The sequence below is a fragment of the Corvus cornix genome, chromosome 1A, assembly GCF_000738735.6.
Source record: "Corvus cornix cornix isolate S_Up_H32 chromosome 1A, ASM73873v5, whole genome shotgun sequence".
NCBI lineage: Eukaryota > Metazoa > Chordata > Aves > Passeriformes > Corvidae > Corvus > Corvus cornix.
The window spans coordinates 57,185,750-57,310,277 of record NC_047057.1 but is presented as its reverse complement, the minus strand read 5'-3'; the positions used below and the strand labels follow the sequence as shown (position 1 = coordinate 57,310,277).

Genomic DNA, 124,528 nt, shown 5'->3' with positions numbered 1-124,528 from the left:
AATTTCACATTTTAATTACGGTATTTTTTAGAAATACTCTTTAAAAAGCTTTTTCATGTTTTGAAAAAGTACATTTATGGTGGTGTTCAAAATAATAATTCAAATAGCATTTCTAATTTTCATTTTTTTCCTCGTGGATTCAAACTCATGCCTTTAAAGTTACTTGAACTTTGACATAGGAGGAACACAACTTGCTCCTCCTATTTCAACATGAAGTTAGAAAAATCTTGGTACAAAAACTGAAACAAAGTTTAAGGAAGTCCTAAAGTCTGGAGCTATCAGAAAGTGGGAAATGCAGCTTTCAAATTAAATGTGAACCTCTAAATTTGAAGTCCAACTTATTTCTTCAATTTCATCAGAATTTGAAAAGTTAAATTTAAAAAAAAAAAGAGAAGGATGAAATGTTCATTACTTTTTTTCTCCATTTTTGGGTGATTGTAAAGTAGATCTGGTTCTGTCAGAGCAGAGACTTGGCTCACCGGGCTCAGTTGTGCTGCGTTCCAGGGCTCCCAGCCCCAAACTGGGCTGGTGGGAACAGGAGAGGCCACAGCCCCATGGCCACCGGGCAGTCCCCAGGGCCACCAAGGCCCAGTCCCACGCCCTGTGTCATTCCTTTGCCCTCTTTGGGCAGCAGCCACCCATCGTAGTGAGGCATGCAACAGATATAATCCCAGCGCAGGGTTTGCTCACTTGAGTTACAGTATTTCCTTTCCACCTCACAGCTTGAGATTTGTTTCACAAATTTTTCACCATGTACATTAATGTCTTATTTCTCAACTTCTTCCAGTGCTTCTTCAAATACTGATCTGTACTCAACAGGTATTTTCTTTCTTTTGACTATATATGTAGCCCTCACATAGTTACAGATACTGTTAGAAGGGCTTTTACCCTGCAGGCGGTATTTTAGTCTTGAAATCAGTCATATGTTGAATTTTCCCCTTCAGGAGGAAAGGAATTCCATGCAATGGTGGGACAAGACATCTTAAATACAAAAATAGCTCCAATCCCAGGCTAGTGGTCATAAAGCTGTAAAGAATATGACATCAATTTTCTCATGACAATTTAAACCAAATGCAACAAGCATTCAACAAACAACAACATACCTTCCTAGCTAGCACAGACACCAAATACGAATGGTGTCATTTTCTCACCACAAACAGCTTATTTAAAAAAAAAAGGAAAAAAATCTATATAATGCTTCCTTGTAAAGAACAAACAGTTCATTTAAATAGGATTCATAACTTTCGTGCCAAGTTTGAGAACCTGGAAAATTAATCTCTGTGTGGGTGGAAGAAGAGCGCTTTTTTCCTTGACTAAACACAACTTTCCTCATTTTAAAAAAGGTCCCTCCAAACCACAGTGGAATTTCTGCCTGTGGTGTCCCAGGTGGCAGGGGGAACACATCAAATGTGTTTCCTTTCCAGGAGTTACTGAGGCAGCAGAGCACCTGTGCACAGAGAGCTTCTGTTTCTCCTGCAGAGCCTCTTCCTTCCGCTGCAGGGCTCCACCTCTCCTCCCACCATTGTATATCCCAGTGGCACCAGCTGGGATGGGACATGGAGTACCAGGACATAGCAGGCACTGATCAGCTTGGTTTGGCTCCGGGGTGTGCAATTCCATGTTAGCCTTCTCCAGGTGTCAGCACGTCCCAGCTCTGTGTCTCTTACAGGACATGGTCTACAGAGCTTTCCCACCTCAATTCAGGAAAATTATTCTGTAATTGTGGGTATGGGAGTGGAAGAGGAACTGTTGGGAAAGGGCCTGAGGGCCTGGAGATGTCCTTCTGCACTCATATAGGTTGCTCTGTCTCCTCAGAGCAAGGAGACAGGATGCCAGCTGAATCCCAAGATCCCAGGGAACAACGTCCAGGTATGGAAATCTGCTAATCCAGGTAAGAGGCTACCCCACATAGTGTCGGGGTCCCTTCTCCCCTGCCATGGGGTCCTGGGAGAGGGGCCCTGGGGGGACACACGGGGTTTCCCTGCCCCTGCTCAGCCTTGTTCCCCACTGGTTGGTTTGTGTTCCCCTGCGCGGGCAAGGACCCTCGGGTCCCGTGATTGAGCAGTTCCTCGGCAGATCCCGGCCATGCGGCTGGAGAAATAAACATCTCTGAAACATCTAGCAAGAATCAGCCTATATCTATTTCTTTTCCACGACCGCCTTGTTTGATACGCATGTTACAGTATCCCCACTGTAGCAAATGGTAGAGAATGCGTGCAAGACACTGATCCCTAAGGACAGAAAATTCATGAGTAAAAACCACTCTAGATCTCTCCCTTCTCACCTTGGTTTGGATATTCTCTCTGGACTATGGAAGAATTGTGGGAAATGTGGCTCTCTGAACCACAGAAAGAAATGTATCTAGAAGTTAAAGGAATCCTTGAACAACAAAACAAGAAGAGATCTAGAACATTTTTTTAACTGGCTTTTCAAAAATTTCTTCTATATTTCTCGAGACTTACTTTTTGATATTGATCCTCCTGGAACTAGTCATGGGTGTTTTTGGTACGAGATCTGGGATAAGATAAGGGATCAAACAAAACATGGACTAGTGACAGAAGATCTCCGTGGATTAATTGTAATCACTGAAGCTCTTGAGGAGCATTTGTATGGTCCCATTACCCCTAGAGGATGGCCATAGTCCCGCGGCCGAGGCCGCACGGCCTCTATCCCAGGAGTGCTTGACTGCAGCCGTGCCGGCGGAGGTGCCTGCGCTGGATGCGCCCGGCCCCCTTGGGAGCGCGCGCCTTATTGCAGACCCCATCCCTGTCTCGGGGTCCCCGGCCGCTCGACCATGAGTGAGGGAGCGATGCCGCAGGCGCCGTGGTTGCCATGGGCCACGAGCAGCCAGGAACCGGGGGTCAGCGTGGCAGCCCGCTCTGAGCACACGGCTCGGAGAGCCCTGCGGAGGGAGAAGCGGCGGTTTCCACAGCGACACGAGAAGCCATGCAGCGCCGAGCCAAAACAGGGCCACTCTCAAAGCAGCGTGGAGTTTGCGGAGTGGAACCGCTCACAGGGCACGGAGCCACCGGGGATGGCAACGCGGGGCCGTGCAGAGCCCAGACACGCACCGGAACAGCGCCGCTCGGAGAGCGCGGAGCAGCCGCAACGCGGGGGCCCGGCCGAGACATCGGAGTCGGCGAGGCGGCGGCCACGCAGGACCAGCAGCCACGACGAACACGCAAGCACGTGATAGGAGGCGTTATAGCAACGAAAATCACAGAAACTGTGAAATGGTACAATGTCAGAAACAACTATGGATTTATAACACGAGATGATACAGGGGAAGATTTATTCATCCATAGAACTACCATTAAAAGGAATAACCCTAAAAATTACCTGCAAAGTGTAGGAGATGGGGAAGTTGTACAATTTGATATAGTGCAAGGAAAGAAGGGTTTACAAGCAGCAAATGTTACTGGGTCTGGAGGTATTCCAGTCAAAGGCAGCCGTTATGCACAAAATTATAAACAATATCCATCCCAGCAACTTCCTTACCCACAGCCTACTTCCCCCTTTTACCCTATACCCAATATGAACCCCTTCCTAATTTTGCCCCATCCCCAGTTTATTCCTAATCCGTTTTTCACCCCATGGCTTCCCTATACAATTCCATTTCCCTACAATTCCTCTCCGATGCCGAGGGGGGGATGAAAAGGAGGAGGGAAGAAATTAAACCCTCTCCTGCCTCAGTTTCCCCACAAAGCATGTCTGGAGAGTTCTGTCTCCCTTCTGTCAGCCTTAAGATGTTCCAGAGAATCTGTTTGGACATTTAAAGGCTCAGGAGGGTGGCTTGTTTGGTTTTAAAACTGTTCTTGTTATGTTTATCCAGTTGTTTTCATTCACCTTTTATTAAAATAAAACGGGTGAAATGTTGGGTCCCTCCCCCTGCCATGGGGTCCTGGGAGAGGGGCCCTGAGGGCACAGACACGGGGTTTCCCTGCCCCTGCTCAGCCTCGTTCCCATTGGTTGGTTTGTGTTCCCTGCGCGGGCAGAAGGACCCTCGGGTCCCCTGATTGAGGAGTTCCCCAGCAGAGCCCCGGCCATGCGGCTGGAGAAATAAACATCTCTGAAACATCTAGCAAGAATCAGCCTATATCTATTTCTTTTCCACGACCGCCTTGTTTGATACGCGTGTTACAGTATCCCCACTGTAGCAACATAGGATCTTGCTTTAACCGTGCAGAGAAGATTCAGGCTGACACGGCCACAAGCTATATAAAACTCATTTTTCCTTTCCCTGCCACAGTGGTGACAACTAGTTCTAAAAGTATGAGCTCTTTATGAGCCTGACTAATAGCCCTTTGGGCGTCTTTCTAATTACTTCAATAGCCTTGGGTGGAGTCTTGGATGTTTTAGTTACCTTTTGTGCCAATGGGGTCAGCTGCTTCTCCTCTGCTGGTGTGTGTCCACGTGGGAGAGAGAGAAACATTGGGAAGGTTTTGGCACGTATGTCTTCTCTGCTCTCCTGGAATTCAGTAATGCCTCAGCAGACTAATTAACAAGCCACAGGGAACCACAGAGAGATGGCATTTATTATAATTAGAAGTAAACTAAGAAGAGCATTTGGGCAAAGAGGGAGGCAGAGTAAACCACCACAGGTAAACTGCAAAGCCACGAACTTGGCATGCAGCGCTTGGCTCCCAGCCCACCTGTGCTCCTGCCATTCCCCCAGAGCTGGATACCAGGAGGAAGCAAGACACTGGGTCACAACAAGAGGAGACTGTGGGGCATGGAGGCAGAGAGGGGTAAGGACAACAGGCAGCTGCTGAAAAGTGTAAATCCTCCCTAATTTGCAGCTGCTAGTGGGTCGCTGGGTTACACTGGGAAAAGCAGCCTGTGCTTCACCGTCTGCATGTCCTGTCTCCTTTCTGCCTGTCAAACACCAAAGAGAAAGCTCTGCCCCATTCAGCTATCCATGAGGACCTAACAGCTCTATTGCAAATATTTTTCTGTGATTAAAATGAGGCTCCTGAACTATGTTTGGGCCCCTTGCCTGAAAGAGTGTTTCAGGACCAAGCCCTAGTTTATTAGGGAAAAATTTGAATAATGTCAGAACTATTATCTCCCTAGGACACACACTTGAGCCCAGTTATCTTCTCAGTTTCTTTCTGCTCTCCAGCTAAAGACATCAGGACATGCACATCCCCAGAGGGAGGGAGTGGAGGAAATAGAAGAGGTTATTGTCACAGAGGCAGTAACCTGTAAAATCTGCAAAGCTGCCTTCATCTTTTCCCTTTGCTGTCCAGTATTTCAACAACTCAGCTCAGCTGTTGGTTTTCCATTAGTGTCAAAATAAAAATAAAAAAGAAAGATAGTGGCTGAAAGAAAGAGGAAAAAGAGAAGGGATCAGCCATCTTCTTTTTAGATTTTGTAAAGGATTATGTTAAATTTCTTTTTTTTTTCTCTGCTTCCCCAGTTTGTTAACATTTATATTTAATCTCCCTTTGATACTTCCCAGAATCTGTTTCTGCTTAATCTATCTCCTTCCCTTATTCTCCTATTTTGACTAAAATGTGGCATAGCCATTAGATCCAGCTCTTTAAAGTACAGGGTAAATTTTGCTTTCCCCCATTTCTGCTGTCAACAGCCAGCATCATGTGAGGACAGAGGGACCTTTTAGAAGAGCAGTGCACATCATTTTGAAACCCTCCATTCATCTGGATACATAGTTTAATGATCAAGAAATTTTACAGATCACAGAAGAAGGTTATCTAATACGGACCTTAATAGTGACATAGATCTACATTTAGAGATCACTGGGACGTAGAAGTGGTCACAAGAGGACTGTTATCTGAGCAATTTTTCCTACTCTTTTTTCAAGTCTTCCTTGGTTCCTTAACAGCCTGCTAGCCCACACTATGCACAACACTGTTGTTGTCACTCTACTTGGCCCTACCCTCTTTCAGATAAAATTTGCCACACGTGTTTTCTGTACCCAACCAGCCTGGCACCCCCTGTTAACACAAGGCATGAGATCTGACCTGGAGGGGCAGCTCCAGGCCAGTGAGGCCAAGCAGTTCCCAGTTGCACCAGCTTGACCAGCAAATTGGCCAAGAGGGCCTCAGAATTGTAATGAGGCCACAGCAGTGAATGAAGCTGTGCTGGCCACGGAGCCTGTCCTCATCCTCCAACATGAAGCACAGGCTTCTCCTGGTGTCCAGGAGGAATAGGGCTCATCATGATGCAGTAAGCACCTTGGTGAATGAGCTTTTGTGGAAACAGCACTTGGAAATGCCCAGTATCCTGAGGCTATAAAGCTCCAGAGCCATGTTGTGACTAAATCCTCAGAACACAGTGCTAAAATGGATTTTCTGTCTTTTTTTCTCATCTCCAGCCATGCTCTGCAGTTTGAGTCAAACCTTTGCTTCTATGCTACAATTGCACACACATTAGATAGCAGGTTTCCTCTTCCACATTTCTTCTCTGTTGTTTTTCTGCTTTTACTTCCTGCCCTGCAGCATTGCCCCAGTGGGATTATTCCTTATCTCCCATTACACCTCTGCATGCTCTCCTGACCACCGTGAGAGCTTTTCAATGTTGGCTGCTTCAGACAATCCCACCATGCCAGTGGTGCTGCGCAGCTGTCCTCCTGTGGAGTGGGGACATTGTACAAACAGTGGGATTTGTCTGGTGTGGTTCTGCCCAGCTCCCATCACACCCTTCTCTGACTCTGTTGATGCTTTTGTCTTTCCAACACCTGAACAGTGATACTGATGCACCCCCCCTTGATGCTGAGCTCTTTGAGACCCACATTATTAGAGATATGAATTCTGCTTGAGGAAACCTAGTATCCGAAGCTTGGTTAAAAGATAGTATGTCTCAGTCATGTGAACACAGATGTATGAAGGGAGACAGACAGATAGACTTCTTGTTTTGCACTAGGCATTTTCATGTTTCTCCAAATGTCTGTAGATAAAAACCTAGCACAGCTTTCCGTGGAGCCTGGACATCATTTGGCTCCAAGTGAAAACTAACTTCTTCATTTCTTCAACTGTTTGCTTGATTCTTTTGAGCTTTGTAAGCTCAATTAAAAGTACTAAATCCAAGCCATTACTGATTTGAATTTTAGTGCCCAAACCTCACTTAATGGGGTATATGAAGCCTAGTTCTGCTTATCATATCTCCTGTTACAGAGGCATAATTAATGCTGAGTGGAAACCAGGTTTACTGCCCTGCAAAAGATCTTCCCTTGTCAAAAATGTTGAGACAAATCCAACACCTTTCAGAGAAAGAGAGGTTCAACTTCACTCCTTTTGTTAAAGTGGTTTCACTTTGTGTAAGTAAATACTCATTAAGAAGAAGAGTGAGGAAGGTGCTCATTAGGTTTATAAAATGCTCATGGGATGAGGAGGGGACAGGTTGGGATCCCTGTCTCTGTTAATACTTAATTTTCCTTGAAGGAAATTAAATGCTTACAATGGAGAAGCCTGAATGATTCTCTCCACATGTAGGCAAGTGACAGGTAAGGTTCCTGTCTCAAATCTGGGAGTTACAAGGACTTGAATCCAAGTTTTCCATGTTTTGTAGCAATTCAACAAAAGATTTCATTCATTCACTGAGGATTGAATGCTCTCCTAAGTTGGACCAATGGTTCCCTCTGGGGTTTAGAAATATTTCCTGCCCCAACTCAGAAAATTTCAGTTTCATTTAATTGACATTTTCCAAGAAGAAATATATAACCATTCAATTCCCTGCCACCTCTAGGTTTAACTGAATCTCATTGATTTTACTGTTTAGAAAAGGAGATAGTACTTTCTCTCTTGCTTCTGCAGCATGGCTACTGTATTCTGTAAGCACTCCTCTTGTTTTAGGGAAGGAAGGAAGGAAGGAAGGAAGGAAAGGAAGGAAAGGAAAGGAAGGAAAGACAAAATATTTAAGAAACAGGGTCAGTTTGGCCTCCATGACAGTTTTTGCTACTGTGTACAACAGAAAGAATCAGGAGCAAAAGTAATGGTTTAAGTCCCACTGAACTGAAGTAACTTAGCAATAGGGAATTGTTCACCTCACGGATAGGATAGAGGCCTCAGTGCTCAGTGGATCATCAGTTCACTGGAGGCTTGGTGCAAGTCAAACTAATTAGAGTGTTCTCTGGGTGTCTTGGTACTTGATACAGCCCAGGATGCAAGGAGCAACTGATACAACCTCTCACGAGTGACAGCCATCAGACAGGGGAGGTTTCTGTGGTGCAACAGGTTCTGTACTGCTGGGCTTCACAGGCATGAAAGAACACTTTTCCCCTCGCTGAGGGAGCTGCCATCAGCAGTGTACTCTCTCCCTCTGTGTGACTACACACTGACATGTGTACACGCCTGTATGTATAGTTCTTCAAGGGAAAAAAAGGAGGTGAGAATTCCCTGGTTTTTCCATTACATTTGTCCTCAAGCTTTTGGGCCAAGCTGAAGAAGAAAGCAAGAGCACATCAGAGAGGAACCAGCCCACACCCTTCTCAGCAGCAAGGAAGGTATTTGGTTGTGTTGTCAGCCCTGCATCATGATGTACACAATCAAGAAATCTTGGCTGAAAATAAGAATGCTCTGCTATAAATTTGGGTGGTTTGTGGGTGCTAGCACAGCACGGGCAGCCTATTCTGGAAGGGAAGAGAGAAACAGAGCAGGCAGCAGCAGCAAAAGCTCTGTTTTCCCCCTCCTGAGGCAACATGTCTGACACAATTGGCAGCTCATTTCTCCTGCCCTCGGATGTGAGCTGCCTCTGAATGCCTCCCTTGTGCTAGGGCTGGTACTGAGCTAAATGTGGGCCTGGTGCCAATGATTACAATTCCCATTAGCTGGAATATACATTAATTTCAGAAGTTTCAGACCTCTCCAGCAAGGGAATTGCCTGCTGTATGCATCCATTATTTTTCTGGAAGAGAAAGAACTCTGTTTCATGTCTGTTATTCACTCACACAATCTGTTTGTTTTAGTTTATTCTGGGATTTTTAGGAAGTTGGCACTGTTAAAAATAGTTTTATAAAGGCCCTGAGGCAGTTTTGTCACCACAGTGTAGCATTTTATGCTGTCATGCAACGTGGCACTGGGCTGCAGCTGCTGGGGATGAGGATATGCCCCAGCCACAGACAGCTTCTGGAGCCTGGTGGGATGGCTGGAGGTTTGCATCTACCTCTGCCCCACCACCTATGTGCACACAGGGTGAGAGGGTGCCCTGTGAGCCTGAGCAGGGAGCCAGGGGTCACAACTGGGAAGAGTTCCTGAAAGCTGATTTAAAGCAGTCGTGAGAGCTCTTTTAAAACCAGGGCATTACCTGTGCTTTCCACTCACCTTTGCTTATTTATCCTTGATCAAATCTCCCATCCTGGACAGATTTTAGCTATAAACCTGAGTTGTTAAATCAATGAGCTCTCCCCTCTCCTGAAGCCTAAGATACAGACTAGGGCTTTTGGATGCTATTCACTTTACAGGTGTTTATCAAGAAAAATCCTGGTTCACAAGTCTGAAAAATGTGCTTTGAACAAAAATCCAACACTTAATGTGTTCAGGTTACTGACTGTTACTTTAGTCTGCACAGCCTAGGAGATTTAAGTGGTTCTGACCTCCTTTTCCTCTCCAACCTGTGTGTTATTTTCTGTGCTGTCAGTAGAACTGTGTCTCAACTCTTATCACTATGATATAGTTGCTGTTTCACTAAAGGGAGCCAAAGAAAGTCCTGCACCAAGTGCATAGCTAATACCTGCTGTCAGTCCTGTGTGTCCTCACACTTCCCTAGACCTGAAATAGGGGTCTTGATTTTTAATCTGAAGAATCTGGTCACTTTTTTTATCTCCTAAGCTTTCTAAACGAATCTCTGTGCTAAATATCACTGTTGGTTGTGTCATCTGGGAATCCTTCAGGATGTGACCTGTTTGAATAAAATAAAGTGAAAATTCCTTTCTCCTTTCTTTCATCTTGGTGGCTCATTGCAATCGTAGGCATGGTATGGGGGATTGATCAGGCACCTAAAGCACCCCAGGGCCTCAGCAGAGGTGAGGGCTTTGTGTGCTTAGTGTGGCACAGACAGGCTCTGGCTGAAGGATTTTAGAGTCTAAAGAGATAAACAGATGAGGAACAAGGGCAGCATTGTCCTTCCTTTTCTGCTCACAGGTAAACAAGGCAGAAAAAAGTCAATGTTTTACTCAAAGTTTGCCTTTTACCTGAAGCAAGTGTTTGCCTGCATCACACAAAGAAACATATGGAAGTGTCCCCGAATTACTCTTGAAGGCCTTTGCCACAAAGTTGTTCTCATATTTGAAAACTTTGCTGCTTTAGGAAACAATGAATTGGTTCCCTGGAGGTGTGACAGCCGCATATACTGTTAGCAAGGAAAAGTAACTCTTGCCTCTCTAAAGATCTGCACATTCTCAGTGGATCTGAGGTGTCAGACACACATCAGACCTCCCATTTTTGAGGAGGTTTTGACTTCCTGCATCCTACCTACCTGCAAACTGGTTTAAGGGGCTTATTTAGGAGACTAGAAACTACTGATTTTCGTTTTGAAGGAAAAATGCAGTTGGTTTGTGATTCCTCAGTGTAAAAAAGCTCGGTGGGGCAGGGAATGCTCTCTTTCCAGAGGGCAGTGTTTGGTATCTGAAGGTTCTGTCTTTGCTTTGCAGGCCACCTGTTGCATTTCTCATTGCTTTGTTCACGTGGCTGCACAAGAAGAAGGGAAGAGCTGGACCACCCCTCTGCTTCTGCCTGAAGGGAATAGTTTGAGCTGTCCTCTCTCCTCACTTCTGTATTAAGTACCCCACCCTTCCCTCAAGAGTCCTGCCAGTGCTCCACTGGAGTAAACAAATGGGAATATCAGCATGTTAAAAGGCAGAAGCAGTAGCTGGAATTTTTCAGATCAGGAATCAAACTCCCACATTGCGTTTCCCTTTTACTCTGTTCTTATCTCAGGTCTTTTGCACAAGAGCCCAGCTCTGTTCAGCTCCTGTGTCTGTTTGCTGATGTCATAACCTCACCTGCATCTGGCACCCATTCCTAACCCTGCCCCTCTTCCATCATCCTCTTTGCATGATCCAATCTCATCCCACTCCATTCTGAGCCTTCATGCAATGCCACTGCATTACACCCCGCCTCTATCACCACATAATCCATCTTTTTTTGTGTCTCTAATCTCTTAATTTTATAATTATTAGCCAGAGTCTTTGCCTCTCTCTTTACCCCAGAACAATTTCATCTGCAATTTCAATAAACTGATGAATCTTATACTCTGAACTGAAATGTAAAATCTCTAGAAAGCTCTGGTCTGGATGTTCCTGATAACGAGTGGAAATGCATTTATGTTCAGCATTTGGTGTTTCACTCTGCTCCTGAGATAGCACCAGTTATTCCTGGGTTTGTATTGTCAAGCTCTGGGATTTTTTTGCTTTAGATTCAACATTTCATAACATTTACTGAGGAGACTTTTTTCCTGCAGTTCTGAGGATTTAATCATGAAACTCCCCCTGTGAATATTCACTGCTGTCATTACTGGCTTTGCAGGCTGAAAAGCAGGAAATGCTCTGCATAGCTGACCTTCCCTTATGATATTAGCAGTGATTTGTGACAGATACTTCTTGTCTGCTGCATTTCAGACCCCGTTTTACAGTAGCACTGCTAACAGCATTTTCTGTTGCTTTACTGTAAGTCACGGCCCTGGTGTTTACACTGGCTTTGTGCCACTGGAGCTTACACTGGTGGCCAACAGGTTGCAACAAAGAATGACCAATGGGATCTTTGGAAAGTTAAATTATCCAAAAGGGTTATGCTGCATTACCCAGCAAGGTCTACGTGCTTATAGGCTGGTATAAATCCTCAGAGGGTCTCTCAGGGAGGTGTAGCTGTAGTGATTTACATCAGCAACTGCCCAAGCAGCCTCAAGGAATGTTAACAGTCTGCATTTTATAAGGTGCAGCAAGAGAAATTAGCCTGCCATCAGTGACTTTCTGTGCTAACTCCTGCTCGCTACTGACCCCTCCTTCTGTCTCCATGCTCCTTCCACTGAGGATTGTTGTGGGCAGCAGCACCCTGACTGATGACTGAGGGACTGAACAAAAAAGGCCCTGGCATATGCATCGTTAGGTGGCATCATTAATTCCCACGAAGTCTAACACACATTTGACCAAAGCTGCCTTACTGACACATCGTTTTTATGAAGTCTTGGTTTAGGGAAGACCCTGGCTCACTGTTGCTGGGCTAGAACTGTGAGCATCACTCTGAGCTGTATTCACTCAGGCTATCTGTACAGTGCCTGGGGAGAAAGCCTGATTTCTGAGAATGTTTCACATAATCCAGGCTGAAACACAGAGACTATCTAAGCTAGTCAAAAGGAAATACCGAGAAGAAAGGGACGTATTAAGTTTTGTGTCTCTTTGGAGCTTAAAGCTAGTGGGAGTTATTTGTCTCTGCTCAGGTTTTCATTGCAAACATGAGTCCTCTCCCTATTTTTTGTATCTGAAACAGGAGAGAGATCTCTTCTTAGATACTTAACACTGTCAACTAGGGACAGAGAACCTGGATTCAAATACCTCCTCCACTTGAAGCAACTTGAACTTTCATCTTTTATATGAGCCTGGTGAGTAATGCAATATCGATGGAATGTGCCCTGCTTCCAAATAAAAAAGACAGCTAGGCAGTAAGACCTGCATCTTATGTGTGAGTGCTGTGATCGTGGCAAAAAGCACCATCCTTCTTTTCCTTCTCTCCCACAGTAAATATTTAATTACCACCCACAGATAGCAAGAGATTCTGCAACAGAGTTGAAAAGCTTCATCCCAGAAAATCCTGTTAATTCAGGTCTTAGAATATTTCTTATGGAGTATATCACATCTCCTTGGGCAGAGAATGGGCTGAGCCAGGACACCCTATAAAGCAGCCAGCTTCTCAAACACACAAGTCACAGAGTAAAATATGTTCCCCATCTGCTTCCTGAGTATGTGGAAAAAACTGAAATGTGCAGCATGGGACTTGAGAAGGAGCCTTTGCCGTCATATGTTTCTGTAAGTATTAAGACAAGTCTCAATATTTTGTTTGAAATATGAACTAGGATGTGAGAAGCTCTGTTTTTTAAGGTAGATCCAATGATACAAGCATTTAAGAAGCCTCACAGGGGCAGCTCAGGCACACAAGGAATTCAGATGTCTGCAAACCTGCATGTGCAGAATTTAAATTTCAGTTATTTAAATGTAAATCTGTAAAGTATCAGCTCAGCATCTAAGTGCTCCTGTGAATGCAAGCTCAGGCAGCTAGATGATGGCAGCAAGGGAGCTCTGAGGCACAAGGACAGCTAAAAGATGTCTTAAAATCCCTTCCAGCTTCCAACTCACGGCACCGTGTGGCCATGTAAGGTTCATCCTGGCTGTGGCTGCTCTGAGGCTTGGTGAACTTCTGACATACAAATTGTTGCTGTAAGAAAATGCAAGCTCAGCTGAGGGGCCAGCAGTAGTCATTATGGACTATGGGGTTCAAATGCCAGTAGACTAGTTTCAAAAGACCTTTTCTTCTACTAGGAGCTTGTGCAGAGCTGGTTTTTTCCCCTTTCTTTGTTCTCCTTGTTAAGAGGGTGTTTCCTTGCCTCTTGCAAAGGCCAGTTTCATTTTTTGGTGCTGTGTGAGCTCCTACAGAGTCAGATCAGTCCCTTATATTTTGGGCAGAGGAGTGGATCTGCTCTCAGTGTCTGCCCCCAGCTCTACCATCAGTTCATTCAGTGAGTGAGTCACTTCATGCTGATGTCTCCATTTCTCCATCCCTGTGGTGGGCAGGACATGAGTGTCTGTGTCACGCACATTGTTCCACTGTGCTGGCAGGCTGGCAGACTGGCAGGCAGATCCTGCAATGCCTATGGCACAGGGCAGGGCTCTGGCTACAGAGCAGAGTTTCTTGCTCAGAGGAACTTTCCATATACACTCTGTTTTCCTATTGAAACAGGGTAAATCTAAAAAAAAACCAAAAAACAACAACTGTCTGTTTGGCAGAAGATTTGCAAGGGACACTCACAGTGACTGAGGTATCAGGGCAGACTGCAATCCTGCCTTGGGTTTGAGAGAAGCTTATCAGAGCCAGAGCTGAACTGACATCACGAGCTGGTATTCCCCAGTGAAACAGAAATTATTTTCCTTGGAAGAACCACAGGCTCCTGATCACCCATTGCCTTGTTTCCCCTTCCATTCACATTTTAGATTATGTTATTTCACACAATAAGCTACTAAAAAGAACACAAGGGACACCCTGCTTGACACACTGGTCACTCCAGAGTATCTCCTGGGAAACTCAGGATTTCCATGTATCCAGGCTGAAGCTGTCCTTCCACCATGACTGCATCTGTGATGGGAAGAAAGACAGCTTTGGAGCACCACTGCAAGCCCTGCTCTCACCCATCCTGCGCTGCAAAAGATCAGCTGGCAACTTCCCTGTCGGGTCCTCATGCACTTCTTTCCACCCTGCCCTATTTCCAGGTTCCTCAAAATGACTTGTGGGAATAGCAGTGACAGACAGTCACTGACAGCATCAGGACGGAGGACTCAAATGGAAAAGTTTCTAGTTAGTATCTAGTCATTGGCGTTGCATAAATGTCCATTTTCACCTCAAACAGCCTGCCAGAGGCAGCGGTCACACCTCTCCTGTGCCTGAAAACTCTCACAGGTACTGGCAGCACTGGAGGACTTGCAGCTCCAACACCTAAATTTGTGAGACTTGGTAAAACATAAATATTCACCTTAACATAGCTGTGACACTTAAGTCTAGCACTACACTGATTTAAGACCTGAATATTAACCAGCCAGCAGCCCTCAGCCTCCTGGCCTCAGCAGCACGGCACCCTTTCCTTCTCGATGCACCTTCAGGATGAATCCTGCATTCTAAAGCTCCCCTGCTATATACTTCCAAAGCAGGGTAGGCATGGTTAATATTTATAAATAGCGAGGATTTCTACCCTGCTTCAGCACTCATTATGGTTGCAGTGATTCAAACCTCCAGCATAGACAGGAACTGCCTTGAGCTGAAATTGAGCAACTATCTAATAAAATATAGTCATGAGATGAATAGGAGTTATACAGTTGAAGTGCCTTGAGCATGCTTGAAAGATTTATTTCCTGAATTCCTCTGGAGGGCTTTTTAATAGGGAGGATTTGACTCTGTGTATATATATATATATCCATATAAGAGAGAAAAAGATTTTACAGTTTTAAGGGGGGAAAGTGACAGCTACACTTCTTGAGGAGATGCTACAGAGAAAGCATTCTTTATTTTCCATGGACCTGTTATATTTACAGCTGCTGCATTTCCTGTAAGAAAACAGATGTGAGTGCATCATTCACAGTGTTAAAGGCAAATTTGCCATACAGTTGTGGTACATGCAGAGAGCCACTCAAAGCTGTAGTGCCTGAAGACTGTGCTGTGGAGTGGGATGTTGAACCACAGATGGGTAGAGATTGTATTTGGGCTCAGATGAGGAAGAGGCTGCTGGAGAGGATTCCATAGCCAGACTCAGAGTAAGAATAAATAACAATTAAGAAATAGAATATATTATGTAACTTCAGAGCAACATCTCCAGGGTCTGAAAAAGGAGAGCTTAGTAATAATTTCATACTCTCCTATCCTTTTGATGTGTATGCCTGTCTTACCACACATCTCTTCTGTCTCAGATGCAACTCCTCTGTTGTTCCCAGGATACGTGCTCCAGAGGCAGGAAGTAGAGGGGAAATTAGGCAAGGAAATTCCTAGGACTCTTCTCCTCAGCCTTTCTAGGCTGCATATGAAAGCAGTGACAATTGAAAAACAGGAAGTGTCCCATTGTTGCCAGCCAGAAGACAGAGCCATTTAGCAGAGCTCTCTCCAGAATGTGGTTCTGATTCTGGCTTAGGTGGGGATAGAGCCTCTCTGGCCTCCTTAATCCTCTCTTATCAGCTATTATTACCTTAAATATAAAAAATTACATGATACAGCACCTCAGAAATTTCCATCCAGGCTCTCCAAATAACACTGTAAAGACGTTGCTTTGTCACCCCACAGGATTTTAAGTTCTCTCATAATTTCCTTCCATTTTTCAAGCCTGCAATGTGCATCCCAGGTAATGCTTCTCCCTTGTTTACATGACTTTAAAACATCTAGTTCACAGACCCTGCTGATGTTAAGATCATCATTCTTGATCCACATGATCTCAGAGTTGGCCAAGCTGATGACTCAATCTACCTGCTTCGAGAACAGTTCATCCTAAGTCACCTGAGCAAAGTAGGAATAATCCTCTCTTTTTCTCCCTCCCCCTCTCTACAGAACATAGAACTCAGTTCCCTCCAGCTCTGTAATTTCTGGGCAGACACACAAGTGAGCCCACACCTAATTCAGCCCTGCATTCAGACCCACCCCTTATATGTTATGGTAGCAAGAGTATATAGAGAAAGAGTTGGTGAGCCACCCTCCCCTTGAATTGCAGCTTTTGTCATCTCTCCTTGGCATGTAAAGTACTGCCTTGCATTCATGTGCTGCTCATGAGGGAGTAACCTGAGGCAGTCTGAGCGTAGGAAAATCTGTACATGTAGGAAAAGAAGTGGAGCTGCCTTCAGCAAGACAACCTTAGCTGACCCTCCTCCTTCCTTTACAGCTGGTGCTTCAGCTGGGATGGAGAAGAATGAGGGGACTGAGGCTCAGGCCAGATGTTGGCATCAGGCACACAGGAGTTGAACAGGTTTTCTCCATGCCTTTCTGCCAGTGCACATTAATCCTGAGCCACAGTGCCCTCTGTCATTCCAGCTCTTGATCCTTTCCCTTAATCCTTCTATTTATACCTTCTGAGCTGGAGTCTCCTTTCCTATGTGCCAGTTTTACACCAGTATAAATTCATGGACGTCTCTGGGTTTGTTACTGGCTCACTCTCACCCATAAAAGAAGAGAATTAGACTTATCACTTCTAGATACCAAATGGAGTGTCCCCTATCCCCTGGTTCTGCAAATACTCCTTTTATTCCTATTTTTCTTCAGTCTGTTCCAACACATAGCAGCCTGCTGTTATTCTGGTGCTGTACTCCCAAAATGTACCCCATGATGCTGCTGCTGAAGCTGTGTCAGGGACAGTGCATACCTGCAACTTCCTCCATGCCAAGTCAGTCTGGGATAAACTCTTCCAGGGTTGTGTTCCTTGGCACCACCATCAGCCAGGAGATGTCTATCAGGAGCCTTTTATTTTTTTCACTGTCACCCTTCCACAGTCAGCCTGGCTAATGTAGACTGTCCTTAGAATTGTTTAGTGTTCCTCATAGTTCCATTGAGGAGAGCCAGTTAAGGATTTGGACCTTCCTGTTCTCCATACTGGCCAAATGGAGGAAAAGGCCAGGACTTGTCTTGCCTAGAGCTGAAATCTAAAGGCAGCATGATATGTTCTTAATAAAGCAGTGATTATATGAATCACAGTAGCAAAATGTTCTTGCAGAGCACAGGCCCCACTCCCTGACTTAAGCATCCAAGGGCAGCTGTCCATCATTCCAGAGGAGGGATTCGCCTTGGACAGGGGTTAGTGTATAGCCCCCTGTGTTACAGAGGAGTAGCTACAGTTCCAGAGTCTCTTTTAATGAAGATACTTGTGGCTGTTTATTGGACAAAAATAAATTCCAACTGGCCCATATAACAAACGAAACTCAACTACAAAAATGTAATGATATTTATTCAGCCAGCTGCCAGCAAACTCACATGCACTATGAGTCATTCCAGATGTGGATAAAAACAAAGTCTGTCTGTGAAAGTAAGTTTCCTGATCCCGAGGAGACTTGGTTTGGGAGAAGAGCTGAGCGCTGACTTCAGCTCTACTCAGAAGAATAGACTGGTTCTTCTGCAAAGGGGGAGGGGGAGACCAAAAGCCATTATTTATTCCTGAAAAGAAAGGAGCTGGGAAATAAAAAATCTACTATACAGCTAGACATACATATTTTAAAGAGAAGGATGCTTTGGAAGACTTTGGTGCTGCTGCTGTTCTATTACAGTGCTCATGCCACTGTGACCCACAGATGGAGCAGAGGTAAGATTTAAACCTGAAAAACTATTAAGGGAAAAAATTTGAGTTGTAGATTTGGTCTGAAATTATGTTGCATTATACATGTATATATATATATATGTATGTATGTGTGTATATATACATACACAATTATACAATTTTTCCCTGCCTCTGGAATTTTTTTCTCCGTTAAACAGGTCAGCTAAAAATATATAGATAAATAGAAAAATGCACTTGAATAAGTGCAAAAAGGTAAAATTAAATTTGTATTCTATTATAATAAAAATATATAAAATATCCCAAGAACGAGAATTACATTCTTGCACTTTTTCCTTTCTCTCTTCTTTCTGATTTTTCTCCTGAATTTACAAAAAATATGGTATGAAACCTTAAAGTGAAAGCCTGTGCAGTCACAGCTGGCATAATTTGCTCTAGCAGGATGACACCTGGTAATAGTAAAGAAAAGAATGCCTAGATCGTGCAAGGTGCCTGGGAATGCCGCTACCCTGCCCTGGCAGAGAACAGATAACACAGAGAAAGTGACCTCATGTGTTATCAGGCTTTAGCTGCCAATGTGACAATACACAGCCGTGACATATGTGTATTCAGGTGTGTGACAGCAGCATATGGAATATTTGGGGACTATTGGATTGCACAGGAGATGCTTGCTTCAAAGCTAGTAATGATGACCTTTCCCTTTTTTAGTTTTATTCTCTCCTCTGGTATTTGGCATGGGTTCAGTGGCTGCTGGAAGTGGAGGAAGGAAACACCTCCCAGAAGACTTATTTGGTTCTGATATTGAGATTCACAGACGTTTAAAGGAACTGCTAAAAGCTTAAAGGTCTGCTAAAAAACCAGAGCATTCAAATGCCTCCCTCCTTACTCCAGTCTCCCATGTCTTCCTCATCACAGCTGGTACCATTCTAGTCTGCCAGTTGGGTTTGGGCTTTGGTTTGTAGGAGAGGGAATGGTTGAGGGAATTAATGGAGAGCTACACAATCCTGCTCAGGCTGTATGAATGCTTATTTTTTCCTTACAGTGCTTAATTGTTCTTCACAGAAATCCCTGTTAGTGGGAGCTCACTGGCAGGGCATTCACCTGGGACTCACCAAGGCAGGTTCTTTCCACAAGTTTTTCTTCAGACTCTTGGCTGATATTGTACCTGCATGTGCCTTACTTTTCTCTTCTGGTATGAGACAGGAAACAACACCAATTTTCATCATAAGATCCTGTAATTCTGTAGGTAAGAATTTGTCATTCCAGGGATGACACAAAAATGTGAAAAAATCAGAACTAGATCTGATTTAAAAAAAATATATATATAGATATGATATATTAAAAAAAAAACCCACAAGCCCACCCTTTGGAATAATGATGTCACCTTGCCTAAGAAATGGAAAAAAAAATTAGAAAAGAAAAGGGAGTTCATTTTCATGGAATAATCACTATGCAATTTAAGGATGTTTTTCACTTTTGCTAACACACTTATTTTAATTAAACAACACCTCGACCCTAAAATGAATTAATGCAACTGTTAAAATCCAATTTTAATCAACATGAATATTTAAAGAAAAACATCAGAACTCTATTTTGCCTTTTGGGGAGGCAGGTTTTTTCAAGCTGGAAGCTCTAGCACTTGTTTTTGGAGACTTCAGAGGGAAGAGAAGATTCATTCCCTGTTGTGATAAGTTCAGTTGTCACAAACAGTGTGTGCAGACATTTTCTGAGGGGGAAACCAGATTTCTTTTCCACATCTGCTGGGACTATTCTGCTCTAAAGATGTTTTAGAGGCATGACTCCTTCAGCAATGACTACTTCAGTGAATCTCCACTCCCCTGAACTATGTGTCAGCCCAGCCAAATCTGCAGTATCTAGAGAGGGCCCAAACACTGTCTTAATTTTTAAATTTCTTAGAAACCTAAGATAAAATTGGAGAACTGAGAAATGACACATTCTTCTGCACACTCAGAGCTCTTCCCTCCCTCCACAAGTGACAACTGAGTCTTGTTTAGGTTAAACCTCAGTCATTTAAGTCTTATCCAAGTCCTGATCTGAGTTTTGCAGTGAAAAAGAAAGACAGATCAACATCTGGTCTGGTGGAAATGAAAGACAGACCTGTGTATCATCATGCTGACTTGTCATCCAGATTGTTTACAAAACAGTAGAGCAAAGACCTTGCTTTGATTGCCAGCAGTTGTTGTTTGTGATGGAAATGAGCAGTCGATATTGTATACAACAAGGTCTGGCTTTTACCATTTTTCCACTGAGAAGCACTGTGCAGCCTGGGAACCCCAACCCTTGTAACCAATCATTCAAGCTTTGGCTCAAGAAAACCTCAGGCATGAGAAAAGATGAACACACTTGTGCTGACTGGTGAGTGGGATCTCCAGACTGCCACCTCCCTTTTCCCTTTGCTTAGAAGCATCAATGAGTGGGGAAAAAAGAAATGCATTTCTGTCAGGAAAACAGCGTGCTTTATTTTTTCCTTTTTCTTTTTAAACTGCCTCAGCCCTTTGCATTAAAAATCTTACACAGACTCCTCAGCCTGCTTTGATTGAGTTGTGAACACTGGTCCAAAAATCACAGGCAAAGCTTGGTCTTTAGGATGGGTGTGTTTAGAATAATAAAGAAAAGATCCTGAGTGATGATGAAATAATTTTCTTGTCATCACCTCAAGTTTCCTGGAGCCTCTTGTAGGCTTAGCTGCATGGAATTACCCTCTCAGATTTTGTGAAGCTCCTGTCTAGGGAAAAAGCATAATGAAAAAAGGTAATTAAAAGTCTCTACTGACTAAGTATTATTCCCTGTGCAATGGCAGAGGTGAGGTCGTATAAATTCTTCTAGTTCCAAAGAAGAATTCCAGTTCCTAAGAAATGTTTCTTCTGAAGAAACCAAGGAAAAAATCCTGGGGTTTGACAACAAAAATAAGCAAAACACCTCCTCCATGCAGCTATGGCAACCAGAGACAGTGTCAGTGCTTGCCAGTTGCTTCCATCAAACTTCTTTGAGAAGTACCAATCCACTGGAGAGCAGAAGCGAGCCTTATGAGTATTACAAGAATTGTCTGTTCCCTGGGGAGAAACCCTAAGGCAATCCTTATTAGCACATCTCAGCTGGCTGGAGTTTATTTGCTGTAAAGGCTGCCTGATTCTAATAAATGGGACACACAAACAGTAGCATTCTTGCTGTGTGGTTACTCAGGGAGGAAAGATGCAGATTTCTTATGGCTGTGGCTTTTGGACAGTGCAGAAGCAGCTGCAAGGGTAAGTTCACCCCTCAGTGGAGGCTGGGAAAGGAGATGTTGAAAGACATAAAATAAAAAGGTAAAATGCTTTTCACCCATCAGGGAGAAAAGGATATATCAGCACCACAGAGGTTTCATGCTTTTGGGGACTTTTTGTGCTGTTCCTTCCAGACCTCAAAAGCAGCATTACAGTCCCATCCAGATCTATCCGGTCCGCGTGCCTTATTTTCTACCCAGTCTCTAATGGCTGGTGAAAGTCAAATGGTTGTTTGAGAGCACCAGGGGAAGAGTTTGCTCTCCTTAAAGGTTTTCTGCAGAAGGAATTGCTTGAACAAACAAAAGGTCCATCCTCCTTGATTTTCCCACAATATTGCAAACTCTTTTTTTTTTTTTTTTTAATTTGCTCTAGGGTTGTGGTAGCTCAGTTTGTGAGTTTGATGGAGCAGCTGCTACCTGAGCAACTTTTGCCTGCTACTTCTGCTTGTGGGCTTAGCAGGAGTGGGCTGGCAGCTGTCCTGTGCCAGGAGAGGGAAGACTGTGTAGAAGAGAGCAAGAGACTGGTTGTTGCTGGAAAGCCAGCCAGCACTTTTGTAAGGAAGCAGTGTTTAATACATTCTAATCTCTGCACTCATTTGGTTGGAGGTGATCTCTGCTGTGTGTGCAAAGATTGAGTGCCCCAGCAATTAGAGCATGCCCTTCATCCCCACTCCTTTTCATCTTATTTCCCTGTCTTCCCTGCTGCATCTCATATTGCATCCTTACAGCCAGGCACTTCCTCCTTGAGCAGCTTCTGAGGTTCCACCACCGACAGTAACCCTTGTTGGACATTTTTGGCTTGGAGAGCATGAGCCAAGGGAATGTGGCCTGAACACAGGCTGTAATTGCAACACAAATGGTCAAACACATACACATTTATGTACCCAGTTCTCCTTCAGTAAACCAGGTTATGGTCTGGGTTATTTGATACGTGACAAGGTTTCCAGAGATCTGGTCCAAGTGTAAAAAGAAGTTACATCATCTGGACCAGCTACCAGAAATTTTTAAATGGTAACATCTATCCAACTTCCTTTAAATTCTATAAAGACATTGTTATCCAATTCTTAAAATGTGCAGTGTAAATGAAAGATGTGAAATGAAAGCTATGAAACAGCACCAGCTCTGTCTAAGCCTGCCTGCGTAAAGAACATTACTTCTTGTGAGAAAAATGCAATATTTCCCTTTTCTCTGGCTCTCATGTGATCACTTGGAAAACTGCCTCAATTGCCCCAACTTCCCTGCTTGTTGGGCCCATTCCAATGACCTCACTGGAGCTGCAAAAGGTGTGATCAATCTGCTGCAAAAGTTTTTCCCACCTGCCTGAGTCTGTTCCATGAGTCTGCCCAGTTCCTGGGAATGCAGGTTTGTGGGCTGGAGTCCCCTGACACAAATTATTTCTGCACCAAATATTGCAACTCTATCTGTAAGGAGATGAAGGCACTTCCAGAAGAAGGTCGGGAAAGGGATTCCTTATTAGTACAGATGCAAAGGTAACTGGAATACCACAGTCTCTGAATGGATTTTAACCATGGTAGGATAAATATCCAATAGGGTAGGGCTGTGATTGTAATCAAAATCCATTCTAGCATGTCCTGATTCTCCAAATGCTCCTTTAGGCCCAGACTTAATTAATTTAACCTGCATGGAGTATGATCCCTGAATCAGAATTCACAGTGGCTGCCTGAACCTGAAAGACATGCAAAGGATTCTTATTAAAAAAAAAAAAAAAATCAAGGCTTCTAATCTTTTCTAGGGCAATGATGCTAAACTGTGGTGAGATCAGAGGGAAGATAGATTATGGAAGTTTCCACATTTTATTTTAAATCACAGATGGATTTTGTACTCTGTGAAAGCAGTCATGCTGTTAGGAAGGAAGGATCTAAGTGATTCTGAGACTTCATTCACCACAGGAAGCAGCCAAAAAATGGCTAAATCTTACTGCTCACACAGCTATAGAGTTAAAAAGACAGAGAAACTAGACAATTTTGAGGAAACCTGAGTAAACAACAAGAGGAAGACGCATGAAGTAAAGCTGTTTTCTCTTTGATATGTGCTGACTAAATGAGAACTGTTTGCTTGAAAATGGCACCTGTAGAATCTTTCTGGTGATGCCAGTTCCATCCCAGTACTGAGGACTGGCAAGTCAGTAAGGTATTTGCTGTCACTTTGGTCATCTTTTTCATAATTCCTGCAGGCTGTAGTGTCACATCTATTTGCCTCCGTTCCAGGTATGGAACTGTCCTGGGATCTGGATCAGTTTGCACAAAGGTCCTCCTGTCCCAGCCAGAGTTCATCTGGGAAGCACCTCCTGCCCTTTAAGTGTCTCTTTCCACTTTCACCTGGAAATAGCTCCCTTTACCCCCCTCTAACCACCATCTCACTGCTCCTAGTGCCTGTTGATCAGCCAGTGTTCTCTTCCATAGGTGAAGCAGCTCTGTGATGAATGAAATAAACTCATGTAAAACACTGTGAGTCCCCCCCTGGTTACCTTATACTCAACTGTTGGGCCCAGAGACCTCAATGGTACCTGGCATTATGCAAACACACAGCATAAAAAATAATCTGTCCTTCTCCAGAGAACTTTCAGTGTAATTAAGGAGAGGAAATATTAGCATCCTTTTTCATCATGAGGTACAGAGTCATTAAATCCCTTACCCCAAATCTCTTCAGGATGACTGTGTGAGTGTAGTCCTGTGCATTGTTAATAGCTGTGATTTATTTATTTATTTATTTTTAATTCTGTTTCTGAAGCATAAAGTGCTTTTCTCGTTTTCTCGGGGTAGATCACACCAAATTCAGCAGGAGTGTAATGGCTTCTCACGCAGAAAGAAATCCCGTCAGAGGCACTGAATAGTACAATCTAATTAAAAGGGAAGTCAGCAGGCCTTAATGAACATCATCAGGCTGCAGAGGCTCTGATTATTCGGACAGTGACATGCAAGATGTAAATTGCTGAGGTGAAGAGCTGAGTGGGGCAGCAATTCACTTCGCACGCAGTGCTTGTGCCTGGGTTCAAGGCAAGGCAGGACCCACAGGGTCCTGGTGCTGGACCCTGGCGGTGCTGGACCCACAGGGCAGGACCCTGGGTGCTGGAGGACAAATTGGAGATTGCCTGTAGGCACAGCCAGGGCTCTGTGAATCTCCCTGCACCCCGGTGGTCCTGCCGAGGGGAGCTGAGTCCGTCCAAGATGCAGAGAAGCCAGCTGGGTACATGGACCTGGCTGCAGCAAAACAGGGAGCTGTGCCAGTCTCTTGGCTTGAAGGGGGCAAAGCAGCCTGCCCCTGCTTTAACTTTAAAAGCACTTAAATGTGCAAACCAGCACAACAAAAGTCAGCAATAGTTTTTCTGCTCTCAGGAGTGAGACCACAATTCGTTATCTTGAATCTGGTTTCCTATAGTAACTTGATTTTTAAAATCTTCCAGCCTGAATGAGTTATTTGTTGTTTTACAGCAAAATGGCACTGGCATGGGTGAAGGTGATGCAGGTCAGCTGTACAGAGAGCTGGTGCTGGGAAGCAGAGGGGGAAATGTATCAAAGCATCATTAAAAGGAAAAAAAAGGCAACTTGAAAATAAGCTGCAAATGACACTTGTTTTTTAACACAAACAAAAAACCCCAAGGGACTGTCATCTGTGAGATATTCTCTCTCACTGGAAGGAAAGAAAGTCAAGAAAGGGATCCTGTATGTCTCTATTGTCCCTGTGTCTCTCATTACACCCAAATCCTGTTTAATTTGGCTGTTGCTATGGCACTTTATGATATATCCCCTACAGCATACTTGCTCATTCAGAGACATTAAACCAGCCCAGCTCTGCACCACAAGCTGTTGTGTTTCCATGCTTACTCAGTGACCAAGCCTCAGCCAGTAACCCATTTTACCCTCCCTGAGATGCTCCAGGGTGCAGCAATAACCTGTCTCCACTTCTGCTACCACAGTGCTTGTGAGAGCACAAGCTCAGTGCTGGACTGGAAGCTGAGAATGTGAGGAGGAGAGAAGCAAAGTTAAATAAGCTCCACTACTCCCAATTTCCACAAACATTCCTTTCCTCTGGTGAAAGCATATGTGAGGCCTTTCCTGGCCCACTTTGCTGGTTAGGTTTGGCAAGCCCCCAGTTCCCCTGAGAGCAGCCTGCATACCACTCATCCTCTGGAAATTCCTCCCTAGCCACAGGGAAACAGGTCACCAGCCAGGAGCCTGACTCCAAACCACTGAGTCTCTCTCTCTGCTCAGGAGGAGCCAGGTGGGTAGCTGGAAAAAGATGCTGAGAAAGGGAAAAATAAGATGTTCAGTGCTCAGAGGTTATTTGGGAGGAAATGGGACAGTGGAAGGAAAATGCTGTGCTCCAGTCTCATGTTGGAGGCCCAAATTCACAAGGTCTTCTGTGACACCTGCCTGGCCCCCTCACCCCCTGGCACAGCACAGGGGAAGCAGAACACTTTAGATAGGTTTTGCCTAATTGTGAAGAGAGTAAACTGCACTGGGCTGGATGTGGATATCTGCTGCAAGCCAGAATATCAGGATTTAATCATCTCCATCCATTTGGCAGGTGGTGATATGCCACAAAAGGACTTGATGCTTCTAAACTCTTCTCTGTCTTGGGAAGAGTAGAGACTTTCCAATCTGGCAGGGGTAATTTGAGCCACAAAGAGGGAGACAGAGACAAAGGCAAAGGACAGATATACTGAGAAACAATAGGGGAAAAAGCTGGAGGTAAAAATGAAAGTGGTCTGAAGGAGAGGAAAAACGAAGATAAAGGAAAGGTGCAGAGAGAGAGAAAATGTATAAATATGGATGGGAAATAGTAATGTGCCCATCCAGTCAAGATTAGAGTAGCACTGTCTCCCTTGTCAGCGTGGTATGCATCCCCATTTGAACCCACACTTCAGCAGATGTCCATCTGTCACAGCTGGTCTTCATCTTACCCATCTGCCTCTCAGGCTCTTGGAATGGTTGCTCTTCTTTGGAGCTCGCACTGCCTTTTTCTCATGTAAGCAGGACTCAAGTTTACTCCTAGTCCCCAACAGCCTCTCATCCTACCAGGATGTTGAGAGCTTCTAATCTGGGCAATTGACCTCTAGTCACAGTATAAAAATGAAAGTTACTGCTACTGAATCATCAGTGTGTCAGGATATCTTCACTCTTTTAACCCCTCCCTTTGATCTTCTAAACTGCATAGGTATGCAGAAAGACTCTTGCCACTGCCCAAGAAACAGCCCATTTTATTCCACAGAAGTTGCAAGAAACTTGCAGTTTTACAGGACTATGGAGCTACAGCATTTCCCATTAACATCAGTCATAAGAAACAGAGCCACAACTGCCCAAGTACCTGTATCTCCCTATCAGTCCCTGGAGGAATGGATCAGGTTTTGAAAGCCCTCAGTTTCCTCCTTGGTTTTCATAATGCTCACAGCCATTACATTACTTTTTTGTTTATGCTTGGCTCTAAAGAAACACAAAGTGTTTATTGAATTTATTTATTAAGCACAGATTTTATATCTCAAGGAACTGTTCATGTCTTAAGCCCCCTTTTAAAATAAAAGAAATTTAAAACATGCTTCATTTTTTATTTACTGTAATTATTCATGGCTTGGCATTGAACAAACTCCATTTCCAGTTAAACACTACTCATGGACCTCCTAATATAGTACAGCATGTGTTGAATGAAACCATCCATTTTTCATAGTTGCAGCAACTTCTGTTTTCCTGGATTACCCTGCCAATTTGGCAGAAGGTTTTGGAAGGTAATAGCCTAATGATAAAAATGTATGCACTACTTGTTCTGTTGCTTTCTACTGCCAGTTTTTTTAATAAACAGAACTAAGTACTTGACTTGTACTTAGCAAACATAAAGCTCAGTTGGGTCCTTACAAAGAAATTAGGATAAAAAAGCATCCAAACATTTCTCCACACTCGGCTGTCCCTAGCAGGAATCGGATACAATGAGCAAAAATCAGATCTATCAGCCCCAGATAGGCCCAAGTGGCAGGGGGCACTGTGTGGCTGCCCTCTTGGGCTCTCCAGAAGAAGGAGGATGGTGATGTGGCCCTGTTGACACACAGCACGTTTGGGAAAAGCCAGGGTGAAATGAATGGGCAGCACAGTGTCCGATCTCTCCCTAAAACTATCCTACTGTGCTGAGGGAAGACTGCAGGCACTTGGCTGGGGCCTGGGCAATGCTGCATATTAAGGATGGAGGGAATCCTGCAGGAAGGCAGAGAGGGGGATGGAGATGTTTAGCAATGGGGCTGAGGAAGATGGGGCAGTCACACAGACTGGTGAGTAGTGTTCCTGTGGTGCTGTATTTTGCATGTTCACAGCAGGGGAGTGCTGTGGGCTTCAGCTGATGAAGTCTGGTTTTGAAGAATCTGCCTGGTAAATACCTGAGTGTTAGGGATACCATAACAAATTGTATTTCCCTAGAAAGACACTCCTTTTCTAGCCAGAAGCTGCTGGACACTTGCTGGGAATTTCTGGATACCCTTCAAACCCTGAATGACTAACTGCATGTGCCATAGCCCATCAATCCGTCATGTACCCCGTCATGTCAGCCCCACTCCCTGTGAGTGCTGCTCACAGCCAGTGTGGTCCAGCCAGAGTGAATGCCAGAGCTGAACAACATATGCACTTAGATCCTCCAAAGGAACAGAGAGGGCCTCTGAAGTAAAATATCACCATCAAGGCAAAGAGCTCCGTTTCTACTTGCACAAATTTTGCAGTGTAACCAACTCGTCACGAGTCTTAAATACTTTATACCCTCCCTTTCTATTTTCTTGATCAAAGATGGAAAAGTGTGTCATGCCCAGCTGGTTTTCACACCCATCTATGATGTTCCCCCAGGAGCTTTTCCCTCCTGGTCGAATTCATGCAAGAATTCCTACCAAGATGCGTTCCTGCATTCCTACCAAGATGCAAGCTGTCAGAGAAGCAGGTGTATCCTCCCTGATGCCTCTGCACATGAATGCTGCTGGACCCAAGGCTGGACCTCAACACCCACTGGATGTCTGCCCACTGAGGTGGGAAAGAGTGCCAGTGCTTCTCATTGCAATTCCAGCTGAGAGCAACTGCTGGAACATACTGTGGATTACTGAGCTGTTCTCAAAGCCCAATGCACTTCCCTATGGGTGCTTCTGCTGACAAATTAATGCATGTATTATTTAGGCAAAGTTATAAATCACCTTCTGAGCGTTCCTTTCACAACAAATTGGTGTGCTCGTGGCAGCCTGTCTCTGGAACCCCATGCAATGGTTAACAGCTACTAATCCAAGGAGCTCAGCCATGACAAGCTAGTTTTCATTCTGCTTCATCCATCCTTAATCCTCAGCACTCAGAGGTCAAAGCAGAACTTAAAGATTATTTGGGCTATCATTTGGAATTATAAATAGGGAGACAAGTAGCCCCTGCCTTATTTTATGGCCATACTAAATGTCGATCTACCCCTACAAATGACTAGTGTGTTCCAGTACCTCAGACAATGACTACCCCAGCTTGACAAAAGGAGATCATATGAAGATGATATAAGATGGGTATCAATCACATACTCATAACCAGGTGATGTCTATAAGCTTACCTGGGAGAACGCCACCAGATCTGCCATGCAGATATATCACATGCTGGAGTCCAGCTTTGGCAAGGAGTGATTCTGTAGGCCAAAGCAACAGACAGAAAGCTGACAAGAAGATTTTTATCTAGCAGGCTGTAACTCACATGCCAGCAAAACCTTTCTAAGTAAGCTCATTTCAATATGAAAGCTTCAGAGTCTCTGAACTAGTAAGAGGAAAGCCCAAACAACAGGATGAGATTTATGATGAGCATCACAGCATATTACCTGAAGTGCTTCTCCACAGTACTAATGCCTTCCCTCACAGTCCTCACACAGAGTTAAACCAAAGAACCAACTCCCAGCTGGTTTCTGTCAGCAGCATGCTAGAGGATTTCACTGGAAATCAGGCCTTCCGCCCTTTCTCTAAATTTGTTCATCTTAAATTTAGAACATTAGGTCATTTTTTCCTTAAATATTTACTTACATTATTTTCCCACAAGCCAAAATCTATTTTACAAGTTCAGCTCAAATGGCTGCAGAAGAGGGTGCATGTTAAGGAACAAGAGCACTGAGTCAAATACATGTGACAAATTGGCAGGGTCCTCTTGGGCTGGGAGCCACTGGGAGATGGCACATGTAGGGGTAGGAAGTGCAGCAGTGAAAGAGGTTGAGTTCTGAATTTCCATCAACTTCAGGCACAGCTGTCGGCATTTTGTGCCTTTCAGGTCTCTCTCCTCAGAAAACAGGATATTTGGGTTATTCTGTTGGCTGTAAGATTTCTGTAACCCTGAGTCTACCTTTCTTGTCTTCTCTGTGATCCCAAGTATGTCTTTCACAGCACAGGGTTCTCTGTGACCTGGCTGCCAGCAGAGCAGCATCACAGGGCTGGTGGTGCCAGTTCAGGTCATCTGAGGATCTCACCCACAGTGCCCAGCAGCCTTTAACAATTTGCAGCATTCCAGGTTTTGCCAAGACTTTCTGTATTTAATGGTGAATCCAGTTGTACGTCAGCCTCAGCTTTATTTCAGCAGATTGTGAAACCTGAAAGATCTAGAAACAGCCAGGTTTTAGGAGAGTATGAAATAACAGTGAAGACTGGAAAAATGTCAGCTTTGTAAAATGGAAATCCCATATGTGTGTTTGTGAAAGGGAGATGCAGCTATAAGCACAATCCATTTTACATTCATCCTTTCTATTTCTTTGCTATGTTTATGGCAATATCACAAAGACTGTCTTGGCCCAACGTTGCATCTGCACACATTGAAATCCACTGATTAGATTTAGTGGAGAATTATATTTAAGCTCCATTAATATTGTAATTTTATTTCCACACGGATGCAGACATTAACATAACAGGGCCCAGACATGCATGCAGGTGTCTACTTGACAGAACAGATGTCTTCCCGTGCCGATCCTCACTCACCTCTCCAGGAGAAACACGTTTCCCTTGACTCTCACCCAGGGATACAGCCCAACTCTCCATCCTTCATGGTTTGCTCAGGTGGCAAAGCAGCTGTACCAGGCCAGTTCAGAGACAAACCCAAATCCATCTTCAGGTCTGAGTCCCTTTCTCAGACTCCTTATCTTTATCAACACTACTATAAATCACACAATGATTTGAAAAGGCACTGCCTCCAAAAATAACACATTTCTTACAAAAAGGACCCAGTATCCCCATTCTTTTTGTTTACTGGGCAAGGCTGATTTATACTCTTTCTCATCCAGCACATATTCATGTCATTAAGAAAACCACAGCAGGTGCACTGACATTTGGAGCTCAATGAACAGCTGGAAAGGCAGCTGGAGTTTCCCTGCTTTTGAAGCTTTTGAAGAACAAGTGAAATCCCAGAGCAGAGGAAGCAGAAAACTGGTATTTTTGTATTCACTTCCTAACAATTTATTTCAATTTGGATGAGGATCTGAAGGAAAAGGGAAGACATTTCTGATTGTTTCTAGTTGGAGGGAGAAGAAATGATCAATCTAATGTTTATTCCTCCTCAGTTTTGAGCTGTGATATTCATACTTAGTGAGTATGAGGAATACCTTGTTGTTTCATGTGAGTGAGTAGTTCATACACGAATAAAATAATAATAGTTGTTAATCAGATCAGAGACTGCTCCTAGACCCACTGTCAGACACTTGAATTTATTTGCCAGTTGAAACCATTCATAGATGGCTTAAGTGAATAATTCCAGGGTCCCCAGCATTTCTGAGCTGTCATGTGATAATGAAATAAAATTCCATACTACTCTCTGCTAGGTCTGTAGTTCAAACTGGACCTTTAATTCCTTCCTCTTCATCCAGTCTGAGAATAAATTTTACATATTCTTTCTGCCAGTTGAATTTCCTCTGTCAAAAGCTCAGTGGGGTGTAAGCATAGAAGGGGAAGAACTATTTGGCAGCTAATGATCCTGCAGCCAACCCTCACCTCTAGCAAGAGCAGTGACTACCCTTGTTGAGGTGGTCATCAACAAAGCAGTGATCTTATTCATGTGGTGGTAAGATCAAGGGTATGAAGGCATGAGGAAGGGCTTCTGCTTTTCCTCCCAGGCCTGATGTCCATCCTTAAGTCATCTGAGGACTTGAATCATCACCAGATACACTAAGAACAGTCAGAGAACAACTGCACTGGGAGTTTCTCACACGTAGAAATGCTGCTGGCATAGCAGATGTGTTGTGAAGTGAGGCAGCTAAAATCTACCACTGTTTTTTTTTTTTTTTTTGTTTGCTTTCCCCCTTCATTCACGACCAGGCAGATTCCTGGCTTAGCTCCCTGTTTGGCCACACAAAGTGGTGTTGGTGTCAGCACAAAGGGAAGGAGGGAGTGCCGGGCAGGAGAGCCGGGCTGCCCCTTGCAGCTACAGCTCCATTAGGTCAGACTCAGCACAGCCCTCGCCAAGCAGCCACCTTGTCTGCCAAGACACAAAGGAAACCCAGCCGTTCTTCACTACTGAATGAATACCTTTTCTCTGTGCCCAGTGACTCAGCTGTGAGGAAATACATGCCTGGGACATGGTGCAAGGCTTGAGCCCACCGCTTTGGGTTCTGTGATGTTAGTATGAAAAGGCAGAGAACTGGTGACAGTGATGTGGTGTTGAAGGGCTTTCCTTTCAGAGCAGCAGTAGCACCATGCAGGAAGCCCTGGGAGCTGCTATAGTTCTGCCTTTTCCTATGAAGCAGAGCTCTGATTTCCCTTGCTCTCTCTCCATTGCTCAGCAGCAGAGGCAGCTGCTTCACTCTGCTCCTCGGGTGCTTCCCCACTGCTCAGCACCAAAACACAAACACATAGCTGTTTTGATTCCTCCCTTCCCTCACTCACTCCCTTCTCTGCTGCCTCCTGGGAGAAATGGAAGTAGATTGGAATTTTGTTCTATCCCCTCACTTGTTGATTTGTAAGAATCAATTTCAAATATGTTTAATTAAGACTGCTTGATGTCTTTTCCTTGGATAAGGGCCATGTGAGCAACGCAGATAGGGAAGGAGAGGTGGCTCTGCAATGAAGACAGGAATATAAAGTACTGGTCCATTTCCCAAGTCTGCCTGAAATTAACTGTGCTACCACAATTATTTATTGGCTATGTGTTAAACCTGTGGAGCAGGGTTGATATTTCTTTTCTTTGTTGCTGCCCTTCTCTTATACAGTTTTTGCCATAGCCTACTCCCAGTCTGTGGTAATATGACAGCAAACTGAAAGATAAGATAGTATATTCTACTTCTTCTTTCCTTCAGTTTCTCTGTGTGTATTTTTTCTCTTCACACCTTCTGCAGCGACTTTACTCCAGCATAATAAAGGCGTCTTCTGGCTGACTGCAATGTTTTTTTATGAGCATAAATAATTCCAGGTGGGGACCCCCTCCTTATCACACCAAGGGAAGAATAAATAACACAGTATACATTTTCAGGCTGGGAATAGGTGAAAATGCTGCATAATGGAAATTCCATATGAGAGAATAAATTCCCAGACCATTTTAGCTGGTTGGTGCTAGTGATGTCTTTGAAACCATTTCACTTAAGTCATAAATGTAAATATCTTCCACCTCTCACAAACACAGGCTCAGCTGAACCATTTTCTTCTCTAGCAATATACATTCCTGCAAGCATAATGGCTTTTTGGTCTTTCTAATACACCTTTACATTTCTTACTTGTGCCTAGTAGCTAGACAGGCTATTACCACTCTAGTTTTTTGTATGGAAACTCTGTTGCACATTAATCTAACCTCACACATCTCAGGTCATTTATGAAGTGCACAAGTTTATGTGGGAATGGGTTCTGTTTTATGCAGCTGAGACACCCTTTCAGAATGTGTTTGTTCCTTAAAAAGGAGATAAATTAGTAAAAACTAACTTACTTTGAAAAAAGCTGGTTATGTGTTGCACTACAGAACTGAATATCTGCTATTAATTTTAAGTGTTTTAAACTGATTTTTTTCTAAGAACAGTATTGCCTGTTGCAAACTCTTGTGGGGTGATCTACTTCTTACATCCTTATTGACAAAACTTTTTGAGACAAAGCTTTTCTTTTCCTTTAACCATTTTTTTAAAGTAACTAAAGATAATGATAATGTCCACTCCCGCTTTTAGTCAACAGTCAGGAATTAAGTTTAGCCTTAGGAGCTAAAAAAGCAAGGATATGAACTGAGAGTAAAAAGAGGCAAATTCTCTCAGTAGCTGCTTTTCAACATGTGCTAATTCATGTTGTTTTGTAATTAAAATGTTTTCTCAATCTTGCTGCTGTGTTCTCCTAAGGGACATTGTGATTTAATCTCCCAGTAATGCACTGCACTTGTTGTCATGGAAGCTACTTGTGTGAATAACTGCAAATCCAGGCACAAGTTTCGGATGCTAGGCTATAGCACTGCAGCATTTTTCTCGTCTTTCTAGGATTTTGTGTGTTTCCCTTATTTTATTCCTCTTATTCTTCCTCTGGCTCCCCACTCTTTCAATTTCTCCTGCGCTAGGACAAAGTGTTCAATCATTTCTAATATTGCAGTTTTGATATAAAAGAGCCAAAAGTCAGGAAATGTAGCCAAAGCTCATGTTCTGCCCTGTGTACAGCTGCAGGCCCAGGACAGTACAAACACCTTGCAGATGGTGAAGATGCATCCTTCTGGGGATGAGCCAAGGGCAGGACAAGGAGTAAAATGCATAAAACACATTACTCCTTTAATAATACTGCCCTTTTTGTGGTTTACATTACCACTTTCACTGCCCAACACACCTCTCATAGGTCAATATCCCCCCACCCTGGAGTAAATGATGCTTTTGGCACCACTGCAGAATGGTAAAGACACGTTTTTCAAAGGGTATTTCCAAGTTAGCCTGAGGCAGCAAATAGGGAATAGTGAATTGTTACTCCAGCAATGAGGTAACTCAGCTTGAACTCACCAAAGCATCATTTGACAGAAATAAAACTCTTCATGTATAAAAGATACTTCTGGTCTGCGTGCAAGCCCTCAGAAGTAAGGTTATCAAAGAGAACCATGAAACAAAAGCTTTTTTCAAGTGTTTGCAACCTTTGACACTCATGTCCTCTTCTCTTCTGCACAGCATGGTCATGGAGAGCTCAAACCACTGCTTCCCATAAAGAGTTACAGACACAGAATGGGTTGGAAGGGACCACAGTGGATCACCTGGTCCCACCTCCCTGTTCAAGCAGGGTCATCCCAGAGGGAGACTCCGCAACCCCTCTGGACAATCTGTTCCAGTGTGCAGTCACCCACACAATAAAGAATCCTCTTGTGAGCATTTCAGGCATTTGCCCTAAAATCCAAAACAACAGCTTCTAGAAACTGCAACAAAATAGATTCAGGCAGCCTGGACCACTCATCATTTTTGCATATTGTTAATTCTAATGGCTACTGTTTCTGCCTATACAATCACTTTGTGGACAGTGCTGAGTTTGCTTTCTTTGGCAAAAACTTTCATCCACCTTGAAGAATCAAATCCTTCTTGTTCCTCTGCTCCTCCATAAAAGGGGTCCTACTGAAGCAATGAGATAACTCTTTTTCATGCCTCTGACGGCAATCAAAATAATTCCTTTGAGTCATAACCCCAATTAAACTGTTCATGTCCTAGAGCCCTGGGGAGCTGTACTTGCTTTGGAGCAATGGTCCGTACAGGGGCCAAATTGTGCTTCATACCTTTTCATAGGGGAAGAAAAGGGCATTGATGATGCACAGATAACTGAGAACTCCTGCAGCTATGCTCTGTACTTATTGAGCAAACACATCACAGGAAGCAACTGGGAAATCACGAGCAGATGCATGAACTGGAAAGCAAAACTAAATATCTGTACCCTCACCAATGAAACTGCAGGGAAAACCTGGGAGAGGATCACAAATATTTACCACATGGCTAATGAAGTGCAGAAGATTCTGGCAGAGTTCTTAAGAGAGATGAAAACATCTATAAAATGAGGCTATTTTCAGCCTCAAATGTGATGTTATGTTTAAACCATAAAGATGCATGAGCTAAATGGTTAGAAGCAGGTCAATGGGTTGGCAAATATGGCTTTCTTTTTGTTTAAGAACGTGGGTAGCCTTGAAGGAGAGTGGAATTGAGTCAACAGAGCCATAGGAGATGGGATGGGCTCCTGCTGCAAGCAGTGCAGAGAAGAGGGGTTTTTGCACCAAGTTTGACAGGCATTTTAGCAGGAGATGTGTGGGCTGCCTGAAATCTTCAGGCAGAGGCAGTGGTGCACTCCAGGGCACAGGATGAGGCCGTGCAGGGCCAGGCAGTGAGGCTCACAGGGGGTGGCTGTGCTCAGACATGCTGCTCTCTCTGATCCACCACCAGCCCTGAGCCCTGACTGGGCAGCAAGGCAGAACTCCCAAGGCCCCACTGGAGAAGGAGATTTGAAGATTTGGGTATTTGGAAGAGGATGAGCGTGGCAGTACAAAGATATATAATAGAAAATGTTTTCAGTAAGGGTAATGAAAACCTTGTGTTTCCTAACTTGTCTCCCCGAATAATAAGCTTTTTGTTACGTGACTGATCAGCCCTTACGACAGAAACACCCTTATCTACACTGGAGATGTCTTAACACACTTGTAAGAGAAATAAAAACAATGAATTGATAGGAGACTCTCCACCAACTTCAGAGATCCCTGGGCTGGGCTTTCTCTCTCAATACTAATTGGGGATCTCTGCTGCTTAGATGTTCATGGCTACTGCCATTGAAATGAATTGGCTGCAACATCAGCATAAAGTGATGCACATCACCTTGCATCTTCAATTGCTTGACAGCTTTACAGAGAAGTCCCTTGGGAAAGAAATTAGTGAAGAGTTCTAAACTCTTCTACTGTTCTTTATGTCCCCAGACAACTCATGTCAGAGATGGAAGTAAATGCAGGAAGAAGTAAAAGTCAGCAAAAAAGTTTCAAGTGGAATTTGCAATCACTAAATGCAGAAACTGACTGAGAATCTTTCTGTATCTCAGCTATTGTGCTTAACTGACACGTGTGTTAAGTCAGTACAATGAAAATCAGAGTGCTTGCTCTAAATGCTCATACAGACTTGGAGGAACTCATGAATTCATGGAGAGGACTGTGGAAGAAGTGATGATGGAAGGATTTGACTACTGAGCAGGAAGAAAGAGAAAGGGAAGGACTGAATAAAATGCAGATCAGGAAAATCAGATAACCATGACAAATACAAATGAGCTCTGAAAGACTTTCTGAGTAGAATCCCTAAGAGCTGTAACAGACTTCAATATGTTTTGGGAATGAGATAATGAGACGAGGGAGTCAGTGCTGCGGGGGCTGGCATGCCTCTGATATGCATAAAAAGCCCCTTCTCAGGACAGAGCAGCCCAAACCCTTGTCCCTTTGAATCTGCTAACCTAAGCCATGTTATCCTGGGAAGAGCAGGATAGTCAAACCCTGCTTCTTTCTGAGGTATGACCTGTGACTCAGCAAGTGGGCCAGTACTGAATCAATACCATGGCATTCATTTTTGTGTGAGTCCTTAGCTGAGGCTTTTCTGGGTGAGTGGTGTTGGGCTGAAGCTGGTGACTCCCAGCTCAGCTCCACGGTGGGAATCTGTGCTCGGATTGAAAGTTGAAAGCGATCAGTGTGATGACAAGAAGAATGACATCACTGAAGCAAGATGCCACAGACACTTTTCCCATGGCTCAAGGGGATATTTGAGATGTAAACCATCTGCATATGTAGAGGTACTCCGTGCTCTGAGGCTGTTTTCACCAAAAGGGCATCTAAAAGAGATAAAAATGAATAGTCATCATTCTGGACTGGATTTCTGCCAGCTGCTTAGTAATTAGAGTTTTAATTGCCCCGTAATAAAAGTTTTAATTACTCAGCAATTAGTGCTTGAAGTTTCAAGTGCTTCACATGCACTCAATTGCATTCTGGAATTGTCAAGAGCAAAAAATGGAGTAGCTCCAGTGTGCCTCAGCAAAGCTCTGAGCAAGAGAGGGAAACATCAGGGATGGAGCAGCAGCAGCAGACAGGCACAGCTCCAATGCCAGTGGTCAGCCAGGCAAACACTCTCCCACAGCAGACCCTGCAGGCAGCTTGGGATCTCTCCCAAACTCCCTCCTCCTCTGCTGGGCCAGGCAAGCTGCTCAGATGCTAAAGGCATGGTGCTGGGCTGGGGGAAGGCTGCTGCAGAGACCAAACCCTTTTCAACATCTCTGTTCTTTGCCTCAGTGCATTCCCTCCTTTAGGCTTTTAGTCACACACCCAGAAAGCACTATCCCGTCATTTTAAACATCTTGATCTAAACTCACATGGGTGGGATAAGAGGCAGCCAGCTCTGGAGGTATCTTATCAAAATGCCATACTCATGCTATCTACTGTATCTATCTCCAGTAGGTTTACTGCAATTCAACAAAATATTTTACCTATTCCTTAGCTAATTTAAGGCCAAAATACCCTTTGTTGTGTCAAGTATGAATTGCTTCATACCTAGCATTATCCTGATTCATTTCCATATGCTGGATAATAAAGGTCCTGAGGGTCTGGTTTCTCTCTTCTTGATTTACTAGAATTTAAATATCATTAACAAGCCGAACTATAACAAAGCCAACAGTTGCCAATGGTGCAGCAAACAGGGCTGCATTTAGGGTACAGAGCCTGGAAGAAACTGCATATTTATGATCTGCTTGGGTAACCAAAGAGGCAAATTGTCTGACGAACCATGTAGTCAGAGAGTAGGGAAAACTTTTCCATAAAATAATTACAGTTGCTCCAGCTTTTTTTTTTAATGCCCAGAAGAGAGAGCTTTAAATGATGTTCAGGTTTTTTACAGGCAGCATGCAAAGTCCATCACAAGAACTTTGGCAAAACTAGACAAAATGGATTTAGTAAAAATGCTTCATGGGAAAAAAATTCTGGTAGAGGAAGGGTGGGATGAAACTTTTCAGAAATTCAAAGTTAGCTTCATGTTCTATTAGATATTACTCATAATTCTAAAAAATCTTAATTTTGACAGGGGAATCATAATGTCTTTCAAAATGTGGGGCATTTGTTTCCTTTTTTTCTTAGACTGGTTTCCAAGTTTATCTATTGGTAAACAGAGCTAAAGTTGAGAAATGAAGTTTACTGGAAACATACCAATAGTCACATAAGCACAGATTAAAAAAAACAGCTCTTCCTATTCCTAAATATTTGAAATAAAATCCAACAAATTCAAATTATGATTACCCAAACATCAAAATCTAAATAATATACAAATAATAATATACAACTAAAACACAAAACAGAATTTTTCCTTTCTGCTCTGAAAGTAATTTAGACCTTTGAAAAGTACATGGATGGTTAGTAACTTGGTTAATAACTCAAAGCATTTAGGTCTTCTCTAAAGCAGCATCAGATGTTTTCTATACTCCGGACTGTCCAGGTCACTGATTCCACAAATGCTCTACTCCACTGGGGTGCTAAGTTCAGGGACTGTACATATGTTTTCTGTCTCATTTCCCTGACACAAAGTCTGTAGTGCACTTCACAGTGGTGAGCCAATACCTGATCATAGCAGGCTCTGTTTTTTCCAGTTATTACACTGCAAAGTATTAAAGGCACAGTAAGCTGGGATTCACCTCACTGGATGTAGCTGTCTTGTCTAAGCTGGTAACAGGCTCAGTGAAGAGACACAGACATCTGGGTGAGTCACTCTTTCCAAGTGTAAATGCCTGGGACAGATGAGCTGATTACTCTCTGGTGGATCTGTCTCTAATAAATAAGGGGAGATCAACATTTAGACAACTGAAACCAGGAGAAATGCAGAGTCTCAGAAGCATGACAGTAGAAGAATGGACTGAAAAAAGTAGGTTTTATTGAATGTCAGTATTGATTTCCCCTTTTTGATCCAGGAAAAGCACATGTATTTCAGACAATGTTGATGCTGCAATTATCCAATTCCTTTCACCTCTGAGGCTGCAACTCAGAGCCTCAGGCTTGGATAGCAAAGCACTCTGTGTTAGGCACCCTATGGATCTGGGACAAACAGTTAACTCTGGTAGATCAGGGTCAAAGCAGTCCCTGCCACACATTTTATTTACAGCAAAATGTCGTACTGTACAGTAAGTCTTTGCAACTCAGGTTTTTACTTGACTCTACTATTGAAAAGTGCTTCTTCTTGTCAGTGTTCGGAACCTTATAGAACCTCTCTTTTCCCATGATTGTTTTCCAGCTATGCTTTTCCCAGCTGCTCAGCGATTCAAGAGGTCTTCAGCTGCTTTCCTCAACCCAGTGTTACAGAACTCGCTGGAAGATGTGGTCCTGCTTTATGAGGTTCAGTATATGCACTTTAAGCCTTAACCAAGACTGGGGGTACTGTCCATACTGGGGTGGGTTATTCATTATCTGGCTTCATGTCACTTTTAGTCATGCCAGCAGTAAACCCATGCCTGTGTGATAGTCCACCAGAATGGGAACATCTATATGTAGATATATACATGTATGACAAACTCAGATCTTTGAGCAAAGTGAAAACCAGAGTGAAAGGCTTTCCACTGAAAGCAACTTTCTCACAGAACAGTTGCATATAAACAACACAATGCATGTAGATTCTTTGGTCTGTGTCTCAGTCCACAATTATTAAAGCCACAAGTATTGCAAAGTAATCCCAAGGGCATGACTGTTTCTCTTCAGAGCAATCCATGTCCCTTCTTTCACAGCACAGCAATCTGTAAATCACATTCTGGTCATACGGTTAGTAAGGGAAAGTGGCCTGACTGAACAAGGTGTAGGGGTCAAATCTATCTAGCCCACATTTTTAGAAACTAGGATTGGATGTCCAAACAGGGGACATGTGCTTGGAAGTCACTGCTGTGCTCATTCAGACCTTGGCTATCCCTGGCAGCGTAAACAGCCTTTCCCAGCTGTGCTTCTGTCTCCACCTCTCTAATCCCCATGTGGCACCAGCAGCAGCCCATGCCAGTTTTGGACAACAGAAGACTGCCTGCTTTTTCCTTTTACTCTTTCCTTTCCCCTTAGCCTGTCTCTAGTTTTCCCAGGCAGGTAACACAGGAGTCCAATGCTCACACAGAAACTTTCTGGTCTTCCCCACTTCCAGACAGTGCAATTGTCTCCATTTGACAAAAATTAAAGACCCAAGGCCATGTTGTTAATTCACATTTACTCTGTCTAGAGTCGCTTGGAGAAAATAAATAGCTTTCTGTATTCTGATTTTGTACCAGTTTCTTTTAGCTGAGCTTGACATTGACAAAGGTCAGAGGATCTCCATCAAAGATGAGGAGCTGGCTTCCCTGAGGAAGGCTGCTGAGTTTGACACCGTCTGCAATGAGATTATCCCCAAGAGCATCACAGAGATCCGCAGGCTGAGCAGCAGGCTGGCTTCCTACCCAAGGGTCCTCAAGAAAGAAGACTTTGAAAGGACAGTGCTGACCATGGTCTACACGGCCTACAGAGCTGCTCAGTCTCAGGGCCACCAGAAAGACACTTGGGCTGAATCCTTTGTCAATCTTTACAAAGCCCTGAAGAACGACCTGATGTTCCCACACAACAAACAGCCATCATAGTGGGAGAGGAGCAGCAGCTCAGCCGCCTGCGCTGGTTGATAATGGACACAAGGTAGCACGTCCACCACTTTATTCTGTAAAGAGTTTAATAGCCTGCTTCATGAAAGATTCTTTGTTTTCTGGCTCCCTCTTGTGGAATCCGCTTTCTAGTTCCATGTTAAGGGTGAAAAACGTCGTCAGCCCTGAGAATTCGATTTTTGGGCTGGCTTGGAGGCAGGTTCTGTGACAGGCAAAGAAAGGAGTCTGGTGTACACCCAGGCAGACCCTTGTTTCAGGCAAACCCTTGATTCATCCTGTGGGTTTCCTATAAACAATTCATAAATATACTGTGCTTATGCTCACATGCTGATGTGTAAGTGCTGGAGAGTGCTGCTTTCCTAGCTGGGGAAACAAGTTCATGTTTTGGCTGGCCAATAAGTGAATATTACACAGAGATGAAGGCCCTTTGTAAAAGGAAGAGGTTTCCTAACTGTCAACCTTCAGAAATTATGCCACATATTATTCATTCCAAATGTTCTCCTAAATAAGTACTCTCTGATTCACTTCATTTGGCTGAGCCAGTGTTCAATTGCAATAACATTTGCAGAAGACAAAGGGCATTGTGAAGACCAGCAGCAAACAATGCCTGTGAACGTATTCCCTGCTTCCTGGAGCTGTCCTCCCAAACAGTCTGCAATGATTCTTTCATTATTTGCACATGACTTTGCTTCTGCTGCTTGTTTTTTTTTTGAAAGAAACATGTATTTGTCCTCAGTGGAATCCAAGGCAAGACAAAGGCCCTATTTAATTTAATAATGACACATTTTTCCTGGTTCTACCACTTGAACGTAGGTCATCTAAACCCATGTTTCAGAATCCTCCTGAGGTGAGGGAGGAAGGTGCATTAAAACATACCTGGTGCTGAATTTAGCACTGTGACTCTATTTTTTTATAGTAAATTGTAAATTCATTTGAGTATATGTGCGTGTGTGTGTGTGTCTATGTTCATGAATGTGTGTGCACATAAGTGCTGAGTACATAGAAGAATCCCAAATTGTTCAGTCAGTGAACAATTGCATCTGACCACTTAGCAGAAAATGCTATTTACCAATTCAGTGGTGCGAATTATGAATTTGAGAGCAGCAAAGGAAAAACTGTAGAAGTAGTGCAACCGATTATAACAAACTCCCTGAAAAATCATGAACAGAAATCAGACAGAATATTTTGTCAGACAGATGACTAGCTATCAAAAATCCAGATTATTCTAAGTTAAATCCCCTAGTTTTTATGCACAAGAGATACAAATTCTGGTTTTCTATTAATATTAAAGGTGCTTCTACTTCCAAACCATGGGAAAATAGCTGAACATTTATTTTATCCTTTCATACCATCATTCTCTACCTCTTTATTGCATAATGTCTTAAGGATGCAGGCCCAAATAAAAAGTCCCTGAGAATAAAACAGACCTAAGGATTCCAGCCCCAGTTCTGCATCATGTTTAACTGCTTTTGCATCACTTGAGCAAAAGGAATTAATTCTTCTGTGTCCCTTAAAAGGGACACTTCAAGGACTGAAGCTGAAAAAATCCACCCAGAAGCACAGCAAAGAGCACAGTGCAAGCAGTCAGAGCACACTGGATTTGGCAAACACCTGTGGGAATGAGAAACCACAGCAGCCTTTGGGACAGTCTGGCCACAGCATTAGCAGCTGGACAAAGGTTTTATAAAAGACACAGTCAGTCTTGTTTCTCCCAGAGTTCCTGGATTTGTGTGTATGAGCGTGCACATTCATTTAGACGCACGTATGTGCAGGCACATTTTATACCTGAAGAGTTTTGTTGGCCATCTTCAAAGCCTGTCTGGCAGGTGGTGAAGGAACCTGCAAACTTCAGCCACGAGGCTGTGGGCCACAAATATCTCTGTCTCCTCTGCTTGCACACACAGAGCTCAGCACCCCCAGAGCAGCCTTGCGCTCCTGCCCACGCGCCCTTTGAGCCCTCAGCTTTAACACTGATATCTGCTTGCGATTCCTTCCCCCAGCATGCTTTACAAACACATGGAGGGGAAATGCCACAGAGTGCAATACTGCCTTTGCAGCTCTGCTTCTTGGCTCCCTGAAACACCACTTACTGAAAGAGCCTGGAACCAGAGCAATTCATAAATCCCTCACAGTCAGCTACTCCAAGTCAGCAAAAATAGCAAGAAAAAGAACTAGAGCAAATATTAATTGCTAGCAGTCACCATCCAGAGAAATGCCTCCCAGCCATGCTCCTCACCCCACAACAGGACTGCCCAGAAGAGTTTACTAATCATAAAATATTCCATAGAAAAGAATTACAGATAATTTTTAATATCTTATAACTCCCTATGGCATGCATACCTTACTGTACTTTACAAATTGGTAACTGAAACATTTATCTCCTCAACAGAAAATAAAGGTTTTATGAGGTTTTTCCCTCCTCCCTTTACTGTGTGTAATGTAAGAAAAAGATTTATTCCTTGGGAAAGTGCTTGGACTGCCCAGGTTAATTTAACAGACACTCTCAATGTAATAATAAAAACATTCTACACAAAAGTACTTGCCTTTGCATTGTATTGATTTCAGCAGCAGATTTACTATTTTGCAACTTCAGCATGAGTAATTGCTTATCTTAGACTGTGAAACTCTTCATGAGAGCAACGGTACGGGAGGGAAGAGGGAGCTGTCCCTTATTACGTGAAGGAGTTAATAAATAGGAATGAGATTGCCTCCCCTTTCCAGAGTTCAGGTGGGAAGGAGCACTCTGCCTTCAGGGAATTTCTTCGGGCTTAGGGCATTTCCATCCCTCAGTATTGCTTAAGATGCAGGTGTAGGTTGCCTTCTCCCTATCTCAGTTTATGGCTTATTGCTTCAGACTGAGTCTTCTTTATAGGGAGTTCTTATCTCATGGGTTAGAAAACCACTGCCCCTAAATGGCACCTTTAATCCACCCTTTGACCTTATAGATGATAAAAAATATGAAATAAGGTTATATTATTTTCCATTTAAAATAAAACTTTTTTTTTGAGTGTTTTAGACTTTTTAAAATTATTTTTTAGTTTCTCTGAAAAAAACTAAAAAAACAGATCCCGAGATGTATCAGCCAAGCCAAAATCTTTATATTAGCTACAGCTTTTCTTCCAGAACTAGTCGTTAAATTTACCTGAAAGGTCTCAAGGTTCTGTTTCATGATGGAAGTTTCAGCCTGACATACAATTACTAATTTCAGGAAGAATTCACCCCACACATCAAAATCCTCTGCAATTCTGCCTTTACCAGTTTTCCAGGACTCGGGGTCACAGAGGCATCACAGTCCCAAACTGGGGAGCTCAGTTTGTCACTGACTAGAAGAGGGTGGGGAGAGAACAGGCAAGCAAGTTTTGGGGGCACAGAAAATCCTAGATGTGTGCTTCCCATGAGACACAGGGCAAATGGATGTCTGACTACAGATTGTGCATGTAACGAGCCAGTGGGTTCAGTCCTAAATCTGCAGTGCTTTCTACCCCACAAAAGGCATTAATAACAGAAGAGTCTTGTCTCCACTAGAAGACAAGACTTTAGACTAGAAAGTCTAAAAATTCTCAGTTTGATTTTGGGCCCTCTGGATACTCAGGGCACACGAGCCAGCACAGAGATCAGCCCAGGCCTTTTGAATTAGTGACATTCAAGGGTCGCCATGGAAGAGGCACGAAGACAAAAGATACTGTTCAGAAAACAATGATTATTTATTTATCATCAGTACAGAGACCTTAAAACAATAACAAACTGTTCAGCCACTTAAAAAAAGCTCTTTTTATATATTTGTGGGAATGTCAGAAAGCTGTTGATTTTCTCAAATGTTCTGACTGTGTTTGGGGCAATGGGTGGAGCAACTTCTACCTTCAGCAGTCCTCATTGGTGAATTAGAGTTGCCTGTAGCTTTTTAACAAGTTTTTGTCTTGAGATCAAGTATAATCCATGCTGGAATTACTGCCCTGTGAATTCCAAGCTCAAGGCAAAAGTAGGGTAAAGGTAGATACAAAACAGAAGCAAAGAAATAAAATCCGAAGGAGCTGCAAATGGAGGGGGGGTTCAGTCTTTTCTTTAAAGAAGAAGTACCTGAAAATTTACTTCTATGCACTGAACAATAAGTTGTTTGGTTTAGTAATTTTCCAGCAGAAAAGGAACTGTATATGAGACTTTCAGACTATCAAGCAGAAGGAAAAGCAGCAGCCCAAAACATATCTCACCTGATTTATGAAAACAGGAACCACATCGCTAGATGATGGAAGAAAAAACTTTATAAAACATGGGAATAAGGATACAACACATCTACAACTGTGAGTCTGAATAAAAAAGAAAATTTGTCAAAAGATCACTATGCTCCAACTTGCAAATCTCTGCATGTTATGGTGTGATAATAATTTGGATGTGGTGGTGAGCCCTACATAAACTGAATGTCTTTGTAGTCGATAAACCTTTTCAAAACAACAGATTGGAGAACAAATAAACTAAGAAAGATATTTTAGGTGACTGTGGGGATAGGAGATGAGATGCTGAGAGATCTTTTGGGGAAATGCAGGCACAGGCGAAGGAAAACGTGGCATGAAAATTGGAACATCTGAGGAACCAGAGAAGAATCTGAAGGAGGAGAAAGCCACCAGGAAGTGAAAGAGTATGGCAGTGATGAAGGAGATTCTCCGATCCAGAAATCTCTTGCTCGTTGTTCTCATTCCACTTCTGCTTCTTCCTCTGCCGCTCATATACCCCAGCAGTGTAAGTACATTTTCATTTTCTTTTTAGCAAAGCCTCTGAGTGCAGCAGGTAGTCCTGCTGATTAAGCTTGCAGTGTGCAAAAAGAAAGACAAAGACCTCAAGAAACACAGATCTTAGAAAAATCAAAGACTCAAATTTGAAGGACTGTGAGGGTCACTGAGAAGTCATCATGGTAAGAGCCAGGGGTACCTTGAGTCATGTCACAAGCAGAGCTGAAGAGCCAGGTGAAGCTAGTAAAGCACTGTTTTAAAGCAGAAATATTGGATCTCTTCTTTTTCTAAAATAATATCTGTGTGGAAGGGGGAACAGAACAAACACATCCATGAAATTTTCTTTAAGGAGAGGTCTTTAAAAGGAATACTTATAGAGTCTTTAGTTTTTTAGTAATAAGTATGCATGGAGGGACTTTCAATTTAGTGTGGATTTATAAGGCAGCAATTCAGGTGAGGCAGGAACTAGGACTTGGTAGCAATGCATGGCACTGACTGCTCCAGAGCAGGTGGAGGTGCCTCTGCTGAGACATTGCAGCTGACACTGGCTCATAAATGCTGGCCCAGAGACATACACAGCAATGCAAAGGAGGGAATATCCTGTGCTTAATACACAGACCAGGCAAAGGGAGTGCAGCTGTGTTCCTGACTCTGCTTTGGAGCTACTGAATACCTTGGCCACATGGTAAAGTCCTTTCTTTGCACATCTCTGCAGCTGTAACCCATAAAATAGCAATGTTTTCCTACCTTATAGAGGTGGTGATATTTAACTTATCAATATTTGCAATGTATTAAAAATCTGCAGCTTGTCCTTCCCCATAGCCCTAGACATAAATCTGTCCAAAAGGTGCAGTAATTTCCATTCCGTCCTCTGCCCTGCTAAAGATTAATTCTTCCTTATAGTATCAGGGGATTTATGAATACTACTCCTTTATCAAATAGAAATGCAAAGGATTAGGAACTGTATAGCTGTTTTCATAAACAAAACAGTAATATTTTGTTTAGAAAGATAACCAGGATTCATAGAAAGGAAATGTTCCTGCACCACTGAACTGTATGTTTCACGTTTTCCTGCTCTGAACGTCAGTGTATCTTGGCTGGTCTCTTGCAATACTTTTTCATCTCTTTTACCTCAAGAGAGGGAATGAATGACAGACAATTGTGCTCTTCAGGGAACAGAAAGGCTCACCCTTTCACAGAGGCTTGTTTTACAGAAAGGTTTAATCTCCCCCCATGTCCCTGGAAGGGTGACATGAAAAGAGATGCTCCTTGACATGCTCAGCCAAGGGAATTGTAAAGCACCATATGGATGCTGAAGCAGGAATTCACTGACAGGATTGCTCCAAGAATTACTGTTGTACAGCACCAGCTCCTCTGCACTATTACTCTGCACCTTGTGATGCTGCTTTACTGCAAAGTGATGTGAAAATCCAGCTGGTGGTGATTTACATCCACTTTGTACATATGTGAGTGACCACAGAGGGTAAAGTACAGCTGAGAGTCTGACCAAGAGCTGGACAAATGTTTATAGTGCTATTAAGAAAACAACACCACCAAGTAAACTCAGCTGACAGCACACTATTCAAGTGCCTTTGTGTAGATTTTACTTTGTTACAACCCATTGATTATGATTACTTTTTAAATGGGAAGATTAAATTTGATGCCTGCTCACATGGTGGTATTTTTACATTTATATTAGGTTTTTTTGTCTTTTTTTATAGAGATTGAAATTACCAGGTCATTTATATTTGCATTTCTGCAGGGAATCAGCTTGCAGTTTCTTTGATGATACCAGCACATCTCTGCAAACGTCAAAGGAGCATTACATGTATAGTGGCAAGAGTGATCAAAGGGAGCACAAGGACTCAGAATTGTTGTTAGATGCTGCTAATGGGAATAAAGTCCACAGCTTCTTTAATATTATTTTGTGACAAGAAATGGTTGGGTGAAAAATAAATTTGATAAAATTTGCTTGAATTCTTTTTCCCCTTCCAGAGTTTTGACTGAAATTGTACCACAGGTTTGGACACACATAAATGTCTTTCAGGTCAAAAAAAGTGTTTGCCTTAAACTGTGGGTCTTTTTCATTCTGTCCTTATTTCCTTCATTGTTCACAGTGACGTGAGCATTTTTGCTTCTTTTTTGTAATCTTTATCCTCTTTTTTTTTTTTTTTTTTTCTTTTGTCATAAAGCCACCAGAGATACCATCAGGCATGCCACATGAATTCAGTCAGTTGAGAACAGGCTTTCTGTGACCACTGTTCCTGTGGCCACACTGTGCCCAATCAAGGATCAGTTTGGATTGCTCCTCAAAAGTCAGCAGCTGGCAGAGCTGTGAGACCTGCAGTATCAGGGGATGCTGACATGCCGATATGCCAAATCAGCAGAATGGACCCTAAAGCACAGAACGTGCTCTGAAGAGCCACAGATGACATCCTTTCAGTCACCTTTGGTTTTATTTACACCGGCCGAAGACTGGAATTTCAGCATGATCCCATAAAATCAAAGATGTTATTCCAGAGGCTGGACTACTTCTTTGCAGAGCTTAACCACACCTCTGCATGCAAGATATGCAATGCACACCTTTAAGTGGGCAAATTTCCAACACAGAATTTATTCTTTCTTTTAATCATTCTGAGATCCTTGGATATTTTAGTTACAATAGTTTGATGCATGACCCTTAGTGTGGAGTTTTTAGCCACAGCTTCCTTTCAGCTCCTCTTTTATTTCCACCTAAGGGACTGACTGAAGACAGATAAATTGATGATAGTCCCTTCAGCCATCACATTTTCCTATTCCCTGCTTCAAGCTCTGAGGTTGGCTTAACAGAAATTTTCAGCTGTATAACAAATGAGGAGGGTGAAACACTTAAAATTATACTGCCACTGCTTCAGTCTAGTACTTAGTAGCTCTGGTAACCATTAATTAAATATATAAACTCAGCTCAATTAAATAGAAGAGATTAATATGGTTTCTCTTGGAAACAGAGAAAAATAAATAAAGTTGCCAGACAAGCCGATTAAGTTTATAGTGGAGATTAGCAAGCTTGGCTTTCCCAGTGCTCACTTACAGTTTTGTACCATTTAAAAATGGGAGGGTTTTTTAGGGTGTTTATTTTGTAAAATGATTGCAGCCTGTTTTGTAGGGAACACAAAGACTCTGTGCCCATCCCAGTAAGGTTTCGGTAGAGATGCAACTTCCCTTTGTCCTATTCCATTTTCATTATCAGCCTACTTTATTGCCACACAGAGAGGAGTAATAAAAAATAACAAACAATTACTCAAAGAAATTAAAGAGAAGTGCATTTTTGGAGTGAGAAAATGGTTTAGATTCAGGTTAGGATGAGAGCAATTTTATTAATTTTGGCAAAACGTACCCCTTGGATTTTACATCTGTACAGCTTTAAAATAAAAATCACTGATTCTTCTTTCATTAGAAGTTATTGTTCTCCTCAGACAACTGCTGGATCTCATACAGAGCCCATGCAACATAGCAGTTTTTTAGCAGAAGCTAATGAGTTAAAAATTACATGAGTCAGAGTCACTAGGTCACAAAAATGGCCCTATGCTCTGCTCTCTGTAGAATATTAACCTTGAAGTATAATGTAGTTAAAAGTGACTGAGCAGCAAGTTGGCTAATCCAGAGCTAAATTTCTCCAACAGCCTTTCAGATACTCTTTATAACCTCTCAAGTAATTGGAGTCTATCTGCTCAAAGGAAGTTAGGTTTTCTTCTAAATTTGTTTCAGCTATTTTGGTGGCCCTGCTTAATAGAATCACAGAGTCATAGAATCATTAATGCTGGAAAAGACTTCTAAGATCATCAAGTCCAACTGCTAACTCGGCACTGCTGTGTTCACCACTAAACCATATTCCCGAGGGCCACATCCACATGTCATTTGAAAGCTTCCAGGGATGGTGGATCCACCACCTCTCTGGGCAATCTATTCCAATGCCTGACCACCCTACCACTGAAGAAATTTTCCCTAATATCTGATATAAACCTACCCTGGCTTTGTTGAAATATAAGTGTTTAATGTTACACTTCTCTGAAACAGAGCGGGATCTGGCATTTAAATATTTAAATCCAAGCTTCTGGGTAACCCTGGCTGCAATTCTTACTCAAGTAAAGCAATCAATACATATCAATCTATCTTAACTTTCTCTGTGGGTTGTGTTCTGCCTGTTATTACTTTAAGCAGTACTTCAAAAAAAAGATCAACAGTTGATTGTAGCTCTTTGCTAGAGGTAATGTAAAAATGACACCTATAAACATGAATTTAAATACAAGCTATTGATTCATTCCATTGAACCCACATCCCTGTATAATTTCACTAGGCTTTACCACCTCGTTCACAAAAGTGATTGAAAAACAATGAAATGTAAAAACATGCTCATTGATTTGCACAGGGATATGTGAGAATTGCTTGTGTGACCTCTTGAAAGCTGCTTTATTTAGAAGTCATCCATCCAGGAAACAAAAGTAGTGAATTTATATTTTAAGAGACTCAAATAGCATTTGTGAACAGGGAATTTTCTAAACAGTAGCCATTTGTGAGCTGTGACTCCACATGACTCGATAAATTCATATGCAACGTCTGGTACATAATGAAGAATGGGTACATTTATAGCTGGAGTAAATCAGTGCAGACCTACTAACTATCATAGAATGCAGGTTAGGCCAGTACAGGACTTGGCTTCAAACTTGAGAAAAGGAAAGGAAAAACCTTTTCTTGAGGGTAGTTTCTGTAATTATTACCGGCAGATATCCAGAGGTTTCTAAGTATAGAAACTATTGGTAAGATAGCAAATTGAGCCTAAGGAGAACTCCAAGGAGTGCAATAAATAAAGATATATCATAGAAATGGACCAGAAGACTTCCATGCACTAGCTGTGTTTTCCTGTAAGAGTATTCAGCAGATAGCACTTTTCTCCATCATACCCCAGCTCCCCATGACTGCTCAGCATGATGCTCTCATGCCTTTTTCTACCAGAACCTTGGACAGCAGCAAATTTGTTTCATTAACTCCATTCACCCATTGCTTCCAACCCTGCAGGTCTGTGGTCTTCTTCCAAAGGTCTTTAGAAATTACCTGAGCAAATAAAATCATCTAACAAAAGTGTTTGCACACTGTTAAAAAAAAAAAAAACAAAAAACAAAAAACAACAACAAACCACAAGTTTCCAGAGCATTTCCCAAAATAACTATGAGGCAGTTTTATGGCAAATATGAATGCTCTCATCTGGTCCTGAAAAGTAACACTTCTTGTCTTTGTCTGGTACTGGAGACAAAAACATGCAGAGATAACAGGTCAACAGGTCTAATCTGAGCAGTCATGATTGAATGCTTGGTAAATATTGGATTATGGAAATCAAACAAATTTATAAATACACTTGAAGCCATTATTTTGCTGATAAACAGGCTTATCCCAATGCTTTGTCCTGTCTTATATGTGAAAATTCTCATTAGCATAATCTTCAGAAGCTGTCTTTTCAGATGGTAGCCAAGATTTCACACCCAAACAGCTGCACCTTTGGAGGTCCCAATACAGTCCTTTTTGGTTTTTCTAGACCCACGCACCCAGAGTCTGAAGAATCCCATGGGTGAGTTCACAGATCTCCCACAGCATGTGGTGGGGCAGTAAGACTCATCCTCTGCGCTTCGTTCCTGCAGGAAGCCTCGTGTGCCTACGTGCTTGTGGTGACAGCTGTGTACTGGGTCTCTGAAGCAGTGCCTCTTGGGGCAGCAGCCTTGGTTCCTGCTTTCCTCTACCCTCTCTTTGGAGTCATGAAGTCCAGCGAGGTCAGACCGTTGCTCATTTTTGTCATTTAATATTCTTACTCTCAGCTAATTATTTGAATAATGCTGATGTTAGTGCAGTAGCAAGGCTTAGAGGTATGGGAGGAAGCAGCGTACTGTAGCAATCTGTTTACCCATTGCTCTTCCTAGCCCACATGGTTCCCCCCACCCCCCGTTCCTCGCCCCTAGCCCTGGCCGCTCCCTCGGGCTCTCCCTATTTGCTCCTGTACCCTAACCCCGCCCAGGTACCGCCCCTGAGCCCCTGACAAAACCCCCTGCACCCCGGTCACAAGGTCTCTCTGACTCTGGGGGTAGCTGGGGCAAGATGTAACTATTAAAAGATCCTCTTAAACCCTCATGGAGAGACCCTTCTCGCCTCCCTTGCCATCACTGGTTGTAAGGCTGATAGCTGACCAGAGCAAAACCACAGAGCCATCCAAAATGGACTACGGGAGGGTGAAATGGTCTCACTGCCCTAAGCAGCTCTGCTGAGCTCTCAGGAAAGCTGCAGCCTGCTAAACTAAACCTAGCAATTGCAACAGTGTGCATCTCATCATGGGTAACTGCGTCCCACCAGCTCTTTCTTCGACAGAAGATCAATAGAGGATATAATACAGGCTATATTAGGCAGGAGGGATGTCCATCCTTTCAACTGCTGCATCACAACCTATTGCTCCACAGGATCCCACCTTTCCCCTCCTCAAATCCATGTAAAGAGCAGCTACAGGACACACTGTAAAGTTTCCTTCCAATTGTATTTGCTGTGGATGTCATATAAGGCAAGAGGGTACATACGCTAAAACCAGTTACCATTTACTGTAAAAAACTAGATAATTTTGTTATCCAGGTGAATGTCTAGTCCTTTTTCAAAGCTGTAACCTAGTGCTGCATTGTAGCCATGAGTTCTCAGGCAAAGGAGTAGCTGTACAAAAAAGTCTCTATGACCAGGCCTGAATTTGCTTACTTGAGTTTTTTTTGAATGTTAATTTCTTTCTTTATATGCCAATAATTTATTTTATTTTGTCTACAACTTCTTTCCCCCCTCCTTTTTTCTATCTCTTTATTTGGGCATGAGGGGACAGCACATTTAAGGACAAGTAATACAGATAAGACTGCAGAAGTATATGTAGCAAACATAAAATTGTTGGATTTCTCTCACAATCTAGCACTGGGAATACCCATAAATGGATAGAGACAAGCATGAGCCAAGAGTTTTATGACTGCTTATTCCCCCAAGTTTTGTAATAAAATTAGATGCATTTTCATACAAACACAATTCGGTATTTTCACAATCTTTTCTTCCTAACATTTTCATTAAAAATTTGGCAGCACACTGGAGAAGGAAAATTTAATGGCAGCCTGAGAGAAATTCAGTGTAATATCAAATAAAGTGACAGTAAGACTGCTGAAAAGAATGTATTATTTGCTTTAGGAACAGAAATAAACCCCTGCATTCAAAAATAAACAACTCTGATGATGTTGCAGTATTTCCAAGCTGTTCAGGAGTGACTCTTGCCTAGAAAATTACTACTATTTAAGCAACAAATTACTCACAGGGGCTTAAGAACATGACTCAGTGTGTCATATATATGTATGTTGGTGTTAATAAGACTATTAGCATTCACTTATTTCTCCAAAATGGCTGTAAAAGGAATAAAGGAAAAAAAAAAAAGAAAACAGGTTCTTCACTCTGCCAGGTTGATGGATTTCCTACATTCACCTCATTATTTTTTGAAAAGGTAGCAGGAAAATAAAGTAAGTTAATGAGAAAGAAGACGGTGGAAGAAAGCCAAAAAGGTGATATTTAAAAGTTCTGGCAAACAACTATGATTGCCAAATCTATTTAGGTCACCACAGGGATTTATTAAATAAGTGTTATTAAATGTATAACTTGTTGCAGATTTCACAAAATAACATTAGTGTCATTCTTGCACTTTATGGAGGAGCATCAATATAACTGAGGACAAAGGAAAAACTATTGCTTCCTCTGTTCTTAATTGTTTTTAAATGCTGGCACCTACATTTGGTTAGAGGAGTAGTTTTAAACTGAAGAAGTTATGTTTTTAGAAAAATATTCCAGTAACAGCCTAGGAAGGTATTTCCACTCTCGATATGACCGTGTCCCACAGCCATAGGGAGGAGGAGAGAAGATCCAGCAGGCAGGAATTGTGCAGCAAGATTGATTTATTTAATTATTTTACAAACTCTTTATAGACTTTTTTCTTCATAGTCTAATTGGACAAAGGACCAGCCACCCCTTGGGGTGATTGGCTAAAATCCTAAAACATCCATTGTCAAAATATTTTTCTACTGTACCATAAACATAGTTCTACAAGGTCGCAGGTGTTCATGGTTTACAGAACTTCTGCTGTTATCTTCCGTGAGAGAGAAAAGTATCCCATGGTTTAAAAGAAGCAGGAAAATTCCTTGCTAACAGCATTTTTGGATCCACAGGAAGGATTGCATCAAAATTAAATGAAAAATTTTGCTAGACCCCAAGCATCTGTTTGCAACTTTTATTTTCTCCCATTTTGTTTGTTTTTACAGAAGTATGTGTGTGTGTTTGTGTAAGAATTGTATGGTTTGCTTAATTTGCCATTTTTGCAGTTGCTTAACAGAATATCTTCTCATTTTTTTAGCAAGACCCACATTCACAATTTCTGCTTTGGAGGTGGTCTCTTAATATTTTCGTGAACCAGTTAATGGGTTTTGCTCATCGTCTTTAAATTAAAGTTCTTCTTCTTGGAACTTTTAAAGTGGAAATGGATTTCCAATGTGAAAAGTTTTGGCACAGGGTTTGTGGATCACTGCAGCAATATACCAACCATTTCTTATCGCACTCAAAGAGCAAGTCCCACAGGACTTTTTTTCTGAAGCTGCAGGTTCTAGGGATGCCACATTTTGCCTAAAAGCTGAACATAACAGAATAAATATAAGCAAGATAGACAAAAACATGTCCAGAATGAAAAAGCAGATGAAGCACAGGAGTAAGCTGCCTTCAGTGCAGTTTTGCCTGTGCTTGTTTCCCTCTGAGACTAGTTGAGTATGACTGATTTACTGCAGGCACTGAATATCCTGCTAGAAAAAAATAACATTTCTCTTGATCTCTTCAAAACTGAGAAGCCTATAAACAATAGGGTAGAGAACCTTATTTGTAAACACAACAAGAAGGAGATTAGAGAGACTATTTTGATTTATGAATTCTTCATTTTCTCCAGCTCCCTGTCATTCTTACTCCAGGGAGCAAAAATGCGCAAGGCTATATTTCTTCTCATTCAGCATGCTTTCTGTGTAGAGTAGTTACTGCTTTTTTAACTGACTGATTCCCCCTGGCCCTTAATGCAGGTGGCTGCTGAATATTTCAAGAACACAACTTTGCTCCTCATGGGCGTGATTTGTGTGGCAGCTTCTGTAGAAAAGTGGAATCTCCACAAGAGAATTGCCTTGCGCATGGTGATGATGGCTGGAGCCAAGCCAGGCATGTGAGTTGAACCTTTGGCTTGGGGGTAGCTTGAGCCTGACAGCAGCAGCTTGAAACCTCTCTGATCTTCCCATCCATGGGCAAAAGCTACCTTGGTTTGGGGCATCTGTCACACCCATCTTTCCTTTCAGAGTCTGAAAGCTCACAAATTTTCCCCTCCTTTTTCTTCCCCCTGCGATTCCTCGTATTTTCCTGTGCTGCACTCCAGGTTGCTCCTTTGCTTTATGTGCTGCACCACGGTGCTCTCCATGTGGCTTTCCAACACCTCCAGCACAGCCATGGTGATGCCAATCGTGGAGGCAGTGCTCCAGGAGCTAGTGAATGCTGAGGAGGAGTGCGAGGTCATCACGACTGCAGGCAGCACCGTTGCTGAAGACAACAAGCCAATAGGTACTTTTTAGTACTGGCCACTCTTTTCTCTTTTGTTTATCAGTGACCAGGCTTGTTGATACATATTATTCAAATTCTATCGAGGTCAGATCTGTCTGATTTATACTGCCAAAAGCACTGATATGTACTCTTTCTTTTTGTACTCTAATATTCCTTTCAAAAAATGAAAGAAAGTTTCAAGAAGTGATGGAAGAACAGGAGCTGGGAAACTATACTGAATTAGGGGATCTGCTGTGGCTGTGTGTAATAAACTTTTGGGTCATAGGATTTTACAGGGTTGGGAGAAAACCTCTGAGAATAAAGTCCAGGAAATTTAGAAGAGGCTCAGAAGCTTTCTCTTGACAACCCCATAATAAAATTTGATAAGAGCTCTAAGGTTCATTTTGTTCATTCCTTCCCAGAAGGAAAAGGTTTAGGAAGAAAAAGATCTCTCCTTTCTTTCACTTTACAGTTTCCAGGCAGAAAATTTTTTCATCCAACCTTGTCTATTATTTGTAGGTATCACAGTCTTTTAATTGCCAGATGCACATGATCAGTACAATACAGAACAATAAAATGCTGCATAAAGAGAGCACCTGAGACTGTTTGGACAAGCTTTTGTTTGTAGCAGCTTCTCCAGGTCCAGTGCTGTGGCCCAGGGACTCAGCTCAGTTCTTACCCCAAGGGCTGCTCTCTGTTCCTTTGTTGCAGGTCTCGGTGAAAAGCATGGCCAACCTTCACTGGAGCTTATCTTCATCAATGAGGAGTAAGAATGAACCCTGTTCATCAGGACTGGACATTTGAACCCTACACAGGTTGCAATGAGATGAACCCAGGAGTAGAGCCAGGAAGGGCAAGCAGAATCTTGCAAGTGAATGTTTCACATGTGACTGACAAGGAAGGCTTACATGATAAGTGGGATTAATGCAATGGTCTGGATCTCACTAAAACTTTGCAGTATTCATTTATTTTTGAACACTATGGATATTTTAGGGAGAAGGAAAATATTTGTAGAGGTTTGAAAGCTCTTTTGAAGTCTGTGTTTGTGCTGTGCAAGAAAGTGCTGTGCACAGATTTTTATTTCTGTTCCCCTGAAGGAACAGTGATGGAGAGGATCCAAATACAGCACGGACTGCTCACAGGACATATCCAGAGGGAAATCACTTACAGAGAATTCCTGAAGAAAGTCTGAACTGCCTGCATTTAAGAGGGAGATGAGAATGGAGGGTGGAGGGAGATGATGGGAGGCAGAAAAATGCCCCTCCTCCCCCACAAAATTTGTAAAAGGATTTTTTAAATAGAGACAAATTTCTTCAGAGGTTTGAAACACTAACAGTTTCAACTAGGTCTCTATTTGGGGCAGAATCTAGTAAGGGGAAAGGGTAAATCAAGCAAAGGACTAATTTCTTTGTCAAATTATCTAATTAACCATCAGTTAAGATATACAAGACAGTATACAAAGCTAATGTCCTAAAAATTTATTATAGGCTAATTTTGAGGACCATCTTATGAAGTGTGAGAACAAGTTGCACAGTCCCTTTTTGAGCTCCTTCTGTATTGTTCACAGCTGTTCAAAATAAAAGAGAAACAAGTATTTTTTTACTTTAAATGTTAATTAACTTTAAAACAAATATTATAATTCAAACAGTACAGGTTGATGACTTTAAGTTAACTTGCAAGATCTAAATAGTTTTCTCATTAGTCTAGAGACTAATTGGGTTCTCCAATATTGCCTCTGTTACCTCTTTTTATCCCAGCCATATTTTCCATGCAATAGAGAATTAAGTCTTCAGATTGGCATTGTGCCAATTATGCCTTTAAACTCTATTGAAGAATATGTGTGGGATATTTCATACAGAACTATTATTAAAATAGGATTACTCGAACAAGAGCTTTGAATTTGGCAGGAAAAGTAGCATATCTTCTGGAAAGAAATTCAGTGGATTGTTTGCATGATCCACATGCCACACAGGACAGGTTTTAGGGAAGGCTTTAATGTGGTACACGTAGGTACTCAGAAACAGCATTGGAAAAGTTGGTAGAGGAGGGGCTTGACTAGAACAGGCAGCAGTGGTGCTGGATTGCTTGGAGATGCACTCCACAGAGAATGGAATCCTCTGCTAGAACGGGGTAAATGCCACCAAGAAAACAACCTTTATTTTTTGCACGAAGGTGGAACCGCACTGCTACCCAGCTAGAGATAGAACTATGGAACATAATAATGACTCTTATTGTTTGGCCAAGAGCCCACATAAGAGGTTCTAATAAACAGTATTCAGCATTTCAGTAGGCATTAGCTCTCCTGCAGATGTTGCCCCTCCTACCCATGATGTGTGCCTTTTGCGGGAGCTGGATGAACAGGCATTTTTAAAGTATATTTTCCTTTCTTTGTTTTTAGTGCTACTACTACTGACTTCAGCTCCTTGATGCACGCAAAGGTATTGTCACAGGTGATATTTTCTGAGCTACACTGTCTTCTAACGCAGGAACCAGCTGAGCAAGATGCACAAAGCTCTGAAAAACACTGCTGTTTCTTTTATTTCAAATGTGTGGTGGTCACTGGCAGAAAGTATGTACTGCAGATGGTCCTGCTTTGTATTTAACCTGTCAGCCTGCTTGCACAAATCAATTGGGGAACATTAGCTCCATAACAACAACGACATAAGTACAAAACAACATAAGTTTGTTTTACTTCCTGCTGGAGATCCTGAGATCCAGTCAGCAAACTAACAATTCCATATGGTTTCCAGCAAATTCTTTTGGAATAGGGATCATATCATATGGGTATGATCTTTTATTGCTTGGGCATTGCCAGCTTCTGCAGCTGCGACTTCTCAGTTGCTACAGCACATATCACAAAGTCACAGGCTCAAGGGACCTCTTAAATTCTCCTGCATGACAGAGGAAGAAGACCAAATCTCATTATAATCTGACTTTAAAATCACTTTAAAGTAAAAAATCAAGGAGTTTAAACTTTTTTTTTCCCCAGCATAAAATTGACAGCTGATTTTTAGTGGGCTGGATTTTCTTGTAGTTTTGGAACCATTTTTTCTTCTTCCTTCTTTGTCCCTAAAACCTGCTACCCAGTACCTTTACAAAGCATCACAAATTCTATTCTAAGTGCCCCTAGGAACATAATAAAGGCTAATCCAAAGGCATTTTTCTCCTTGCAGAGCATGAATGGTGTGCATATGATAGCCAACCCAATTGGAACAATGAATTCTACGAGCAATGGGCAGCACCTACCTCAGGTAAGGAAATGTTAGACCTGGGGGTGAGGCAAAATACCACCTGCTCCCCACTGTTTCGTATTTGTTCCTTGAAAGGAATCACTTTCCATCACCTCACCACAGCCACGGCTTGGCCCTTTGCCAGTTCTTGCTCCCATTTAGATGCAGCCAGCACAGATATGTTCAGAAGACCCATCCCCAGTGGCTGGGACAATTCATCTAGCTTTATATTTAGTAATGTGATCACGAGTTTCCTTTATTATTTCACTGTAATAGCCACTTTGTTTCTGTAAATCCTCCTTGGAAAATAGCCCAACTCAAAAACAACAGCCCCTGACACACAAAATCCTACTCAGAATGAAAAAAGCAGCAGGCATGGACCATTAATCTGTTCAGCCACTTTGTTAGGTTGTCTTAGTATCCACCTCCTTTTTGTCTTCCAAAATATCCAGCCTCAAAATTCTCCATTAGATCAATTCATTCTAGTATTTCTACTTCTCTCGAGTGGATCCAAGAAGAGGTTGCTGTTTGGATGACAATTTTGTAGAATCCTAATGGCATAAGTTTATGCCCACCAAAGAACAGGCTAAAACCAACATACAAATTTGTGTTCACAGTGCAAAAATAAATCAAAATACAAATTAGTAAATCTAACAAGCCTATTTGAACCACTTTCTGCCTTTTTTCCTCAATCCTAAATTACAGGTTGCATGTGAAGTGCCTTGAAGTACTGTACCTTTTTTCCCAGTACAAGGACTTGATTTATAGAGTTACCTGCCACTTAAGAAAGCTTCTTTTGGAGCAAAACTTTCTGGCATCTTGTCCTTCCATATTCCCATTGCCCAGCCTTTTCCATGACGTTTTGAGATCCCTGGAACTCCATTTCTAATTAGAGGCTCTGAGCCAGTTTAAGTGTGAAAGGTTCACCAAGCCTTTGTGTGGTGGCTGCTCCTAAACCTCAAGGATTATGAATTCCTTCTGCTGCAGTGCTGGCATCCTGTCCCTGCAGCCCTCAAAGGCTTTCAGTGGCCCACTGATATTCCAGTCAGACCCAGAGCTGGCCCAGACCTTAGCCAGAAGTCTGGTTACTGCTTGTCCTACATTTCTGTCACAGACCAGGCAGTTTCAGGCCCCTGGCCAGGTTTCCAGGACTGATCCCAGTTAACCCCTGTGAAGAAAAAAACCTGCCCTCTCTTACACAAACCTGTTTCTTCTCTGGGCCCCTTATCGCTCTGGTGTATGAGCGTGCTGGGCTGGTGTTCTGATCACCTGCTTTCCTTGTGAATGTGTCCCCTCACAGGCTCAGATCCTGGTCCTGCCTCCTGAGTCCCCGGAGCTCGGCCTGAGCACCAAGTACCGGTACCAGACCAGACATGACCACATGGTCTGCAAATGCCTCTCACTGAGCATCTCCTATGCAGCAACCATTGGGGGGCTGACCACCATCATTGGCACCTCCACCAGCCTCATATTCTTAGAGCACTTCAACAAGTAAGTGATAGTGGGATTTGGTGAGAATGGTGGGTGAGTCATTGTCATCCTTGTGGGTCATTTCCTACCTCAAGGAACCTTAGTAAGACAGTCTCTCTGAAGGAAAATTTGCTTCTTTCTCTACTCTAATGTTATTACTAAGGGTTAATGTTTGAAAGTTAATACATACCCATGTCTGTCTCCCATGCAAAGTAAAAACTCCTCAGCATGTGGTAACATTTAGGTTTCTCCATCAACTTCTTTTGATTTGACATACTGATTATCATGAAGGCAGCAGGCACTCTGGAAAAGTAAACACTAGAGCCATGAAGGTATAGCAAAGAAGAGAAAGAAATACTCACAAAAGAAGAAATGTCATAAAATCAGCTGCTCAACATGTAGTTCAAAAAACCCCCCAGCTTAGATATGTGGCCTTACACGTTTGCTTCAGAGAAGATGGGAAGCAGCTCTCTGATCACCTAAGTATTTCCTTTATCATAGGCCCGGGGCTCTCAAAGACATGAATGTTTCAATGCCAGAAACGTGAATGTTTTTCTGTCAGAAGACTGCTGGTACTTCTCATGCACAGATACACATCCAAGCTCAGACCTGATTCTGACTACCTCCTGCTGCCCCTATTGCCTTGATATCCCTCATTTCTCTCTCTTAAATGGTCATAGCAAAGAAGAGTAAGTTCAGAAGTCGTTCTTAATCCAAGGATTTGGATTTTACAGAATTTTCCAAGATCTTGCTTTTATGACAGTTGCATTAAAAGCACTCATCAAACATCTTTGTCAGAGCACAGCAGAATGCAGCCACTATTTGGGTGGCCCATGAGAAGACATACAAAGAGATTCTGGGTGAAATCATTCTGAAGTCTGACAACCCTAAAAGAAGCCTTAGTATAAACCACAGGTAAGGATGGAGTTTCACTCCTGGCATCTCCAAGTGTTTTTGAAGCTGGCCAGACAATCTGGTGTTAAGGGTTTGGAGAGCTATAGTGTTAGTGTGTTGGTTTCACTCTGCACAGGTAATGCAGCTATTGCAAATGCAAACTGATGGAGTTTTTCTCTCATGCCATGACAGATATATATGCCTAGAGATGTGTGTGCAACTATGACTGTTGGAGGTCCCTGTCCCTTTACTGTTCTAACTTCTCGTGCATCCTCTTTTATAATTTACAGCCAGTACCCAAAAGCTGAAGTGGTGAATTTTGGAACCTGGTTTCTGTTCAGTTTCCCCATCTCCCTCATCATGTTGGTGCTGACTTGGTTCTGGCTGCACTGGCTGTTCTTGGGTTACAAGTGAGTGAAGGTTGTTCAAGATACATGGATTACAAAAGCAGGGCATCTGTAGCTCCTCTCAGACGTGTCTCATAAAGACATTTTGACTGGAAAATGACAGAATTTAAGGCACAATTTCCTTCTTCTTGCCAGAACAATTACCAGAGGAAATCTCACTGCTTAGCTGCCCTGCAGAGGCAGCAGTATAGAGAATTGCTGCTTGAGATTAAAGTGCCCAGGTATTGCTGATAGAAATCCTTACTAAGCATTCAACTGTTTTGGGCTTTTTTCACTCTTATGACAATGAGCATTCCCTTGTGGACCAAAAATCTTGTTACGAGTCCTTTTGGAAAAGCACAGTTTAAAAGATGGATAGAAAAATAACTGCAAGTGAACAAGTTACTTGTCAGATCTGCCTCCAGCTCAACAAAATTAATGTAAAACCAGCTAAAATGAAAGGTAAACAGACTCCATATATATTTCCACTCTTTAAAGTGGAAAGGACTCACAGCCTGAGACAAATACATTTAATACCAGTAAGTCCCTAAGCCCCAAAATAAGAAAAAGTCTCAATCTTCTAGTTTATTGTACCACATATTGTCTTTACAAAGTTAATGAAAACTGCCTAAATGTGTGCATTTAGAGTGGATTAGTTAATCTGCAATAAATTGTGATGCAGACACATTTACTCAGAATTAAATTGGCCTTAATTTGATTTAGTTTACTCTTAAATGTGAACTGAACTGACATCACTATTTCACCCAGGCCAATGACTAAATTGATAATGAGTTCTGCTCACTGAGTGCTGTAATGAGTGCTGCTGACCTTGACTAGATTTGAAGTAATTTAGAGGTGAATGGCCCCATGCCCCTCTCAGTGAGTCTCTGAGTCTTGTAGTTCCAAATTAAAAGGCTAATATAAATTCCCTCCACCACTTTTTTTTTTAATCTTGAGAAGAAACAGGCCCTAACATACCCTCAATTAATTTGGTTTAACAAAAAAATAAAATTGAAATTCCACATTGCATCCAAGACTTCATGCTGATTAATGTTGTTCTAAATAATACCAGAGACTGAAGCATTATTGACTTTTTGAGAAGTACTAGTTGATTCCAAGCCTCCTTAATCTCTGACTTCTATTCACCGCAGTTCATTAAAGAACATATTATGTTAGGAGCTGGGCTTCAATACCCTGCCTTCACATCCTCCTGAGCCTGGAAACACTTAGAACATGTTGAAACAGCTGCCTAATGCTTGTGCACAAATGTTTAATGAATTCTCGTAATGTTATTTTCCTAGGAAGCCCTATGTCATCAATCTGTTCTTACTTGGCTTAGATGGAACAGAATTTCAGACTTTAAGGCCCTAGACCAGGCCAAAGGTGAAAGAGAATGAACCTATCAAAGGATCTTTGTCAGCAAAGAAGAGCTAAGGGTGGAATTGTTACCACAGAACTGGTCTTTATAAACCATATAGCTCTTCTCTTCCAGCCTGGAAGACTCTTCCAGCCTCTTCTCTCCCTGCTGGTGGATTTTACTGGTCTAACAGAAAGGTTTGCAAGGAAATTTAAAATACATATAGATGAAAGGCAGTGCTAAGTGAGCTAAAACAATGTGTTACATATTTGCCAAAGTGAAATGAAAACCCTGGTTACGTCCTTTTTTTGACCAGACAGGGCCTGTCTGGATCTTGAGCAATGCAAATTCATTTGAGAGTCTGGCCTTAAGCAAATACATTGAGGGAGATTGAAGTCCATGGTTTGGCCAGTGCTACATCTTGGGTGTCTAGTGAGGTACCAAATGAGATATTAAAATAGCAGGAATCATAAAAACCCCTATTATCACCTAAAAGAACTATAAAAGTTGTGCTGCCAGGGTACTTCAGTCCCTGCTGCTGCCTCTTTTAGACTGGCTTAGATCCCCTCACCCCTCTGTGTGACAGAGGGTGCAGCTGGAGTGAAAAAGCAGGGATCTGTGGCTCAAAGCACAGCAAAGTAACACTTCTGGAAAGAAGAAAAGGAGAGGGTTGAAGTGAAGTTGAAAGCATCTTCATTTCAATTAAGAATGTCCATGCTGTCTTACAGAACAAAGGCAAACTGAACAAGCTAAGGGCTTCACTTAACATTCATGAAAATGTATAGCAGGATCAATACACCCAGCTAGGAAACAGGCTTGTGTTTTCATGTTCCCAGCAGAAGTACAGGCATTTTTTGCCTGGACAAAACACCAGGCCAACTGCCCTGGTGCAGAGAAATATGGTGCTTTTCTGGCTGTGCCTGGTTTAGAAACAGCTGTTTCTATAACAGTGTGAGTACAAGCAGACAGGTCGTGGCAGCTAATGGGATCCCAAGCACAGTTTTCCCTCATTGTTTACTGTGAATCCTGAATATTCAAGTCAAATATGGTCTCCAAAGCCAGAGCAGGCCCCAAATATGTTGGATAACCCTGATCCAACTGGAAAGCATAGTTAGCCCATTAAAAATTTCTATTGATAGCTGACCTCTGTCACAATATTTCCACGTGATGATAGAAACTAGCCGTAGCTTTTAGAGGTTTCTGGCAGCTCTTTGACGAAGCCTACGCAGAGGGAGCCCAGCCATGGCTCAAGATGGCTCAGTGATACCAATCAGTACTAGTCAGAGCACCCTGGGGACCTTCCAGCTATGACTAGAATTGAATCTTAAAAGAACTTGAAACCAGATTAATCAAATATCACACGCAGAAATTTCCTTTCCCATTACCATCAGGCCTTGCCCCAGTCACATCTTGTCCCAACAGTCCCTGACACCAGAATTTTCAGTCTATCTCATTGCTGGGATTTTTTAAGTACTTTTTTCCCCCCCCTCTTTTATGCCCTTGACTAATTTTATCGTGCTATCTCAGTTTTAAAGAGACCTGTTCTGTGAGCAAGAAGAAGAAGACCAAACGGGAAGAAATGTCAGAGAGAAGAATTCAAGAGGAATATAAGAAACTGGGAAATGTTAGGTAAACCAGACCTTCCTTCCTTGGGACTTTGCCTCTCTAGGCAGAACTATCCTTTCCTATTGCCCTCCATGTTGCCTTTGGCTCATGTAGCTTGTTCTAAAACTGTCGGCTCTTTTTCCTCCCTTCCAGGATAGAAATAGAACTAAATGCAAAAATGAACTAAAATCAAAGACTTTGTTACAAGCATGAGTGTTAACATGTAACTCACTTATTTATTTCAGAGGAAAAAGGAAGAAAAAGGAAAGATTCACATTTATCCCAGGGTTCAAAGGTCATCTGAGTCAAGCTGTGTCTTTGAACCCTAAAGGACCCCTTTTCCTAATTCAGGCACGTTCTTATTTTAGTGGATAGAAGTTCAACAAAGACTTTTTCCTAGGCCACCAGTTGTCCAGCCCTGCCAGTTGCCCACCATCTTTATGCATAATGGCAAGAAATGTCTCTTGAAGAGATTATTTGGCAAGATTTTCATTTTCAAAAGGGCTGATATGCCACAGAATTCCTTCTCCACAAAACATTTTTGTGCTGTTCAACCGAAATGTTGACAGATCAACTGCCTGAATAGAATAAACTCTGAAACTAGACTGTTGTTCAGGATGAGCCTAAACTTGAAATCATTCTTAATTTAAATCTATGCTAAATTAAAAATCCTCAAGCCACCTCAAGTATCCTCAAGTCACCTTGTGTGCACCATCTGTGCTAATTTACATTGTCATTTGCTCTTAGGCTTTCTAGCCTTCTAAAAAATGCAAGAGAATATGTTTACAGTGTAATGCTAATATGAGCTTCACCTTGTTAACTCATTTAATCAGATAATAATGCAAATACAAAACAAGCATTTAGAAATACTTTCCTTCAGGTCTCGCCCATGAATGATTGAATTGCAAATACAGATGGATATTTTTAGCCTACTTTTTACTGGGTTTAGATGGTTCCCAGCTGGGAGCCAAATCTAGAATTCTTTAATTCAAACTAATCTTCCTTGCTATTTTTCATATGGTTTTTATTCTTTTTTTTTTTTTAAGTCAATCTCTACTTTCTTACTTCTTCTGGAACTTGCTCTTGAGTTTTCAGATGACCTTGGAATTACTTCCTAATTTTCTCTGTTCTTTTATTTCTAGCTATCCCGAGATGGTGACTGGATTCTTCTTCATCCTGATGACCTTGCTTTGGTTCACTCGTGAGCCTGGCTTTGTCCCAGGATGGTCATCTTTTTTTGAGAAGTGAGTAAAATTACCTAAAAAACTGCACAGGAATACAACTTTGCTTCTTACGACTTTCTACAATATTTTTTTTCCCCTAAGACATCATCAGCCACATTTAATAAAGCAGTGAAAAATGGAGTCCTTATTAAAAAATTAGGATTTTTTTCTTAAATTGTGTTTGTTCATATAGTGACAAATTCCATTCTTTCTCATTATTCAAAATGAGCTAATTAGAGAAAGTAAATTAAGCCATTTCAAATGTAAAAGAATAGGAGGGTCAGATTTTGAGCTTAAAAAATTTTAGTGCATTCATAGAAAAGTTGTCACTAGAATATATTGCAACTATAATTGAAATTAAAATTTTTGACAAAGAGTGTTTTATCAAGAAAATGTCCATTCAATTAAATATTACTGAGAATGGTGACTGAAACAAATAATTTTTCTTTTATTTTAAATAACATTGAAACAAATTACATTAAAACTTACTATAACACACTTTGCACATCAAAGAAGAAATGATTTGAATGTAAGTTTTCTTTATATTGCATAAAATTAACTTTGCATTCCAATTTTGACAGAAAAACAATTCCTAATATTATGATTTTCTGGTGATCACTGGAGTCTGGTACTCCTCAAAATACTTTTACAGAAAGAGTTTTAAACATTTAATTTAAAATCAATCTACAGTTAATTTCTAAAGGATCACTTGGGTTTGGCTTTTCCCCAGAATGTGTTTACTGTTTCTTACTTCTAGTAAACACACTATATTTCTGTACCTCCAAGTTAATAGATTTGTAAGCCAAAAGGGATTATTTTTTTTCAACCAGAATGTTAAAAATTGTTGAGCAATGATTGAAGTTGGCTACAAAAGTCAGTTTAACAAATGGGAAAAAAATCCAATTTGTATCCTTGATATGCAGGCATATTTTTCTAGAGGGCTGTTAGTATTACTTCAGATGTGGAAATACAACTGCACCTGCAGAAATGTGCTTGGAGTTATGTACCTGGATTGGAAGTGTTTCTGTTAATGTGTTTTTATGAAAACCTTGCTTTTTCTTTCCTAGGAAAGGTTACCGGACCGATGCCACTGTCTCTGTATTTCTTGGGTTTCTCCTTTTCCTGATTCCAGCAAAAAAGCCATGTTTTGGAAAAAGGAAAAAAGGTGAGGAGGATGCAGCAAGAAAGAGAGCTGGTACATTTTTCAATGTCTAATGATTTATTTTTTTGTCTGTAAAAATTCAAAGAAGAAACTTTTATGTTGGTAAGTCAGGGTTCAGTTTCTCCTCTGATACCGGCCCTTCGTACACCAGACCTCCTTCTCCTTTGCCATAATTCATATTGTCTCATTCAGAGGATGATAAACAGGTCTTGAATCTGAGACTGCCACCTCTTCAGTGTTTTTCAAATTTAGGACTGAACTTAGAAAAGGTTCAGATGGAGTTCCATATTAAAGAACTATAATGCAAAAAAAAGCTGAAGATAAACCCTAGTAAAAAAATCATCACTTATACAGTGGAAATCACAGTAATGTCTTAAGATAAACATAAAAGAGGTCATAAAATCCCAGACAATGTTCCAATTTTGTGCAATGCTTCTCTCACAGTCTTCTTGATAATGAGATTATTTCACATTTGTGTTTGGGTAGCACTCAGTGGTTTGATCAGTTTGCTGTGCCAGGCTTTCAGCAGTGCTGTATAAAAGTAGAATGGTCTGCACAGTCTTACATGGAGTTATAGATGTATATAAACATACATTTTTATACTGTCATATATTGTACAGATTTTAGGAAAACATGACACTCTCTAACTCCTCCTCCAAGAAAATACTCAGGCACTAAAAATCCTAATGTCCTCAGATAAAATCTAGGGGCCTAAATGCACTTTATCAAGCATCATGGCCTACTTCATAGCCCTTCTTTGGTAATAAAATCCCATTGTAACACCTTCTCTGTAGTCTACAGATATATGCACATGTGTATCACATGAGGCACACAGTCCCTCAAAAAGCTGTAACATGAAAACACAGGGGTTTACAACTCTTTACATCAACAGAGCAGCCAAGGGAAAGCCAGGATATTTGGAATTAATGCACTGCATTTGCTGAGGCCAGGCTAGCCAGAGAAATAGGCTGTGGACTGCCTCTTTGCCTCTCTCTCAGGTAGTGCCATGCATATTCCATCATTTCCATTCTTGTAAAAATGTGAAGATCTTTGCAAAAAGGGCAGTATAACACTGGTCACACACTCACTTTGTTTGATATAGGAGATGGTGAAAAGTCAACAGACATTAACAGCCTGGAGCCCATCATTACCTGGAAGGACTTCCAGAAGACCATGCCCTGGGAGATTGTAGTGTTGGTTGGAGGGGGTTATGCCTTAGCAGCTGGATGCAAGGTACTGATACAGATAATTTTTTTTATCCTCCTTTCTAAAAATAGTATCAACCTGCTCTTTTATTCCTTTGTATGCTCCCCAGTTTGGATTCATGATGTGGATACTTACAAGTTTGTACATAACTGAGGGAAAGAATTGTTTCCCACACATAATGTAGTAGGTAGCTACTCCCTGCACTCAATATGTCTTTTTCTTGCTATTTATTAAACACTGCAGTGAAATCTACTTTACTGAGCAAAAGGAAATGCAGAAAGCATGGACCTAAACTTTGTTTATTTGCTGGTGGGATTTGCTGATGCAAACTGCCACAGAGAGAAGAATCTGTTTTACAAACATACCAAGTATTTAGTAATTCTTGTGCTTCTGTCTTTTCCCCAGACCTCTGGCCTCTCTACATGGATTGGACGTCAAATGCTCTCCCTGAGCAGCCTTCCCTACTGGGCTGTAACTCTGCTGGCTTGCATTTTGGTGTCCATGGTAACAGAATTTGTTAGTAATCCAGCAACCATAACCATCTTTCTGCCTATTTTATGCAGCATGGTGAGTGAAAACAGTGACATTTTTAGTCTGTTGTTTCCTGACAGGCTTGTGAGAATTTTTTAGGATGTCAGGGTCTTGGCACTCTGTTCATATGAAACCCAGCTTCAGTTCCCAAGCTACTGTTCTGTAACTTTGGAACTAGGACAAATAATAGAATTGGGCAGCCAAAAGCATATTTTAGCACCAAGGAATTTATAATACCTCTCAGACCAAGTGCACTGAGGAATTCATAGGCCAAGTACAAGAAAAGGCAACTATGGAATCAACCAGAGAGGTGAATTTCACATAAAGCTTGAGATACTTTTATTAATTTTTTTTTTTTAATGTGTTGCTCATTAGTAGTCATCAGCTCCCTATTTGTAGGAAAAGACTGGAATGCTGAATTTTATTTCAAATTGTTCAGAAGGGTGATCTGGTAAGCATACTGTCTTCCAACGAGGAAAGAAGAGATGTTTGTAAGGGGCAGAAGAAAACCCAGGATGCTATTGACAAAGGTGCAAGAAAGAGATACTAATTTAATTTTATATTGGAATAACAATTACAGAAAATTTTCTCTTTATTTTTTTTATGTAATGTGAAGCTTTTCTTCCAAAGACTGTTGGTCATTATCCATCTTTCCCTATTATAACAATTTTATGGGATTGTCCCAAAGCACGTTATGTGAACAGCTCTGAGGTAATATAAAGGTATGGTCGACAAAAAGAACTAAGTGTGTTTCTGTGGCTTAGGAGTTCAGATTTGCTTCTGCTCCATGCAGAAAGTGACTCTCCTAAAAAAGTATTTAGAGCAGTAATCTACTTGTAGTGTGAATTGCCATCTCAAGGCAAACTCTCTTTTTTGATTGCAAAAGGAACCTGGAGACACTCCCCTCCCCAAAATGATGGTAGCCTTGTTTACCCTTTCCCCCTTCCCCTCCGACATAAAACCAGGCCAAAGCCAATGTAAATGAAAATACAAAATTTTATCACCACTGGAAACCGCAGTAGAAGCACCTTTCTTTAGCCCACTGTAAAGAATATTCCATCATCTCTGCCTTCTCACCATGCAAGCTTGGATCACAAACAGCTGGTTCTCTAAACCACTGTTCAGGAGGACATCACACAATATCTCAGCATATTCAGCAGCTAGAAGAAGTGAGTTGTTTGTGTTAGCCTGTCGTGACTTCTCTTGGATGAAGACTGAAGTGGCAGTCAGTGTTAAGACCCAGAAGACACAATACAGAATGACACAGAGAACAAGTAGGAGAAAGAGCAAAGGTGGCCTATTAGTAGCAAACTCCACCCTCCCTCAGTGTGAAATGTCACAAGAGAGATCCCTGGAGCACGACCAGCTCAAAATTATGGCATTGCTCTAAAAAAACCCAACCAACCAAAAAATAATTCACACTTAAGTTTACAAATTAGGCAGATGGGATTCACAGAAAACAGAGAGGGTCCATTCATACTGATTGTCAGCAGTGACTTTTATTGATTAGGTAAAACACCTCTCTCCCTCTCTTCTTCCAGTCAGAAACACTGCTCATCAACCCTTTATACACCCTGATTCCTGTCACCATGTGCATCTCATTTGCGGTGATGCTGCCAGTGGGTAACCCTCCAAATGCCATTGTCTTCAGTTATGGGCACTGCCAGATCAAAGATATGGTGAGTCTTGGGTCTGGGTATATCCTCCCATGCTTCATGCAACTTCAACACCTAGTTCCAATCCACCAGCCAAAAATAATAATAATGATTATATTGGTGCTAATACTAAGTAATGATGTCTGCACTGCTGTTACATAATAGAGCTGTCAGGTTAAGAACAGCAAATCTGCTGTAGGACACACACATTTCTTATCTTTATTTTTTTCAATGAATGTAATGGTCTAAAGAGCTTCAGGAGTATGCAATTCTTTGCATTGACCTATTAAGACAAGCACAAGAGAGCAGGAGAAATTAGATTTATCACATAGCTCCACAGGAAGTCATGTATCACCCTGTTCTGTGTGGTTTAACTCCCCATTCTGATTATCAAGGATGAGAAGTTTGAGATTATCAAAATTGAGAAGTTCAAGTGACAAACTGAGCAGTTCATAACGAACTGCATCAGTCTTTAACCATCATTCCTGAATACTCTAACATATACCCTGACACATAATCCTCATTTATGCTTTTTTTTCTGGCTCTAGAAATCACTATACATAAATTATCACACTGTGTGTAAGTAAGTATAGATTTTTTTTTCTTTTTTCTCCTATCTTAACTGTTTTTGATTAAGTTGCTCTGATGCATTTTGCTTTTGCAGGTGAAAGCTGGCCTGGGTGTAAATCTGATTGGCCTTGCTGTTGTCATGGTGGCCATCAACACATGGGGAATTAGGCTCTTCCAGCTGAACACCTTTCCAGAATGGGCAGCAGTCAGCAACATCACAAGCCAAACATAATCTTCAATGAAAAAAAAAGCAAAGGTGCAAGACCAAAGCAAGTTGGGACAAAATATTGTGCCTACATTTCACATAGGAAAGAAAGAAGGAAACTTGTGTATAGAGAGAACCAGGATCCATTGTAAAACCATGAAGAAAATCCACAGGGAGGTCTTCTGCAACAGCTTTTCTGTTCTGAAAATCAGAGTTAAAATGAGAGATTAGCTTTGCTCTGTTGTTGCTTTCTCTGGGATACCATAACTCAGAAAAAATCCACTCCTCCAGATTATCTACCTATAGCTTTTTCATGCCTTAGAGCAATTATGTAACTTGTATGTAGGACTCCGGGGCAGAAGACAGGTACTCATACACTGGTGTACTCAGCAGTAGAAGATCCAGTCCTGCCACTGACTTACAGTGATCGTAGGGTGAGTCTTATTCCCAAATCCAGAAGAGTTTTATAATCCTACTTCTTCTGAAGGAAAATTATTATTCTTCTTTTGAGATGATTCATCACTGTTTTGCAAAAACCACTTTTCCACCTAACTCATATGACCTGGACAGAAATCCAGCCACCAACTACCAGCTACAGCACTTCAAAGGGATAATAGGAACCGACAGAGAGGAAGGACAATTCTCCTTAGAAGGAGAATGTGTTGTTGGTTTTTTTTCACACAGCACTAATATAAATTTCCAATATTGCAGTACTTGCAATCTCTGCTTTGGAAGAGTTTCAGGAATAGAAAGTTTTGTTCAAGACCTTCTTTATCATTACTGCAGTGGGAGTTCTTTCAGCAGGGGAAGCTGTGAGCAGCAAAGTCTTACCAGGCCAACACCCCCATTGCTCCTCTGGCTGCTGTTTAGTTATGCACTTTTGATTCTCCTGACAGAGAAAGTCTCCTCCCCAATGGCACTCAGCGCTGCTCCATGAGTAAGAAGGGAGAGGGCTGAAGTGGAGTGGTGCTGGTGTAGCTCCCCATCCTGTGCATTCACTTGAACATCACCCCCCCTGCTCTCTAGCAGCCCAGAGAACAGGAACTCCAAACGTAGAAAACTGACATAAAGTAGATAACTACCAAGCCAAAAGGCCAATCTCTTTATCTCTCATCAACAAAGTGAATACCCTGCTTTCCTCAGTGGATCCCTGTGGCACTCATTAAATCTTCTCATGTATTATGTCCTGGTTTTAATAATTTCCTTAATGTCAATACATTTAAGCTGTAGATTAGAATGATTGAATCTCATGTAATCACACACACACTTTAATGAATTTTTCTTCTTTCCACTTTTAATCTAGTGTGATAGATAGTGTGAGTAGATAATGTGCAATAGATAGTGTGAATGTCTATTCTGCAAAAATAAAATGGCAATAAAATGAATTATTCACTACTGCACATTCTGGTGCTCCATGAGAATACAAATTGGATATACTTCACCCATAACCCACCAAACCCTTAGAGAAGCAGTGCTGAGACAGCAAGAGGTGTTGGTTTACTGCTTCTGTCAAAACAGAGGGATCCCACAGACTCGGAAATAAACAGATACAATAAAAGGTCATAGGCTGGCAGAGGGGAAGAAATATGGGAAAAACACAAAAGCATGTCTTAGCCCTTGTTCCAAGAGCAGGAAGTGGCATCCTTTAGCAAAACAATTGATATTCCTGGTAGTTCCTGTGAATCTCATTTTGAATAGCAAAGTGTTCCTGTGCATCAGTGGCTTAAAGCATCCCCATGACCCCCTGATGCATAAAACGACCTCGGCCTCACTTTTTCAACTCTTCTCTCATCTCACCAGTTCCTGTGTTCCCCCACCCCAAGCCTGCTGCTCTGATGCACTCCAGCACACAAAGCTCACGCCAGCCTCTGCCATGCAGATCCTCCACACCTCCTCTGCTCCCTTCCCTGGGTGTTTGCCTGCTCCCCAGCAAGAGGCTTCTGCTGAACACAAACCCCAAAACGGTGCTCTAAGCTGAGGCACTCTGACCTCCCCCTGGCACAAGCTCCACCCTGAAGGCCCAGGAGCAGGAGAGGAAGGGGCTGCAAGGCCTGTTCACCAACATGGGTAACTTCCTCCAGGAACAACCACTGCAGTTGGTGGGGGTGTCCGCAGTACCAACAATTTTGTCCCTAAACACAGCAAGCAGAAGAACATCTCTGTGTTCACAGTGCCTAAACTTTTGACCATTCTCCCCCTGCCAAGAAACTCTTTCTGGCTTGCTTTCTTCCCAGGGCTTTAGCTGCTCTGCACCTTTTCCTGTGAACTCATCTTCTAATCCTTTTCACTTCACGCTCCATCCACCAGCATCTTCCAATTGCCTCTCTGCTCAGCAACAAAGGACTCTCTGCCCTGCTAATACTGATTTCTGAGCTCTGCTCAGCTCCCACCACACCTTGCTATCCCAGACCTTTTCCAGGGGATATGAACACAGGATATGCTCATTTGTGAGAGACGAGCAGCTGGCATTCCAGCCAGCCTTAGGAAGACCTGGGATTACTCACAAATCAAACAGGGTGTCCAGCAACATTCTTCAGGAAGAACAGCAATAGCAGTAGGTAAATGAAATTGCTTGGTGCTATTGCACATCTCAAACAATATTTCTTCAGAAACATTTCCAGGAGGCTCTGGTATAGCTTGTGCCTCATGAGGCTGGTGCAGAGACATTTGGACTGGACTCAGGCAAGAAACTTCCCCAATGGACTGTTTCTCCTGTTTTGGTGCTGTTGGCACACTTCCATGTTCACAGCTACTGGCACTTGTCACTGTCATGTCCCACCAGGCAGTTGCAGGAAGGCAGTGTGCTATCCTGGCCTTTCTTCCACATCAGATCAGTCAGTGCATGCCCCACCACGAGATTCTGCCCCTCACTGTTGCTTTTTGTTTGGTTTTTTTTATAATAAATGACAAGTGGACAAAGAAGTGGGAAATTTTCACTCGTAAGTTACAGCGTACTGTCACTCAACTTCAGATTTGTCGCTACCACCAACCAATGCAGAAGTATTTTCTTCAGAGGGAAAACCAGCCTGATTTCAAATTAAGTGATTTCCAGATGCTTTCAAGATTCAGCACATACATCAAGCCTTAAAAGCAAAAATTCTGCTTTCAGCCCAGAATTTATCCAAAGAGTAGCACTGCATTAACTAGTAGCAGTATATTATTTTACCTTACATTTTTATATTACCTTTTACTAGAATCCTATTAAGGCTACATATATATATATATGTATTTTTAGTATACCTGATTTAAAACCCAATCAATTTAACTGGAGCAATTGTGGTGATTTATATTGAGCAATTACTCATTCCATAGCTGACAGAGTAATATTTTATTTCTCAGGGAAAAAAGCAGAGCATGATAGCTGTATTTAATATTTGTACATGGCTGCTCAATTCTCTCTGGTTTGCAGAAAATTTGAATAATAGAATTTAAAACAGGCCCTTTTATTATTTCTTTTTCCAGATGTTGATTGGTATCTTGCTCATTACGTTGCATCTTTGTGTCCAAAATGCGTAGTGGTCAGAGAAAGGCTCTAACCTGTGGAATTATTCTGTTGCAGAATCCATGTTTCTACACAGAAAACAAACAGTGTGTTCCACTCCAGAATTTGGGCTCACAGCATAGGAAAGTTACTGTGTAGTTATGGTTTGAGCCAGTGATTTACAGGATTGGGGTATTTATTTTTTTTCCATGTGTATTAAAGACTAAGGCCAGAATTTACTTTGACAGGAGTATCTATTCTGAAGGCAACTTATGAAATTTATTTTTCAGAAAGCAAAACTGATCATCTGTGATTAATGTATGTTTCAGGTGAAAAAGCAAATAACCTGCAGTTATTTTATCTCAGTACAAATTCCATAAAAATGACCTTGGCTTAGGAATTTGTAAAATAAATGTTAACATGTACCACCAAGAAGTCTAACAAACAAAACTACATATCTCTTTTTTGCCCCTCTGAGACAAAAACAAAAAGAACTGTACAGGAGACTTTCCTCTGGATTTTAGCAGCAACTTAGACACTGATATCCACCGTCACTTCCTAATGTCCAAAATAATTCTGCATCCCATACAGAATATTGATATTGATTTTCACATATGAATATCAATGCACAATCTTGTTTCTGCAAACATAGATAGAATCCAGGCTTATGAAAGCAACACATTATTAATTCCAAAAATTCCAATTTCTTCCTTTGCAATGTTTCAGTTTCACCAGGGATGGAGCACACATCATGAGGCAGTGGGCTATGGTGCTGGGATATAAAACCACTGAACATTCATGTTAGTGAAGTTCTGTGAGGTGCATCCACCAACTTGATTTGGGTTCTGGTGCCCAGTAAGCTAATAATTAGCTTTGTTATCTGGCTTTTTGTTTATTTTGCGTATGAACCCTTGATTGCATTTAATGGCAGAAGAGCCTTAGGGCAGCATTTTCCAACACAGGATAATACTCTCAATCCATAGTAAATATTTCAGAAGTCTGTTAGTAGCTCATACATTCTTTTTCTCCCATTTTGCCTTGAACCTTCAGCTCCAAGATATGTCTCAAAAGAATCAATACACGAAAATGAACACAACAGTTTTCAGCAAAGGAAGGAAGCCTGCATATTTTAGCTGGCAAGTACAGCTACCCACATAGGCATTTGAAACGGGCAGAAATTCACAGAGCCCATGTTAAGTGGGAAACTTGCTCCTAGGTATCTTCATGGAGCATCCATCCATCTATGACACCAGCACATCCAAAGCACTCTGAGCCCCCAGATGCAATGACTGCATCAAGCAGTCATTGTCTGTGCTCACCCTCTGCCCTCTGAAAGGTAAGGTTAAATTTTAGTATCACCTAGGATAACCTCAGGCTAGGTAAAACGTGTTATCCAGTAGCTGCAAAGTGTTATAATGTTATCCAGATTTACAGCTTACTATGTGGGAGGAAAAAACCCAGCTTGAGCTAAAATGGAAAGTGTCGCAAAAATGGCTGTATATTGCTTCCACAGCATTACAGCTGCAGCTTTTCACTTCCTAATATGATAGGAAAAAAAAAAAAAATCCTAACATCTGCTTGGAATGCTTAGCTGAAAGAGTCAGCTCCAAAAACACTTTTAGAGTAACTGGCCTAGAGTTTGGCAACAAATAGAGAGATTTTGAACATTATTTCACTTCTCATCCGCATGTAAAGAAAGGGAAGAACATAAAGTATGTTTGAGGAAAGAAATAATCCAATTTTAAACACTAATATAATTTTATACGGCAAGCAAAGAAAAATGAATGGGTCAGAGAGAGTATTTTTTAATGCTCAAGAACAGGAAAGGGAGGGGAAGGAGAGGAAGTTGGGGGAAACTTAAGTTCATCATGTTCATGAAAGCATCAAAACAGCTGTGCAGTGCTATCACTCTATGGAAACATTTTTATGCGTGGAAGAAAATTCCTTCAGTCAGGTTTGAAGTCTATGAAAGCTCTCTCAGGAAGCACAGCATACAGTACTAATCCAAAAAAAGGTAAATGTAATTGTACTTTAGTTGTGAACTCCCTTCACGAAGCACATTCTGGGTATCTTCCACACCTGCTGCTACCACAAGCTTTCTGACAGCTGATGTTAGGTGGTACAAGCATTTCTCCCTGTTGGAGTCTCTCGGAGTGCTCACTGTAGAGAAAATTGGTTGCATCACTACTAAGACTGTCTGACTTGAGTTGGCTTTTAAACTTGACAAGTAACCCTTTGCAGAGACTGAAAGTTTTTATGTCAACTACACATTTCAGGGCAGAGGTGAAAGGAAGGATTTAAAATTACAGGAGAAATATTCCTTATCTATATTTATATTCCTTAAGAAGGAGAATCTTTTCTTTCTGAGTGTCTCCCATTAACTAAACATCCATTAGAGAACAAAGCACATTTTCTGATTTAGTCTCTTCTGAGAGGAATACAGACCACGTGCTCTACAGCTTTCCTATGATGAGAACGAAAACATGGTAAAAGGACAAACCACTTTGAAGGTACAATCCTTACCCTAATTAAAACATTAATGGAGAAGCACTCTAGGTATGCTTTAATCTAGAGCCTGAACAAATGAAGGTCATTCTCTGTGCTGGTCTGTAGCAGTCCATTACCAGGCTTTCTCAATAAAAGCAAGAATATCTTCCTGGCACTTTTCTTTATTCCTCATGTCCTGCAAAAGATTGTCAAGGGGACTCTGTCATTTAAGCCATGTTACAGAGTTAATTGAACTCTTCTATTTTAAGGGAAAAAATTATTTGATAGATTCTTGAATTAATAAAATTTACTTCTATTAAATCATTGCAACTTTTCTTCAGAATTTACAACAAGATTTTTGCAGAATTATGGTTTCAAGCAGAAGAGTTCTACAATACAATGCAGGCTTTCTCACACACCAGGGGTTTTAATGGCTGCTTTTTTTGCTTTGCTTGTGTGTGTGGCTTTTGCTCTACCTATTGAGCTCTTTGTCCCAACCCACAGATTTTCTCACTTTGACCCTTGTGGTTCTCTCTCCCATCCCACTGGGAGCAGTGAGTCTTGTGGCTCACTGTGGGGCTGAGTTGCTGGGTGGGGTTAAGCCACAACAGACCTTTCCAGCTTCTGGGACTATCATGGGATGTAGGATCTGCAGCCTTGCATCCACCATAGGGCCTAATGCAGACAAGAGCTCAACAGCAGGTGGGGCAGAGACTGCCAGAGCCTGGAACCAGTTCTCAAGGTGTGTTTTGTTTCCTTTACAAATGATGTATGCTTTTGATGAATGAACTTTTCCATCTCCAACAATGGAACACAGATCTTAAGAATAGTGAAGTACCACTGCTCACAACAAATGACAAGAAACCCTGAAAGTTACTTCTTGATACATTTAATCTCTTTTGTGCTGTTCTAAGAGCTAGGGTATTACCAAGTGTGAGGTACACATTGTAACAGGACCAAAAGCGCTCCAGTTGGATCAGGTAAAAACAGGTTACCACATATTAGGAAAAGAAATACTGAAAAATACAAATGATATCATCCAGTCACACATCAGCTGCAAATCCAAATTCTGAAACCCTTGAAAATCAGTCCCAGGAAAAGTTCACAGCCGCCCTTTCAAAAGAAGGATATTCCAGTTCTAGGAGACTAAGAGTGGAGGAACCTCCCATGCCAACCCTCTACTTGACCTTTGCTGCCTGAAAGGTAAATTGCATCCTTGGTGCACACACAGAGTTGACCTGGGGAACATTTCTCTTTCAGGACTTGTCATTAGGAGGTTTCTTCTTGGCTTCCACATCCTTCTTAAAATCTTCCAGCTTCTTTGCAATGTTAGGAATCTTTAAAGACAAAACAAAACAATCAAACCCCATGCCACAAAAAATCCTGGGCTACATGAGTCTCATCAGGAAAGATAATACTATACACACAGCAAGAAATTCTATAAAGTTTAACTGGTTTTTAAAAGATATTTCCAGTATCTGTTACCTTGCACAGAGGTTAAAAAACTAAGCAGTATCAAGCAAATAGCAGATGAAAGCACCTCACATGAGGCTTCAGGAAATATTTAGATTATTAAGGCTAGAAGTCAGCCAGTGGTGACGGGAACAGGAGGAAGGAAAAAGGATCACCTCACAGGAAATTTAGTATGACCAGTCTGGCTTCCTGACTGAAAGAAGACAAACTGCCAAGAATAAGCAGATTTAAACACTGATACACAGCCCTTCAAAGGGGAAATTAGATTGCACTATACTGGTCATAACCCAAGAGAAAGTAGATGTTCAAGAGCATCTAATATGCTCTCAAGAAATTTATTAAGAAATACTTCTCCTGGCTCATCTTGTGGGAAACAAAATTCCTCACTGGGGAATTCTACTGCACTGCAAATTGGCACCCTTTTGCAGTTTCACACTTGAATGAAAACTCTATTTACCGCTTGTGAGCTTCAAAACTTCAGCTTTCTCTTGCGAATAAAAGAATTTTGATAAAATAATCCAACAGTAAATTTTGGTAACTTGAAAGAAAAATAAAAAGCTGAAGCTCTTAATGGCAAAGAAAAGATTATGACTAGCTAAAACTGGGAAGTGACAATGTATGATTTTACAAGCCAACTGACTGAAATGAAATTAAAGCAAATTTTCCACTGGTAGATGTGAAAAAAAAATCCTTGGTTTTTACTTCATATGTAACCTGACCACAGAGCAGAAGTTAATCCAAACTGAATGCAGTTCTCTTATTGAATGGTCTGAGGCTCACAGTACTGGTAACATAAGTTCCTCTTACCTTCCTTTTCAGAATTAAGCTTTGTTTGAGCATATGAAATTAAGAGCCCAGCCTGTAACACACCTGACATTTAAACTAAACCAACAGAACTCCACCACTGTCAGCAGAACCCTCTATGTACTTATTACTAAGCACATTGTGTACACAGCTGCAGAATTAGGACCTCATTATGACATGCTTATATTAAATGTCACTTAAAACCAATCATCTTCAACACCAGCAGTAAAATTTCCATGTTCATCCTGCAAGTCAGTGTTACATTCCCAGGGAACCACTTCCAGCAAATCAAAAGCCTGAGTCCCCCTCTTGTGGCAATACTTTATCAGTGCTGCCAGAAAAGCACCACACAATGCTTGTGATACATATTGATACATGCAAATATATTCTTATGACTGCAGTTTTGTAACACTGTAAAACATATATTGCACAGAAACACTGCCCTTTCATTAGTCCTTTTACTGGACTGACAGGAAAAATCACAAAGGATTGTGCATAAACAAAGAGCAAAATATAAGAATTGTTTTTAAACAAGATGACTTCAATATTGAAGATGAGAGGAAGGCAGAACAGAAATGTCACCAAAGCCTTAACAACTTCTTTTGTTTTTTTTTTTTTATTAAGGCTAATACAGATTGCACAAGAATTAAAAAAAAAATTTATATGTTAAATGTTATTAACTCCTCTAGCCAGAAAACAACTAAGTGCCACTACTCTTAGAAGGGATTCTGCAGACTCTACAGAAATTAAAAGCATGTTTTGAAGGCTCAACTTGAAATCTTCTGCCCTCTCACATAGAAAACTCTTAACTGAGAACTGAGGAAAGAAAATCCCCTTTCTTTTCTCATTGTGAGAAAAGAAGGAAAGAAAGATTGCAGGTCAATACACTTTTTGAAGTAGGAGAAAGTATTCACTTCTCAAAAAAAAGCTGGCAAAACTTATTTTCATTATTGGTCCAGAAGACAGACATTTCACGTGGTCTGAGGATTTTTATTAATAAACAGTTATACTGAGTGGAGAGCACTGTAAGAAGCCAGGCTATCCAAGACAGGAAACCAGTATTTTAGTGCTGGTAAAATCCATGAGCCATTCATAAACATTTTCTGTTTCTCCTGTCTTTGCCTGTAGATGCCTGGGCTCTAGCCTGGCTGGAAGTTTAGGCTTTAAGCACTATACTACCACAGAGAAGATAACCTTTTGGTTCCACTTTTTTTTTTCTTTGCTATTAAGGTTGGAAAAGACCTTCAAGATCACAGAGTCCAACCTTTGACCAATCACCACTTTGTCAACTAGACCAGAGCATTAAGTGCCATGTCCAGCCATTTCTTGAACACCTCCAGGGATGGTGACTCCATCACTTCCCTGTGCAGCCCATTCCAATGCCTGACCACTCTTTCAGTGAGGTATTTCTTCCTGAAAAGGTCTGAGTTCTCCTGTAACTAAAGTGAGCATGATTTGCATTCTGTTTAATAGAAACCATCAAAATAAAGACCAATTCAATTTCAATTGAGGGAAAATAGCCTTATATTTTCAGTTCAGGATACATTTAACTCTGAGAATGCCAGGATACTCACATCATAGTTCTGAGCCACATACATCCCAACCACGTTGCCAAGAGTAAAACCAAGCTATAAAGGAAGAAAGAGAGAAGAGTTAACATCCTCCCATGAAAAGCTAAAATAAAGAAAAAGGAATACTGCAAATCATTTAAAGAGTTTCAACTCCGCTCTTACTTAATTTCTCATCTTTCATCCAGAGAGGTGCAATTTTACTGATCTTCCTCACCAGAAACACCTTGCCATCATTTCCAAAATACCACACAGTTTTGTTATTCAATACACATCCCCAAGACTATTTGGATCAAGCTGTGTTCATCCTTGTAAGGTTCTCTACACACCCACAAAGGCAGTAACTCCTACAAAAAAGGGGAAGATAGCAGCAGGGACCTACAAATCAATGCTGGGAAAGCCTAAAGCAACACCCCCCTAGAACAACGCTCAGTACTGGAAAGGGACCTACATGTCTTAGTATGAAGTTAAAAAAAGCTTCACAACATGAACTTTAACTGATGTAAACCTGCTTCTCTTCTGCAGCAACAGCTGTGCATCTTCCAGACAGACCCTCCTGACCCCAAGAGATTAGTTCTCAGCCAAATCCACTCTGATCTAGGGGCTCCTCTAAGGCAGTACAGCTGGTTGGAAGCTGGGCACAACCTCTTTTGACAGCTGTGCAAACTTGTAGCTGATGAAGGGCGTCCATAAAAATGCACTCTGGAAGCAGAGCAAGAGCAAAACACAAGCACAGTTTCTGGCCCAGAAACTGTTTGCCAGCTGAGGAAAATCCTCAAGCATAAGATGACTTCTGGAGCGAAAGAAAGTCCTCTCTTCAATGACAGGTGATGAGATTTTCATGCACCAACTCCTCAGTATCCTACATTTTATTTTTGTTGTTACACTTCAAAATAAGTAAGCCCTATACCACAGAGGCTCATTTGGCTGTTTTGAAAGGGGACACACTAATATTGTGCATTCATTCATTGTTAGTAGACAAATCACTCTTTGTTACAGCTGAGGCCTGTTCTATTTAAGAAAATTGTTACTGTTCATGGTCACTGCTGTCAAAATAAGACTATTTTAAGAAAAATAAAACCACTGTCCACAAAACAACTTTGCCATCACTTACTGACCAGACATCTTTTCCAGGCCCAAAGCAGCACAGAGCACAGCTCATCTTTTCTGTGATTCAGACTCCATAAGCAGCACTGGTGAAAATCTGTCTACAGAAAACTAAAATTGGCTGAGAGCTGTCAAATGAACTCTGACTGCAAGTTACTTCAGTATTTTTTTAACAGATTTTTGGTCTTATTCCTTGTTTATAATTACTTTTTCAAGCTTAGCTTTAACAACTTAAGAACAAGAAGAATTATTCTTGTGAGTACTGCCCTGGTTATCATATGCTTTTGTAGTTTCAATTACCAGCTAAGGAGGTACTTTGGGAGATACTAATAAATACTGCACTGATGCAAAACAGGCCTGTGACTCCTCTTAATGAAGAGCCTCAGTCCAGCAAAGGAGAATCTCCTGTATCTTTAGCAGTGTCTGGGAAGCCACCTGAGAACACAAACCAGATCCTTGTTTATTAGCAGTGTTCTAGGCTTTTACCCTAGAACCGTTCCAATATATGTCACATTCTGTTGTGAGATAACCTGTACTCAGTATATATAGTACTGAGATCACTACTCCCTTTAAGTGTACTCCTTTATTGGAATGTTCAGCACTGCATCCACCCAGTTACATTTATTTTTAGAGCTGACAATTCAAGCAGTGGGGAAAAAAAAATCTTAAGACTTCAATTACATGGAAAGCAAAACACACAGCCGATGAAAATTTGCATGTTGACTAAAAACACAGGGCTGATGAGAGTTCAGGGTCTTCCAATTTCCAACCAGCATTTCAAGATGCATTGTAAACAAAAGCTTATTTAATGTGTTAACTCTGGATTGCAAAAACACAAGGTTTGTGAGATTATTCATTTATCTCTTTGCTACAGCCCTAACCAGGCAGAGCAAGACTCAAACACCCAATCTACATCCAAGCAGAGAAGAAACCCAGAATTAGTGTATCTTTTGTCTAACTTTCATGCACTAATGAGAAGTCATAATTATATTTTTATCTAGCAACAAAAAATACCCCATTAGCAGCAAGCAGTGGAGTTGATAAACACAGAAACTTTGAGAGAGGCTAACCATATTTAGCCTTACTGAAGATTTTCATTGGAGTGGACAGGGGATTTTAAACAGCTACAGAAATGACTGAGGCTTTCATACTTATTATGAAGCTGGGATAAGAAATAGGCCTCATTTATTTCTTATATAAAAACAGGCAAGACTCTCCCAGCTTACAATAGGCCATCTCTTCTTGCTTTGTATCAACACCTGCTATGAAACTCATTAGCCAGCAAAATTATCTTGCCCAAACGAAAGATGAAGTCTAACATTCAGTCTAATAATTCTGCTATTCTTAAGGGGATTTAATGAAAGGCAGCAATGAAACGTGATCCCTTGCCTTAATTTCCGTATATAAAAAAATCCACATCTCCAGCGGTACACTTTTAAGGGTGTACAAAATGGCAAGGGCTCACGACTCTGCACTCACCAAAAGAGGGAGATATTTATGCCTACACAAAGAAATTTGAGCAGCAAGGGGAGCATCGCCGCGAGCAAGCAGAATCTCCAAGGCAAATTAAGAGCATGACTTGGAGGAAAAACAAGCCATGGGACTCCATTTTCAGAGCAGCTTTAAGGCACCGTTCTGCGGGAACAAGGGGGACAGAGGGTGGCAAGGAGCAGCAGAAAAGAAGCCGCCCAAGGATGGGGCCCTGCCGGGGAGCCAACGCCGGGCGCAGCTGCCCCGCTGACAGGGGCCGTGGCGTGGCCGGACACGGAGCCGCGGGGTGGCCGGACACGGGGCCGCGGGGTGGCCGGACACGGGGCCGCGGGGTGGCCGGACACGGGGCCGTGGCGTGGCCGGACACGGGGCCGTGGCGTGGCCGGACGCGGGGCCGTGGCCTGGCCGGACGCGGGGCCGCCGCACACCGCGCTCTTCCTCCCTCGGCCGGGCAGCGGCCCCGCCAGCCCGGCCCGCCCTGCCCTGCCGTGCCACGGCGGCCCGGAGCCTTACCAAGAACTGCAGCATGGCGCCCGCTGCCCGCGCTGCCGCCCCGCCCGACAGCCGGGGAAGTCAGGGGGGCGGTGGCCGCTCCCCTTCCGGGCCCGCCCCCGCCGCCATGGCCCGGCCTGGGCCCGGCCCGGCCTGGGCACGGCCCGGCCGCGCTCCGGCGTGAGGGGAAGCGGGGAGCGCGCCGCTCCCGGCCGCTGCTGAGGGGCCGCCGAGCGGTGGTTTTTGTTTGGTTTTGGGGTTTTCTTTAGCATGAGTAGTTGTTCTCTGTGAATCACTTTGGGTTCAGCTTCTTTCGATGGCTACACTTGGCTCATTGAGTTTTGGGCAGTATCAGTTAGGAAGATTTCTCCTTCTGCAAGTCAGTAAGAGACTGCAGGCTTTATTGCAATGGATTTCAAATCTCTTTTTGTCCCCCCCGTAACTTTTCAGACTAAAAAAAAAAAAAAAAAAAAACCAAAACACGAGATATGTCTATTTTTGACCTCTACCCTGAAAGCAAGTTAATTCACATTATATCTCAGTTCCCAGAGAGCTCAGATGCTCCATCTAATAAAAAACATGTAGCTTCTGCCTTTCTGGGGAAGGTACCTTGGTGAGGTAAAGAAGTATCTCCTGCCCACTTCAGGAAAAAAAGCACAGAAAGATACTAAGTACCACGTTGGGTTTTTTTGGTTTTTTTGTTCTGGTGATACCCTGGTAAGGATCCAGACTTGAGACCACTTTCTCCTGTGTTTCAGGCTTGCTCAAAGCTGCTGCATTGTTCTCTCCCTGAGCAAGAGCTGACACCTGGAAATGACGCAGAGGTTTGAATGGATGTGGCACAAGAGGCAGGGCTGGGCTTCCTTGTCCTCTGGAATGACTGACTCTTCCAGGGGTCTCACAAATGAGCTTGGTTCTGGAAACAAGAGCAAATCAGCTGCTAATAATTATTTTTCTAATGCTGAAGCCTTCTCCGTGTGTGCAGGATCAGAGAACTGAGATAGGATTAAAGACTCCAGCCTGTGCACATGTCAGAAAGCAGATGAAGCAAACAAGCCTTTTAGTAATTATAATGCCTCCACAGTATCATCACAGGGAGATAAGGTTCATTAAAAATGTTGTTAATATGCTTAGACTATAATGAATACAACATGTGTTAGACAGTTGCTCTCAGTTAGAGCAACATTGCTCTACACAGTTATTTTCCTTATTTGCCATGAATTTCCTCTGTGACATTTAGTGGACTGCCAAAAAAAAACCTTTCCTCTAAAGTAAAACGATTCCATTTGCATCAGCCAATGTTGAATCATTTTGGATTAGAGACTGTAAAGGGTGGGTACTGTGGATGGCATACGATATTGGAAGGAAGAGCTCAGGCTGGTAGTTATGAATGCAACTATTATGCTTTTATAAATGGGGGTGGGGGGGGAGAAGCCAAACCAAAAAAAAAAAAAAAAAAAAAAAAAAAAAAACAAAACAAAAAAAAACAAAAAAAAACAAAAAAAAAACTGAAACCTACTTTTTTGCTGCTAGGAAAGACTTTCTCAATGTTATTTACTGCACTCTAGTGCTCTGCAAGTACAGTCAAGCCCCTGAGGTATGCAGAAAGCTTGTTTGTCAGGAAGTACTGGCTATTCAACATTATTGTCAATTGCTAAATCATATTTGAAGATGCATTCATGTTGATTTAATATTGTTTTATAGTGCATGTGCAATATATATGTACTCCACTCTACAGAAGGTGAGAATCCCTTTTTTAAAGGATAACATTTAATTTACCGTTGTTTTTACAAAAAGTTTGTTGGGTTATGAACATACCAGGACAAGGCATGTTAGGCCCAGTAGAAAAAGAAGGGTGTTCTGTCATGATATTGTGAGAACTGCTAACAAAGAAGAATTTATATTCTTATATCCACATAAGCCTATGTGCCTGGATGTAGTCTGCCCAGTGTGAAAGAAGTGGCTGACGTTGCTGCAGGGCCACTGCCTGTAATATTTGAAATGTTATGGAGATCAGAAGATATCTTTAATGACTGGAAGAGGGCAAATGTCAGACACGTCTACAAGAAGGGCCCAAAAGAAGGCCCAGGAACCTAAAGACACATTAGCATGCTTGCTTCAATCCCTGAGACAGTGATGGAGCAAGTCCTCCTAGAAACTATTACCAACCAAGTGAAGCAGGTGCTTTTTCTGTACAGGTAGTAAATATGCTATTATCTAATCTGAAAGCAGCACCAACAAAATATTTGATGTGAAAACTTGTGATAATTGTGTTGCAAATGCTTGAGAGTTAATTTGAATAAAGCAGTAGTGTTTGAATAAGCAGTAGTATGGATGATTTAGCCATCATGAGGATGTAAGCAAAGTAAAGTTAGTAGGGAGGAATAGTATTTTGGCATTCTAACTGGTATCGTAAGGAGAAGTGATAAGTTTGCCATAGCAGTCCTTTCTCCGAGCTGAAAATTATTTAAGTCACAGGATATAAAAACTAATTTTAAAAAGTATTTTTCTTTTACTTTCACAATAACTAATATACAACTTTGAACGTAAGTCCTCAGGATACATAAGTTTAACTGTCTTTTGAATACCACTCCTTATTTCCAATGTGTAGCTGGAAAGGGAAGTGGAAGCCAGATTTCCTTGACCTAGAAATTGTGTAAAATAAACATCAGATGGAGCCAGAAAACCATCTATAAAATTTTCTGTTCAAGTTTATTTTTGTTAAGTCTGTGTATTTTGGTTTTAGTTCTGCCCATTTTCTTTGCTTTGCTTTATTAAAATATCTTTTATATAATCTCTGTTGTGGTTTCAAGGTTTCTGAGAAGTTGTAATTATCCAGGACGTTTTTGTCTTGCCACGGAGACATGCACTATTATAGTACGCAGTAGATACAGAATGTATCATATACTTAACATGTATCGAGCAATATGTAATAAGGAATCAGAATTGCAGGGCAGTCAGCTTGTCAAAAATTTAGTAGAACTTATGGCCTTTAAACATACCAAGTGTAATTGCCTACCTGAAAAAAAATAGGTAGCTGTTCATCTCAAATCTTTCCTGGTGGAGGTGCAGTTCATTGTTAATTAAAGTTGTTGAAATCACCTTTTCCATAATAACTTCTAGTGCCTTTTGTCTCCTCTTGTATGAGCCTACAGATGGCTGTAACTTACCTGCTTAATATCTGACCACACACCTCAGTGCTTCTGGTTTCCCCCATGTAAATGGCTCTGCTTTATCCTTTTTTCTCCACTCTGGCAGTATATTTATATGTATAGGCAACTTATATTTGACTTGGACTCAGCTTTCACCTGTTTCATCGTGAGGTCAGTCAGGTGATGGTACAGGTTGGTCAGAGAGGCTGTGCCATATCCATCTTTAAGTGTTTATTTTTTTTGTTTTAATGGAGGAAACAGATTTTTCAGTCTTTGCATGAACAAGAAATAACCATCTACCCTGCCAGGAGAAATAGAAACCTGTTCAATATAAGTTCCAGTGTATAATGAAAGAACCCCTCAAACCCAAAAGACTGATAATTTATATGTAGGCAGGGTAGTGAAGTATCTTGAATACAATGAGTCATGATTTTAAGTTTTTACCCTGGAGCTACAACATCTAGAAATGTTCTTTAAACAACTCCTCCCCCAGCCAGCTGAGATGTTCCCATGATCACATGTCCCTGGGATTAGGAATTCAAGAACTGAAGGCTGAGTCAAGGAAGAAATTATTGAGTAATGATACCTTTCAGCTTTAGCTGCTGGGCTGTGGCCTGACAAGGGCAATATATGAGAAGTAGATAATATATGAGGAATATATAATTCTTCAGTGATTCACAGAGAGGTGTAATTGTGTGAGCAGATAATAGATATGTAATGAATTCCACTCTGTGCCAGACCCACAGAGGGCATGAGTGCCAGTCATGGAGATTTAGCTGGCATTTCAAGCTGTAGCTGTGCATGCAGCTGTGGGAGCTCCTGGTTCACCTCCTCACATTCTGGTTTAGAGAAAATCATCACAATCACATCAAATGTGAGACATTGGGGAAATAGTCCCATCACTCATAGGATGACAGCAATCACCAGCACACCAATTTTCTGAAATTGTTTCTCAGAGCAGCACTAGAGCTTTTTTAGAACTCAAATCCTGTGAAATGTGCAGGAGAATGAGCAAAGAAAACCTATTTATAGCTAAGCTTTCTTGCTGCAGTTAAGGCCCTGAGAGCACCTGCAGGCTCTACAGCCTTGACTACCACCCCTGGGTTGTGAGACAGAGATGGGAGAAACCTCACTGGGGGCCTCTGTGCCTTGGATCTGAAGCTGATCTTGCTTCCTGCTGCTAAGATGTTGCTGGCTACTCAAACAATAAAACATCACAGTGGTATTAGCTGATGGCTGAAGATACACAAGCTTTCTCTCACATGTGTTCAAGAGTCATCCAGAGCTTGGAGATAAGTTTATGATGTTGTACACAAGTAAAACACAAGCAAGGGAAACAGCATCGAGGAATTTCAGAGTGATGATCAGTAGATGGTGCTCTTTTCCCGAGTAAGAATGTAAGAAATATTTTCAAATTATCAAAAATATTATCAGCATCTTTCAATCTTTTTTATTCTGGAATTAGGTACTGTTCATTAAAAATTGTTTCAAACACTTTTTTCCTTCTAAAAGTCACTCCAGATTTTCACTAGATTTCATAAGATACAGAGAGACACTGGCTTAACTGACCCACTTCATTAAACTTGGTGGAATAATCTGATTGTGGTGTTTCACTTTAAAAAGCAGCCCTTCAAAAAGAATAAGATTATCTGTCTAGATTTTAATTAGCTCTCCTCTTTCTATCATGAGATTGTTTGTTCTGCTTTTTATGAAAACAAAACAAAACAAACCCAACCTGTCCCCCAAAAAAACCCCAAACTAAGCCTTGTACTGCCTGGTGTTATTTTCTTAGACATCATTTCTTCAGTTAATTAAAATAATCTGAAAGAATATAGAGATCAACTGAAAGGTGACCTGTTCTCCTTACAGTAGTAATATCAAAAAGAAGAGATTTTTTTTTAAAAAAAATGCCCCAGGAATCTTGACTTGAAGAGACTTCCAGGTACGCAGTGAGAAGTTCAGGTGACTTCATGGGACAAGTCACAGATGTCATGCCTTTGCAGGACTGTGGCTCTAAATATTCAATTAATCTCTGATACAGGAAAATCCACACTGATGCTTTCTGCTGAGCCCTGTTCATATTTCTTTTTAGTCTTCAGTGTGAATAATAACCTGCACAAATTGAGAAACCCCACTTACTTGATTACAGTTATTTGGCATTCACTCACTTCCTGGTTTTCTTTGATGTCTGTCATACTCACTGGCAAGCAAGCAGAGTTCAAATGCTCCCAGTTACCAAGGTACCAAGAAATTTTGTGCTGCCACTTCCCAAGTTTCCATCACTGTACAAGACAAGCCATTAAAGTAAATCTGGGAAGCACAACTTGTATGAATGCTCTTTGGCAGCCCTGCCCTGACTGCTGTGGCTGGGAGCCTCAGAGTGCTTCTATTGAGGAGTTACAGCTCCAGAGTGTCTGAAGCCTTCTCTTGGCTTCAGGGTTTGGGCTAAGTAGTTTAAAGAAGCCCAATAAGGATTTAGAGTTTCAAATGCTACTGAAACCCATGCTCCATGTGACAGCTGCCCTTACAGAGTGGAAAATTTACAAGTTTAATAAAAACAAAAGAAAAAGTCTGGAACTCATACTACGTACATAATTTTTCCTGCAATGGTATTTTGAATCATTTGAATGATTCTTCAGTTTAGGCCAATATGGTGTTATAGGGAGCATAGAGATCACTGTGATTTCATGCAGCTAAAGTCAAGGATACTATAGGATGTGAGATTTTAGCTTAAGCAAATATATATTTTTTTAATCAGATTGATGAATGTAAGATCAAAGCTGTGTTTTGTACTTGTCTGCAATATGTATTTCAGAACAGGCAATTTCCTTCTGTTTCGGTAACTGAATGCTCCCTCTTTCATAGGCTCATTTAGATGCAAATAATGAGATCCTTTACTTCAATAGCATAATTCTTTTAGATGGATGGTAGATATGTCTCTGTTATACTTGAGAACATTGAGGTTGCATAGGTGTAAATTCTATGGGTGCGGAAATGTGATAGAGGCCTTATTGCAAATTATGAAAAGCATTGGGCCTTTAAGGCCTAACTTACAAAAGGACTAATGTAATGCCTTGCCTTCTGAAAGGTTACTGAAGTAGAAAACTGAGATTATACAGCTGACTGTAACTTCTTTCTGGTAGTGTGTCAAGAAACAGCAGGACAAGGTCATGCTTTCCAGGAAAAGACATTGTTAATTGCACTGTCAAATTTATATGCTATTAAAATAAAACACCGCATTCATGTGTGTCATGTACACTTTGTATAATATCACATATTTATATTAGTGTGGTGTGAAAATCTAAATTAAATGAAATAACATGCTCTGATCATTATGAAGGGACAGAATTTTCACTCTCAATGAAGCATTTCATAAGTATATCTATTTTTTGTTCAAGTTAAAGCATCCATTTCTGTTGACATTTAATTTCTGAATGGGAGAGTTTTGAGTAAGCTTAGGGATGAATTGCTATGTGCATTTGATTCTGTGATCTTGTGGGAGGCTACACAAAGGTGTCCTAAGAGCTTTGTGAAGTGCTATTGTGTTGTACAATGTGTACTAGTTCTTGCAAGTTCTTACCATAATATTCCTGACCTCTGTTAGCTACAATAGACCAAAACTAGCATATACTTTCTCATTCTGATAATATGTACTCATAATGAGTATATTATTCTCATTTAACATGGGAGGAAAATGTAGAGAGACACAAGTACTCCACTTTCACCTCAAACACTTCATATTGCTCATGGTCTTCAAAAACACACACAGCCAGGTACTCTTATTCTTCTGCTGGTGGTTCTGACCTGTCACTGCTCAGTATCTCTTAAGGGCTAGAGGGTATTTCAGTCCTTTCTTGTTTTGCTAATTTCATGGGGTTTTTTCAGGAGATCACTATAGGTCCTGCTGTTTTCCAGTTCAGAACTTCTTCAGAATTGCGTTTACAAATGCTTTTTTGATATTTCTCATTCCATGGAAGCAAAAGTTGTTCTCCAGATAAAAAGATCTCTACTTCTCAAGATGTATACTAATATACTGATAGTAGTTGCAAGTTCTGTTCACAGTAATTCATGTCTTGCTACTTAGGTCGAAGTAAGGTGGTTCTGGCTACATCCATTTTAGAGTGAATATTAAAAAACAATGTGATAGGTAATGAACATGAGGTTACAGACTTGAATAACAGGTATCGAGTGCATACTCCTGTTGCCTTAGTAACCATTCCTTCCCCACTGAGAATTTCACTTAACCCACTATGCGATGTATATTTACATTATACATGTAATTTTAACCCTCAACTATTCAGATATTTCCCTGTTACAGTAACTATATATAGTAAAGGATATTTCTGAGAGCCTGAATGAAATTTCTGGAAGAAACAGTGGCTAATTTGTAACATTGTAGCAAATCTTTGTCTCAGTTCCCTGTTCACCTGTTACATAACCTAAGTACAGAACAGTTTCCCATACCCTATTTGTTTAATATGCACATAAGGGTCAAAATCTTCCTAAAAATTCACTCTATATATGAGGGTGAGTTTCTGTGGAAGTCCATGAATAAACACATATTGTTTTGAAGTTATTTATTCTGTTTAGCAATACCAGAAAGATAATATTCTTTTCCCCTTCTTGTCCCTTATTTCAAAAGAGATCTACTTGTACATAGAATCCACTTAATGATCAAGAAGAAAGCTGGCTAGATATATATACCTCTGCCACTTTTTAGCAGATACCAACCATCTGTAAAGAACAGAAAACTGCAGGTAGCTACTGGCAATAAGCAAAGACAGTTTTAGTTTTACGATGAGAAAGAAACTCATGGATCATCTCCTTTTTGATGTTTTCATATGGTGACTCTGGAACTGGGAACACTTCTCAGTTCATGCAAGAACTCCTCTTTCTGTTACTGTTCTCAGATGGATTTCAAGGGAAGGAAAATCACAGCATGAAGACCAAAAGAGGTCAGACCAGGTCTGGGGGACCAGGAGCTCAAGGCTGCAGTAGCACCATAGGGCACAACAACCTCTAGCAGGCACAGCCTAAGATAACTTAATGGTACCTCACTCCTGTCTCTGTACACAGGGTGCCCAGGCAATTATCCTTGCAGCTCATTCCAGTAGCTACCTCTAATTATTATAGTTACATCTGCTGAGACATGAAAAGAATTATGTCAAAGCTTCAAGTAAAAAAAAAAAAAAAAAAACAAAGAAAGAACTAAAGTGTTCAGCTATAGCTGGAGCTGATTCTGTATTCAGGGAATTTTGCACAATGTCCTGTCTTATCTTAAAGATATAAAAGGAGAAAGGGAATCAAACTGCTCTCCCTTCAAGTCTTCTTGAACTGGCCCCTAAAAGACCTGATATCAGATGAGCTCCTACAGAAAAATCTGTGCTGGCATTGCTCAGGGATATGAGGAGGTGTGATCCCTGAGCAACAGACCTGTGCTAGCAGAGAAACCTTGGTAAGAAGCAGTTACAGAAAGAAAAAACACACTTCAATATGTTGCAGGGTGCACTGTATGAAGTGCATCTTCTGGGCTGTTTTAGCAATCAGAGCCCTGTGCATCAGTAGACGCTGGACTCAATGAGGCCTCACTAAACACTGTCCTCTTATTTAGATTTTACCAGATGCGTATCTTTTTTTTTTTTCTTTTCATTTCAAAATCTTATTTTTGTGTTTCAAAAGTTTCATTTTTCCTCTGTCTAAAACAGTCAGAAAAGCACAGCCACATGGCCCTGTTAAGGCTCTTCATGTGCAGCAACATAAAAAACAAGATCATTTGGAATGGTCTATTGAGCTGATGGCCTGGACCTCAGGCAGGAATGCTTAAACACAGTCTCCAGAGAGGCTTGAGACTTCTTTGTGTGAGGAAGGGTGCCTGCTGAGAAAAACATCTGTAAGCATGAAATGAAAGCTTAAGGGAATCTGTAGGAGCAGAACTGCGCAAAAGGGAGAAGCACAACAGAAAAGATGTCCTCAATCCTAGTACTCCCTAATTTTTTTGTGTACTATATAATTACTTTGCATGCAGTATATTATTTATGAGGTGAATGCTTCAGGACATGCTAAATTATTTTCAAAGTCCCATTCCACCTCAAATAAAAAGGCCCATAGAAACAGAAGAAAAGGAATTAAATTATGCAAGTAAGTATTATTTGGAGAAACAATTTTTTTGCTGTTCATAAATTATCCTTGACTTTAATACCAGTTAAGCATTTTTTTCCCCATCATTATCTCCATGCCCTCTGCCCAAGGATCCCAGACAGTTTGTCCTGACATTTCTACCTGTGTTTCCACCTCCTTTACTCCTTGGCACAGGTTAAAGCCTAAAGCTCAGAAACTCTGAGAAGAACCTTTGCTGCAAATGCAAGGCTGCAGACAAGGTAAAATAAGCATGTTCTTCCCTAGTATTTGAATATGTTTCTTCAAGGAAAAACAATAAACTAGATGAAACATTGCAAGGTGCCACTACAATCTTTTCACAGATAACAGTAATGCTGTCATGCAATTTGTACTTTTTATGGTCCTTCATTTCTTTCTTCCAGCAAACCCATGTAACTTTGCACTTAGAGTGGAAGCAGGAAAAACTATTCTGAGGGACCCACACATCTCATCCTGAACAGAAAAACAATCTATGTCCAGTTTCTTTGATTCTCTGGTAAAATAATGGGATGGAGTGAGTGCAAAAGCTGCAAAATCTTAAATTCTTGGGAAAATTGTGTATTGGAAAGAAGGTCCTTTTCATGCATGTATTTTCATCTCACTCTTTTTCTATTCCATATCTTGCAAATAAGAAAAGTTATTGGCTATTGTGGTGTTCTTAGTAGCAAAACTTTAAAATGGTTTTGTGTCTACAGGCTATGCAAATGTTTGCTGTCAGGTGTTATTCAGATTCTTTTTTGCTTTGAGAGGCATGTATGGAAACATTTAAAAAGGTGCCAAATAACCATCCTGCAGTAAAGCTTTTGATGGGCATGAAGATCATGAGGCCAGCCAGACAGGTAGCTGTTCAGGGCCAGCTAGACTAGGAGTGTGAAAAGGAATCAGTGAACAGGCTCTTAGATCCAGAGGGAGAGTTTCTCTTCTCTCTTCCTTCCCCTTGTGTTTCTGAGACGCACAGGGAAAAATAGTAACGGCATGAAAATTTGGAATATTGGAAATGTTGTGGAGAAAGCAACAATGTTAAAGGGTACAAATGTAGCTGGCACAAATGCACTGGAAACTCCCATTATGGATCCCAGAGTTCTTTGGGGTAATGGAACCTTTCTGTGTTCTCTGTGCAAGTGCTGTGACCTGATAAAACTTCTAAATTGTAACACAATGCCACAAGAAAGAAAAGATAAGTTCAGTGAAAAGCAGCATGCTGAGTATGAGGTAAAACCCTGCCTCTGACAGAGTGAAATTGAACTCATGGCTATTATTTTAACCAACTAGTGAGAAATAGCTGTAAGTGATTTTCTGTCCATTAACATGAAATATTTTTCATCAGCAGATCTCAGTACAGTCCATGACTAAGTCAGTGTGATTGGCATAGTTTTGCAAATGGGGAAATTGAGGTATAGAGAAGCAACAGAGTTTGATGCAAGGTCACCCATCTCCCTGGAAGTACCACCGTGAATAGAATCCAGGGATCTGTAGACTGAATCCAACATTTTTAGCAACATGATCTTATTTAAAGTGTGTGGGGGGTGATATTTGGCATGTAGATGCTCACACATCTATACACAAGCTCTTATACTAGCAGATATTCTAGAAATAACTGGAAGCATATTTCTGTACTATCCCATGCTAGTAATCACCTTGTCAGGGAAGCATTGAGCGCATCTTCTCAGAGTGCAGAATAATCTTACCTCTAATCACTTTCACCTTTGCAATCCATTAAGAGGCCCATTTCTGTTGTGCCTTCCATCTAATTTTTTTTTTAAGAGACCCTACTGATCTAACATGTATTGATCTGAGCTTGTCTTCCAAATTACTAATTTGTTCATAAGCTCCTAAATGGCTCTTGTGGTGTTTCTGCCAGGATTCTGGTAGAATCTGAAATAGACTCTTTTTGATAAACAAACATGCAACTTGTATAGTTTTTATAATAATATTTGATTACTGTTCATCATGGTTTTACAAAATACTTCTGTATACTAGAGGACAGCACCAGCCCTTGGGTACAATGGCTACTTTTGTTAATGCTGCAATTTATTCTTTTAGTGAACCCACTTAAGCAAGCTGAAGTTATCCTGCCTAAAATTGTCCCAAGGGAAAATTGGGATCTACTTTTTTATTTTTTAAAGGTACATTTGCCTTATCACAGACCCTGAAAATTAAAATCATATTGGCTATTATAAAAATACAATAACTTAGCAAGTATAGAATACAAGCCACCAAGAGAAATAAATCAGATTTGTTTTATTTTCCCTCTTATATTTGTCATGTACTTAATTTGTTGTGACATTGTTCTGATCCTTAGTTATTTTAAGAATCAGAACTGATTAGAAATTTGATAGCAGTACTTCCACTTGAAATCCCCTTTGTTATAATTTCTTTGTATATTTGTTTATGTTTTCATGAGAAATGGTAGTATAATGGTTCCATATTACTGTGGGTATTAGTGCAACTTCTCAGAAATTCTTTTTTCCTTGAAGAGATCACTGTTAATCTTTAAGAAATTTTCACGATGAAATATTATAAAAAGATCATAAAATCATAGAATGGTTTGGGTTGGAAGAGATCCGAAAAGTCCTCTAGTTTCAGCCCTCCCTGCCTTGGGCAGGGACACCTTTCACTAGAAGAGGTTGCTCAGAGCTCCATCCAACCTGTCCTTAAACGCTTCCAGGGATGGGGCATCCACAGCTTCTCTGGGCAACCTGTGCCAGTGCACTGAAATGAAATGCTCAGAGGGTAAACTGGATCCTCATATCTGCTGGGGACACTACTTACTTAGATCACTAGAAACCAATTTCTAAAGCCACCATTGGGCTGTCAGAGGAAGACTGGGGACTTTCAACCAATTAAGTCTGTATGTTCCTGGTGGTAGAGGTGATATTCTTCCTTTTGCAGCCAGTGGCTGAGTCTGGGGCTGGATATGGATGCAAGCTTGGCAGTAAGGGGCTGAGTCTACTTGAAGCCACTCAGTTTGCCTCCCTTGGCAGGCTGTTTTCCTTAGGGATCTGCTAAATTCCAATTCAATTCATTGCAGTTTGCCTGTCTGTACTCTCAAGACAAAAACAACTTCTTCATTTCCATTCCGAACCAATAACTTGCACGCTCGCTGTCTGTCTGCAATCCATCTCAATGGGCTTATTATCATCCCGTGGCCAACACAAAAGAGTTTGGATCTAAGTGTTGTGTTTTCAACTCAGAAAACCCAGGAGAAAAGTTCTAGCTCCAGAGAGAAAGAGATGAGGGTATTACAAACAACTTAAATGGACCAGCTTTTTCTCACTCATGCATGCCATCTTTGGATCTGTTTGATTGCCTCTCCATTTTATGTCTTTGTAGCTCTCTGTAATGTTCTTCCCTGGCATATGTTTTGGATGCCTCAAAAGCAGAGGGAAGAGACAGACAATTTTCTGACCATATAAGTGAAATTTTTCTCTTACCATAAGAGCAGCAAGCCAGTCAAGGAAACACTTGAGAAGGTAAAAACACCAAGGAATCTTCTCCTCTTTCTTGAATAGAGTAAGAGCTGCACTTCTGAGAACTGGAAAAGAACAAAGTCTCTTTGCAGACCCTGGGCACAGTGGGAAAGGTTCACAGATACCTCTATCCTACTGAACTGGCTTTGTGAAATTAAAGCATATGATGTAAGTTGATATCTAAGAGATATTGCATTTATGAAATTACATTTATGTAGTCATTTAAATGCTCTTTCTCCCACTGTAGTGTTGCAGTTATTGATTATGAGCTAGAAAATTAATTCTGTTACTTTCCCAGCAAAAAGAGAAATGTGGAAATGAGGCTTCTTCTCTTTTGCTGGTAACTCAGAATGCCCCCAGGAATTGTCATAATGCAGAGGACATCTCAGGCTCAGAAAAACAGAGAACATAAAGGTATCAGCTCCTGTGTAAACAGTATTTGTCAAGCCTTTGGATATGAGAGACTGATGTTTTCACAGATTTCCCTATGGCCAAAATTTACCTAGACAATGCTTCATTTGGTCTTATGGGTATCTCACAATTTACTGAGGCTCCTGGGTGTCCAACTTAGTGCACATGTGCCTGCCTGCCACCTGCCAATAATGGTTCAGCTACAAAACATGATCTGCTGGTAAATGGATAGAAACAACTAGAGTCAAAAGCCTTGACCACAGAAGACTTCTGCTCATTACAACAAACTGTCTGAAGGCCCTGACAAATTATTTCATTACAAGTCTTGCTGATGCAGACAGACCTTGACTATATTCTGCCAATGATCCACTCTGAACAGCATCTGTGGAGTAGTAGTTATTTTGCACTTTTCATTTAGAGAGGTTTTTTCTTTCACATTTTTCCTCTAGGTTTTTTCTCTTAGGACAAAGTTAAAAGGCACATTTCAGTCTACCAGGCTGATGTTTTTAAGCTCATGAGCTGAATTCCCATGGGGGAAAAAAAACAACAAAACTTTCTACTGAAAAGGGGAAAACAAAACTCTCCACTCCAATTATGTTAATCAGGAATCTGTCTGCAGGAAGGGAAGTAAGGGCTAAGTGGAATTAACAGATGAGAAAAAAACTATTTATTAATATTAGAGTGAGTACACCTGACATCTTGCACTCCAGGGACATTGCTCTCAATAAAAATATACCACCAAATATTGTAAAAGAAACTGTACAGCAGCATTTCCTCTTTCCTAGGAAACAGGAAAGATATTAAAATATATGTCAGAATTACAGAATTATAGATAATAGGGCTGGAAGGGACCTCATTTAATCATCAGGCTCATATTGACACCTCATGCCTAAAATCTACCTGGCAGACATCTGGAAAACCTCAAGCAGTGGACATCCCACAGCTTTTTTGGACTAACAATTCCTTGTCTTTAGTATTAGTCTAAGAAAGCGCACACATTCCCCTGAAGCCCTGTCCTGTTCTACCAAAACCCAGCCTTTTATAGAACCACTGGAAGCTGCTGTAGAGCAGCTGTAGAGCACTGGAGTTGATCCTGACAGTCTCTCTCTTTCCTTTTTATGTAAAATTACCCTATTCAAATAGGTTGATGGCAGCTGTTGCTAAGCAGAGCCTGAAGAAAAAGATGTTTTCTCAGGTATTTGTCTCACGTACGTCTGGATTCTGCCCATTCACGAGTGTGGGTGCAAGAAGGAGGAACAGAAAATGAAGCTGAGAGAGGAGCAAATACAAGATCTGTAAGATATTAGTGTGGCCTGGCATTTGCTGATAAGTTCTGGCAATTTTCCCCTGAGTTGCATGGCAGAAGCAATGAGAAGTGACGGCAAATGTCACGAGGGTAAAAGTGTGATAGGCCATGAAGATTTCATGCACTGCTAATCAGAAGTTTGGAGAAATGCCTATTTTCACCTCCCTTTTAGTACAGCAGTTGCCACCATGTGCCCTTACCACCAGGAGGAGAGGGACAGTAGCTGGAGCCTCCTAGGTGTACACAGCTTCAGTTATGTCCTGAGCAATTTGTTTTCAAACACAATCAGAAATACCTGGAATGGTGGGGTTTAAGTGGTTTTGGTTTGTCTTTTTTTCCCCCATTTATTCTGTTTTCCATTACCTGTGGAGTACCATGTCAAGTAGCAGCACATAATAGCATATTGTTTCCTTCATTTCATCTGGCACCTGGATCTTTGGGGCTATACCCTGCACAAATCCAGACACTCTCCTTGTGAGTGGAGACTCACTCCACTTACCTTCATATCATCTAGAAAAAAATTCTTTACTGGAGTTTAATGTCTAGCAACTACTGCTATTTGGGTGTGATTTTCACAAACAACAGAATTACTTCCATAATTGTGTTCTTGGCTCTTGAAAATGTATCTGCTGTGTATTTTTAGCACAAATTTACTTTCACCCAAAACCAGTTTAAAATATTTTACTGCTGAATTAGGATAATGATATGTTAGATCTTTTAGCAGAAAATGAACCTATTTCTAATGTAAATGTTGTACATTTTAAAAGAACAGATCACTTTACATAGTGTTGGGAAAACCTACTGTTATACGGAACATAAAATTCAGCCACAGCTGGTAAAAGAACCAAGAATTTCATTTCTGTGTAGTGGGCAGGAGAAAAAAAGCCACTCCAAGCAGTTTGTTTGCTTGACTGAGGAGAGAGTTTTAAAAATGACATTGGCACCTATGAGCACAGAGATGCATCCAATGTGGTGCTCTTTCCAGCACAATCTCTCCTCAGCAACCATGGCCTGTGATGAAGACCCATCTCATATCAAAATCACCAGGCAAGTCACAGTGCATCCCTGGCATTGTGATAAGGACTCTGCTTTGTTCTCTTTATTTATGCAAAATTTCCTTGGGAGCAGAAGCAGTGTGGTAGAGAGTGTTTTCTGCTTTGCACAGCAGGTGGGTTTGCTGAGGAAAAGGAGGGAATTAAGCTTGCTGGCAGCTCTGTGCTGCTCTGTGCAGGATGAAAGCAAGGGGTTGGCTGTGCCCTTGTACATCACTCTCCTTCCTTCTGCCCCCCCTCCCCCAGGCCAGCTGCAGCCAGTTTTGTTATCCAGCAACACTCACTGCCCAGGACAGTGATGCTGACACTGTATAAATAAGGCAATAATAGGTAAAATCTGCAGGCTGAGTGATGGGCAATATCCCTCCCCCATTCTAAAGAGCATCCACAGCTCTCACCTCGTCCCCAGCCAGCAGGAGAACATCTCCCTTCCTGTTTCAATCTACTTTTAAACACAGTGCTGGGGCAGAGTCTGTTTGGCCTCTTTAAGGGACAGAGAATGGGCAGAGAAGTGCCTATTCCCTAATCGATGCTTCTCTGTGAAAGGTGAAGGATGCAATCTGAGGCAAACTGGAGAGGTAGGAGGATTATTTTAGACAGCAGGCTCACTGGGGTAACATATTTATCTATTTATCATTTTAGGCTTTGTTTATAAAGAAACATGCTGGCTATATCTGTAAATATTTAAAATAGTTCAGTTGGTGGTAGACGTGGGAAGGGGATCCAAACAGGGATTCTGGGCATTTTCCTTGCTGTTCCTTCTGCCATGTCAGTTCAGAGCAGTTGGTAACGTAGCGACAGGCTGCAGTACTTCATTATCATCACAATCTGCTACCTTTCTAATATAGTCTCTGACATTTCAGTCAGACAGAGATCTGCCTCCTTAAGCTGGCAGGAACTTTATGCCTTGCACTTGAGAACATCATCATGCTGGGTGTGGGGAAGAGGCAGGGCACAGGCTGCCAGTGTTTATCTAGATATGCCAAAGCATGGCATTCAGGTGAAAGGCAAAAATATATAAATACTAATGGAAAATTGCAAACAAGATCCAAACCATCCTCTGCCATCTGACAAAATCATTTCCCTGTTATGCAGTTTCCAGCAAGGGTTTTACATGTGTTTATTTGAGAGGAGAAAACCCAGTGTCACTTGAACTTAGTTGGCAGAGCTGAGGTACCCAGTGGGGCAGGTGCTGATGTTGCCTGTGCCATGAGGTTGTAGGGGAGATGCCAGCACTGAAAATGGTGTGGTCACAGGGGCACAGGGTTACAATTGTGCTAGCCAGGCAAGAGGCACAGGCAGGACTGTATTGGGATTGCAGTGCAGGGAAATATTTGAGCTTGGAAAGTTCTGATTTAAAAGAAGTAATTCCATGCCTAAGTCTTTTCCTTAGAGATTTATTATTTCAGACCTGCCTTTTTTGCATGACTTTGTGTGGCTCCTCTTGACTGTTCTGTTTTGCTCTGCCTACTTGCCCTTGTTGGGGATCTGCTATCAGAAAACCTAAATAAATGGCAGAAGGGGAAAAGTGTAATAATATCTATTGCTTATTTGAACCTCTTCATCTCAAGATCTGTATTATAAAATCTTTAATAAAATCAGAGCTGGAAAGCAGATGTTACTAATTAATTTTCCAGATGGGCAAACCAAGGCACAAGCAGTTACTGGCATTACTGGCCACCTACAGAATTTCCCACATTTGCTGGGTAGCAGAGTTTCTTCCAGTACGACTGTGAAATTTATATATTACATGGAAAAGATGCACAAAAGTTATAGGATTTGGGTCCAAATAAGTAATCCAATTTTGAGATCAGAAAGGTCTGTTTTTGCTGGATTTTTGCTTTGCCCCTTTAACAACAGTGTCAAGCCTGATGTTTCCTGTTACAGCCCACCAAGATTTCAGTCAGGGGTAACAGCATGACTGAGAAGTCTAAATACTGTGTTAGGTGCTGATCAGCAAAAGGGTTGCCCTGTTTGCCCCAGAACTACACAGGAGTAATTTGTGAAATCCTTATTGTTTGTAATGCTTTCTGTGTCATCCTACTTGAAAGACTAGATAGGCTTTTGTTAATATTTCAGCAAAATTTATATCTTAAACAAATCTTTGATCAAAGCCTAAAATCACCTCATTTGATCTAAGCTGACTTAACAGATAGAAGTAGAATAAGGGGATGATTTTCAGTACTCTCCATTTTATCTTGGCTGGAATAGTTTTTCTCAATAATTCATGTACTACGACATCCATAATCTTTCTTTTATTATGGCTAGACTATTTGCTTTAATACGAGGTTTAAAATATCACATAGGATAACTGTGGGGGTTCTGTGAACTGAATTGTTAACAGCACGTTTCTGCTTTATAATTCATTTAAACCATAGGCTGATTATGAAAATAATAGCCTGTAACCCTTTAAGTTATACTAGCACACTATGATTATTGCAGTGAAAGAAAGGTGAAATCTTTTTCTTGTCAAAGAGAAGCAAACATGTAAAACATAATCCTGGTCTGATTTGTGAACTGTGTTTAGCTGAGAGATTTAGTGGAAACTTTATGAAAGTGACCCAGTAATTTGGGACATTAATTTTAATTTTTAAAATCATCCACTACCTGTGAAAGCCTAATATTCATTGCAAATCAGGGAGATTTGAACTTCTAAGTGTCTAAAGCCTTTTGAAAAACAATTATTCAATTCTCAGAAGCCTGTTTTTCCTTCTAAAACTCTCAGTTCTAATTCAGGGGTTTTGTTTGGGTTTTTTAATGTGTTAAACTTCCTTAACACCAATACAAGTTTGCCTTAAAGGGGTTTCATGCTGAGTGAGTGTATGTGGGAAATATGTAGGATTCCATGTTATACCCAAATGCATCATGAATCGCATGGAAAAGACTGAACTTGCTCACTGAGGTTCACTGCCTATGAATAATAAAGTGATAAAACACTAAGAGAGGATGCTGAGCATGCATTAATTGATCCAACGAACTTCTTACCCACTGGAGGGCTGGCAAACACCAGTAAACAACACTTGTGGTCAAGGAAGGGCATCACCTAGTGAGAATATTCCTGGGAATCGCCCCAGTGCTGTTTCCGGATGTGTTGAACAGGTTTCTTGTAGTGATTGGAAGTCACCGGTGTGTTGGAGGTCTGATAAAGCTGTCAGTCAGCTGGGAAATATCAGGAGACATCAGACGGCAGGCATGTGGAGAGCTTTTGAATTCCAGGTCACAGGCACCGGAGCTGCAAGGTAGATTGAGTTTGCTGTGCAAAACAAGCACAATGTTCCTACTCTTTGTTACATTGTGAAACAGAAGTTGGTTGACAAATATCATTGAAGGACATGAAACAAACACTTTAGAGGCTGAAGAGGTTCAGTGGTAAGGTCGTTTTCCACTATTTTGCTTGTTCAGAATGAGGGGAAAGGGATTTGTCACCATCATAGCACTGGAGTGTGCAGTTCTTTGCTGAGATCACTCTAGACTTTGTACCTCACTTTGTAGCAGATCTTTCCCTGACAAGAAGTGCTTGCTGAGTGTCATGGTTTAACCCCAGCTGGCAATTAAGCCCCACACAGCTGCTCATTCACTTCCCCTGCTGGGATGGGAGAGAGAATCAGAAAAGTGAAATAACTTGTGGGATGAGATAAAAACAGTTTAACAGGTAAAACAAAAGCCACACGCACAAGCAAAGCAAAACAAGGAATTCATTCCCCATTTTCCATGAGCAGGCAGGTGTTCAGCCATCCCCAGGAAAGCAGGGTGCCATCACACGTAATGGTGACTTGGGAAGACAAACTCCATCACTCCCAACATCCCCCCACTTCCTCCTTCTTCCCCAGCTTTGCCCGGTGCACATGGTATGGACAATCCCTTGGGTCAGTCGGGATCAGCTGTCCTGGCTGTGCCTCCTCACAGCTGCTTGTGCACCCCCAGCCCACTCCCTGTGGGGGGAGAGGCAGGAAAGGCCTTGACCCTGAGTAAGCCCAGCTCAGCAGTAGCTTTCCATACTTCTGTAGTATAAACTGTGTTTCCAGCACAAACCCAAAACATAGCCTGTACTAACAACTGTGAAGAAAATTAACTCTGTCCCAGACACAAACACCACACCATGGTAGTCTGGATCTAAAAATAGTGCTGATGCTAATAGAAAAAAAGAATGAGATCTGAATGTAAGATTGAATACATTATATCGATCTCTCAACTGAAGAGAGATTTCTGACAGTACTTCTCCAGCAGTTTTGTAAAACAGTACTTCCATTTTATTAACAATGACTGAAAGAAATAAACAATTGCCTACATCTTTTTCTGGGGAGCAGTTTCTGCTTCTGAAATCCTTATAATGAATGGCCATTCTCTCTTCCTTTCTCAAACCAATTTGTTCATAATTGCTACCTTTGAAAAAGAACATGTTTGAAGATTTCAATTTTCATCTTCCAGTCCAGATCTTTAAAGCAGGGAGGCAAAAAAAATGAGCCCAAGATCAAAATTTCTCCTTTTTGTGTGTGTGTGTGTTTGTTTCCTTTATTTTTTTTTCTGTGTGTGTGTTTTTTGTTGTTGTTTTTGTTTGACTTGGTTTGGTTTGGTTTGGTTTTTTTGAGGTTATTTTTTGGTTTTTCATTTTTTTCACAAAAAATAAGAGCTAAAACAGTAGAATAGGCCCATGCTCCATGATGCTCATAACCTTTGCAAAACCATAAGATCCAGAAGTTTCCTGTAAGGAAATTGCCTAATTGTGAAACATTATACAGCTTCATAAAACAAAAATAAAAATGTCTGCCTGCCTCCAATTACTGATCGTTTGTATTCCATAGTGGGAAAGAAAAGACTTGTGCATCTCATAATTCAATATCTGAGAAAATACAGTCTGTCAGTTAATGGAAAGGAACCTGCTGTAGGTAATTTGGGGTACATTTCAGAGTCTGTCATTGATTCACAGCAGCACTGAGCAAGGAACTTGATCTCTTTGCTGTCCACTTTATATCACTACTTAAAAGTTGTAATGAAATCTACCTTACAAGGGTTTTTTTCAAGCCTTATTGTTCATAAGGCATCAGGACAGACACTAGAGAGATTTCAAAGTGTAATTAGTGTTGGAGGATAACTAGGGTGTATCATACTTAGGTGATGTGCAATTAAATGTGTAGGATCTCAAAGTGCCTAAATCCCCAAATGTACTCTATGAAACACTGATAATCTTAATTTACAGTAGCACCAAAAAATAGATAAAGGAAGATAAATATATAAAGATAGATAAATCAATTAAATAAAGATAAAGATAAGATAAAGAGAAAACTTGAAAACGCCTTTGGGTGGCTCTTCAAGCTGCCAAGTAAATTGAGCTGCAAGTAAATGACATATCAAGCAAAGGCAGTGATGAATCTGTTTTTCCTCTTGATCATATTGCCGAGATATTCCTTAGTTTGTTCCAAGATCTTGATATTAGGAGTCTTGGATGTAAAGCAAGCATTTTGATGGTGTATCTGAATTGACTTTCTGTGACAAGAGAGATGATATTTCAAAAGTTCTCCATGAGACCTCACTGCAGTTGTATTATACTGGAATGTATTCATCATTGCTGCTAAGAAATTGACCTAAGAAAAGCCAAAGGATAAGCTAAATATTCTCCTTTTGGGGTAAATAAAAGGAGCAATTAACCATTTGGATACCAGGGCTAGATGAAGCTCAGTAGTGGGAGGCACTGAGCACTTCCACCATGTGACTCAGGAGAGCAGATGCCAGAGCAGCTGCCACGAGAAGGTCCAGGAGTCCCAGCTGATCTAGTGCCATGTAAATCTGTATTTGGGGGCTCAGCTGGTGTGGTGCTGGCCACTGCCAGCAGTGCTGGGAAGCATAAGGCTGAGCAGAAGGGAGCAATATGGATGAGTGGGTTCTGGGGGAGCTGGCTGCCAGGACAGCCACCCACGTACAGGCGGATTACGGAAGGTTGTGTGCTTATTTGTGCGTGGCAAAAATGAGAGCAGCAAGTGTTAGCAACACTTTGAAGAGAAGCCAAGAGCCCGTATTTCATTTTGTAAACACAGTTTTCTTTCTCAAGGCATTCTTTTCTGCTTGTTTTTTGGAAAGATTGATTTATGCTGTGTCACAGGAGGCAAGTAATGAACTAAGTTTTAACCAGTTTCTTCTTCTGTCAGTACTTGCATCTCACAGTTTTAAAGCTCTGCACCTGTGTCTTGGAATAGGAGATCCTTGCCCTTTCTGGGAAGATGTATTTAAAAGAAATTAATTGGACAGAGATTCAGATAATATTTATATAAATAATGGAGAAGCTGAATATGTATAATTTACTTTTCCTTTGGAAATGGGACCTCTAGGGAAAATAAAGAAGTCACAATATATTCAAAGCACTCTGAAGAAGAAATTCAGGACTCTTATGAAAATCTTTGCTTTTCAAAAGTAAAAACTATGTACTTATTTCAAGTTTAAATTGTCTTTAAAATTCACGCCATGTCTTCAAATCTCCTCATTAAAAAGAGTCTAAAATTAGTTTTCAAATTAAATCAATATTGCTTTTCCTCCTTTTCCCTTTTCCCTCCTTCAGGGCCAATAGTGAATAATCTGTGTATGATGTCATTGTACTGCCAGTACCAAAGTAACAGTTTTAAATGTTCAGAACCCTACTACTCATTTTGGATTTAAGGCAGTCAACAACTGTGAGTTTGGATGAAGATTCAAGAACTAAGTTTATATGAATGTATTAACAAAAGAGCCAGTATTAGACAAAAATAGGTAAGTATAGAAAAGAGATGAAACCAGAGTGCTTTAAATTAGTAACAGACCTTGCAACTTCACGAGGTGGGGTACTGCTGCAGATAATCTCCTTGCTGAAATGAAATTATTTGGCCCATGTAGAACAGGAAAACAGTTTTACTACATCCCATAGAGGCACAACTTTTTGTGACTGCAAAATGAAAACGCACCAGAGGGGAATCTGATTCCAACTGTTCTTCAAAGGCTCTGAATCTGTCAGCAGGTCACCTGCAGATCACTTTGCAAAACTTATTCAGGTGTTTCCCTAAATGTGGGACTTATTGTTTGAAAATTGATTTCTCAGATATTGTAGAAAGAGTCAGAGCACAGCAGTGTCATCAGAAGAACAGCTGGTGATCTTTCTGAACTCCCTGTAACCGTAATTGCATCTCCTGATCACTTAACATCAGGTCCCACACTGTCCAATGCCATAGAATAAGGGGGGGATATTGCACAGGGTTTTTTCTGGGATAAGGTTAATTTTTTTTATAGCAGCTCATGTGATGCCCAATGAGTCTTCTGATTTTTGCTCTTTCTCTTGTGTCCCTCATCCCTCTGGGTGTGGAGCACGAGTCAGTGGCAGTGTGGTGCTGAGCTGCCTGCCAGGATTAAATTTCCCTTCAATATTTTAACTGGTTTCTAAGCCAAAGGAGCAGTTTTATAAATGCCACCGTTGCCTGTCTGTTTCCCAGGACATGTCCTAGACAGCACTTCATCAGCTGGTGAGGTATTGGCCATGTTAACAGCATGCCCTGTGTTTTGCAGTGATTACAGAACAGCCATCAGTCCTGCAGCTGGCATTTCCAGTGTTCATCCTGAATGGCTTGGATCATGGAAGCAGGAAGATTTGTATTGAGTGTTCCATTCAGGAGCTGATCCATCAGCCTTGGAAAGGTGGCCCTGACCTCACAGACTGTGACTCGCATCAGCCTGAGAGAATGAGTGTATGGGGAAGGAGGAGAGGGCCCTTGTTGCACAGGCTGTTTGCATGCAACTACTCTACAGGTCCTGATGGAAATGAGATCATGGCCTGTGAACTCCTCAAAATTCATATTTGAAAAGTTTTGTATAAGTGGGGGGAAAAAGTACTTGTAATTATTTCCTGGTTTTGAAATGGGCAGAAACCCAGTGCAATAAAATAATCGACACCAAGTGATCTAAAATGTCAAGGGGTTCAATTTCTATCAATTCCACATACAGCTAAGTTTAAATATATTTTATAAATTGAATGAAGTGCTTGCAAATGTTTTAGAAATATGAAGTGTTACCCTGGCATTTTATTAGATACGGATTACATGATGTTGGAAGCTGAAAAAAGAGTGGAATTTCACCAAGCCCTGGATGTGGATGACAGGATTTGTTTCTCACTTGGCTTTGATCTCTGGTCTTGGTCCATCACTGTGGATGAATACAAATATGAAAGGTAAAAGAAATTAAACTGAAAAAGGGAAGATTCAGCAGTGAAAAGTAAACTAAAAAGACCAGGACCATGTTGGACAGGAGCCATGCAGTGTCTGCTGTGATAAGCCTGAAGAGTCAAGACAAACCTTTCCCCCCCTGCTTTTAGGTCTCTTCCTTCTATTACTGCTGTGCCCAGGTGAAGTTGTTTCAGTATCTACCACTGCCTGACTAATTCATACTTTCCCAAAAAAACCCACAGAAATCCACCCACAAAAAATACCTTTCATGGAAGAAGCTGGGAAATTTAGTAACCAGTGTGAGTGTCAGTTTAATGGAGAGATTTAAGTGCTTTCTTTAAGGACTCAGTTCTAATTCAGGAGTTTAGAAGGTGACATTTTAGGCAAATGTCACTCAGCAGCTCTTATTTCATGCAGCATTTAATATCTGTACTCAAAGGTTATACCTACAGTTTAAAAAAATTATATTTCCCAGTGTGTGGAAGCACTGTGAGTGCTGTGGAGTTGTACCATTTCAGGGTAGCAGTTTCCCTCAAGGAAGCTACCTTTTCATCAAAGAGCTCTCTCCCAAACCTCTCTACTTTTTCTATGCAGGGATTTCTTTCAAGGGTCCAGTGTAGTGCATTCCCGTCATCCTACTGCCAAGGAAGGGTGGATTCAGAGGAAGAATAAGTATTTGTGTTCCTTCTGTTGACCAAATAAGACATGCAAAAAAAAAAAAAAGAACAGAAAGTAGCACATGACACATAGAATGGAAAAGAGGCACATCAGTAATGTCCCTGATAAACCTGCTGAAGGCAGAAAAATTTACTAGGAATTTTTCAAAATACATCCAAGCAGAGAGTGAACCAGCAAGTCAGTCAAGACAGAAAATTATCCAGGTGTAAAAAGGGGGGTGAGGGAAGTGGGGGAAGGGGGAAGTGAAAAAATTAAATTTTGATGATTTACCCCAGTTTTCACTGTGGAGAAGTTTAAGAGAGAGTCCTGCATCCAGGTAGAAGTCTGAGAACCTTTTAGAAAAGGAAAGATTAGCAGAAGAGATATTCAGAACATACTTATAAAATTGATAATAACTATTAAAATTGTTTACTGAAGCATTCCGTAAGGCTTTGATTAAAAAAAACAGAGAAAGTTAAGCCAGTTTTTAAGAGTGATTTCATGAAAATACATCTCAGTAAGTCTGGTTTCTGCAGTAGGGAAACTGGCAGACATTCTAATGAAACAGGAATAGTTTCTGATATACAAGTACAAAACATTGGGGAAAAATCAACATTTTTGTCATGCACCACAGATCTGTCAGATCCTTTGGAACAGCTAACAAGAAAGCAATAAAAGGGCTGTGGTTAATACAGCATTATTGAATTTCAATTCAATTACTGAATTTTTGAAAAGCTACTGCAAAAGTAAATAAATGGCTTGCCATTGATATTTTCACTCAAGAGTCTTTGTAGAGCTTGTGCTGTTCCTCATATTCACAAATGATCAGAAAGAAGGGGAAATTAGTGAGATGATACAATTTGTTGCTGACACAAAATTAGTCATAATAGCAAAAAATTATATCTCAAAACTTATTTGCAAGGAAGTGGTTTCTCAATGCTAAATTGGCACTTTTGGAAGTTTTTCTCTCAAACATCATGGGTTATAGAAATTATTAGCCTATTCGAACGTTAGACAAATTCATCTGAATCCTGTAACCCCTCATTTCCCCAAACAAGGCCAATATTCAGGAAGAACTACTCACTCCTTATTTTTATGCCATATTCTTCCCTATGTGTCTTCCAGGCACAGTCAGAGACAGAAAGCTGGGAGAGAAAAACTGGACCTGGCTCTCATTTCTATCTCCACCTGTCCCTGAATCCTGATTTCTGAGGAGGCTGTGGAAATTCTACAGTGTTTTAGGGTAGGGACTGTAATTCAGGGCAGCTTCCCTGTGTCCCATGTGGCAAGTGTGTGGTGATTCCCAGTCCTGTCCTGTGGGTGCATGATAATTCATGATAGTGCATGTCTTCATCAAATTCAGGTAAGATCTTGCTGGAAGCTGCAGAATTCTTCTTCAGTGCAGTAGGACACTGTAGAGAAAAACCCAAACTTTCCAAACCAACCCCCACCAAAGTTCTTTCCCTTGTCATAACGCAAAGGAGAATTTTGGTTTTCAGTGTTGCATTAGAGACACAGTGATACTTGGTACTGATGAGAAGCTCATCAATGCCAAAGGCAGGGAGCTGTAGCAGAATAAAAGTTAAGGTCTCATTTAAGCTACTCATTATTATTTATTAAAACTGTTCCCTGGTTAAGGAACTATGACTCTTCTGAAAATTTTCTACCAAAACCCCCATTTTTTTCACAGTCTAACACCTTTGGAGGCTTATGAGGGTGCTAAAGGCCTCCAATAATCCACCCCAGATCTCATTTCTCTTTGTCACCTTTGTGTATTTGATTGCATCATGCTCCAGCTACTCATAATTAAACCTGTCAGTCAGACAAGTGTCCTGACATGTTCTGAGTGAGAGAAAAACCTAGCAGACATCGTGCTGAGGTGTTGCTAATGTGGGAACCTTGGAAAACAAGTCCAGGGAGTGAATTTGTGACAAGAGGAGGAAAAAAGGATGCTGAACTGTACCGGGAACTGGCTGGTTAAGAGAACTGGCTAGAGCGACAAACTGCCTTTTACACTATTAGTTAGAATTTGTTCAATACAGCATGAACATTGTTGGTGTGAACTCAAACTGCCACTGAGAACCTCAAACACTGCATCAGGAATGAAATTAAGTTTAAACACCTGGGGGTAGGGGTCATGAGGATGGGGTGGGCAAGAAAGGCTCAAAAAAGCTTGCTTTGCTTCTTCCGATGTCATTTTTTTTCTCCACAGAAAGAGATGACAGCGGTCATGTGTTTCATTCTGGCACCTTTTCATTAGTGCTAAATTTGTTTTCTAAAATCAGGCTACTGCACCAGGGATGTTGTCTTTGATTAGAGCAATTTCAAGACTGAGCTCATTCTAGGGTACCTTGATGTATCAGTGCCCAAATTTTCAGCTCCAGTTCTTGGCCTTTGGATTGCAGAATTGTAATATTAGTTTGATAAACCAAACAGATCTCTGAGGAAAGGGTGTATTTCTAGACTTGAGCTGTCACTCTTTCCCTTCAGAAAAATAAACTGTGTCCTACATATCTATCTAGATTACTAGGGTTTTTTTCCTTCTAAACAATTTAATAGATTTTAAGCTGTAAGCATTATCTAATCTGACTTACCACTTCATCTGACTCACTGAATTTCATCCAGTCATTTCTGTTTTGAATATAATAGCCTGTAAATGAACTAGAACTTTTCTCCTGGGTAGACATGCAATCAAGGAAAACCTTGATTTTATATTGTGGCATATTGTTTTCGAAAAGAGTTTTCTCTGTACATCTCTATTTAAAAATCTGACAACAAAACCTCTTAAAACAGTCTCAGGATATGACACTGTCTGGACAGAGAAATTTGTACAAAATACTCATCTGACAATAAGTAGTGATGCAGAATATTATACTAGTGAAAAAAACCCTGTAACTTCATACTCAGTTCTTGCTACAAAATCCCTAAAATCATTTCTAAGGGAAGCAGACTTATTATCTTATTCTAGGTTTAATTTAAATCTCAAAATTACATAATTGTGTCTCATTTGCAAGTGATATGTGAATGCTGTTGTGCTGATACCTTTAGCTTTGTGAAACAGACTGAACTGTATTTCTTGGGATGCAAGGGACAGCTTGCTCATGTAATTCACCAGTAATTTTTCTGGAGGAATAGAAAGACCCAAACCTAGGAAAAGAACTAAAATGCATGTCTCCATTCATTTCTAAAAGGCTCCTAATTCAGAAATGTTTGGTTTAAAATGTATAAACCCTACAGCCCTGGAGCCAAGTAAAAATGGCAGTCTTTGTAGGACCAGAGTGGTTTTTTAGCATTGAAAAGGTCTTTATAGCAGTTAGAGGGTATTCACAAAGATCATGTAAAGGTTTCCTGGGTTGCTGTCTGTGGGGCTGGATTACCTTAACTGCAAACAAAACTAATGCACTGAAATTACTGCTGGGCATCAGCCAAATACAAAGAGACTCCTTTAAATCTTTTTAGGCCCTACACAGACAGGTGAGAGAGACACTCAAAAGCCAGAGGCTGCTCTGCTGTCATGGGCTCCTGAGTAAGGTGATTCTCCCATGAAGTCTCTGTCTGTTTCTGTGTCTATATTTTATCCATTGCATGTTCAAAGTGAATGTGTCAGACCCCCCATCCACCCTATAGCATGCCTTTTGCTGGAAGCTGAGTGAAATCACTGTTGAATTAAACTGCCAGTTACCTTTTCATCACAGAGTTCACAAAGATGCATTTGCCCTTCTGCCCAGCTCTCACACAGGCAGAGGCTTCATCATAGTTCTAAGGCAGAATTGTAAGGGCTCCTGGGCATGGAGGAAACATGAAAGAGAAAACAAAAGGTGCTGAGGTGAGGTGTGGAACCTGTTATGAGAGCTGGGGATGATTCAGCTATGCCCAGCATATCAGAGGTGTTAAAATCAAAGGTGTAAGTGTATTGTTTACAGTGTGAGAGCCCAACACAGGAGGGCACAGAGTATTTCAAACCTGTTTAAAGAGAGCTTGCACGGTGTCAGCTTCTTTCTTCTCTGTCTAGGCTGTAGAGGGATCCTAGCAAAGGTCTCTGTTCCATGCCAGCAATGTTCAGAAGCTTGTCCTGATGGCTCAGCTCTACGGGAGAGCAATCTTTGTTAGTGTAGCTCCCAACATGGTGCAGCTGCTGCCTGTTAGTCTGGCTAGAAATGTCAGACCACATAAAGACCTGAGAACAAAATAGCTGCAGACAGCTTTTCTCTCATCTGATTTTTCAATAGAGGTATTATTACATTTTAATATTTCCATTTGCATTGCCTGCTGTCAGAGAAGACAGTGTACAATTTTATCCTAAAATACATTCACTCCATCTTATATTGTACTCCAGTATTATCCACTCCATCTTGTATTTACTGCAGCAAACTGAAGGAAGCATGAATTACATTTTATGCTACACATTCATTTTATGAGGTACCATTTTCTCATGTCTTCCACAATACAGCCTAAGAACTTTCTAAATGTTCATTGAAATGTTTTGTCTCCCACCTCTATCTACCTCGGCCATATTCCTCTTTTCTAAGCAAAAAGATAAATAAAATAAATGCTTTTATGATAAAAATAGTCTGAATGTTAAATAAGCTCCACAGAGCTTAGCTGCCATCTAATGGTTAAATAAATTTGGCTTTGTTCAACTCACAATTCCTTGAATTAAAGAAAGACAGAAATTGTGCAGAAAATAATTATATTTTCTTCACAATTTCATAGGATTTTCAAAGATAAATTAATCTCAAGGACAGCTCAATTCACATATTTCTCACCACTGCTTGGAAGAACACCTTTGTAGGTATCATCTCATTTATATTTCTCCTATTTCTCTATCAAATATATACTTCCATGTTAGAATCTTTGTTCCTATTCCTGAACTCTATATCAAGTTTAAGAGTTTTAGATTCAGATAAGGACAACAAAGAATATGTCAGAAATACAGAAGGCTGAAAATGTGGTGGAAGAGGAGTTGCCAGTTTTAGGGGTTTCTTTTACATAGTGTAGGAAGTAAAACCAAACAAATTACTCTAGTGAAGTATTTTAGTTGACAGGGTTGATTTTTTCTTTTTCTCTGTTGGTTTGTGCTCCCATCTAACCAGCCAGAGCTTAGTATAGAAAACAGAAGCTGATAGTAATTTTCCAAATGGAGAAACAAAGTAAAATTGACAAAGCTCTTTTCAATATTGTTGTTTTAACTCTCCAGGGATCATTTTGTTCAGGCAGCCTTTAGCATTTATTCAAGTGCTTCACAGCTAACTCGAAATACCAAAGAGGAAATTTTCTAGCTAACACGTGCAAGGAACAACCACATTTACCAAACTTTTAGTCTAAACATTCCTGTGCTCACAACCCTGAGAAAGAAGCCCATGAGTGTTTGCAGGCCAGGCAGTGGGCAGGGCACCAAGCCTTGATATTGCTGTTTTGCTGTCTTTATGGTTTTACACACCAAGTCTCCAGGTTGGTGTTTATTCTCTTAGACCCTCAAGCTGCTATGAATTCATAGTTTTAGCTTCTTCACTTCGCATGACCCTGTGTGGTTACCTGGATCCCTTTCTCACAATGAAAGTTTTCTCTGAAATTTTTCCCCAGATTTTGTGGCTGGGCTGCATTGGAGCTAAGCCCTGGGCCACAGAGAGCTGCATCTATTGTCAGAGGAATGCAGGGACAGGGTTACAGCTAAAAATGTGCTTGTACTGTCTGTGTTTATGTACTTTTAAGCAGAGATAAGTGCCGTGGTTAATCCCACCCTGAGCTTTTGTTTCAAGGCCTCTGTAGGTGCAGGATGTCCCACTGGTTACATGTGGTTAAAATTGCCAACCTGCGTGAGTTGTGCTTCCTCATCTGATTCAATTTTGGCTTTACCTTTGAAGCACACGAGTTTCCCATTTAAACAGTGGGAGTACAAATGATAACTCTCCTCATTTTCCATTTGCTGGCATGGGGGTTTAGCTTCCTGCCCTACAGGGAATTTTGGATAACTCATTGTCAAGACAACTCTCAGCAGGATCAAGGCCTTGCATGAAAAATTACGTTATCCACAGTGAATACTTTAAAACAAAACACAAACACACCAGGCAGTAGGTGGCAGTTCAGGGTGGTATCTGATGACAGAACATTTCAGAAAACAAATCTGAACTACAGTTGCTCTGTTCCATGAAAATTATTAGATGTCTTTGCTTCACACCAGTTGGTTTTTGTCATCTCTTTTTCATTATATTGAAATAATTGATGCAAATAAAAAGTAAAAATTAGAACAACTAAGAGGGAAGAGCACAGAAGAAAGTATGCCAGTGTCTTCTGAACAGATGAAGGGGTTTGAAGGAGCTGAATAGAGCAGAAAGGAGCCCCATGTCATAAATTATGTTGGTCAGTGATTTGGAACAGAGAGCATGTTTAATCCTATGAGAGTGCAATACCTTGCATGATGTACAAGTGCCTCACAGACAGAAATTATTGTCACAATTTATAATATAAATGACCATATCTGTGTAACAGGGTTCATTACTAGATAATGCCTTATCTGGAGTGAGAAATTAAATTGTGTAACAGTACCAGCACAATAGTTCCCTTGGCAATAGAGCTGCACAGTGGTTGAACTGAAACAACTCTCTGCAAGGTCAGTTAGAGTCCTCCAAAATGCAACACATCCTGTGCTCCTCTGCTAAACCATGAGACTCACAAACCCAGTGGTCTGGAGGAACCATTGGTTTTTATTTGTGTATGCGAGAAAATAATTTTTCTCATTCAAAATGATACAGCTATTCTTATAAGTGGTTCCACTAGAAATCCACTTTATAACAAAAACCCTGGGCTTTTTGAGAGGGTTCACAAACACTCTGAGCAGGGTGATGAACTAATACTGGATTTACCTATTAAAGACAAGAGTGTCTGAGAAGCCACTGTCTTTGGTTGCTTCAGGCTCTGCTGGGAGAGCCTTGAGGGGCCTTTGTGAAGCTGTGCTGACTCTTTTTCACACGGAGGACAAAAGCCATATTCTGCTGGCTGAAGCTTTTCCAATTTGTGGATGTCTTTGGCCATATTAAGAGGAATTTGAGAAAAGCTTATGGAGAATTAGAAATCCTTATTCAGAATCCAGTAGCTTAGCTGCTGGTTGTTATTCTGAGATGCTGGTTTTTCTAATATCAATATCAATGATTTTCATTTCAGAAGAATCATCTTAATAGCACACTGGGAGCAGGAATAATATATGGAACTGTTTGGAGGCTTCTGGCTTAATAAATGTAATTTCTGTCCAGCCCATCTATTCTGCTAGAATTTTTTTAAAGCTATTAATCTATTTTTCTTTCTTTCTTTCTTTCTTTCTTTCTTTCTTTCTTTCTTTCTTTCTTTTCTTTCTTTCTTTCTTTCTTTCTTTTCTTTCTTTTCTTTCTTTCTTTTCTTTCTTTTTCTTTCTTTCTTTCTCTTTCTTTCTTTTCTTTCTTTCTTTTTCTTTCTTTCTTTCTCTTTCTTTCTTTTTCTTTCTTTCTTTCTCTTTCTTTCTTTCCCTTTCTCTCTTTCTCTTTCTTTCTTTCTTTCCCTCCTTCCTTCCCTCCCTCCCTCCCTCCCTCCCTCCTCTTTTATTTTTTTTTAAGAAAAAGAAAAATAGGCAATTTTAAATATTATTTTGTGCCAAGGAAAAGTTGTATCTTTCTCAAAGGGATTTAAAAATCTGTGCTACTTCGTTTTCCTGAGTTTGGAAATCTATCATACCACCACTCTTGATATTCTAAGCATGGCTCCATTTCATTTAGGAAATGTAGAACAACAGTTGAGCTTTTAAAATACCAAGCAGTAAGTTCAAGATCATTCTTTAGACCATAATCCTCTTCTTTTCCCCACATTGAGTGCCAGTGTTTGCGCATCTTGACAAACAGATTCGTTTAGAGTATTTGTACAGTGAGCTGTTTTAAGAAGAGATGCTATAAAGTTATTCAAATAAATATTTGTATTGAGGACATAGATATAAAATAACATGATTTTCAGATACTCTACTTTATCCCATATTTCTTCTGGCAAAATTGGAATTCATCAGGCGTGAGTTTAAATTCCTCCTCTAGAGTCAATGCAAAGAGAGAGGTACCTGCAAACATTGATTTAGTGCACCAAGACCATAAAGCTCTGCACAGCTTTGAAGGGAACAATTAATGAGCAGAATTTTTGGTTGAATGTCTAACACGAGGCTAAGCCAACCTTTATTTGTCCCCTTGAGTGTCTTGTCTAATACCATTCACACAGAGTGTTTACTTCTAAGATGATTTAAAGTTGTGTAAGGAGAGGTGAGCTTGGCTTCACCAAAACATTTGTGGCAAGTGCAGCACAGGCATAGCAGAAAGAGTTGACAGAGCAATATTTTTTTTGCCTTAGTACTGAAGGTCCATATTACGGTAGAAAAAACAGCATCTATTCCAACACAAACCCTATCAACGTAGAAGTCCAGTCAGGGAGTGAAAAATCAGGCAGGTGAAAGAAAGCTGCAAAATTTTCTTGAGAGCAAGCATATCTGGAATCACCCATTGAGGCACTATTCTGGGAAAATAGTATTGGAAAAGTTGGTACCCACTGTAAGAGGAACTCTGACCATGGCAAGAGTACTGATGAACCTTGCTACTAACTTTCCTAAACATTAAATGCAATCCAGAGATCCAGGAGCTGATCATGGTGTAGATAATGGATCGACCGCTTTTCTTGGAGGGATTCAAACTCTGAAAGGAGCCATTTCCTTATCACATTGGAAGACATGAAGTATATAAAACTGGGATTTATTTTGGTAGCTTTCGTGTCTCCTTTCATGTCCATGCTGAGAAGCTCTCCTGTCAGAGGAGGATTCTGTTTCCTTGCCCAGACACCCATCAAAGCAGCAGATGCACCAAATCTTTTGCAAATTTCCTGAATTTCTGTGTGAACACACAAGCCTTATGACCTATTTTCTGAGGTTCTGTGACAAAATCCGATTTTTCCTTGTTTGTCGGAATCTCTCTTAGCTAGTCTGCTCCATGCAAAACATAAATATCTACCAAAATAAAGGGATCTCATATATGAAGAAGAAAACTGTTCAAATTAAAGGTACTTTTTCTATTGAGTCGTTAGATTGAGAAAAACACTTTTTTATTCATCTAGGTCACATTTTTTTAATACTCTCACAGCTTTTAACCAGCATAAGATGTTGCACTAGAAGTGTGCTACGGAAACAAGAAGGGGATAATCTCTTCCTCCACCTGCTGTCTCTGACCCCAGTACTAAAATCCAGTTTGCAGTTTCCAGCACCACAGGAGCAGACTGGTGATTAATGTTCAGCTTGTTGTTCCCCAAAACTCCCAAGTCCTTTCCTGCATGGTTTCTACTTAGCTGTCCGGTCCCAGTTTTTTCTATTCTATGTGGTTATTGCAGGACTTTTGTCCTTGTTGAAATTATCAAGAGCCCTGTTCACCCACTTCTCCAGCCTGTGAAGGCCCCTCAAAATGGCAGCCCTACCATCCAGCACATCAACCACTGCCCCAATTTGCTCTTGTTTGGCAGCCCATTGGGTGAGTATTTGATACTGACAGTAATTAATGAAGATTTTAAATAGTATCAGTGCCAACCACCAAGAGGTGCTGCTGGTATCCAGCTGCCAGTTGGACTTTAAACCTCAGACCATCAGCCTTTTAGGCCAGAAAAAACCAAAAATCCAGCAGTTTTCCACTTTATACTCCATCTATCCAAAATATAGTTCTTCAGTTTAGCATCATGGAATTCCATGCTGACACTCTTCCTGGAGTGAGGGTAAACAACATCTGTTGCTCTGTCTGCTTGTGCATGGATCGAGTCATCTCTTCATAGAAAACACATCAAGTTCAACAGCTGTGCTTTCTATTGCTAAATCCATCCTGGCTGCTCCCAATAATTTCTTGTCTCTCATGTGCCTGCAAATGGTTTACACAAGAAGTTACTCCAATATCCTACTAAAAACTGAGGTTAGATTCACCAGCCTGTAGTTCCACAGATTCTCCTTTCTGCTTTTCCTCTTGTGTATCTTCCTCTCTCAGAGTGAGGATAGATGCCTCAGACTCAATTAAACACCTTTCCTTTTCTTTTCCACCCTCTTAGATTTGAATCAGACTCCCTCTTCATTCAACAGACCTGAACAGATGGTGAGAAAAATGTTCATTCACATGGACCTGGGTTCATAGCAGGGATTCTGCGACATCCTAATGAAAGGGAAGGCTAAAGTGATAAATAGCAGAGGCCTGGTTTGGGATTTGGCCACTGCTTGCATGTATTAATTTTAGTGAACCCTTTTGCTAGTACTATTTCAGGGTCTCGGCTGTCTTCCTTGGATGGAGGATTTTTTTCTCTTGTAACACCCATTATTTTGCCAGATATGAGAAATCTTTGGTTCAGATCCAGTAATATTCATCTTTCCTCACACACTTGTAAAAGGACTGCCTCCAGGTTCCATTGGTGTCTACATACAAAATTAATTCCACAATACCATCCGAATTTCAAAGCATTAAGCATTTCAGTGAGCACAGTTGCTCCTATTAAACATGTTTGCACACACAGGAGATAATTTCATTCAGCGAAATATCTTGTTATGCAAGAGATCAATTAAGAAGACTGTGTCTGCTAGAAACTCAATTAGGACTAATCAGTTTTATCCTACAAAGCTCAGAAAGAAGTTTCCTTACACCGTCAATGGTAGGAGCTGGACACATAATTTAAATCTCTTACATTATTTGGAAGAGGTTTAATCTTTCTATTTCCTTAGTATTTTGTTTTGTCACATCTCATCTGGCAGCTCACAGATAAACAGTTAAGGAATCAAAAATTATTTTCACTTCATGTAAACCCTCCTACTTCCTAACATCTTGCTCTGCAGCAAAGGTAACAGCAAGAGTGTAAGGCATGGAATCATGGAATCACAGAATAGTTTTGGTTGGAAGGAACCTTAAAGGTCCCCCAATTCCAACCCCCTGCCATGGGCAGGGACACCTCCCACTAGACCAGTTTACTCAGACCCCCATCCAACCTGGCCTTGGACAGTTCCAGGGATGGAGCAGCCACAGCTTCTCTGGGCAACCTGTTCCAGGGCCTCACTACCCTCATGATAAAGAATTTCTCACTAATAACTAATCTAAACCCACTCTCTGTCAGTTTGAAGCCATTCCCCCTTGTCCTGTCACCCTATGCATGTATGGTATGGGACAGACTGTGGCAAAGTTGACAAATTGCATGCCTACAGTGTCAGTGTTAGTATCACTCACTTCTGTAAATATGATGTATTTGGCCTGAATTTCTTTTGAGTTATAATATGAAAAAAATATTAATAGTAAGTGATTTGAAGAAGCCAGACTGTCCTCTATTTCAAACTCAGAGTAGCTGAAAAATGCACTGAATTGTCATTGATGCAATTTTAATGGAGTTATTTCTGGAGTTACTTCTAATTAACCTGATAATAATATTTTCTGTCTCTTGTCCATTCTATAAAAGGTGCAAACCAGTCAAAAACTATTGTCTCCTATGGAAACCTATATGTCTTATAAAGTCATGGTTTAAAAATAGAGCTTCTGTAATGCTTATGAGATTCTGTGAGCAGTTCTAGTTGTAACAGCACCCAGAGTAATCAGGGTTCACACAAATGTCTTGATGCAAAAAGCAGCCTAAAAAAACATTGTGGAGGATACATCAGCCCTGAAACACTTTATACCATATAGAAAGTAAATTATACCTTCAGCTGAAATTAGGAATGTATAAAACAGTGTCCAAATTTGAAACATCTCCGTTGCTGTAAGAGCAGCAACTCTTCATTCATATATTTAGCTTCACAGTAGCAGCACCCAGTTGTATCAGTGAGGGGTCAGTGCTCTGCTCTACAAAAACAAGGGAGATCTTATGATGTAAGATGTGAATGCCATAGCAGCCAGGAAGAGAGAAAAGGGGGGTTTTATGCAAATCACATATTATCTTTATATGATACACCGAGTCTCTGTTGGCCAGAGCTATAAGCTTTCTGGTAGAAAGTCTGGATTTAAACAGAGATTACATTAAACTCCTCATTCCTTAATATGAGGAAAGAGGGGAAGTGGCCTGTGTTTCCATGTCATCCTGTCAGCCTTGTTTAGACTGCTATAGGGGCATGAGAACAGAACAAAGTTATTGGGATAAGGATGAGAGTCTCAGCTTTGATTGTTAGAAAGCCAGGACTTCATTACTGACTGTAGTCTTTCATTTAAGGGTAGTCCCTTGCCAAAGGCATGAAATAGAAAACAAGCAGAAAACTCTGCAGGGAGAAGTATATCCCTAAACCTGAGGGTTTTCCCAGGTAACAACAGAAATAATTCAACATAAAAAATTTTATTAGTAAGTATTTTCAACCAGTTCCTCACACATCTTTTGCTCACCCTTGGACTATTCACAAGGGACAAATTAAGCCTGCATGAGGAACAAACAGCTCAGAGATCTGGATGAAGAACAGAACCAGGAACCTCTCCCAGTGTAGTCCCTGCAACCATCTCCCATCTTAATCAGTCGAACTCAACTGTGTTTTCTTACATTCATGAAGAGAATAACATCCATTAGTTTCACTTTCTGCTTTAATTGCATCACAGGATCACTGCCTTGGAAACTGTAGGGCATTACCATAAGTACAGTCAGTGACAAAAGCAGCTTTAGGCTCATACATCAGCACTCAAGGGTAGGATTTAGGTCAAAGTCACATCCCAGTTTAGCTTAGGAAAGATGAATGTCCCCAGTGGAGTGACTGATTTTTGAAACCAGGCAAAGGAACCCTCAAAGCACAGCGCAAGTTTGTGAGCCCTGTGGTTATGGAAAGCAGTCACAGAGCAAGAATTGCACCCTTCTTGTTTCTCCTGCCTCTTTCAGTTCTGCTGCCTTTCAAGGTCCGGGATACACGTTTTTGCTGTGCTTTGGGATTCATCATCACCCACTCTTTGGATTTAACATCTTCTTTACTTTAGTCCAGTTGATCTCCATAGTACCAGAGAAAGGATTATGGGCAGTACATTTTATGTGATTTATAAAAATATTTCTCTCATGCAATTGTTATTTATTTTTTGAAATGTTAACATCCACTTTTACCATTAGAGGGCTGTATTGTTTGTTACTTCTCTATCTGTTGTCTATTGCATCCTTGTTTATATCTGTCAAAAGCTACCTGTAATAACAGCCATGACACAAACAAGTTCTTGCCTTCCACCCAGTAAGTGGCATGGATCTTGTTTGCTCTCATATCAGGAGTCCAATAGAAAGAGGTAAATTAGTAAGTGTTCCCTAAAATTACTCAGCTAACCTTAGAGTTCTTTCCTACTACTGCTGATCACTGGAGAGACAATTGACCTCCTTTCTTAAAGGGAAGCAGATAGAGAAGATTTTTATGGTGATATCTGAGAGGGAGGTCTCAGAGAGAAAATCTGTCCTCACTGAAGTCAGAGTGAAATTTGCCACTGAATTGGATTCAGGATTTCTCTTGATTATGTCTAGCACATTAAAAGTCATCAAGGAGAACTCCTACCAATGACTGAGGAGGCTCAGATGAACCTTTGCATGCAATCACATCTGTCTCTAAATTCCCAATTTAGGATTCATTACAACTTCCTCTGTTACATTTTAAATACTGGCCACCAGTGTCAGATACAGTCACAGGTTGAATGGGGAAGGGGAATTGCAGCAGTTTGTTCCTTCTATCAAGATCAAGTCATACTTTCTCCTTAGGAGCTCTTTGGTCCAAGAAGGCCTGCAAAGAATTCATGCAGAAAGATAGATATGTTTTTTTATAAATTATGATCTATTTTTTTTGCAAGCCAGAAGTGGTCAGGCTAAATTCATCAGGGTTTTTTCATGGCAGTGGCTGTACCCTGTTTACTGACCATTAGGAAGTACAGATGCTTAAACATTGTGATTGAGTTAGCCCAGTGGAGTTAGCAGAGATGTTCACTAGTTAGGTGAAACAGACAGCACTCTCCAAAGTTACCCAAGTAATGCAGTCCCAAATCCAACTCTGTACAACACCTGGTTGTATCAAAAGACAAAATTGTTTGATATTTTCCATTATAAAGAACTCACTGGGTTTTCTTTTATGACTTACCTCATGCATCCAGATTAGAAAATGTCAAACCATTAACTGACTGTTCTTTGAGCACTCAGTATCACAACAGCACTCTACTGTATCACTGGGCTTCAGGGGACGTTTTCAAAGACACAAATGACATGCAGACATTGACTTGCATTATCTGCACCAGAAATTGTTTCAGAGGTTAGGGACATTAGGGGCTCTGATGTTATAGGTCAGGAGAATATACAGGGCACACAGAGGAAAGATTATCATAATTTGTCATGAATAAAGCTGTGTTCTCAATTCAGCAAATCTTTTAAAGACATGATTGTGTCTCTTGAAATTCAATAAGGCATTTTAGGAGAACGTGGTAGCCATGGAGAGAGAAAGAGAGAGAGAGAGAGAGAGAGAGAGAAATTTAAGAAAAACTTGAATTTCAAATCCTGATATTACAAATAAAAATAAAATTTAAAAAATACAGAATGTTTTATAGGACCAGTGGGACAGTTTGGTTTTAAAAATTTGGCTCTGGTGGTTTTATGCTGCAGCCAAGGGCCCTAACACACCTCTGCCCCTAACATTTGAGCTGAGAAAGTAACTGTATATAAAAATGGTATAGTACATGTATGGATTTCCACTAAAGGCTTTGAGAAAATGGCAGAAAGACACAAAGTTTCCTGTTGTTCTTTCTGCTTCCTAATATTAGATTATGCAACAAGAAAAAGAGCTTGCAGAAAAAGAGAAGAAAATTTGATTTCCTGGCATGTAGACTACAACATGTCTACCACGAGCCATGGTATTCATTTTTATGCAAAATAGCCACAGAAAGCCATGGGTGAAGACAACAGCCAAATAAACAAACAAACAAAAATAAAATCAAGGAACTTTCTCTTTATTTTTTGCCTAAATACAGATTTATATTTTTGGTTTGTTTTTGACTGACAGAATATCAACATATGGATTAACTCCCTCTTGTCATTATTGCAGGAATGTTAATGTGTCCTTTTAACACTTGTTGTGTCACAACATTACAGACTGTTTTAGAGAAAATGTTCATGAACAGTTGATGGCAAAATTCCGCCAGGATTCACGCACAGAAATTAATGCTGATTAGTTGTGACAAAACCCCCAACAGCAATATTTCTAAACTGCTATGAGAATTACATGAATAATTTAAAAATAAAAATCAAGAATACTGGCATAATCAGTAAAATACTGGTAAAATTCTTCTAATAATTACATCTACTTTTATTTGTTTACATTATCCTATGGCCTTCATCTTTGAATTTTAGTCACAGTTTAGGATCCCAGTGTATCAAATGCTGTAGGTTTGGTGCTGTGAACATATAAATCTGTTTTCTCTTCAGAGAAACTAGAATTAAACTTTATGACAAAACAGATGGACAGAAACAGATGAGAGGAGTAAAGGAAAATAATGAGGCAACATTTGTAGGCGTGCTTGGCTTCTGATCTCAGAATATACTCAAATCCCAGCAGTCCCCACTTTTGTAAGCACCTCATAAAAGAAGAATGGTGGTTAAGTGGTTTTAGAAGGAATAACCAGAGTTCTAGGGAAGGCTGCAAGAAATAAAATAGGTGAAGGTGTCACTGGATGCCTGGATGCATGCAGTTCAGAATTTAACATAGGTGTGATGAAAGTTGGCCTCACAGACCACCTGCAGGAGGGAAATGACAACCTGATACTGCAATAAGACCCAAAGAGCTTGGAAAATTAAAAAAAGTACTTTCTTTGACACAGCACAGAAGGTGAGAGCGATTGCAGAGTGTGAAAGTCAAAGTGATGGACTAGGAAAATGACCTTAGCAGCAGCCTGCTACATGCACACTGGCAGCACAAAAGTGCCTTTGACAGGAAGAGACAACATGATGCCACAGCAACTGAATTGTGAGATGGCAAAGCTGTAGGAATTTAAAGGGACAATGAAACTCCATCTTTGCAGTGCTCTGCAAGCTCCCACCACCACCACTGAAAAAGAATCTGCCACATTTAAAAATAGATCTTACATGTCAATGTTGAAAAGCACTCTAAATTAAAGATCAAACCTAGATTACAAGCCCAAGAGATAGATCGCTTGCATCTGTAATGATGGAGAAAAGGGATGTCTCACAGGTGAAGGACAAAGATGCATTTGTGAGGAAAAACATGCCAGGAAGAACTTCTCTGTAGTGAAAGCCTTAAAAAGGGAAGATAAAAAGAGTGCAAGGAAGACAAGCTACACAGTGAGGTCATTGGAACAATTAAAGGAGTTGGGCAAAAGGCAGTCTAGAAACATCTGCTTTTAACAGGTAAATGTTTTAGAATAGGAAGACTAAAGCAATGCAAAAGCCTCCCCTTTGATCAGGTTCCTCTTGGGAGGCTGAGTGGACTATTTATGGAATAAGTAAAATGCTGGCTGCAGTGGGAAGAGTCTCAAAGACATTGACAAGGTGATTGATGGTTGGGGTGAGAAAATCCGCTAAATGCGAGGAGAATTGTTAACTGGAGAAGAAAGATAGAAAAGGTGTAGTAAATGTT

At 41.1% G+C, this 124,528-nt stretch overlaps 3 protein-coding genes across 6 annotated transcripts; 2 read left to right on the top strand and 1 right to left on the bottom strand.

Moving 5' to 3' along the window:
• Positions 1-17,693: 17,693 nt before the first annotated feature.
• FAM180A (family with sequence similarity 180 member A) lies at positions 17,694-41,686 on the top strand. 2 transcript variants are annotated; one of them, XM_010410401.3, is made up of 3 exons: positions 17,694-17,985; positions 39,431-39,531; positions 40,440-41,686. In XM_010410401.3, the coding sequence occupies exons 1-3, from the start codon at positions 17,910-17,912 to the stop codon at positions 40,779-40,781; spliced, it is 519 nt and encodes a 172-aa protein (XP_010408703.1). In that variant the 5' UTR covers positions 17,694-17,909; the 3' UTR covers positions 40,782-41,686. The 2 variants fall into 2 exon arrangements, with proteins under 2 accessions (XP_010408703.1, XP_019147930.1); XM_019292385.3 differs by lacking the exon at positions 17,694-17,985 and adding an exon at positions 38,599-39,064.
• A 2,986-nt stretch (positions 41,687-44,672) lies between these two features.
• Positions 44,673-72,065, top strand: SLC13A4 (solute carrier family 13 member 4). 3 transcript variants are annotated; one of them, XM_019292662.3, is made up of 16 exons: positions 44,674-45,533; positions 51,196-51,324; positions 54,667-54,803; positions 55,011-55,192; positions 55,883-55,937; positions 57,570-57,621; positions 58,345-58,422; positions 59,702-59,892; positions 61,056-61,175; positions 64,036-64,137; positions 65,256-65,357; positions 66,404-66,501; positions 67,601-67,731; positions 68,110-68,271; positions 69,777-69,914; positions 70,555-72,065. In XM_019292662.3, the coding sequence occupies exons 1-16, from the start codon at positions 45,435-45,437 to the stop codon at positions 70,690-70,692; spliced, it is 1,914 nt and encodes a 637-aa protein (XP_019148207.1). In that variant the 5' UTR covers positions 44,674-45,434; the 3' UTR covers positions 70,693-72,065. The 3 variants fall into 3 exon arrangements, with proteins under 3 accessions (XP_019148208.1, XP_019148207.1, XP_010408704.1); XM_010410402.4 differs by having other exon boundaries at positions 44,676-45,533; positions 57,570-57,609; XM_019292663.3 differs by lacking the exon at positions 61,056-61,175 and having other exon boundaries at positions 44,673-45,533.
• Positions 72,066-77,506: 5,441 nt separating this feature from the next.
• On the bottom strand, positions 77,507-83,687 carry STMP1 (short transmembrane mitochondrial protein 1). Its single transcript, XM_039571011.1, has 3 exons — positions 83,590-83,687; positions 80,485-80,538; positions 77,507-77,970 (listed from the first exon to the last, which is right to left on the bottom strand). Exons 1-3 carry the CDS (start codon positions 83,602-83,604, stop codon positions 77,890-77,892), a joined length of 150 nt encoding a protein of 49 aa, XP_039426945.1. The 5' UTR covers positions 83,605-83,687; the 3' UTR covers positions 77,507-77,889.
• Between the last annotated feature and the right edge of the window lie 40,841 nt (positions 83,688-124,528).

Bases quoted from the DNA above. Each gene is read 5' to 3' on its own strand.
- FAM180A (XM_010410401.3), top strand. From the start codon at position 17,910: ATGCTTTGGAAGACTTTGGTGCTGCTGCTGTTCTATTACAGTGCTCAT. The intron at 17,986-39,430 runs GTAAGATTTAAA...ATTGTTTTCCAG, and splicing joins GACCCACAGATGGAGCAGAG to CTATGCTTTTCCCAGCTGCT. The intron at 39,532-40,439 runs GTTCAGTATATG...ATTTTGTACCAG, and splicing joins ATGTGGTCCTGCTTTATGAG to TTTCTTTTAGCTGAGCTTGA.
- SLC13A4 (XM_019292662.3), top strand. From the start codon at position 45,435: ATGGCAGTGATGAAGGAGATTCTCCGATCCAGAAATCTCTTGCTCGTT. The intron at 55,938-57,569 runs GTAAGAATGAAC...CTTTGTTTTTAG, and splicing joins CTTATCTTCATCAATGAGGA to TGCTACTACTACTGACTTCA. The intron at 58,423-59,701 runs GTAAGGAAATGT...GTCCCCTCACAG, and splicing joins ATGGGCAGCACCTACCTCAG to GCTCAGATCCTGGTCCTGCC.
- STMP1 (XM_039571011.1), bottom strand. The intron at 77,971-80,484 runs GTGAGTATCCTG...TTGTCTTTAAAG, and splicing joins ATGTGGCTCAGAACTATGAT to ATTCCTAACATTGCAAAGAA.